Source organism: Platalea leucorodia, assembly GCF_965183815.1.
Source record: "Platalea leucorodia genome assembly, chromosome: 3".
NCBI lineage: Eukaryota > Metazoa > Chordata > Aves > Pelecaniformes > Threskiornithidae > Platalea > Platalea leucorodia.
In genome coordinates, this window is record NC_138825.1 from 2,276,759 (window position 1) to 2,420,937 (window position 144,179).

The 144,179-nt window shown below is 40.7% G+C and overlaps 4 protein-coding genes across 14 annotated transcripts in view; 1 reads left to right on the forward strand and 3 right to left on the reverse strand.

Annotated features, from left to right (window-relative positions):
* The first annotated feature begins 10,427 nt into the window (after positions 1-10,427).
* On the forward strand, positions 10,428-28,493 carry CFAP36 (cilia and flagella associated protein 36). Its single transcript, XM_082307906.1, has 10 exons — positions 10,428-10,561; positions 15,475-15,539; positions 16,506-16,607; positions 17,522-17,636; positions 18,624-18,711; positions 19,653-19,704; positions 21,606-21,732; positions 26,277-26,446; positions 26,883-27,038; positions 28,127-28,493. The coding sequence occupies exons 1-10, from the start codon at positions 10,447-10,449 to the stop codon at positions 28,211-28,213; spliced, it is 1,077 nt and encodes a 358-aa protein (XP_082164032.1). The 5' UTR covers positions 10,428-10,446; the 3' UTR covers positions 28,214-28,493.
* Positions 28,494-29,049: 556 nt separating this feature from the next.
* On the reverse strand, positions 29,050-54,973 carry PPP4R3B (protein phosphatase 4 regulatory subunit 3B). Of its 2 annotated transcripts, none has more exons than XM_082307433.1 (16): positions 54,491-54,973; positions 53,291-53,346; positions 46,919-47,017; positions 44,690-45,310; positions 41,224-41,301; positions 40,240-40,356; positions 38,922-39,038; positions 38,382-38,513; positions 37,784-37,886; positions 36,893-36,934; positions 36,064-36,222; positions 35,195-35,364; positions 33,865-34,004; positions 33,209-33,393; positions 32,542-32,666; positions 29,050-31,707 (listed from the first exon to the last, which is right to left on the reverse strand). In XM_082307433.1, exons 1-16 carry the CDS (start codon positions 54,630-54,632, stop codon positions 31,612-31,614), a joined length of 2,382 nt encoding a protein of 793 aa, XP_082163559.1. In that variant the 5' UTR covers positions 54,633-54,973; the 3' UTR covers positions 29,050-31,611. The 2 variants fall into 2 exon arrangements, with proteins under 2 accessions (XP_082163559.1, XP_082163558.1); XM_082307432.1 differs by having other exon boundaries at positions 32,542-32,744.
* On the reverse strand, positions 46,950-79,305 carry PNPT1 (polyribonucleotide nucleotidyltransferase 1; the record flags this gene model as incomplete). Of its 10 annotated transcripts, none has more annotated exons than XR_014227726.1 (32): positions 46,950-47,017; positions 53,291-53,346; positions 55,301-55,414; positions 60,040-60,116; positions 60,925-61,083; positions 61,465-61,512; positions 61,907-61,985; positions 62,554-62,609; positions 62,694-62,800; positions 64,853-64,936; positions 65,415-65,498; positions 66,334-66,397; positions 66,495-66,566; positions 67,252-67,358; positions 67,464-67,517; positions 68,393-68,482; positions 68,583-68,649; positions 69,396-69,432; positions 70,965-71,035; positions 72,128-72,230; positions 72,326-72,422; positions 72,578-72,635; positions 72,961-73,012; positions 73,533-73,719; positions 73,981-74,094; positions 74,801-74,848; positions 74,936-74,999; positions 75,492-75,541; positions 76,560-76,665; positions 77,511-77,585; positions 77,899-77,959; positions 79,124-79,305. XR_014227726.1 is itself a non-coding variant. In XM_082307436.1 (29 exons), 28 exons carry the CDS (start codon positions 79,303-79,305, stop codon positions 60,928-60,930), a joined length of 2,373 nt encoding a protein of 790 aa, XP_082163562.1. In that variant the 3' UTR covers positions 53,291-53,346; positions 60,925-60,927. The 10 variants fall into 10 exon arrangements, 5 of the variants coding, with proteins under 5 accessions (XP_082163562.1, XP_082163560.1, XP_082163564.1 ...); XR_014227727.1 differs by having other exon boundaries at positions 60,033-60,116; XR_014227728.1 differs by having other exon boundaries at positions 59,989-60,116.
* Positions 79,306-104,428: 25,123 nt separating this feature from the next.
* The window catches only part of EFEMP1 (EGF containing fibulin extracellular matrix protein 1), a 49,530-nt gene continuing 9,779 nt past the window's right edge, over positions 104,429-144,179 (reverse strand). Inside the window, exons 5-11 of the mRNA XM_082305222.1 lie at positions 117,399-117,521; positions 113,649-113,768; positions 111,129-111,248; positions 109,576-109,695; positions 107,954-108,077; positions 107,632-107,827; positions 104,429-105,643 (exon numbers count right to left, since the gene is read on the reverse strand). Of these exons, the coding sequence (XP_082161348.1) occupies positions 105,485-105,643; positions 107,632-107,827; positions 107,954-108,077; positions 109,576-109,695; positions 111,129-111,248; positions 113,649-113,768; positions 117,399-117,521 (962 nt within the window). The 3' untranslated portion in view covers positions 104,429-105,484. The remainder of the gene's footprint in view (positions 105,644-107,631; positions 107,828-107,953; positions 108,078-109,575; positions 109,696-111,128; positions 111,249-113,648; positions 113,769-117,398; positions 117,522-144,179) is intronic.

The following is a 144,179-nucleotide window of genomic DNA, read 5'->3' on the forward strand; positions in this document are numbered from 1 at the left end:
CTTCTAGTTGCAGAGCAGCAATGAAGAGCTCACTTCATGAAATACATGAAAGATGGCCATTTTCAGCACTGAATAACGCCTGAAAACCCTTGTACAGTATATTTAAATTGTAAATGTAAAGCCATTCTGAATGTTTCATAGGAATAACGCAGTGTTAGTGAGGTACTGTATTTGTGAAAGGCTTGCATGATGCCTGTGGGCAAAGGTTGCAGTAGGCTTGTTTAGGTTTTTACTTTAGATGCATCTGAAATACAGATAGAGAGAGCAGCAGAAGTGGGGCTCCTCCAGAGGAGCCAGGAGCCAAGGGTAATAACAACACAAGGAGGGACACACACCTTACCGACCAGGGTACAGTCCTCCAGCAGCCAAGCAGGGCAAAGTTGGTGATCGCAACAGTGCTGTCGCCCAAAAAAAAAGCCTCAGGCAAGGCAGAATAACAACCACCACCAGGAAGTACCTCAGGAGCAGCAAGAGACTGGCCTGAGCGCAAACCTGCTCACAGCAGAGCTCAAGCAATAGGAGCTAGGATTAAGCTCAGGCTAATGAGCTGGGGGAGTGGAGGGAGGGGTGTGGGTGGGGGCTCCGGTGAGGCTGGCAAGTGTGATTAAGGTGCACCCAGGGCCCTGGCAATAGGGGCAAATCAGCTGAAATAAATTTTATCTACTGTGAAATCTATTTAACTCTAGAAGTTGTCAAACAACTTCTAAATACAAAATTAGAATGTATGCCACGTATTTCCAAGATGCTGGGTAAATAAAAAAACACTAATCCTGAGAAAGTAATATATCTAGGAATGCCTTAGATTTTATTGTCATAATACTGCATTAGTCAAATGAAGAATTTGGTTTCTGACTTCAAGCAAAAATTTTAGTCTGAAAAACATGTTAAAATATGTTCTAATATGTTATCTTCAGACTACTTCAGTTAGGGTTATCTATATGTTATCAATACGCTGAACTAGATAGTTCGCTAATGTCAAAATTAGTTAATCATCAGAATTTGACAAAGTAAATTGCTGAGTTACATTGAGCCATCTCACTGTGCTATATCCAGAGACCTTTGTTCTGTCTGCTGATCTTCAGATAAGATTTCCTCCCAAAACCGAGTCAAATAATGCCTGTGGAGAAATGATGCCATGAATAAATCTTACGAAGAAAATATACAGTTGCTATGTGAACCCAGGATTCTTATTTTCCTTTTTATTAAAAACAGCAAAATAGTTTGAATTTCCTGGGACAGTATCATCCTGCTTCCACTAGATTTGGGATGGAGCTGTGATTTTTCAGGGCCTGGACTCCCAGAGACAGTAACTCTTACTGTCTCTTTCTCCTGGCACTCTCTGACAGCTTGTTGTTTGGCAGAGAAAAGCAGATTCTCTGTCTCAGTCAAATTCTTGCCGAAAGAAACAACACCTTGTGAGAAAAAAGATCCTATTTTAAACTTCAAATGTTTTTAAAAAATCACAGATAGTATGTGTGCTCAAGATCTATGTTCAAATTTAAAAGGAAAATGACATAACTCCAGTCAGAGCTATCTTCAGAGCCCTTGGCTGTAACCCATTACCCAATAATCAATCCTAATCTATTTATACTGATTACATGAAATTGCTGGTGAGACTGAAATACAGTATTATCTCATAGAAAAGTTCTACACTATTTAAACTGCTATTTTACAGCAGCTGTAAGCATGGAGTGAAATACTACTAATAATGTCAGAAATTCCTTTAAGACCACTAGATACCTTGCTGCACGCTACCAACTTTTACCGACCGTGGTCCTGTGGACCCAGAAGATGCTTCTTCTGCTTGCGTAATACCAGTGCTCGGACCAGGCCACGAGACTTTTTTTAATGGCCGCAGCTACAACACTTTGTGGCGACAGCAGGACAGTGGAAGACACTGCTGAACTCCAGAATGGCAGAGAAACTCTTCCAGGTGCAGTCTAATTAAGGGTCATGTCTTAATTTGTAATTAAGAATGAAGAGTCACGAGGGAACATTTCCCAATTTTGCGAACGCCTGAGGTCAGTTACTGGCAGAATAATGAGACCAAGTGTAACCCTTGCAAGAAAGAGGTGCTGCTCATGAGAAGAAAACTCTTCAAAATGCTTAGAACTATTACAGCAGCAGTCAGCTTCAACTTGATGTATTTCTGGAATTTAGATTTAGACTTGGCTGTGATTACACACATTTTTAAACTTTTAGACTGGAACATGGCAATAGTATAAAGTAGTGAAAGCACTAACCTTGGAAATTTTGCCTGATTTATAAAACAGCGAAGTGTCACAACCGTAGGGTGAACTATTCTTTTATTCCATTCTTTGCCTCTGGCTGTAATTTCACATGTGCCAGCTTCCAGCCCTTTCTCCCTCCACTCCCTCCACCGGCTGCCAGCATCAGTCAGAAGAACCCTTTGACAATTCAGAGAACCATTTCTTAATTTTCCATTGAAACAAGGAGAAGATACCAATTTGTTTAAAACATGTATCTTCGATTTAGATTAAACTTCAGCAAAGTTTTCTCTGCTTTAGGGTGGACTATCTTATCAGGTTCTTCTCTTCTTGTGGGAAATCCTATCTTAGTGGTAACAACCTATGCCAAAGCTGTAGGAAAATGGCTTTCCTGATTTATTCCAGGGACTTTGACAGCCACATCTATAGTATATATCTATCTATCACACCTATCTTATGTTGTATAAACAAGTATCAGCTGAAAGTGAGGACTGGACCCTGGTAACCTGTGGTCTAAAGATCGCTGCCTTAAAGGTCCTTCAGTTCTTCTGAACACGACATAAATAGTTTTACAATGGCAGCCTAGAGCAATCTTTTTGTTATAATTCTTAAATCTTCCAGGACTGGTGCATGTCAGAAATTTGTACATTTATGTGTATGTCAGCTTTTGTCACTTGCGCAGTTTCCCGAAAGGGCAGTTTGGCCATTTTGCCTTCACATTATTGTCTATAGGAGGCAAGGGGGACCGGAGAGGGGAGAGGTAGCCAGAGAAATGGCTTATTTTGAGCTATCATTCTCTGACTTGCTTTTCATTTGTGTAGTCTCCTATTAAATAATTTCATGTATTCAGACGGTAAAGACTGCAGTAACCGTAATAACAGAATGCATTAGGTATTTCAGAGGATTTCCATTTCTGTCACACACAGGGAACCGGGAGAATAAATAACATGTTTATGTTGTGCAGTGGCCAGTGCATGTCAGCATTTTGCTCAGGGTCTCTAACCTCATACCCTTGTTGATGTCATTTCATACTCCACAGTTAGGGCTTCCCATGCTACCTTTCCTGGTTCAATTAAACTGTCTGCTTCAGGATGAAGGAGACAGGGCATTTTCTTTTTCTATTTTTTTCTTTTTTTAACTTGCTTATGGCTGCAGAAGTTGGTGCCAGAAGAGATTAGAATAACAAAGCTCACAGGCTTCAAATCAGACTACAGAATTTACCTTGCTCTAATTTGTCTTCCCTCAATAACAATCAATTGAAATTGGGCAGAAAAATCTAAAGCGTTACAAGGCTTTTTAGAATTCAAGATGTGCAGACACCACAGAGAAATTAATGGTACAAGCACTACAGCAATTACTAAAATACTACTAAAATACTTAGTCAATGTGTGGAGAAAATTCCTATGAAGAGCATACATGTATATATGTGATTAAATCCTATTTTTGGTAAATGAAGAACAAAATTTGCTTTGGGAAAATACATGAAATCAAATGTAATCAAATGTATGGATGGACGTTGGGATAAATGTGTGAGTAAAATGTGGATGGTTTACAGTTTGTGGCAAGTATACAAATGAAGAAAACTAGAAGAGGGAAGAACTAAGTACTCTTGTACTTCTTAGTATCTCTTATTTCCACAAACGATAAGGTGAACAGCATTAGACGCTGGACACTTTAGATGCTTTTCAGATTAGATAATTTAGCTAAGCAGCATTATTAGCATTATATGAGAAGCTTAAAATATGAATGATAATGGCTCTTAAAAATAGGGTTAGAGGGGCTGGAGTCAGCAGGGTCAGGTAGTTTTGTAGTGATAAATCACTCTGCTAATTTTTAATAAAAATATTCAATTGTCATTTCTGACATTTTTATTGGAGAAGACAGCTGAAAAATATGACACGATAAACTAGAACAGGGACTGCGTTAAGAATATTTTTGTGTCTTTATTAAATCCTTCTTTTGGACTTATGCACAGATTTAGTAGGGAGTAAGTAAGTAAGGAGCCGAGGTGCTACTCCAAACCCCATGCTAATGGTGGAATACAGTTTTGGTTCCCCCTTCAGCATCCCAACCACGGGAAGGTGTGGGTAAGCGAGCACCAAAGGAGAACTTGTACCTGGAACGGGGCTCTCCTGTTGGCTTGCTCTGCCCCAGGGCAAGAAGGAACGGTTTGCTGGACAGTGACATTCCTGAATCTGTTTGGTACCTGCCCTGCTCTTGGAATGGCAGAGCTAGGAATGACATCTGATGCAGGATGAATTCCAGTGAAACAGCCTTACATTTGTATAAAACGTTCAAGTCACAAGAGAAAAGACAAGCTTTATAAAACGGAAGAAAATGACCTAAATAGGAAGATCTTGAGGAGTTCCTGCAGGAGTTCAATATCCCTAAGGGGAGGAAAATTAAGATAACTCATGATTCCTTATTTGACTTTAAGCACTTCTTCAATGTGTTTGCGTCTCTCAGAACCAATTTGACTTCTATTTTAGCTTTGACTAAAGTAGAATGAAGTCACTGAAGTATACCATATTTGACAAAACAACTCATCAATAAGTAATGGCAAATAAAACCAGACGGATCAGTATTTTAACTTTTGACCTTTTATGCAAAAGTCACATTTAACTCTGCCTAGTAGACTTGAGAATATTACTGGGAAAACCCGAGAATGTTCATGTGTTAAATTAGGTGCCAGAGGCACACTCTGTTGTACAAACTTATTGATATTGGCAAACAGCTTAATTAAACATTTTATGTAGGGACTGCTGAGTATAAAGCACTTTCCTAAGTGCATGTTAAATTGTGCACATAACCCCCCGTCCCCACTTGCTAGAACAGAGTCAATTTCTTCCTGCTAAAAAAATACAGAATAAAAATATGAAGTTACATTTTTAGTATATTTTTGCATGTGCTGTTGTGTAGGGGGGGGGGAAAAAGAGAATTAAAAATACGTGCAAGGAATTGCCAGGGAATATGTATGTTGACATTCATGTGAGACCTATGTGTGATATGCAGGATACAGAGCTTTAGCTCTGAGCATAATGTTTGCCCTGTGAATCAAAATCCGTGTGCGAAGATAGTGTTTGGTAGATGTTTTTTCTGTTCTTTTATATAAATATAGATTCCTTTGGAAGAGCCGTCTTGCTGCCATAAAGCAGACTCCCATGGTTTCTTTTTTCTCATAGTAAATATTTTGCAGCTGGGTAGTCAGGAAACAAATCTTGACTGAGTTCCCAGACAAAAGAAATGTGCTACTCTTTAATCGTCGGGCTACTGACTTCAGGCTGCCTTTCTCCGGAGAGGTCAGATAGAAGACGAAGAGAAAGTGCATGCACATAAGCACGTCAATCTGAGCAAGCAAGCTTGGAGTCGTAAGGCTTAACCTCACAAACTAATGCTCAAGGGAGCTACCCCGCTGACGTGAGCAGCTCTGCCCATTTTCCCATGACATACTCTTGTGAATAAACCTTCTGGCCTGCAATTTGCAGAACCGTTCCTGTTTTGCTGAAGTAAAAACAACAGCTTAAAAATTTATGAACCCCACAAGTTTAGAGGCCTTAACATGTCATGATTTTACTTGAAACCCATTTAAATTTTTTTTTAAAGTAACACAGGAGAACTTCACAGTAGTTTATACATTTTAAATACAGCGTACGATGTGCCTTTCCCCCCACATTGTTAAAGATACAATTACACCGTGTTCCCATAGCCTTTCCATTAAATTTAATAACCCTGTATTTGTGGGTCTAGTAGGAAAAATTGGATACGGGGAAGGTTATAGAATCTCTTTTATTAGAAGTCCTGAAGAACAAGTTAGATAAAAATATGTCAAGGACAGTCTAAGTATACCTTTGCTATGCAGAAAAAGTGGAGGGCACTACAGCTTCTCAGGGTCCGCTCCCGCTCTGCAGGCCCGTAGTTTCCATGAAGAAAAAGGCCTTTACACCACAGCCTTCCAGAAAACAGCTTGAGATCAGGGTTCTCTTTGGGGTAAGATTTATAAAACAAGACTGGAATTTCCTTTCAGAGAGATAAGCATTCCCTAAAAATATCCCTCCCAAGCTCAAATTTATAAAAACAAATTGGAGAAGTTGTATTAGGTTTACCAAGGTGAAAATATGTATAGTTGTTATGGTTGTAGGACTATTTATTAGCTATTACAAATTAGGTGGATGGAGGAATTAAAGCCTAAACAAAAGAGACTACTAATAATAAATTATGATAATATAATTTTAAGAATTATAATTAATATTAAGTATATATAATAATAATATAATAAAGACTGTTACTGTAACTGTAAATCTAGGTATTGCATCTTTGCCAATATCCTCAAAATTGCTCAAACATCAACAAAATTATCCACATTGAAAAGACTAAAAAGAAGAAATTAAAGGTGATGTAAAAACTAGCTTTGCTTTGCCAATAGCTAAAAACTCACCTGCCTCACTTTTTGCCTCTTTTTTATTTTATTTTTCAAATTCATTAGTTTTGATCATCTGCAGTAAATTAAAAATTAGGTGCATGGGTATACTTGTAACTTTTTCAAATACCAAAACTAGCACAGATACCACCAGGACTGCCTATCCTATAAATATCCTTAGGGCCTGAATACAATAGTGAAACAAATACTGTGAAACAGTGCCTAATAAAAGAGGGGAGATTGAATTATTTTTTTTTTACCCAAAGATAAATAAATTTAAAAATGCAGTAACAGATCAACAATGGCATTCACCAATAAGAAGTCAGATATTCTCATGATTTTGGAATTTCAGACTTCCTTATTATGGTGCTATAGGTCTAAGTGCAGACAAAGGCAGGCAGCATTAGACACGTCAAGACTCAATCGGAACAGTTACCAGAACTGCTTGCCTCTTGATCTTATGTGCTTTTTTCAAGGCCGTTTTCTCCAGAGCAAAATATTTACAAGCTGTGCTGTTACTATAACTTGGTATTTTGATGCCAGAGAGGAGTTAGGCTAGCCTCTTAATGCAGGCTTCAGTTACATTGATGAGATGCAATCCAGTAAAATGTTCATGGATTGACAAACTGTGTTCAGAGACAGAGCTATACTTGGACTGTAACTGTTCAATATTTCTGTTCTGAAGATATACAAAATGAACCGTTTATAACCTTAATTTTGTACTTCATGCATTAGGATAAGAAATAACTTTTAGGAGGCATTAATAAAGTAATAGAAATTATATACTAGCATCTTTTTCCAGATACTTGTGGGAAATAAAAAAAAAAAAATAGCTATTAGTGCAAGAATTATTTCATAAAAGAGAGACTGGAGAAAAGATACTTTGGGCTTTGTGATTTGCTGCATTATGCATATGAGTGGAACCTATTGGAGGTGAAAAGAATTGGGTACTGACATAAAGAATTCAGTGGTATGCAGAGATTGGAAGGCTTGAGAAAATTTGCTTGTCAGTATATGTATAAAGCAATGAACCAAGAGTATGTCAAAATGTCTGATACAGTAAGCTGTACAGAGGAGATGGAAAATTGAGCAATAATAGCTCTTTTGTGAGTCAGACAGGAGAGCATCTCCTGCTCCATCTTTTGTCTTATTACCAACAAAAACACTAACGCAGGTGTCCCCCCCTGACATCTAAGAACAGAACATAACAACATCGGGCAGTTTCATATGAGGTGACAAACTGGTTTTGATTATAGTGGACAGAACTCCCTCATATTCATTACTCTAGCAGTTCTTCTTGTAACTACGATGAAATGCTTTACATTTTATGCAACAAATAAAAAGTGAAAAATAAGATTACCCATGATGAAAGAATACGGGGATTTTTCTCAGCATCAGAGCTGTGTGTTACAGACATCTCAGCTGACCTCGGCAGAGACAAGCATATTGCTAGCAGAAGCAAGAAAAGTCAGATGTTTTTGGCGTGTCCTATAATACAGCTATGTGCACTGACACATAAGTGTGCGATGCAAAGAACAACATTGGTTTTGCACTATGACCTCTTTATCAGAATTAATCTCAGTATCAATAGCGATTAGAGAAATGATGAGACTCTTGAGACTTCAAATTAATTCTCCCAAGTGAGGTACACACCGTGAGCTCTCTGATACGATGTACAAAACGCGCTGTGTCTTGAAATACACGCTACCCTTTTTGAGAAGTCACATCTGAATGTTAGATGCTCTTTCCTTTCCAAGCACACGTTTCTGTAATGGGTTTTTACCTACTTCATTCAAAGGAGGAGAAACATATAAAACTCCAGGATTTTCTGGTCTGAGCCCTGCCCGATTCCTTTCTCAGGTTTTCCAGTTTCATTTCACGTTGGGTGTTTATTGCCTCTCCCTTGCAAAGCTGTCATCAGTAGGGATTTGCCAGCAGAGCGGTGGGTGGAAGGAACGGCTGACAAGGACCGCAGGGGTGCCGTGGCAGCGAGGGGCTGCGGCCGCGCGTCCTCCCGCTTACCCGACACCTCCGACATCCCTGCGACCAGCGGGAAGGGATCCCTTGCTCACGGGCCGTGCGCAACGGGCACGATGCTTGGTGGGGGCGCTAAGGGAAGAAGAGATTACTGTGGTGCGGAGACTTGGGGTGCAAAACGCTGCTCACAAAGCAACTTATTTTCTAAAGCCATTCATGGTGCAACGCAGAAATGAGCTTTAGAGAAAGCAGAAGAGATTTCGGGAAAATAACCAAGATGTAAGCATTGTTTTTTGCCAGTGCAAGCAGAGCTAGCATAACCTGACATAACACAGAGTGGTGCTGGCAGCTACCGAGCAAGCTTAAAATGATGTGTTGCTCCTATATAATTTATAGCCGATTGAGTATGCAAGAGGTGACTATACTTTACAATCACGTAAGCCTGAATTAGTAATTAAATGTGAGCAATCAAATCTGAGGTAGCTGTTCTACAGTAGGCAAGTAAAACCTTCATCCTACTGATGGTCTCAGACCGCAAAACTGCCTGGAGAAATGGAAGCACTGATAGTGTAAAGGGATTTACAGTGATCTGCAAAAGGAAAAAATGAAGGCTTTCCAGTGCAGGGTCTTATTAAAATGATTAAATTAAGCACAGCTAATCAGGTATTTCTCTGCAGTGAAGAAAGCATAGAATTATTACCTTTGAGATGAAAATAAATTAGTATGCAGTCAGCATTGAATCTTTATGCAGGTAATATCTCACTAATGTCTACAAGTTTTTCTTGAGCAACAAGAAGGATAGAGCCTGGGGTAACTAACGGAATGACCACTGTATGCTCTTCCTCACTTGCATTAAAAAGCCCTCTAACAGGGCTAGAGTTAAAAGAGGAGTTTGGTTGGGATTGTTTTTAACTTACCAGTTACAGACACAAGTACAGCAAGCAGTCACCCAACATTAGGAGGGAAAGAAATTTCAACATCAGGAAAAACTTCGCAGTCTTTCAGCAGTGTAGCAGGGGAGGACAATGAGAGAATTACATTAATTTTAGTGGAGAAAAGGAATGTGTCCACAAACACCAGCCCTAAGGAAGAATAGCCAAGCAATTAAGTTTGAATGTAAATCTTCTTACATAGCGCCTTGTAAGTGATTTCCTACTTCTTGCACCTTAGGGTGGTTACAAACTTACTAAGTTACAAACTCTGCTGAGGTACCCGTGTTCCCATGAAGGCCTGATGAGCGGCTGAACATTTTAGGTGCGTGTACGGTGAACGAGAGCACCAGGTCCAACAGCTAAGGAGGCACATCGGCGGTACTGTTCGCTACGCAACGCCACAGCACTCTCTGCCTGATAAAATACGGGTTAACGAGATCTTTCCAGCATCCAGGATCATCCTCCTCTTTGGTGTTACATAAACCAAGTATGTAAACCAAGCCTTCAGCGTACCGTGCAGTTGTGACTGAGGGAACTACGAGATCGGGGGGATCTCGGGGGGGCCCAGGGCCTTGTCCCGCCACACCCCCATCCTCTCTGAAGTCAGGCAGGCCGCGGCCCGGCCGGGCAGCCCGGTCTGCGCTCGGCTGCTCTCACCTCGAGGCTGCGCGGTAAGGAGCGCTGCAGTTAGCTCCTAGTCCCTAAGGCTCTCCGCGCCGCCGGGCACCGGGCAGCCCCTAACGGCGGGCCGGCCTCCGCCGCACCGGCCGTTAACGGCCGCGGGCACGGGGCGCGGGCGGGCGGCGCCGGGCCCACGTGACGCCGTGACGCCGATTGCTATAGCGACGGGCGGGCGCGCCCACCGCCGCGGCGCCGCTCGCCGTCCCCGGCTATGGCGGCGGAGGAGGAAGGCGACGTGGAGTGGGTGGTGGACACCATCGCCGGGTTCCTGCGGGGGCCCGCCTGGTCCATCCCCATCCTGGAGTTCATGGAGCAGAAGTGCGAGGGTGAGCGGCGGGGCCGGGCCGGGCCGGGGCGGCCTCCCCTCGGGGCGCCTTGGGGGCCGCCCCCCCCTCAGCCCACCGCCGCCCGGCCGGCGGGACGGGGCGGGGCGGGGCGGGGCGGGGCTGGCGGGCTCCGCGCGGGCACAGGCGGGGGGCCGAGAGGCTCCGGGGGCGGGGGGGACAGGCCGGGCCCCGCCGCGGGCGCTGGCAGGTCGGGCCGGTGGCCCTGAGGGGCCCCGCAGCCGCCCTCCGGCAGCGCTCCCCGCCGGAGGCGCCTCAGGCTTGGCATCGCCGCCGTCTGCACCGGTTCTGCGGAGGGGGTGCCGCGCCCTGGGAAAGGCGGTCTCCCCCGAGCAAGCCCCTTTTCCAAGACGCGGCAATTTGCGTTCATTAGCTCGTACAGGGGATTACGGCGTGAGCTTACGGCGTGACACCCAAGCGAGTTCTTCGTTGTGCTGCGGTAATACCCTGACGTGGCAAGAAACCGGTTGGAGGCCTTTAATACGTTTCCATAGCTAGATGTTTTCCCTTAGGAAACCGGACAGTGCAATTAAAGTAGCTGTCTGGCCAGTGGGATAGACGAGTAGAAGGCCCGAAGTTAAATTCCTGCAATTTTATGAACTTTGGCAGTTAAGAGATGAGAAACCATTAGTACCTCTCAAAAAATGATAGTCAGCACTGAAAAGTCAGCAGTTATCACTTATGTTTTGTAGGCAGTCCTGTGCATGAGTTGAGCTCGGCAGCAACTCTAGTTAAACTTCCTTTTCTTCCTCCAGAAAGAGCTGAAGGAATCATGGAAAAATTCAGGGAACGCCCTGGCTAAACTGGAAGTATGGGCAGTGAGAGGGGGGACTGGGGCAGAGCTGTAGCTCTGTGCCAAGGTGCCTGAGGAGACCCGTGTAGCTGTACCTATGTAGTGAGGAAAGGAGGAAATAGGCTTTCTGCAGTAGAGATTTGGCTAAATTAGTTCGACTACTTAAAGAACAAATTTTCTGCTGCCAAGAACACCTGGATCCTTATGGCAGCAAAATAAGTACAATTTGGGCAAGTCTGAAAGCATTGCCTAAGTCCTTTAGAAAAAAGGAAGCTTTCTTTTGTGATTATTGGGGGGAAAGAAAAAGCCTGTCTGAGAACATGATGGCTCATGATCCTACCCAGCCTGCAGACATTCACACATGAGAAGTATTAAAGCACGGTGCCGTAGCCCAATTTAGGATGACTTTCTGTGGCTACTATGAATAAAATCTGTTCCTTCAGTATCACCCGACAGGATGTAGTATTCATTAATAATTTTAACTTTAAAATACTGAAGTCATCTTCCAAATACATTTTATTTCTAGGGACGTAGTAACATCAAACTCAAAGTAGAATGGTTCTTATTATTAAACTATTCTACCCGCTTGTGCTTACTCCTTCCTCCCCTCTGTGGGCTCCAGAACAGCTCCTGTAATGGCTGGCCTCAGCGGGGCCAGCCGTGTCTTTTGTTGTGCAGTCATTCTTGTTAGGGTCCATTAAGAATTTTTGTTTCATATTCAGTGAAACAGATGCACCTTTGATTCAATTCAGATCACAGCTTCTAAACAAGTTGCTTCTCAGTTATCCTCAACTGTTTCTACCCTTCCCAAGCTTTGCATGAGGCAAGATCACCGTGAGTATGTACGCCTTTCCCTAGTATACAGGGAAATGAGAAGGGTAAAGCTGCTGGACTCCTTACAGCTAGAAAGCAATAGAGAAATCTAGGCTGGAAATTTTCTCTTGGAAAGTCTGCCTGAACTTGAGGTCAGTCAAGCATTTTGATTATCATGCAAAGGGTCCAGGTTTAAGGATCGGGGGGAATTGATTATCCCTCTCGGGAGCAGTGATCTCTCTTTAGAAGGTTGAGGGGAATTTACTGGCAGTAAGAAGATTTATGGAACCTCTGTACATTTCCATGTAGCATGAGGCAGCCTTACATAATGGTCGCTTCCTGCCGGTGCGTTTCTACATAGGAAATCGGAGGAAGAAAGTAGAGAAACCACTTGCAGCAAATGATCTTCCAAGGTATCATTTGTGCTACAGAGTGCTGTTGGACAACTCTCAGAAGCTACTGAGAAACGAGAAAAGGCTAAAGAAGCATTACTGCAATGCTAGGGTTGCTAAGAAGCGCAGTTAAAGAAATGCGAAGTTTTAGTTGCAGATATCTGTGGTATTTACTTTTCCTTTCTAGAAATGTGCTGTGCTGATTCCATTGCTGTTCTTGTTACTGAGTTGTCAGGACAGAATTCTTTTTGTTCCCAAAACATTTAGTCTTTGGGCTGAACAAGCAAATTAGCAACATTTTGATTAACTGACAATAATTTGTGATTTGTCAAAAACAGAATCTGAATTTTGGTAACTGGTGCATAAGGAATTTATTTTGGAACTGGAGTCACTTAGGCCAAGTCCTTGTACTTCAGTTTACAAACGATCCTAATGGTTTTCTATCTGTTTTTACTTGTTTGCTTTTTCTCTCCCCCTCTTTCTGGGGACTTGATTAATTTCTCATGGCTTGATTAATTTCCTTGTATGTGGCTGTGAAACTGAAGTTAAATGCATGGGTGTGTGTATAAGGCGAGAGGCTTTTCCGTTTTATTCAGATGTTCCAAGGTATTAATTGAAACATCACTTTGTATCTCGATAAGCTTGATAATAGTTCTGAGCGCCGGGAGATAAAGACAAGGTACAAAAGGAATAAACAGATATTATTGCCAGTGACTCCCTTCCCTCCCAGCACTCAGTGAGGACTGGGGGAGAAGGAGAAGAGTTCCCTCAGGTTTGCTTACCAGCTCTTGTCTGCGAGGTCGAATGAATCAGCGGCTCAGTCTGGCAGGGAGGACTCAAACTTGACTTAACTCTCATCCCGTTTGAGGGGTCCTAGCAAAGATTTTCAATTTTACCAGGAAAATGATGAGTTTGTCTCCCAGGATATCCTGGTTCCCTGGCTTATCTTGATACAATGGTTCTTCAGATCTTTGTTCCTCTCGGGCAACCAAAGACTCTGTGCCAAAATCTTAAGGAAAATAATGACTACGTGATTTAGGAGCCCTGACTCAAGAAAATCCAAGGTCTCCATTCAAAGTACTCCTTAATGCCACTTAACTCGGAGGAGATGCTGACTGCAGCTTGCTTTACTTGGCACTTACCTTCATCCTCTTTTTGTTCAGAGCCTGAGAACAGAGAGCAGTTTGTGCAGGCTTTCCACTCTGCTTTCCGTGTTGTCCTGCAGCTGTGGGAGGAGGAGGAGGACCTGGAAGCATCCCCTTGGCAGTGTGCGGCTAGCTGTTGGCATGGACACTGACGGAGGAGTGACATCCCTGTGTCACCCCTCCTTCGGGTGCCCAGGGCGGGAAGGAACAGTAGGAGGTAGAAGGGAACGGAGACACTAAGAGAAAGGTTGGGGTCTGCAGGAGCTATAAGGGAGATCCCCCGGAGGGGAGGAGATGCAGAAGACAATAGAGGCAGTTAAGCACTTCACCCTCTTGGGTTTGGTAATATGGTGGTCGCCATAGGAGCTGAATTTTTTTAGAGTAGGCTTTATAATATTTTTTTTTTTGACCATTTGAATTTGTACCTAGATATTTTTAAAGCTTGTCTTCTTTCTTTTAAATCCCTTCATTAAAAAAAAATTTCCCTTGTGCAAAAATGAAACAAAAGCAAATGTTGGTTTTCCAGATTATGTAATTTAAAAAGCAAGTTTCCCTTGCTTATTTAGAGCGCCTGAACTGGTTTGATTACATTTCTATCATTGCATTGCCCTAAGTTGTTAGAAAGTGATACAAGTACTTTCTGGTTTAGGTACAGCCATCTTGCGTCACACCTTACCAGGGTTCAGAGTGAGATGGCCTCAGGGCTGTCACAGCTGGGAAATGATGCTTTCTAAAAGTCCCTCTAAATTTGCGTGAAAGTTATACTAATTCTCTGCGCATCGGTACCATCTTCCATCAGAGATGTCATATCTGTATATGAAGAATAAATCACACTCCTTCACCAATTTAAGCAGAATTCCCATTCTTCAAATGACTTCAAAGCATGCACATGGGAAGTGACTTGTCCAACATATAGCGGCTAATCTTGAAGGGGATTGAGGAAGGCTTATTTCTAAGCCTCTGCCTTAATTGCTAGGTTTTACATTACCTCTGTTCATTGTTGACATGATAAAAATGTAAATTAAAAAAACCCCAAACCCTAGTTTTCAGTTTCTCTTATTTTCTGCTGCTTCTATCTATTCTTGCAGTGTAGGGATCATTAGCTTGATATCTCCAGTCAAGAGTTCTTAATATGAATATTAATATTAACATGATTAATATGGCCCATACTATACAGATGCCCATTTTGTCTAAATCAGGATAGATATAATTAAAAAATAACTTACCTGCAGCAGATTTCCTCTTTGGGGTTATCTGTTTTTATGCAGGCAGGGTCTCATTTCCCTGCATCACCTTGGCTTCTCGCTAAATGATTGGCATTTTAAAAAATTTGGTTTAAGGGGAGAGAGAGAGAGAGAAATTTCCTGCTTTATGTATGTCATCTGCCATCTTAGAACAACCTTACGCAAGTTCATATGGTAGTTCTTATATTAAATCTTACTTTTTAGTGTACGTATCTGCTGAATCCTCAACTTGCTTAGAAATGTGTTTCTATTATGAAGATACGTTTTCCTGGTATTAAATGATGAACTTTAATTACATTAAGTTACCAAAAGTACATGCTTAGCCTGAATGCGTGGAAAAATACATTATTATCATCAATCCCGGCCTATATTTTCATATGATTAATATGTTACCTTGTAAAGCTTAATCTTTCTCTTTAAGGCATAAGTTAATTTGTGGTGTGTACACTAACTCCAAAATATGTGTGTGTTTTGTGTTTGTTTTGTTTGTTTGTTTTTGTTTTCACAGTTTTTGATGATGAAGAAGAAAGCAAGTTGTCTTACACAGAAATTTATCAGGAGTACCAAGCTCTGGTGAGCATTATTCACTATTTGTGGTAGATTTCTAAGAAACATAATTTAAAATGTCAAAGTAGTATTTAGATGAACTTGTAATTCTGTTATTTTTGTTATTTAGAATTTTCTACTATTGCCTGTTTTAAGTGTTATTTAGAAATCCTTTAAGTCATAGGTGTCAAATGCATTTTTATGGTTAAACACCAGATATGTAGAAAAGAAACTTTAACACTTAAACACCAGATATGTAGAAAAGAAACTCTAACACACGGTCCTATCTCTTATGCTGTTACATATTTTTCATTAAAATGAATATATCCACTAGCTAGAATACTGTTCTTAGAAGCTTTATAATGTTCATATTTTCTGTCAAGTTAAAAGGACAAACAGCACCATATCTGAGAACACGTATAACTTGTATTTTGTTCACTAATGAGTCTGGTAAATCTTTTGAATTAATTTTCAATTATCAGAAAAAAACTACAGGAGATTTTTTGGAGCATGTTTAAAATACCTATAAACCAATGCACGCAGACTTCTAGAATATTATTTTGTAACAAGGTTTGGTAATACTTGATGTTAAAAAGCATCAATTGAATAAATACAGACCAACATTCATTTTTGCTCTGCCCCTGAAGGGTTTCAGGCACACAGACTGGCAAAACGCCTTTTGCTTACAGGGCAAAAAATGATGAGGAATACGAGGCAGGAGTCTGGGGAAAAGGTAGAGAAGTGAGATTCTTGGGAACTGGAGAAGCTAAATTAAGTAGTAATCAAATTTAGCAATAAAAATGCTTATTTTGAACAGTTCATGAAAGTAAATAAAGCCTGACATATCAGAAAAATCAGTTTTACTCTTGCAATGATTTTTGATTGAGTTTAAAAAATACAATGTCAGCAGAAAAGAATATACAATTATGAAAAAAATTCATACGATTCTTAGGGAAAAACCTCTTAGAAAGTAAGGCTTATACTTTTTTGCAGGTTGAAAAATTATTAGAAGACTATCTTAAAGAAGTTGGAATTAATGAAGAGAAATTTCAAGAAGCTTTTTCATCTCCTCTTGCAAAGACACACACTTCACAGGTAATTCTTCCTTTGTTTAGGAATATATAGATTTAATTTTTAGCGTTTTATTTTCACTAATATAGCAGGGTGGAGATGAAACTCTGAAAAGTTTTCTTGTTAAAACTGTGATTTTCTAAGACGTAATGTGTTTGTTCATATTATGAACTTTGACCAGAAAAATGCGCATCTTGAAAATAATGAGAGATATTTGTATGGTGTCAGACACCTTTTGAGATGCATCTTCTATGCTTTGTATTTTCTAAAACAAACCTCTAAGCTTAGGGTGTTGCTGCCACCTTTATTTGCATATTTGTCAGCTTTATGTTAGTCTTGTGTCCATTTACAGTAGCAGACAAACTTAAGATTAAAACAATAGACATATTCCATACAATGAAAGACGTTTTCCTCTGATTTTATAATAAAAGGGTAAAATCCATAAGACAAACATTGGCCTTGAGAAGACAAGGCATGGTTAGGCAGCCTTTTGCCTGCTCAGAGCTCTCTCTCAGAGTTGTCTGGGGTATATTGGGCAGAGGAGTGGGAGCTTCTGCTGCCAGTTTAAATTGGGCTGTGTTGACATATCTCCTCCTAGATGTGTAACCAGCTTCTTCAGAGCGCACGTTCCTCACTGACGCTTACGCATTTGTTCAGGAAGTCAAATGAAGTGCAGTTGTAAACTTACACTGGGAAACCCTCCAGGTTTTGTGATAATATTATTGTAGACACGTTGATCTAAAGACATAAGCCATCAAATTCTTTTCTTGACTACTAGCTCAACTTGTATGGCTGGAAAAATAGACAGATAGGAGAATTAAATATAATTATTAAAAACATGCTCCACAGAATTTAAATCTCAATATAATTTCAAGCAGACTGAGATGGTTACGATTTCTCTAGAGTTTTTAATTTTGTGCATATGTTCCCTCCCACAGGCCATTTTGCAAACAGTGTTGGCAGCAGAAGATTTTAGACTATTTAAAAAAATGATGGTACAGAAAAATATTGAAATGCAATTGCAAGCTATTACAATCATTAAAGAAAGAAATGGTAAGAAGCGGTAAATGTGGGGTTTCACTTCTCGTCATCTTTTTAGTGTTCTTTTGATGACTCTGTAATCCGTTCATAAACGAGTACTGAATACTGCTTCAGTTCCAGTTCAAGTTAATGGAAAACATTCAGTTGATTTTACTGGGACTAGGATTTCAATACTTCGGCTTGTATTCTCAGTGACAGCTCTCTGTATTCCTTTTTAAATTAACAGATTTTTCAGTTCCGTTTGTCTAAATTTTTCTGTGGAACCCGACTTCGTTTTTTGTTAAAGAATTTTGGTGACAATTTTGAGTGTTGAAGCAATTATATCAGTTCATCAACAATGACAATATTGATAGTTTGTATTATGCTACTTGCGCAGCAGTGATGCTGTACTATCTGCCGTGCTTACTTTGCAATTCACACTGTACAGTTGCATATGAAAAATCCATATAGAAAGCAGAAGGTATGCTAATACAGGCATGCTTTTAAAAAAGAGAAAACAATTTACACCCAACTTTGCTGCTCTGTTGATGTTTCTGAAAGGATTTTCATTTACCCACTCCTTTCTTCCATGTCTGTAGCTTTACCATTTTGTTTTGTCGTCTTACTGCATGCATGTTTTTTTCAGAGAATAATTTTTCAATTTCATATAACAGCTAAATTTGAAAATGGTTCAGTTAGCCACGGCTGAACTGCAGTCTATAGGAAATGCCATATAATGGTCCATGCAGAGTATGGCTTCTTAGCCACACTAACCTACATAACATATATCTACCCTTAGATGTCAAAACTTTTGTAGTTCAGTAACTTGCCTTTTTGCTACTAGCAACTTGATGCCCAGGATAGAGAATCTTTCTGGAAACAGTTACAGAGAGGAATAATTAGATGGGTGTTTTTTTTTTTTTTTTTTCCTTTCTTCTCTCTGCCTGAAGAATGATACCAAATAGAGTACAAAATAATTTTCCTCAGAGTAATGCATAAATTGTGCCATGTTTTTTGTAGGTGTGTTGCCTGACTGTTTGACAGAGGGTTCCGATGTATTCAGTGAAATTGAACAAGAAGAAATGAAAATACTGAGAGAGGTTCTAAGGTAAAAAAATTAATCAGTCCTACTTAGTACATGATTTTAAAATTAAAGAAAAAAAAAAAGGTATGTAGGACCTAGCTCTTCCAGCCCTTTCCAGGAAACTGCGTTCATCTTACAGATGACATGAATGTTCTTGTCAAAATCCCACCTAAGAGAAAATGAATGGTGCTAGACAGCGGGTGTGATCAGGAATATTTAAAGACTGAGAGATAACTGCACTGCCATGATGAGCTGTCTTGGTGATGCATCGAATGATGTGCAACTTTAAGAGCCCCGTCTTTTCCATTCTCCCCTGAATCTCCAGGTAGACTTAAAGTTAGACCTGGGTTAGATGTCTCTGGACAGCAGGAGGACACTAGCAGTAATCCATTGAGGGAGCACCCTACACATTAAAGCCTCGGAAAGGCAAATTCTGCTTTTGCGGCAGGCTTTGTTCCTTTCTACAGCTTCCTTCTTAGTTGTGTCCAGTGACTGTTGCTATGATCTAAGAAGATGTGTGAGGACTGATACAACTTCTATAGATTCTCCTGCGCTCCCAGTTCACGTATATATAAACATAATCTTAGACAAATAATAGCCGATGAATCCATTCATGTTATATTAAATTATGCTGTTTTCCCTCTGTATTCTGGAAATACTTCCCTTCCTGTCTTTAAACGAGCAAATGAAACTAGGGGTAGATAAGCCCTGGAAATTCTTACACAATTATTTTTGCACAGGGAAAGATAGACTGAGGACGGTGGGTTCTGTGTGTTTATCGTAATTATTTATTTCTATTAAGAGTGCATTTTCATTTAAGTCATGGAAGTATTTTGGATACTAACAAATTTGTATTACCTTGTAATTGTTTCGATAGTCCTCAAATATTTAAGCAGTACTAAATTTCCCTAAGAGTCACTAATACTAAAGAAGTTTTGAGTATTTACTTGTATTTTGTGTTACAGAAAATCTAAGGAGGAATATGAAATAGAGCAAGAAAGAAAGAGGACTGAAGAAGTGAGTATCTTACCTTTCCAGATGAGTTATGTTGATGATTAAGAAATACTCTGATATTCCTGTCCTGGGTGTCGACCGTATCACTTTAAGGCAATGTGTAGCGTCCTAAGCAAACAAAAGGTCTGTCAGGAAGGTCTTACTGATGCTTCTTTTTGAAAGCTCTCTTCTGTTTTTCACATTTTTCCTGATGGTATCATTGACACTAGTGCCGTACATGATACCGTTAACCACCAGCCATTTGGTGGAGCTCATACGATAAGCGTATTCCCTCTTCAGTATCTGAATTCTGAAATCCTGGTAACGGATGTCAACCTTTCAGATCCAGAGAACATCTGAATTACTTATATTGTCAAGATCAAAGAGACTTCAAAGTATAAGCTTCTTAGAGATCACAGCATTCATAATCCTTCAGGAATTGTAAGCATCACTTCATAGACAGTATAGTTATTCATTAAGTCTGCACGATGCTGCCAGAACCTAATCACCAGGAACCAGAAATCCTCTCCAAGTTAGACCATCACGTGGTCTCCATCAGAGTAAACCATGTAGAAAGGTAACTGAATGTAAACGGGGACTGGCTAAATTGCCAGTCATTCAGCAACTCAGAAACAAATTGAAATTGAAATCAGCTACAGTGGAATCGTGGCAATAAACCTCCCCTTCACTGGGAAAACATATAAAAACAGCTGGAATTGTAGGCTGTTTCAAGAGGGAGTGGAATCGCTCTTCTCTTCTTTCTGTCATTAGGAAATTGAGCATACTACGTTTGAAAAGAGAAAGCACTCTTCAGCCTGAACTGACAAAGGAAACCGCCTGGAGACCAAATGCAGCTACCACAGAGGTCGACACTTCATTTCCAATCCCAGTCCCCCGTTCAAACCCATGACAGGTGCAGATGATAGCTGTGCTATTGAATGCAAGTCCAAAACAGTTGGGATATTTTACCAAATTAAACGTCTCTCCCAGTGTCTGACACTGTAGAAAAGTGGTGACACAACTCTTCTTTCCCACATTACAATGATAGATTCCAGGAAACGCATCACCTGTTCTACTGGATTTCTTACAAAACCTGGAAACTCAAGCTTTGGCTCATTTTAAGAATTCAAGTTGTATTAAGATGCAGGCTTATCCAAATCTTTATAGACCAGCCAAGAATATCAATATTCTTGATAAACAAGCCAGATTACAGAGGCCCCAGTCAAGTTCACCGGGCAGAGGAGGTGATAGTTATTGTTCAACAATATGTTTTTGTTAGAGAATGTTTTAATACAAAATAATTTAATACTTTGATGAATGCTGGGGGGTTCTGACATGAATTAGATGGTTGATGAGCAGCGTAGACATTTTCTGGGCAAATCCCAGCTGGTTTTACTATTTTGAGAGGTGGGTTGCGTTGTCAAGATTTCCCAGAGAAGTGTAGAAGTGGAAGAATAATGTCAGAGATTATCCAGACCTGTTGTTTCCATTCAGCTGATTATTTCTCTGTTTCTGTGGTAACCTCGGTATATGTTCCTGGTTCTCGTATTGTATTTTTCTGGTGGACAAAGGTCTGCTTGAAAGTCACAGGCAAAGTGTGGCAAAAAACCCTACATTATCTCTTTGTAGCTGGGAAACAAATACCAATTTACCTAATATTCTAAATTCTGATTGTTGATTAGGGAACAGGTTTTGAACGAAAATAAAAAATGCTGACTTACGACTATAAGCCAGTAAGAACCTTCCTGTTAGTCAAAGAAAATAAGTAGTTTGCTTTTGTTCACTTTGACAATGCAGTATGTAGCGTAGACAACACAATTTTAACAGAAAGTTCTTTTGGGAGCTTTCTTTGTGTTGACAGTTTAATGCCTGAAGTACAGTGCCAGGAAACGTAATGCTTTGTTTTGTTTGTTTTTTAATTTAAGGCACGTGATAAACTTAAATCACCAGATGCTACCTACAGTCTTCCAGGAGATTCAAGAGAAGCTGTAAAAGTTAAGGAATCCACTGAGGGAGCTGATGATTCTGAAGAAACTCCAAAATTGCCATTAGGTAATTTTATAGGAAGTGCAATGCTGAGCGTGCAGTACGATACTGTTTTCAAATTATCGAAGAGTCCGCTTATATCAGGACTTTAAGAACTTGGCTGGATAAGGCTGTGAATAAACCACCGTAGCTTTGAAGTTAGCCCTGCTTTGCGCAGGGTATTTGCACTAGGTGGCCTGCAGAAATGCCTTCCAACCCGAGCTGTGTTACTATTCAGTGATGTTATAAGTCAGCTCCAACGGGAGGAGAAGTACAGGAGTCTAACAGCAGTTTTCATCTTTCAATTTACTGTGCTTCTGCCGCCGTTACTGTTAAGAACAATATGGTCCCTGTAAGCAACTATGAATCATTTACTTAAAAAGTTATGCTTTCTCTCCCCGTGTATGACCATTATAGATTTAATTTATAATTGTATAACATTTCTTGATAGCAATCAAATGTTTGTGAAGGAACCAACCTTAAACTCACAATTCATTCAAGCCAAATTGTCAGACACCAAACAGAATCTTTTTGCCTTTGGTTCAGATTTTTGTTACTCATTTTAATCTTTTCAATTTTACATTTTTGTTTTTGAGTGGGATTGTGACCCTTACCAACTGACAATACCAAGGAGAGCTCTTTTAAGTAGTCTTGAATTTTACCCGAGTTACGTAGCGAAAATTGGCGGAATTGTTTTGTAGAGGGTTATTTACTGGAGAGCATGACCACACCAGTGCTTTTACAGGGAGGAGGAAAAAAAGGAATCGCCAAGAGCACCTCCATCACAACCAGTATGTTTGTGTTGCAGCTAAAGCACAGGGTGCTGACCTGTTCAGGAAAGCAGGAAAATTCTTAGGTGATAAAAAGCATATCTATGTCTGTATATATATATATATATATGCACACACACGTATAGGTATGTATGTATATACACACACGTATCTATGTATATAGGTATACATAGGTGATCTTTGAAACCAGGTTGCATCTCCGTGGGATTTGCTTTCTTATGAGTTTGTGAAAAAAATTTGTAACTTCCTATGCTAAGTCACTTCCAAGAATATAATTCCAACTTCGGGAAGTAATGGTTTGTGCTGTCTTTAGTTACATTTTTCCCGTGTCTGGTACTTGTCTTCGTATGCATTCACACTGCCGGTTTTCATACCACAGACACTTGAGCTGGATGCTTGTAGCCTTGGCGGCAGTACCTTTGGGGCACACTCGCTCCTTGCTTTTTCATTCGATGGCCGTTAACAGATGAAGCGGTTGTAGGACCCTCTCTTAAACTGAGTTAGTGTCTTTGACATCAGGAAACTTAAAAAAATTGTGTCACTGACCTTTTAAATACACCCCCCCCCCCCCTTTTATCCCTTCTGTCCTTCTGCTGAGGTTTCGTTACATGTATTTGAACTCTTCTTTCTCCCTTCCACCCTTGGAAGCACACAGAAGGCCTGCAGGTATACTTGCACTCTCTTCTTCTCCCAGCCTGCTTTTACTCCTCTTATTTTTGCATAGCCGTGCCACCTTACAATGGCACCACTGAACTATGCCTGCCCTGCAGTGGCTGTTTCCCTGTTTCAGGAGGAAGCAAATATTCTGTCTGCAGGACTAAATCCCGTGCTCGAGAGAGACGCATCTTGGAGCTCAGGAGTCAAGACTTCTCAGCACTGCGTGCAGCCCTTCTGTGCTGTCCAAGTGCCTGCTCAGCTGGTGCTGAGCCTTCCCGTGCTCTTCAGAAGCCAAAGAAGGGACATGTCTACAAAAAGTTTAGCGCCTTGGAAATCTTCATCCTTATAGAATCGGCATCCTGTGGCAGCATAGCTGTCCAAAGAGGCTACTGAGAAAGCTTGTCACAGTTTATCCTCTGGTATCAGCTTTCAGAAAAGTGGTTTTGGGTAGTGGTGGCAAAAATCAAGAAGAATCAGTACTGGGAATCATCTTCTTCCAGACCCCTTTCTCACACAGAACGGAGGACCGGCCTCCAGACCAGTCTGTCATTGCCTGCTTCCAAAACACGGGCTCCCAACTAAAGGTTCGTCTGGGATAACGGGATCATATCCTCTGCTTGACTTGCTTCCTCTTGGTGCCAGATACAACTCCGGACCTAGGGCGTATCGGCTGCCTCGGCAACCCGGCCCTAGCGTGAACCGGTTCTCGGAGGCAGGAAAAGGAAAACTTTTTTTCCTTTGTTTTTCCTTCCCTCCAGTCTGGCATACGTTTCTCTTCCTTCAGATACACAGCGGTTTCATTGTCTTTTGCTATTTCCCTTCACCATGAGACCCAAGATTTCCATTTGTGGACCTCTTAAAAGTTTTCCACTTTAATGGTAGCTGCCTTAATTTTCTTAATTTCACTTTGGTGAGCCTCTTACAAATAGTTTACAGAATAGAGCTTGCAAACTCCTTCCTCCTGTACTTTGATCACCCAACTTGTTGCACTAGGGAGAGATCAGAAGGGGGAATTTCATTGTCAAGGTCACGCTCAGCACCTCGGAGCACAAGCGGCCTTTCCAGCGCTCTTGGAGAACGCCTCCCTTTCCCGATACCTGCAGGGCAGCTGCTTCAAAAGCCGCACTCATGTTCGCACTGAGCTGCGTGTATCACGCGGATAAGAAGGATGCAGCATCTCGTGCTTGCATTTTGAGATGATTCTGCAGTAATTGTCCACATGGAAAAGGATGTTGCTTAGTCACCCGCAGCGTGAACGTACATATAGACAAGTTCTCAAAGGAGGAAAAACGTTACGTACCAGTAACTGTAATTCTTTGAGCTGCGTTGTCTATTTGTACGGTCGCTATCCGCCCTCCTTCCCTTCTCAGTATCTTTCCAGGTTCGTGGGTTAAGTGACACTGAGGGTCCTATGATCACATCTGCAGGTACTGCTAGGACACAAACATCTCCAGCTCGAGCGTCTGCGCTATGGACAGCCACAGTGTAAATGTACACACACCCCCCCCCGTTGCAAAGAACTGCTTCCCGGTAAGTAGCTTTCCTAATCGTCGCGTTGGTGAGGGAGCAGGTATTTGGCATGCAGTGTGTGCTGCTTGCCTTTTTTTCTCCACCCCCAGCCTTTTAATAGGACAGCTATAGCGTGAGGATTTTTTCTAGCAATTTTAACTCTGACCTCTCGCAGTGCCTCTAAGAACTTTTATCCGTCACAAAAAGACATTCGTTGGAGCATCAAGACTTCCAGCAGTCCTATTTCAGTGAAATGCAAATTCTTCACCTTGACCTTTGTTTTACATTTCTGTCCTGGTTGGTTTTCCACACGTTGAATAACATTTCCTCTCCTTTGCTCTTCTCCCTACCTTTTCACAATTCTATGTCTTGTCATTTTCTGTACTAAAGAAAGCAGCAGTGTTGAAGAGCTGAATGTATATTACTTGCTTTAACTTAAACAATTGAGTGGCGTTTACCCTGCACTAGCTTCAGTAGAGCCAGCTTTGCCATCTCTCCGGCAGAGACCAAGGAGAGTACTCCTACCTTAATACTCGTGCAAATTATTTCTCGGCATTACAGCAAAAAGCCATAGTCCAGCACTGTAGAATTATAATCTGAATTACATTCGGTTACGTGTATCAACTCGGATATTATGGATAGATTCAAACTGGCTGAACACAGTAAAATTTGTATTTCACTACCCGTATTCTTGCATCTTAATGGATATTTTCAGGCATACTTTAAAACAGTCAAAAGCCTCTTCATTTTTAATGAAAGTACAGTAGGAGCAGCAACTTACCTTACTCGGGAGTGGCTGTAGGTCAAGTCAAGAGAAATCTTAGTAAAGTTCTGAGCACATACTCTGCTCGCAGTCCGGTGACCGGAGAGGCTTTGACTCCGACGTCGGTAACCGCGATGCCATCTCAGACGCCGCGGAGTTGAGTGGGACGCAAGGCAGAACCAGCCTCGGTACCTGCAGAGATACGGAGGGCACGGCTGGGATCAGTACAGGGTTACTTCCCCGTGTCAGCACAGGCGGCGTTTGCCCAAGACAAAAAGCGAGAGGCGAACGGGGGGTCGTGCCGAACTGGCATCTTGCATCCCGCGGGTGGATGCGAGCGACCGAGCTGCGTCGCTGTAACGCTTTGCGCCTCTTGAGCTTCGCTTCCCCCCGCTCCCACACAAGTTCACTTCAGCGCAGTATTTTCCGATTCTTTTCTCCGAAGCCGCAAGCTGACCCCGTACGCTTGTGCTTCGGGCGGGCCGAAGCGCGCCCGACAGGCTGCTGGTTCCTGGCTCCGCTCGCCGAGGCAGAAACGGGAAGTACAGTCGCAACGGGAACCGACTGTTGGATCGCTGCACGTGAAACGACATTCCAAGCACTTGACAATTTATAATTCATTGTACTTACGATGTAAAGCATTATCTAATTGCTTTCATAATACAAATAAATATCTATGCTTTTTGAAAGAAAGTTTTATTAAGAAAAAGGGGAGAAATGTGATTTTTTTTCCCCTAAGTTTTCTGTTTCATCAGAAGAGACATCTGGATATTGGAAGAAACACCGATTTATTTTTTATTTGATATATTTCTATTCTTTCTAATTGTTTTCTATGTAAAATTGCTGCTTAGAGGAATCTCGGAAATCTGCGAGGAAAGACTTAAAACCGGTACGCCCATTACAAAAAGGAGCAGAAAGCTTACCTCAGCCGTCTGGTACCCAAGGGAAAGGAGACATTAAGAAGAAGTCAGCTGGAAAATGTTCAGAAAGTGCAGCGCAAAAAGCTGGGACGAAAGGACCTGTAAGTGTAAAACAAACAAACAAGAAAAAAACCCCAAGCGTAGAACTAGAAGGCAGAGAAACAGGATTACATTTAGAATGTATATTTAAGATGGTATTATGTTTAAATAGATATTTTCTGTTCTTGTAATCGGGTGGTTTTGATTTGGGTTTTTTGGTTTTTTTTTTTAAACCAGCATGCAAACACTGTGTTATGGTATTTACCAGTTTAATTTGCATGAAGCTCAGATCATCATTCTAGTTTGAGAATAGAACTCGGTATTCAGCCTTTGCCCCGTGATAATTTCTCAGTAGACAGCTTGAAAATTCAACTTTTTTTTTTTTTTGCAGCTAGTAATTTTGGAGGCAAATAGGATGTAAATGCTTTTATCTCACAAACACATAACGTGCATACTGAAAGTTAATTTCAAAATGTATTCTAAACAAAAAATTTCCAGAATTTATCAGAACTTGAAGAAGAGCAGCTGAAGCAACGAGAGGACTACCTAAAGAAAAAACGAGATATGCTGATGGCTATAAAGAACGAGTCACGACATAACGCGCTGTTGCCGACGAACACTGACCGGAAAGAAGAGGAATCGTCTCCTACAGAGGTGAAGGACTGAAACATTTTAATCACCCTGACCGCTTTATAAAAACCACAGGTTATTTCAGGGAAGATGGAAGTGTTGCTGCTGAATATCGTAGCCGGATACAAGCAACAAGCGGGGGAAGTCGAGACGGGGGTATTTTCAAGTTACTGCTTTTACAGAAGCTTATAGGCTAGAAGTTTTAGTGATCGTTCGCAGTATTTTGCTTCGCTATCATCACATCCTCAGGATTAATTTAAGTTTATGAACGGCTAAAATGCCGGTTTTCTCCTCATCTGTGACCTACTCTTCGGGCTGCCTTAAATCCCTGCAATTCCCCCCCCCCCCCCCAGCTGAAATGGGAAAAACATTTTTCTTTTGCAAAGGCTTATTTTACGGAGATAACAAATTTGCTCTGTTCTTTTGATCCCTTTTGAGAGTTTTGTGCCTATTTCAAATGAAGTCCTTGATTCCTATCCATCAGCCGCTGGAATAGAAGCGACATGATGAAAATACTTGGGAAAAAAGTAGTAAATCTTATCAGGGAAAGAAAGTACGGACAGAAAGAACGCAGCATCCTATGGGAGGATAAAGTCCTACCAATATAGAGGTCTTTATCAGGAAAAAAAAAGCAAACTTTTTTTTGTTAATCATTGTTTTGGTTAATATGACTTAATGCATTTACCACAAGTAGGTTTGATCTACATTTATATAAAAAGAAATGCTTGAAAACTCCCAACACAAATGAGGAAACTAGAAGACCTTAAAACCCACACAAAACAATGGGGTAACAGTTATGTGTTAAAAAAAAAAATAAAAAAAATCACTACTCTTCTTCACAGAGGAGCAGCTACTTAAGACCAGAGGCCTTCTATCGCCTCAGGTCTTTTTCAGAGTTGCTGAGCATTTTATTACGCTCAGAACGGGCCCAAAATACTGGGGACTGGGGAACTTCCGAAACCAGCAAGCAGCACCCGTCGAATGTGAGGTTAGGCCTCTGGGAGAGGCTGGGACCGGGCTCACGCGTTTGGGCAGGCGTCGGCGCTGGGAGTCGGTGCGCTCCCCAGGGAAGCCGGGCAGCTTACTGCAGCGTTCTTTCGCTTTGTTTTTAGGAAATTTCAGAAGAGAAGCAAAGACTACTACAGAAGAGGAAAATGCTTGCAGAAAAACTAAAAGAAGAAGTTATTAATAAGCGGTAATTTTAAGGAGCTCATTGCAGAACCCAAGAGCATAAGTATGTTTTTAGAATAAATTCTATAAATAATAATTGAACTGATTTGTTTTCCAATATTACACTTAATTTTATAGCACTTTCAGACAAGCAACTCAGTACTTTATATATAAAAACAACACTGATACACACTAAAACCACTGATTTTCCAGCACGCTGGCAACTCGTTTTCACTGGAACGCGTTCACAGCGAGGCCGTTAAACATCACGGCATGGTATTATGTAGAACAAAAGCAGATACGGAGGTCTGTTAGACTAATTCCTATGTGCACAGTTCTGAACGAGTTAGAAACTTTTAACTTTTTTATTTTTAAAATTATAGAACTTTGTTCCTTTTATTAGAATATTATAAACAAGTTACTGTTTTTCAGCTGTGCAACGGAATAAAGTAATTTCGCAAGGAAGGACAACTAGGACCATCTTACTTTAGAGAAACATAACGCAGCTTGAAGTCGAGACATTCCCGTATTGACTCTGGATGACGTTGGTTTACATCCGTCTGGGGCAGCCGGCCAGTCCTTGGGTCCGATTTTGCTGTAAATGCAACTTTGAGTAAAAATAATTGCTTTAGTTGCAAAGCTAGGGGTGGCACGAGCAGTTTGAAAACAGACATCTTTTAAAAAAATCTTATTTACTGGTTTGGCTTTGAGAGACTTAAAGCAGGGAAGAGAGGCTGTCGTTTGCACAATGTCATTGCGTAGGCGACCGCAACAGTAGCTCACGTTAAAAGAAACAACCCAACCACTTCGAGTTTCATGTAACTTTTTATTAAAATAGCATTTTTAACTGATACATGTTGGCAGATGTTCTTTTCTTTTCCAAAAAGAGCGGTAGTGGAAGGACCCCAGGCAGGAGAACACGGCCGCCCACGGGCAGAACCCAGGCAGCGCCGACCAGGTCAGACTGGGAAACGGCATCGATGGGGCGACGGCCCCGGCAAAAGCCCGTTAAAGAGAGTGCTGCGCGTCACCTTCTACGGGGATTTTGGTTTTGTTTTTTCCCCCAAACGGGACATCTAATGCCACTTTACAGAGTCTTTTTCTAGTAACTATAAAAATTCATGACGTTCCTGGTTTTGCTGTAAAAAAACAAAAAACCCCTCACGTTGGTCTGAATGTATTTTTAAAGCTCCTGACAGTACTTCAGGGAAGAGGTGGGGTGGTGGGGAACAGAGTAAGCACTGACAGGCTTCAGTCGGAGACCCTCGGAGCGCTCGCTTTGGGTGGCTGTTACAGAAAATCAGGACAACTCGGGTCCACACACCAGGCGACGCAAGTTTGTACGAAGCGAATCGTTACCGACGGAGAGAAAAGACTCATCGGGAAGAAAACCAGACGATCGTCAGCGGGAGAGCGAGCACGCGGCGACGAGGCTGCAGCCATGCTTTACCAGCAACCGCTTCCTCGGGTCCTCGGCGCTGGGAACCGACGGGGAGTTTCCTCGCGCAGGTGAAGAACAAGGAGTCCCGTTCTCGGGTGCCGGGAGCTCGCACAGGGCAACGCCGTCGTCCCCAGGTCCACGCACGGGAACGGTCATCCATCGGAACGCCTGCGTCTAGCTTACGCGTCGGGAAGAAGTCGCACCTTCCCTCTGGGATTTCATCTAGTGGTATCGAGTTACTCTTCAAACTGCACGGATAATGAATCTTAAAAAAGATTCTAAAATGGCCACATTTAAAATTCTGGGTTAACTTACCGTGTCCAACAAACCAAACAAAAGCAATAATTATGGAATTACAGGGTCACATTTTAATTCCTGAATTGTACAGTTCAGCATTAATATCACCACATGTATACAAATGGTGTAAAACAAGTACAGTGGTATTTTTAATACAAAATAAACTTCTGTTTTATGGAAAAAACTATACTTCATATCTACACAGACAGCCCATCTTTTTCCAAACAATAGCTAAAATTAAAATTAACTACAAAAAAAATCTCCAAAACAGAGAAACTGCTTCAGTTTAAACTATTCCAGGAGAAATGGACCCATAACACATATTACAAGAGTGATCTATGTGGTGGATTGCAGCTGGTTTCATCTTTTGACATTTCTGACACATTAATTGTCGTCGGGAAATTTCCTCTCACTTCATCATGATCTCAGATCACATATGGGCAAACTAACATTAAAATATTTACAGTTCGCTTGCTGCTCTTAAAAATAAAACCGGGACTGTTTGCCTCTATCAACTCGCCCTCAACTCACCTATTTCTGTCGCAGTTTGCTTACCTACTACGTGGAATGTGCTTTTATTTTTTAAAAAAGCAGCTTTCGTATTAGGCCCAGCTTCAGGTGCTGCTTGTTGATTCTGCCTCAAAGACCGGTGTTCTGTTAGTAATAATGCCGTCTTGGTCCAAAGTGACTTTGGTGTTAAAACGCCGCTAAATTCATCGCTACGAAAAACCTGTTAGTGTTTCTTACTACCACCTCAATTACGCAATTTAAACTCGCAAACAGGAAAATGGCTTGCTGCTCCGAGAGGAGACGGCTCGTTTAGCAACACGGACAGCGATTCAAACTCGCCGTCATCCGCCACGCGAAGCCGACGGACGTTGGGGCGCGCCGGGTACAGCGCCGCTTTGACACCAGCAGCTCCTGGAGACGTTTTGGAAGCGACCGTTCCTTGGCATAGGAATTATTGGATGTCTCACCAAAAAAAACAAGCAAAACCATCCATTTTGAATCCAGCTTCCATTTTCTCCTCTTGAAAAATACAAATTAAAACTTGAATTTTCAACTGCTTTTAAACAACTCAACATGCACTATAACTGCAGCGTCCCTCCCGCCAACCATGAGAAATGCGATTTAATTGGTAATAAATGGTCCCAAAATCTGGATTGTTCTTATGCAAACAGAGTTAGTTCTCAAGGCATTGCTAAAAGAACACAACTGACAGCACCATTACAAAATTAAGATTACTGGGTTCAAAATTGAAGCTTGCATTTTTTTTTCCTAGTTCTGTTAAACACTGGGGAAACCCTGCAATATTTTTAAAAAAGTGTTTACCATACCTTTCCCTCCCCCTGCCCTCCCGACACCTGAGACTTTCCTTGCTGAGAAGCCATCATCCAGGTTCTGTGAATACTAACCCACTTTTTTTTTTTTTTTTAAATTTTTCATTTTTTTGACAGCCTGAATGGCAGACTCCTTACTTACTAGAAAGATATTCAGTTCCTTGGAAGCTTTGTGTTTACAGAACTAACCCTTTCTAGCTGATATACCGAGTTTCTTTTGCTACTCCTTGTATTGTCTTATATACCCATGGGAGAAAGCTTTCTGAATCAGATTCTTTTTAGCTCTTGAAACGGTTGCAGCATTTGAAACCCCATAACAAAAGTTTTTATTCCAAAGTTTTGGTTTCATTTATGAACCCAGACGAGGTCTTTTCCTTGGAGATGTCTCCTCCTCTTCATCATCATCTTCATCATCAGGATAATCCACTAGGCCAACTAGACTTCCCTGCCAATTTAAAAAAAAAAAAAAAAAAAAAAAAGAGAAAAAGAAAATCTCACATTGAAAAAAATGCCCAGGAACGTGCAATTTTAGTACGTAACCCCCAGCCAACCTGTCGGGGACACACGAGCCTGCAGAAGGCTTCTTGGCAACGTCTTTTTCATTCAAAGGCGCACTGTCCTGAGAATGGTTTTGAGCCTCAAGGTTAAAAAGGTACTGGGCCTTCCCTGCTCCTCTGGATCCGGCCTCAGAATTATTTAAAAGTCACATTTTAAGCTCCCAGCTGGACTCTCACAAAATCCAACGGGAACACCGCACGCCCATTTGGCTGGCAAGCCTTACGTGTGCGCAAGACAATTTTTGCCACGCTTCTGTAGCCTCTCGGGAGCTTGCAGGCGAAAGACAAAACTAACGCACGACTGCGTAAGTCCTAACGGAGGTATCGCTGTGCTTTGTCTGCTTAAAACCACTTTTTAATTCCCTGATGGGGGGGCACTAACGTAATTCAGAAAAACCGATCTCGTACGTACATCGCACGCACAGAGCAGCAACCGGGCAGTTAGAGCTGAGGAGCGGGAGCAGTTACATTAGGCAGAAGACGTGAGATTAAGCTGTGCCCACCAGCCTCCCGACAGACTCCGGTCCCACCTAATACTTCCTTAAACCTGCCCCCAAACTAGGAAGGGTTTAACTAGACAGGGCTTTGGATGAATTTGTACCTAAGTAAGACACCCTGCCTAGAGGCTACTGCTAACCATACCACATTACAGGCGGTAAAGGCTCATGACACTGCTGCGCTGTCCTAAGCGAGGACAGCAGCTTTTGTACAAGTTCTCCCACCTTCGTGGCCGTCACCGCTGTGGTCAGGGTTGCGTTCTTTGAAGAGGAGCCGTTGGAGCTTGCTGGTGACGTCTGAGCTGCCACGGATTTGCTGTTTGCACCGTTGGCACCGTTGGCTGCGCTGGCTGAGTGGGAAAAAGTGAATTTGAATCCCCCAGCTGAAGTCCTTTTTGGAAGATTCTCTTTGTCTTCACTCTCCTTAGCTGAGGGACAAACATTTTCATGCTTAAGTATCAGCTGTACACCATGGAGTACAATCCACATCACCGCATCGTCACAGGGCAAAAGCTGCCTTTTTTTTTTTTTTTTATTTTTTAAACTCAGTTTAAATCAGCAGCTCAGCTACTGACCTCATCCCAAGCACGCGGCACGCAACCTGAGAGCGGCACAGACGCCGGGGACACTGCTCACTCGGCGCACACAGGTACATGCACAGTTTTGCTTCGGAATGTCATTTAAACTAGATGCACGCCCGGAGCAATTGAACTCCTTATTTTAATCCTAAACTATCTTGCAAAGACATGTTAGGAATTCGTTACTTAATTACACGGAATACCCTTACTCCAGCTTAAGATACAGAGCAGAAGCGACTGGTTTGTTTACACGCCGCGCCACGTATCTGCCACAGAGCACTTCCAGTGCTGCCAAGCTGAAATTGAGCAAATACCTTTTTTAGTTTCCATAAATTTTTCATAGCTATCTGGAAAATCATCCTCCTGTTTTGACTTCTCAACCGGAGGCACAACAGCTTCGCCTTCTTCCTCTTCGTCTTCATTGAACCACATTTCTTCATCCTCCTCCAAGGCTCTTGCATCTCTGCGAAATCGGTTGCTACGCAATATAGACGGGACGCTGTAGGAGACACATGACAAGTGATTCACGTTCCGCCTGCTGCTTCAGGCTCAGCCAGCGATCAGAAATGGCTTCTGAGGCTTTAAAGTGAATTCAGTGCGTTTGAGAAGGCAGGCCAGCTCCCTCCCCGGTTCTGCCGCCGGCGTGAGCTTCCCCAAAACCCTAGCTGGCGTAAGGCAGACTGAATCCTGACGCTCGGTGACAGAAGAAGATTCTGCTCTTCAGAAGCTGAGAGTTTTCTGAACGCAACATTTAATATACTGACAAATCTGACTGTGCTACAGTAGGCCATGAGGAAAGTCAGATGGGGGTTTACTCCGATTGAAGTTTTCGCCAAGAATGAAAACCAAGCCCAACCCCAGCCGCCTGCTTTTTCTGCCCTCCCGGAAAGGAGAAAACCCAGCCAGCAATAAGACGACACCACGTAATGGCATTCAATAAAAGTCTCGGAACACATAAACTGGGCCCTACCTGTTCAGTTTCTGGTTTTGTCGGTCTTTTTCTTGCTCGTATTTCGTCTTCAGTCCCTTGAATGTCTGAACATATTCGATAGATTCAAGTGCATTATAAAAGTTTTCAACTATATGTGCAATAAGGGACTTAATATCTTCCTGCGTAAGAATAAAACAGGGTTTCAGTCTCAAATATTAACATGCAGAAGTTCAGAAAGCTTTAAAGTTTAGTTTTAAAAGCGACTGATTCGTTGTCCAGAGTCAAAACATTATTGTAAAGAACAAACGTGAAGTAATCAGATTTTTCCTTAATAAAAAAGCTGAAATAATTATTAAATTTCCCATATAAATGGGCAATATACTCCCTACTGTCCCAACTGCATTTGCGATAGCTTGATTCAACCACGACGCTGGCTACCTAGGGTTAAGCCTTCTTGAGAAAACGAGGAGCTGAGCTGCGCGCTGCTCTCCCCACGAGTTTCAGCTCCCTTTCCAGCCCTCAGTCGCTACAGCAGCGCACGTGGGATGAGGCACCCTCTGGTCAGCCGCCCTCTAGCAAGTCTCACCGTATCGGGCCAATCTTAACCTTCCTACCACGCTGGCAAAAGTCACCTTTCCTTGCTGGAAAAGACAGCAGCTCTGGTATCCCACGACTACAAACTGCCCTTCCTTTTCACAGGCCACAGAGATGCCCGGAGAAGACTCCCGCACGCCAAGGCGTTCGCAGCGAGCTGCTGCGAGCCCTTGTTTCCCACCCCAGCAATACGACCACCTTGCTTGTCCCCTCTGTCCTGTCCACGTACGCCTCGCTCCCCCAAACGCTGCTGGTGGAAGAGCTACTGATTCAAAGCTGGCGCTGGCCAAGAAAGCACGCGTGTAGGATTTTAAAGGACAACGATCATTCAAATTTATAGTCAAATCAGGCTCGTTTCTACCCACTAATACCTAGATTTACTCACATAAAACTTATGTCACTTAATTCCTCATTTCGACGTTTAGTCCAGAAACACTGTCAACCACTTAGGAGAATTTCATCTACAGGACGCTATCTTTTAAACACAGACTTACACGTAAACAGGGCCTACACATACTCTCTGAAGGGACGATCGAGTAAAACGGCACGAAGCAGCTTACCGGCTCCCTTCTACTGGGATATTTATCTATGGGATTTTTAGTTTGTGATTTTAGGTAGTAATTTAAGTATTTATTGCTAAAATAAATCTTTTATTTATAAAATTTATTTATAAAAGAAGTGATTTTAAGTAGTATTTCAAGGGAAAGCTTTGCATTTTGTATTTCTCCCCGAGATGCCACATACGGGTAAGAGCTGAAGCGGCTGCTTAGCTTACCACTCTGATGAATTCAAACAGCTCAATCACAGCGGAGTTGAGCAGATTGTACCTAGTTCCGTTATCCAACAGAGCATTTATAACTGGTTCAAACAGATTCCCCTTGGTGATATAACGGTTATAAAATTCATCTTTTAGGCCAATTATCCTCCTCATAAAGCGAAGAGCACCTACGTGAAGAAAGAAATTCAGGAATTTAGGAACGACATGCCAGGGCTGCAATCTGCTTCTCTTGGAAAGAGCTGAAAATACCCGATGTTACCGAGAGGAAGATGTGCCCCCAAACCGAGAGCATTAAAAAGCACTTTCTGAAAGTTCAGAAGAAACGTTTGCCGACAGGTAACCTTTCTTTCATTCTTTGACTTGCCTGGGTATTTGAATGTGATCAGGGTCCATTAATTTCTTTTAGAAATACAGCAGCAATAAAACTTTAGCACATGTGAAGTTAAATTATTAACTCATTCCTGTGCTTCTCTGCGTTCACTTCCCAGAACCAGCCCCTCTTCTTTAAATACCACGGGTCACAAAATTTCATTCGCGCTCCACAAGGAGCGCTAGATTTACGACATTATTAAGAAATGACAGTATTTCCATTTAAATAAGATAAGACAGCTGATCACAAATGATCCTTACGGTCGTAAAGGATCATTGCGGACTTCAAAAGATATAACAATTCTCCCGCCATAAACTGCATCGGTCTACGTTAACAGACATCTGCTACCTTCTTGTCACGATTACTTAACAGCTAGTCAGTAATAAATAGGAAATTAACGGGAATTTTGAATTTAAGTATACACTGTTACTCGTACGCATCCCACACAGTACATACAAAGCCTTGAAGAAGGAAATCGCAACAGCTCCATACTCACACAAGGCCAGAAATGTGTGTTTTGAATTCATCAAGACCAGTACTCTTCTTAGCAAATCTTTGTTCATAATGTAATTCTTGATGTGATACGTGTGGTGTTCCACACAAAAAGTAAGCAGCTCCAAAATTAAGGCAAGTAGTTGTGCCGTTTGATAATTATCTACAAGAAAAATTAATGCCTTAAGTTATACTGAAAAACAAACAAACAAAAAAGTACTGTCATGCACCAAATCATCACCAAGCTCAGTTACCAACACGTTTCCAGCAGCACACTAGATTGCTTTAGGAAGCGGGACTTTGGTCAGAATAAACCACCACACACAGATTTGGCTTTTCCCCCCGCCCAGTCACAAAAATCCCCCCGAATTGGCAGTGGGACTTCTGCCAGGATCAGCAAGTTACTGGTTACGGCAATCCAGATTAACAGTATGTCGTTAAGAGAAGAAAGCCAGTCAGACCTGTATTCATGTCAACCTAATTAGCAATGTCTTTTCATAATGCTCAAAAAAGAAGCCTGCACAGATAAAAATCCAAGCTGTAAAAGCTCAGCTATGTCTCTAGTACATATTCTACTAACATTAATTTAAACTTCCAGCAGCAAGGTAGACTAGGGGAAAAGAGTGAAACCCAGTGAAACTCAAAAGCAGATGAAAATGTTCCTTCAGCTTCCTGTCATGTCAAATGCAGCAAAGCACCTACAGGTACTTCAACAAAAAGTATTTAAGAAAAAAATAAAATATGGACATATCTAATTGATTTTTTTTTTTAGTAAAAATGCCACACACAGCATACAAGACAAGTTTCAAAACTCAAGGTCAATTAAAACTTACCAGGACAAATTGTATTACTCTTAGTGGACCCAACTACCGCATCTGAGAAATAGAAAATAAAAACAAAAATCAGGAAAAGGTTTTCAAAGCACTGTAAATATTTAAACGATGGGGATAAACAATCAATTCTACCAGCTGTTCCAACTTTTCATCAAATCAAAAGTTTCTGTAAGCTATAGGGAAATAAACATACAGCAAGAATGCATGCCAGATGCTATTTCTATGTTCAATTTACACTGCAAAGCTTCAAACTCAACTACGTGCAAATACGTAATCTAATACTTCTATTATTCCTACCTAGACTAAAAGAAAGTGCCTATTCCGAATTTTTCAAATAATATTATAAAATGAGTACTACCGCTATCCTACAAGTTTTATTTTCATATAAAATGCATCAAACATTTATTTTTTGACTTAACGCTCAATATGAGAAGATGGGCAAGATGAAAGAAATGTTTTTACCAAATATGTATTGCTTTGATTTAATCTTTTGAAAGAGCACTCAGAAAAAAGCCTGACTCAAGAGGCTGTAACGATGTTAAATTTCTGTTTGCAAAGCCCTGGAGACAAAGCAGCGAGCGTTATTTGTGCGCGCCAAACGGCGATTTCCAATTCATTTACTGCCACCCGGAAAAGCACAAAGCATTTCTACACTACAGCCAAGTGAAAACTAGCCTTCGGAGTTCATCACCTGAGCAGGCGCGTACTTTACGAAGCAGAGCATACAGACACGTTACTGTTCCAAGCTGCGATAAAGGGCTATTAAAACTTCTGCCCACAGAACCCCTGTTGCTGAGGGACCACCACCCCAGGCTTATCGCTGCGGCCAGGATCGCAGTCACCTGAAAACACTGCAAGATGTAAAGCAAGGGGCGGGGAGAGCAACATTACCTTTTTCACATTTATCTTCTGATGTATTCGCCAGAAGTGGTGCAGTAAGAACATGCATACAATGGTTGTAGAAGAAATTGAGAAATTCACTTTTTTCTGTTTTCTAAAACAAATACAACTGTATTAAATACTCGCATTTGTATACTTCCTTTTAAATAAGAAAGAGTAGCAACATAAAAGACAGCCTACAAATAATTCTATCAACTCCCTCAGGTCTGCCTGTATCTTTTTGGTTGGTCCTTTAACGTTATCTTCACTCAAGTAAGATCTATTTCTTTATTTTGGGAAAAGAGCTGGGACACATCAAACCAACCCAGCTATCACCAGGGATGCAAATACGCTATTTCACTGAAGCACAGGACTGCTTAGTTTAATAAACACTTGCACAATACCACATACACATACCCTTGATTATCAAAAGTTAATGGAAATTTTAGCTTATTTTTTAGCTTAAATTCAGTATCAACCACACACAACACTGTCAAAAAAAGAATAAAAATATCTTTTTTCATCCTCAGAACACAATAACAGCAATAAATACCAGGCTTTTAATTTTGCTGAGACAGTAAAGCGTCTTTACCCCTTTGTATTTTCTTACATTAGCTGTGGCCAACATATTCTCTGGATCTATCAGAGTACGCAAGAGCCCCATTAACTGAACAGCTCCCCCAAGTTCAGGATCGGTATCGCAGATCATCTGCTCAATGACCACGTTGATGAGGAGGATATCCTGCAAAAAACCCAAACAAACCAACCAAAACATCATGAGAGACAGTTTCAGTAGCGGAATGATTTCCCTAGTTTCTCTATTAGGTTTCCTTTTTCTTTTTTTTTGTATAAATTTAAGTGAAACAGAAAAACCGAGAGCTGCGTTTAGACACTGGAGTTCTGTCAAGCACAACCCTCCTCGCCTAAAATCATTGCTCGGCAGACCGACAATCTTGTTACTGTCAACACATGGAACACAAAGCTGCTTGGAAATTTTTGTATCTTAAATCTACTTTTTCCTATGTTTCTGGTATCTTCACTTGTGGGCTAACTGTATCCCAAATTCTGGAGAGGTTTGTTTTGCTGTTTTTTTTTTCCTGTTTGCTCTAAAACTAGTACATTTAACAAACTCCAAAACACTTTTACTTACATCATCACTCTGCTGGGCCTCTTGCATTACAAATTCTCGGACCATGGATGGACTAAATTCTACTAGATAAGAAAATATATCTGTAGCAGCAGATCTAACTTGCAGATCATCCATTCCCTAATTAAAAAAAAAAAAAAAAAAAATCAATTTATTAGAGTAAATCAAGTTTGGTATTTATTAAATCAAGTTTGGTATTTATTATCAAGTAAAGCTGCAAAGAACAGGGAGTTACAAGTTTTGAGAACATTTTATTACACAAGTTTTTATGGGAGACACAGTAGTGCAGTTACAGAAAAAAAATTAAACGGCAAAATCTTTTCCCCGCTATTTCCCTCCTTTAGAAAGAATGCAAGGATTTCTGTGAATCTGACAGCCCTAAATTAGGCAGGAAACATTTATATCGTGCTACTTGCTAGAATATCGAAGACGCTAATATTCTGTACCTGTTATCCACAGCGTATTGATTTCGTACAAAAGGACCAACTGTAAAAGTTAATTTGTACATAAGTTTCTGTACTCATTTATAGGCAACAAGAATTAGTAATTTTCCTTAAGGTATGTGATTTTCTCTGACAACTGTACAATTTCTAAGCCTAAAATATTAACGTAACAGGAAATATCTGGACTGGTCCAGCCCTGGAAAAGAATAATAAGATTAGGGTTCATCTAACCACTGAACTCCTATATGACCTTTATGTTTTCATAACAGTCAATGCCCTTTGGTAAGTTCACAGGTTGTTACTCTAAAATATGAAACCCCTTAAATTTATAGTTTCTGAGTAACAACAGCACCGACCTATGAATTGCAATGGTCAGGCAGCAACAGCTGCTTCAACCAAAAGAGTGAAAAAAATTATGTTTTCACATTGCTGATTAAGGTAGATTAATCTGCTTTATACCTCTGAAAAGACAGGATTACGCGATCTTTCGGATAGCAACAAGCTAACGGTTCAAGATTATCTAAAAATACTTCTTTGGCACTGTTCCAACAGCAGCAGCAACAACAGAAACAAAAAAAATCAAGCTGCCACGTGAAAAAACCTCTTTCAGTTTTTACACTACGTTGTCAAAAGGACTGCAGTCACCGCAGACTTCTCCATCGCGCAAAGTAAGAATAGTAACGGCAATAAAGTTAGGCTGCTTCAGAAAACCGTGGACATCCTTTGGATTCTGAACGTTACAAGAACCTTCAACTTTCAGCAGAGCAAAGCTGCCCAATCAAACTTACACAAGGGTGCTTAGCAGAGCTGAAAAACTGGTTAAATGGCTGTGGTTTTTTTTTTTTCTTCTATTAAAATCAGCTTTAGTTTTCACTTACCATTACAATTTCGAGAGCTGGAAGAATTCCCAACTTTGCCAAAGTTTTGAAAAATGCATCTCTGTTCTGAGGTTGTAACGTCTGAGAAAACGCGCAGAATTCCTTGAAAAAGTTAACCTGTTGCATAGGAAAAAATAATTTAAGGTGTATTTGATTCAGAAAACTCTCTGAAAGTAGGAAACTGTTACAATTTGTATCAGAGTTTGCGTACTGACTGGTGTGTGCCTTCCTAGAAAATGGTATTATTGTATTCCTTTCTCCTCCAACCTTCAAAAACATCAACAAAGGAAAGCAAAAGAACATAAAAACAAACAAACAAATTTAAGAGGTTGAAATTTACTTCCGAGAGAGATACAGTCACCTTGCAGCTATTTTATCACATCTAGCCTATGAAGGATTTATACTCCTGTCTGGCCTGCCTTTTCTTTGAAAGAACAAAGATGCTTCCCTTGCTGAAACCAAGATTTTAACAAGGCAATTTAAGCTGATAAACATATTCAAGGATAAATAGTGTTTGATATATAATGTTTAATATATAACATAAATAATGTTTGAGAGAGAGAGAGACATATATAGATATAGATATATAAAAAGGGACTACTGGTAATCCTCAGTCATAGGACTTAAAAGATCTTTTTGAATGAGTAAAGTACAGTGAAAAAAGCAGTGTTTATATGACAAACGTAAGTGACACAGTATGGTGAAGAGTACCTGGAAGAAAGTATACCTTTACGTCTAGGACGTCAGCTTAGTGCTAGTACTTTCTCAGCAATAAAATAATTATTTAGAACAAATAAATCAGAGCTTACCTTGCAAGAAACATTCTTCCAGTGAGTGCATAAATGAAGACTGAGCTACACTGGAAATCATTCTAGGGTTACAGAAATACCTCACTGACTGCAAAACTAGCAGAACAGTTTCAATATTTCTACTTAATCTCTGTAGTTTAAAGCATTCAAAGAACTACCAAGACCACTGACTTACCAATTCACATCGTTTGTCATCATCTGTAGCTTCATCTGTTAATTGTGCAAAAACTTCAGACAAAAATTTCTCGTCTTCCTGCGTAACACATAAGAGTACGATTTACACAACGCATCTTAAAAGTTAAAACATCGATCTTTATTGGATCCCACACTGTCCCACTAGACACTTCCTAGTCAAACTTAAGTTTAACTATGATGCCTAATTACAAACAAAAAACCATGCATTAGTAGATTTGGTAGGTAAGTTTTGGTTTTGTGTTTTTTTTTTCCCTCCACACCTACGTTACTTTATCACAAAAAAGGGCAATGCAAGAGTACACGTTCGGGAGGATCACTTCCAGGGTATTGTTTCAGTACTCATCCTGTGCAGCAGAAGCAGTTCCAGGAGACCAGAACCACACGTTAAGCTGAGCGTAGGTGAGGATTACTAAAACTGCCTTCTGAACAGTCTCTAAAGAACATGTCGTGTCCTTTCCTTCTCTGCCACGCCACCGCCTGTGGCTTAGGGCTCTGCCCTACCCCACATACTCCCTGTGGCATTTGCCACCCGCTCCCACGCATCGCGATTACGGAGAATGACGGCCTTTGTTCCAGGCCCCCTCCCCGCACCGTGCGCGTAACCTTCCAGGGAGGCAGCCTATGCACTCCTGCACTGGAAATTGCTGCGTTTTACCACGCTGCATCTATGCAGCGAATGGCCGTTAACATCACGCGTGTATCAGTTACCCGATTTCGGACCTGCGGCGTTGCAGACGGTTTTTCAGTCCGCCTATGCAAGGGTAACGTGTTAATCTAGCCACGAGTTCGCTGCAGCCACGTCCCCGTTAACCTTACTCTCAATAAAACAAGCTCCCTAACTGCACTTCAGCTCTTCTGCTCTGGGAAACTTTTTCAAGTATTATTTGCTTTTCATAGTCGGATCCTCTACTACCAAGCGACATTTAAGTATATATAGGACAACATTTCACTTCTTGTTAAGCGTTTCAGTTATACCACTGCTTAATACTCAAGAGGCGCAAGAAAACCAGGGTGAGCAGCATCATCCCTCAACTGCTGGGGCACTTTCTGCCCTCTCCGCGCATTGCTTTCTCTGCACTCCTTCACGTGGAACATAGCCTCGGCATTCTCAAATCAAATGTCTCTGTTACCTTTTAAATACAATATAAATCTCAAAGCAAATAGTAACATTATGCCACAGCATTACAAAATTATGCATCACTGTACTGATTCAACTCCATAAACTTTTACTTACGCATTGAACAAATACGAACAGAATAGCAGCATTCCAATAAATATATATAAACACTACATTGCTTAATGTAGAGGGTGCTTGCTTCTCTATTTCTCTGTGTGCTGTTGCTAAAATGTATGTTCTTTATTAGACTAACACAATACAGAATTTTTGCAGTTACAGGAATGCCAGCCAAAGGCTCAAATAAATTTTTTCCTGAAAATTTTAAGACGTGGGGAAAGAAGTGCTTTACAAACAAACGATACCTGGAATCAACATCAGAGAGCGCGCGACATACACAGACGTAGTAGTTTATTCTAAGCTTTGCTGGTTTTAACAGCTTAATTAAGCCTGTTAAAAAAAAAATACCCAACCACGTACCACAATCAACAACAGATAGGCCAGAAAATCCCCACTAGAGAACACTTGGCAACAGAAAGCTCCCTTGCTTGTATAAGGCTGCCACCCAGAGCAGTCCTGACGTCCGAAAGCACAGGGTGGATCTAGGTTTGTTTTCCACGCTCGCTCCGTTTCCCACGTGGCTGCCCTTCATCTACTGCTTGGCGGCACGCAGAAAGGAGCTTTACTGCTGTCGCAAACACAATCTGTTACTCCTAGGAACTGCCTTCTCCTAGGGAGCTTTGCCAGTGTATTTAGGGTAACAAGGCTTCGAATTTGCTCACCAAACCCAAAGGAGCTTTAGAGTTCTTGTGCCACAAGAAAAAGCTAATTTTACACCAGGGGACTGCAAAAACAGTCCTGAACCCGAGGCCCATCCTACCATGTCATTTTCCTCAAGCACGCTATCAATAACATCACTTCCATGTGTGCTTTCTTCTTGGTCTGTAATTCGCAAGGCAGGTCAAATGAAGTAGGCATCAACATTGTAACTCAACAGGCATGTCTCGGTTACAGTCTTTAAAACAGACAGGCAAACCTGTGTGCCACGTACTCTCTACTACGGCAAAGACGGCAGTGACTGTGAGTAGCAAAGAACTGTCAGAGAATTTCAGAACTTTCTTCAAAGAGGTAACAGGAAATAATTGTTTTCTGTTAAGGCACAATAAATTATTCAGTACAGTAAAACTTAAACGAAAAAAACGAACTTTACAAAGTGAAAAATCTCTAAATGGAAACAGGACTGTGGCCTCAGGAGAGTAATACTGAATTTATTTTTAGTTTTTGAAAAGTAATATATGCAATAGAATAAAAAGGGAAACCTTTATTTAACACAAAGTCATTAATTGTGCAAATGGGATTTACTTTTTAGTTTCTTTCTGCTATTCAAACAGCCCAAAAGCTTATTCACGCAAGTCTCTGCAATCTGTAGTTTTGATTTTTTTTCCAGTCCTCTATTGCACTCTTGAGAAACCTGCCTTATCACAGTGTTATGTCTCCAGTGCCCCTCTCTTTCCACGATTTTAACTACCCTCCTCTTCTCCACACATCTTCCTACTTCACAGAGACCATCCACGCTCAACCCCAACAGGCTGGTCACCTTCTATTCTACAGCAGCGTACCGTTTTTATAAGGACACGGGTCAGAAACAGACTGAAACCCCTTTGGTACCCACTAGTTTGCACAACAAAATACGAACTGAGAATACACAAAACGTCACAGCTCTTTACCAAGGCTCCTTCCAGGGTCCAGCTTGGTTGTCACACCCAGCTGCTTTTCAGCCTGCTTCTCACTACGAAGCATGCAGTAAGTTTTTTGATATACTAACATGTTGGTTATTTATTACTACTTTTGGATATCAGTACGAAGGAAAAAACCCAACAAACTACTTATTTTATACTACAACATGAACATTTGAAATTAGTACCATAAAGTAACAGTAGTATAACAGGGGTGGTTCTGAACATGCTCTTTAGAATCACAGATTCAGAATTTGTTATAAAGACGTCACAGATGTCCCTGATATGTAACACAAAAAGTTGCTCGTTCCCTGAATACCTATACAAAACCAGCTCAAAACACGTATGTTGCTTGTGAATCAAGGAGAAGAACCTTTAGCTGTTTACAACCCATTAAAAATATTAATATACTCACCTGAAATCTACCATTTTTAAAATAAAAAGGTATCAGAAATAAGGGGAAGCATTCAAAACATTATGCAAATGAAAGCGTGTATGATTAACTTACACAGCGTTAAAGAGTTGTAATCAATTCTGAAACTACAGCTAGAGACATCTATACATAATCCATCTATACCATATTAAAAACCACTTACCTGCAACATACTGACAATCTCAACTTTGTTGAAGAAAATAAAGGAAGTGAGAGTAGAAAGAAAATTCTCTTCAAAAACAGATGGTGTCGGCAAGATGATGTCCTGAATATACTGTACCCTGTAAGTCTGGTGGATTTTTTGCCTGAGTTCAGAGTCTGTTATAGGAATAACCTCCTTAAATTTTGCTGTTTTGGTCAAGAACTCCCTGTGCCGTTTTGGCTGAGCCAAAGAAGGATCATACTCAAGGCATCCAACAACATCCATAATACACTCATCCGAAAACATCACCTCAAACAGAGTTGCTTTGTTGAGGAACAAAATTCCTCTAATAATTTCATACAAATGATGTAAGCCTTCGGTGTTCTCTAAATTCTCGCAGACTTGGAAAAGCTGTAATAGTTTTTTAATATAGCCTTCATTCTCCAAGGCCAGCGCTAGCTTTTCTCTACGGATGGGTGAGGAGAGAACCGAGGTAACTAGGTCAGCAATCTCTTCAAGTTTGTTGAGTTCACAAGTAGGAAGGTCGATCAAAGGACTCGTTTCAGGCATTTCTTCTATGTGTTCCTCTTCTGACTCAATAAGGTCCTGTGTGACTTCCACTGAAGGATCCTTACCTTGAACCTAAGAAGAGAGCACACACAATTACTGTCTCATCCCAAAACATGCATACCAATAATCGAGTCGATAACGGAAATAACATGTGCGTAAGCACTTTTGTACCTTCAGTTGCCTGGAAAACATCTAGCTGTGCAGAAGAGTCGTTTCTGCTGCCTCTAAATTCTACAAAGTCACTACCGTTATCCTCAATAGTACATTTGTCAAAAAATCAAAATCAAACAAACCCAAACCCTAACAGCATCTGTGCTATCAAGAAGTCTGAAGCACCCGGGGGACAAGCACAAAATCTAAAAAGAGGAGAAAGGCGTAACAACACCTTCTTTCGGTGCCTCAAACAGAAGGGTATGAAGCCTTCAACTCGTAGTAGGAGCCCGCAGCTACAGCAACATTAAGTCAAACATAAGAAGACCAAGAACAAAGGCAGGAAAATGTCACTAATACCAAAATTGAACAAGAAAAGAGGGAAGCAATTGTGTCCCGCTCTGCGCTTTCCTTCTGCTTTGTCCGCCCCTCTAACTCCTTTCCCCAGTCTTCTCATACATCCTATGCTTTTCGTTCCCCGCACTGATCCCGTTCTAGAATTCATAACCTCCTGTTAACTCCCTCAGAAAGGATCACATGTTATGCAGGAGTCTCGAAGGACAAAGCGGGAGGAGTTTTGCAGTCTGATTAAAGAGCCTAAGGCCAATGGTTTACATTGTCTGATCACAGGAAGACCTCTCTCTCAGACTGGTCAGCAGCTCAGCCCCAACGTAAAACCCGGACTATTGATCAGACGCATATGCTCGCGGTTCCTCGGATCGGTTCCTTTCAACAACAGTACTTCAGAACTGGCTGAGAAGACATCATACCCCAAAACATGCTAAGATTAAGGATGCATCTATATTGCCTAGTTTGTTCAAAGGAAACTGCTGGGAAATCCGAGTTCTCCGTTTCTTTAGTTAACAGCTTTACATTGCATCATTTCAAAATCTGAGAAGGTTATGATAAATTCCAACATGAAAGCCCAGGTTTCTTCTTTTAAGTACACATAGGTGCTACTCCATTGACTTGTTACTTCCAGAGTTGAAAGTATAAAATCTAAACTGTTTCATAATAAAACAATGAAGATCGAAACATCCGTAAGACACAGTCAGTCAATAAGACTTCGGTCTTGAAAAGATCACTGACATTTTTGAGCTCATACAGCAATGCCACCTCTTTGTCTCTCACAGTGAAATATAGCTCCTTACGCATTAAAACACATTTTCAGTTCCACTGCACTCCAACAAGCGAGCTTCCTAAGGCTGCCTGGGAGAAGGACAATTAAAACGTGGCACTCCGGCATCCCCCTTCTTAATAAAAAGCAAACAAACAAAAAACCCCTAAAATGCCTAGCACCCGAGTTCCATCATTACATTGATTTTTCAAAAGAGTGAAATTCAATTATGAAAACAACAACTAGCATTCTAAATAGTGGCAACTTCAGATCTTACACAGAAAAGCCACAGAAAATAATGACGAGTATGCGCTTATTTTACAAGTAGGTTTAAAAATTACAGCACAAACACATGAAGTCGCAGAAGACACTAAAACATCTGGAAGAAACAGAATATTTAAAGTTAACTGTACCTGGCAGATTTTTTCCCAAATTTCATCACAGCCAGCTTTTTCTTGAAAACTCAGTGCTAAATCATAGTTTTCTGCTTCTGACCAAACAATCAGGGTGTCCTGTTTAAGACAAAACCAAAAAAATAATTGTTTCTGAAAGAGGTCTGTGCTGCGTATTAATCTGTATTCCATTAAGTCATATGTCTAAAGAAGAAATAATTTTAAAGTTACACTTGTCAAAAAAGAACATAAGACACTAAAGTATTGAATCACCTGTTCTGCCAGAAGGGACATCACCTTCCTTTTTTTGCTGTTTTAAGACCACTACCTTACGTATTTCAATATAGAAACACTTATAATGACATTTTTCTGCACCATACTTCTGAGCCAACAGTCTTGAAAAGGGAATGCACACATTGTAGGAGATTAAGAAAACCTGCAATATAGCCATTTAAGTCTTCTCATATTTAATAAAGTAGAAACACAAAACCAAGATTACAGTGTCTCCTCCTCAGAAAGGGTTTAATACAGCCTTAGCAATGTGAGAAGTAATGCCTAACCAATGTTAAATATTCTTTTTTGAAGTAAAAGACATACAGCCTGAATAAGAGAAAACTCCTAAGATCTTACTAAAGTTACAAACATCTTGCCAACAGGAATTTTCATTTGAGCAAGTTTTTTTTCCTCTATTACTATTGCCTCTATCAATTCAATTTGTGCACTTGCACAGTATACCTGGAAGATTCGCTGCAATTTCTGAATAGACTAAAAAGGGGTTTTTATGAGGTTTTATTAGGACACTGGCTGCTGTACTGTAAGGAATGTAAGCCTCTGCTTCGACATTCAAATATATAGTTCAGCATCCTACAGTAAGCTCATCTTCACGTTAAAATGTTCAAACTGAATGGCTCTCTGCCAACTCCGCAGTACATTTGATGAGCTCCAGCAAAATGGTTCAATATTCCGCCAAGTTTGTTGACTTCCCGAACTGCTACCACACCTTTTTTTTTTTTTTTTTAAACACCAGCAAGCCCTTGCTTAATAGTCAATAAGGTAATTTACTTCCCACATTTACAAAGGTCGATATTCATCACACAACTTATCAAGGCTTGGAATCTTTACCTTATGCATCACTTTTATTGTAAACAAAACTTTCGAAGTGATATCTAAGCTTAGCAACCAAACCCGAACAAATATCTGACTGGCATACAGACACCTGATGCACCTTAGGAAACCTCAGGGGCAACGGGAAACAGACACTGGCACTGTCCCCTCACATCTTTACCCCAAGAGTAGTTCTTGCTTCCCTTTGTGCGCCAAATGACAGGCAACGACGATGGAGCGGATTAATTACTACCTGTAAGGTGTCTGCTATGCTAAAAGGCCAATCCATGACATGGTATCGTACAACTATCCGTCACCATCCTTCACGTATCCGCCAAAGACAGAGGGACAAAAACATAATTAATACCAAGTGATCATCGCCACTCTTGAACCTACTGTCAGTCAGCACTCCTGAATCGTTTTCCATCAAAACCAGGTCAGTTTAGATGGCTTAAACAGACCTTTGTTAAGGCAGCTATCTGGGCTTACACAGGTCTGGGAGCGCTCCTAAGTATTTCCACGGGCAGATGTGAGGGGACTAACGTGTGGGACAGGACTGCTGACAAGCAGCTGGCGTGGGACAGTAGGTAAACTCTTCCATCAGCACAGCTATCTGAAAAACACACGTCTGTCTCAACAAACAACTTACCAGCTGCTACAATTACCGCTCTGCAACATGAATGAAAATCAGCATCGCTGATATGGCGTTAATTCTTCAGTTCATTTCTACAGTAACCTTAATCTCTCGATATCCATATGTAGTTGCGTGTTTTGAGGGCTTTGTCTTTGCTTTATTTCCTTTTCAAAAAAAACCTTTAGCATAACATCTTTTTCTTACAGCAACACTGTTGACAAACGCCTACCAACAGATCAGCTTCCTTCTCCCAAAACATAATCACAGGCCACACCAAAACAACAGCATTCGCACAAGCTCCATTTTTTTTTTTTTCCTTTCTCATTTTTACATATTGCTTTAAAGAAACAAAGTTTTCCCATTCTGGAAAGAACCAAGTTCATTGCACTATAGTTTTAGTGCTGTTCATGAGAGCTGTTTGTTTATGCTACAGTGCCCTATATTACACTTGCACTTTTGTCCTACAGTCACAAATATTACTAGGTAGTCTCCCCGCTTTCCAGCTCTGATTCACGTGCGCAAATGGTACAGCTTCATACAGCGGAGCCGGTTTTTGCGTACAGCTGTCCACCCTCATCTCCGGCTCCCGGACAGCTGAATCTCTATGTTTACAGCGTGCCATTTTAGAGTGAGCAGTTAAACTGGCCTTCGAGGGAAAAATAATAATTGTCAACTGCAGGCACTGAAAAGTCTGATCAGCTCCCTGATCCAGTTCTCTTTTAGAGATTAATAAAAAAAAAAATATAAGAGTTCTTAAGTACTATTTTATGGCTGTTACAGAACTCAAAACCTGATGTTCTGCGACCTTACTGACGCCCTGACGCTCAAAATCAATGCACTTCAAGGTGAGCTGAGACTCAGAGGTGCCTCAATGAACAAAGAAGGACACGTACATGAAGAGGTCCTATTCATAGCTCAGAATGCTTCCAACAAGAGATATAGTGCAGCAACTTAAATGACTGCATGCATCCATAGAGACCGCACTCAAAAATTCGGTGAGAACTCTCGAGTTACTGAATGGTACTCGTTTCAATCTGTACTGCCCACACAAAGCACAAGTTATGTAAGTTCCTCCAAAAATATTTCTGAAAGACTAAAAGATAGTTTCATCAGAAAATAATCGTCCGATACCAATATAAAATCTACTCATCTGGCGTACGCTCCCTACACGACCTAGGACAACCCACGAAGACCACAGACAGACATCTTCCAGGCCTAGCTGCTGCGAGGGACTACCCCTCCCACCCGCAACGCTGCTCCGTCGACGAGCAACAGCAACGTTCCTTAATACACTCAAACACAATATAAAGACAAACAAAAAGAGATTAATTCAGAACAACAATTTAAACTAAGAGAGTAGTCGAAACCCCTCTTCAGCGCTGGCACTGGTTTGCACCATGTCTGCTGCTCCACCTCTCCTTGCTCCTGCACTGGCCCCTCAACACAAGCGTGCTGTACAGTGACCCAGGCGGGGGGGAACGCATGTCGATAAAAATTAATCCAGCAAAAAGAGGTATTTCAACTGAATCGGTTCCTACACCTAATCTGTCACACAGTAACATGAATACTCATACTGGCGTGAAAGAGGAGCGAAGCAGCCCCCTGGCAACTGCTCAGGCTGGCTTTAACAGCACCCCTACAAACGTGTTAAATCCTGGCCTCGAGTAACTCTGATTTTGCCTCAAGCAAATCGCTCCGTTGTCACATGAGCAATGGCAACTCTGCGCAAAAGAGAGTATTCGCGCACATTCTTCATCCCAGATCTGAAAACGGATAGAGTGCACCTAAAGGAGCGTTAACATCAGAAGGCAGCGTTCGCAGTAAGGGTTCCTGTAGCAGTTTAAAGTCTTACAGCCACGCAACTGGAAATTACCACCCTCGTAAGCGAGCTGGAGGAACAAAGCACGTGAAGGGATCCATCTGATTTCTCATTGAAGACACGCTCTCCTGCCAGTTTTGCCAGGGAACAGTAACCTCGAGCAGAGGGTGGAACAACAAACGGGTGTGGTAACAACTTTTTAAACCGCTCCTGCTGGAGCCTCCGCAGAGCAGATCTGACCCTGCCCCTTGGCCAATATGGGGGCGTCCAGGGGAGGTATGTAACTCTCAAAGCCTATGCCCCAAAATCCAGGGGGATCTAGAGCTCTTCAGGCTCTCATGTTCTTTGCACACATGGAATCAGAGATTCTTTTATGTTGCATGCTTAGCAGCCTGGCACCTATGCCCAATCCAAGTCCCATTTCTCTTGAGACGGAGGTCATGATTACAGCATGCCTAACGCCTCGACAGAACTGAATTCTGCACGAAAGCTAGTGACCACAAACACAATTCACGAAGGCAGATAACAGGCCTGCCCTGTTTACGGTTAGTCAACAGTTATAGTACTATTTAGCACAAACAGCGTAACATTGGTAATTACAGACAGATGCAAAGCAACTAAAAATCAGGGTGGGTTTGTTTTCTGCAGAACGATGGCATGCAAGTCACAATTTAAGTGACCACTATCCTGTAAGTCCATTCAAGTAATTTCTACGAAGACAGATGTGTAGACAGGGCATGCATCCTTTCCATCAAGCTGCACCATCTTGCGGCTTTCCCCAAACCCAAGACAATCAGCACCTTAATGAAAATCTGCAGTTCAACTCTGGCAAGTGGAAGAGAGCGCTCTCTTCCACACTGCCATCCACCTGCAACCATCCGCCCGGGGCAGAGCACTACAGCCTCCGAGTCTTCAGGCTACCGAGGTAACAGACTTCCACGTTCAAGTAAGGACACTGAGGGAAGACCACCTCTCTCCATCTCGGGTTAACCAAAACATTTTGCCTAAATCTTTCCACAATTTTAAAAAGGATCTGTTCCTGAGACGCCCAGGTTTGAATACTACAGTCTTGTAGAGGTGTGACTGAAACCTCACAAACTGAGGAGCATGGGAATGGTCTGCTATGAGCATTAAAGGTCTGCTTTTTGCTACTCTACTCAGAAGGAAGCACGTAAAACTTGAGGCCAAAGCTCTGTCAACTAAAAGCTGTATGATTTCAGAGGTGAGACAAACCTAGAACCTGTCTCTGGAAATCATCAATCATTATTCCTCCTCACAAAAACAAAAAACAACCCCAAACCAAAACTTCTTCAAAAGAGTGAACAGCGAAGCAAATGCTTTCGGCCACAAGGACACAAAAGCACCAGGATCAGTACGAAAAGCCAACCAAAATAAACCTCAGCCCGAGTTTTTCAAAACTACAACCTACAAAGACTTCTAGAGAAAAATGACAACAAAAGCTACTTAAGCCACTGGAAATTTTGCTACCGATTAAGTAAAGGCGGCTTTCAAATAATCGGTTGCATGAAGTTTCAGAAAACAGGCTGCAAAAGGAAGCGATTTAAAACTTCACAGCAACATAATCTGTATTCGTATTTCATTACGTATTAGTTTCCTCTACTCAACAGGAAGCAGTTCAAGGCTCTTGACTCTCCGAACCCTGCAGAGCTCCAGACAGACAGTCCTCCTTCCTCAGCATGGCCCGCCCAAGGAAAGCCTGCGACCGTCATCCACCTGACTAAAACCACCAATATCGAATGAGTGAAAAGTGGAAACCACAGAAAACAGAGCCTTCTGAAAAGCTAGGCCCGAGCTCTGACTCGCTCCTAAGCTAAAGTCAGCCAACCTGTGCTCAGGAGCTAACAAAGTCTCTTTCCTCAAATTCTCATAACATAACTTGTCACCTTTCCACTGGGGTGGATCAAAACAAATAAAATCCTTAAAGATTTGTCTCTTCACGATTTAGTAAGAATAAAATTACTGTTTTCTAGTGCTGAAACACTTCTAGATATCATAAAGGTGAAGAGCAGTGTAAAACACTGAACAAAAGGAACAGAGAATCTACTGTAGAACAAAGGAACTGGCAGAAGAAAGCCCAGAAATAACCATGAGAACAACACAGGCAGACACACCAAAAATTAATGCAGAAAAAGGAAAATGAAATAAAAATGATAAAAGCAACGGAGATTTAGGAAGCTAATTTTTTTTAGTGGATTAAACAAAAATGACCTATTGACATAGCTCCCAATTGTTTTACTTCTTTGTTTTGCAGAAGGCTTACCCCCAGGAAAGGCAACCGTGCCAGTAAGTCTCACCATGGCCAGTCACGTCACTTAGGTGAGCAGAAGTTTTCAAGGCTTAAAACAAAAACTAAACAGCAACAATGAAAGAAGTCCCACAAAGACAAATTCCTCCGTCTTATTTCCAGAAAAAGAACTCAAAAAGTAAATACACTGTAACAGAGCTGGCCAACATTTTGCCTTCCTAATTTGGCAATTATTTCATACAGCCTAGGATGGGAGATAAAAGTTACGCATATATGTTTCTCACTATTTTTCCTGTAACGAGTTCAATATTTATCCAAATTGCACGTATTCTCTTCAAAGTCTGAAGTCCAAAAGGGTTTTTTAGGAGACCAACATTTTAATTTCTAGAACGCGAAGTATTATAGCACCTACAGGCTTCTAAGTAAGTTTTTCACCTCTACAAAAAACACCATCAACAAGCGCCCATCATGCCGCTTTGCCTTTTTTCTGAAAAACACAATTAGTTTCAGCAGAAAACAATTCCTCAGCATCAGTCATCACAAAAAATAAAGCCTAGCAGTAATACTTGCCTGCTGTTTTTGATATGCAGTATTTGGATTTATCTTCGATTCTAACAGCAGCGAACCTGAAAAAGGTATGAAGAGATAGTTACTGAGTTTAACAAAATAAACACCTCCGTGCATCTGACAACCACCGCCCATGTGCCAGCCAACATGTGCTCAACTTAATCCGTATCTTCCAGAAAGTCCAGGAGAACCATCCTCTTTAAACATAATTCCCTAAAATAATCCAGGTAAGACAAAATTCAAGACAAATATTTATATTAAAACGTATTTTTCTCTTCTAATTTAGACCAAAATTCTCCGTAGCAGTGTCTTTTCTCCTGAAACCCGGTGCAACAGCTAGCTTGTTTAAAGGCGGTTTAGCAAACCTATACAGATGTGCACCAGGTAACGTGCTGCCCGGCATAAAAATGTTTTTGCCCACAGAAGCCACGTGGGCCATTTGCTTTTATTTCCTTCAACTGTCCTTCAGAAGTGAATCATCTAGATACTATAAACCCAGGGACTTTATCTTGTGTATGTAAGTAGTGTATGTATCCTGGCAACAGCTCCAGGGTAATTTATACCAGTCTTAGGTGGTTTATTTAGCACATTAGCACCTGTCGGCTGACAAAGTGGCGAGCGTGTACCCTCCCCCCTCCAAAGGAGACCCTTAGGTGACTTTAAAGCACAATAAAACATGAGGAACGCCAGACAACTCGCATACAATCGGTGAATTTTAGGGGAAAACAAACACGCAAACAAGCAACTTTTTATAGCAGCAAGAAGGGGAGGAGAACAGCACTTCCAAAGCGAGCAAAATTATTCTGAAAGCGAACAAGATGTCGTCACTCGTAACAACTTCATCTCTATTCAGCCAAAGGAGATGCAACCGGCTAGGGTAGCTGGCAGGGGGAAACTCCAGGGCCACGGTGGTGAACGCTGCTGCGGCTCAGCGGGGGCAGGAAACTTTGCGCGGAGCCGCAAGCCGAAGGAAAGAAAAGGGGAAAAATAACACTCCTCTGGGTCTGCCCTGGCAAACGCGGGGAGGGAGGCCACCAGCAGCCAGCCCGGCGGCGGCGGGTGTCAGCGCCGGCAAGCGGGGCAGCCAGGGGCCGGAGCCGGGCGGCGAGGGCCGGGGCGGCGGGGGGCGAGGGGAGGAGGCCCGGGCCCGGGCGGCGGCGGCGGGCGGCCTAGGCCTCCGCGCAGCCCCGGCCACGCTCTCACCGTCCGACTCGGCGCGCACCAGCAGCGACATCCCCTTGAGCCGCTCCACGTAGGTGGAGGAGACGTGCCCGGTGCCCCTGTCGTCCCATTGCCGATCCTCGTTGAGGGTGTAGACCTTCACCCGCCGACGGGTGTCCGACATGGTGCAGCCCCGGCCTCGGGCCTCCGCGCCGGCCCCTGGCCCAGGCCCGGGCCCGCTCCGCCTCCGGGGGGCGATGGACCGAGGGCGGGTGGGGGGAGGAAGCGGGGCCGCCGGGCCGCTCAGGGGCACCGCGGGGCCTTTAACGCGCCGCTTTTCATGGCTCCCCGACGGCGAGAGAGCGACGCCGCGCCCCGGCTCGGGCCCTCGCTGGCGCCGCTCCGCCGCCTCAGCAGCTACCGCAGCGCCGCCGCCATCTTGCAACCCGACTCTCGCCGCCTTTCTCTTCCTCCCAGCCCGGCCACGGGCTCCCCTCGCAGGGGCTACGGCGGCCGGCAGCTGCCGCCGCGCCGCCGAGGGGACGGCGGCCGCGGGCGGGACGGGGCGGGGCGGGGCGGGGCAGGGCCGGGCCCGCCCGCGGCCCCTGACGCTGCCCGGGCGGTTCTCTGACAGGAACGGGGAAGGCGGGAGCCGGGGAGGCACATGTGTGTTTGTCCGCGGGTTTGCATTTCTCAGCCCCCATCACGCCTACAGCTTCTGCTCGACATGTGAACAATTTCACCCGTTAAAAAAAAAAAAAACAAACCCAAACACCTTAAAAACCCCTATTTTCTTCTTAAAATTCTATCCTAAAAGCATCTCCCTTCACACAGGTGGAAAGGACTACGTACCTGCCTAGGGCCACCGCCATGACACAAAATGATGGACAAGATCCGCATCCACGCCAGGGTAAGCTTTAGGACCAGTCCGTGTCCTAATAACACAGCCTGCAGCACACACGGGGCCTAGAGTTGAAGTTTTGGAAGAAAAGGTTTCTCTCGCATCACAAAATAGCAGCAAGGTTATTCTGCGGCATCGCCTTTCGCCACTCTAACCCTTTACCGCAGCAGGGCACGCAGGAACGCCTACACCATAATACGCATTTTGTTGCACGTTCCCGTGCTTTGTACGGCTGTACGGAAGGCTCAAACGCTAAACTAAAGTTGAAGCCGTTCCGTGAAGCTTCTCAATGAGAGAAACATGCTTAATTCATCCTTACAGACACTGTACAATATAAGACAGGCCACTTACCAGGCACTGTAGAGCCTGTAAATCTTTATTTTCCATACCAAAAACCAGCTACACATTTCCTCTGTACTAAGAATAATAGTAAAAAAATAATTACATTTCAGCGTTTGCTTGGGAATAGGGGAAAAGGACACAAAAGCGTGCAAGAAGTCAAGCTGTGTGAAGCAGCGGGGACTTTGGGGAGGAGGGGAAGCTTGAAAAGTGTCTCAGAACAAAATCTTTCAGGCTAGGAGGGGCAAGGGAGATGGGAGGGCAGGTGCTCCCCAGGCCAGGGTGTGTCTCATTCCCAGACAAAGCAAGGCTTTTCTAGCTCTTGCCTAATGGCAAAAGCAGTTACACCGGTACAGCTCTTACTTACAAGACTGGCATTTCTATCATCTAAGTTCAATCTTGTTCCAGATGAAGGGAAAGAAAAAGTTTACTACAGAATACACCACTATAAGTAACTACGTGCAACTTTTCCATATGTTAGAAAAACATTCTCTAGGCAGATTCAGAAAATTTACATCTACATAACATTTAAGTCTCAGCTTTTGCTCTGACAATCTTTGTAACAGACCTCCTTAAGATTCAGCACGCTATGTGACAGCCACTGATCATTGCTTGGTGCAGTTTTCAATCAGCTGCATTGGTGTAGCTGAAAAGTCTTTTTTACATCCCTTAAGAGGCAGCCTCATGCTGCTTATTGAACATCTGCAAAACAACCCACCTCTAAAAAAGGTTAAGAGAAGCACCCTTAATGGGGTTCTGTGGAACTAGGGTTCAAGCCCAGTCAAGCCCTTATTTTCATCTTTTAACAGGGGACACTGAAGACACACAATCATCAGTTTTCTTTGCAGAAGATGGCAACTGTAAGGTATGCCTCTGAGAACTATCATACACCTATCTTTAGCTGTATACAGTATAGGAACATACTTTAGGATACGTGCATCATATCCTTATGGATAAGTCAGTCAGAAACTGTACAAAAGGCCACGTTACATTAGTGGTTTCACCAACCATAGTTTGAGAGGCACATTAAGCAGTTTACAGTTGGGTTCCACACAAGCCTTCCCTGCTACATGTCAGTGGCCTGTTCCACGTTACATGGCCTGATTCCCTCAAGATTTTACACATCAGGCATATTTCTGCCTCGGTGAAAGCTCAGTAAAAAGAAAACACACAAAAAGAAACACAAAACCCAAATACTGCTGCTTCAAGACATCTGCCACTCGCAAACCCTCTCCCCTCTGCAAGACTTCTACACGTGCTCTTTCGGTCTTCACATCAAGTGCGTAAAACTATGACCTCTCCTCCTCAAGATTAAATGCAGCATTTCTCCAGATGTGCAGAATAGCATCAAACCACAGCAGAATACTCTGGAGCAAATGCTTACCTATCATGGTGAACAGCTACAGAAGAAGCAGGAGATACACAAGCCAGAATTGGCATGAAAAACTATTTCTCTGCTTAAGCTGTGAAATAAATCCGTGACCTCTCCAGGCATGAAATCAATGACCTCTGTGGAAAAACGCCACTCCAGAACACACCCGGACTGCATTCCCTCAGACACGGGGCTCCTTTTCGCACAGAACGGCATCCAGGACTCCGCAGCCTGGGGCGTTAGAAACTGCAGCGTGATCTTGTCATTGCTACCAATAAAAAGGAAGTCGATTCTGGGGGGCTTTGCCTGAAGACGATACGCAAGACTTGCCCCAACAGTTCCTACATATCTGATTTAAAACCAGGGTAAACACAAGACCAGGAAAGCAACACATCTGAATCTCTACGTTGTAAGATTCAGAGAAAGCAAAGCAGTGCTTTTTCATCGTGGCGTTGCACCTGCCAGTAGCTCATCCCTCCCCATTATCACAAAGCGGCAAGCTACAGCTGTTAGATAGAGTTCGCTGTTCTTCATCAAAGAATTTTGTTAGGGTAGGCTGCAGCCAGAGCAAGTCATCAAGTGTCACAACATGGAACAGCAGGGAGCTCTAATTTTTTTTTGTTTTCAGAAGCAAGACAGACAACTCCTTCCTAAATCGCTTAAAATTTCTTGGAGTGAAATTAAGAGACTGTATCATTCCCTCTAGCATGTAATCCCACAAGTACAATTAGGCCAGCTCTTATGCTTTTATTTAGTACTTGTAATATTTATTGCTGGCGTTTAAAGATACCCCAGATCCTGACGCTGTGTGAAAATTTCAGCCTTGTCAAATAAACACCTTTCTGGCCCTCTTCACCCGGTGTAATGCTGCAACCGCCCAGCTTCACTTTCCAAAGCAATCCCTTTCAATGGCTCCATTTACGATGGGTCGTTACAGAAGCTAATTATCCAGGGCAGTAAAGACAAAAATCACTATTTCAAACAAAACTGCTACTGCAATAGGGCTGAGCTCGCTCTCCCAAGCGGTATTAACCTACCTGCTCTCTGATCATAGCCGATACCACCTGAGAGTCAGGTATCTCCCGCCACGGTCAAACCTGCCGCTACTGACGGCTCTCGGGTGAACCCGGGATGTCTGAAGCCAGCCTGCCTTCCCTCCAGGAAGGTTCAGACTAGCACACGCTTACTCAATTCTTGGCTCCCATCGAGCTTCTCTCCTCAGGTAAGAGCACCTGGTTTGTGCTCCTCCCAGACAGTTCCCAAGCGTATTTTTTTCCCACCCCTTCCCATAGGGCCTAAAACTTGTTACGAGTGCAGAAAGCCAGGCTGACTGTACAGGTTCTGCCACGGGAACATAAAAAACTCTTTTCCCTATTCTATCAGCTAACAAACAGAAAGTCCCCCAGCACTCCAACAGTTGATTTACTGAGACCACCACCTATCACACAAATCATTAATACTCCTGTTACTGCAGGCAAGAAACTACCTTTACAGGAAAGAATGGGATTCTTTTGGCTCCTAAATCATCGATTCTCATAGATTCAAATGCAAGCATCCTACTGGTAACGTGCTAACTAAAAAAAAAAAAAAAAAAAACCAACCCAAAAAACCCCCACAACAACTTCTAAAGTTAGTATTTTACATAGTATTTTAGTAACTAGAGCATCCATCTGTTCTACTACAAAAAGGAGCCTTACAGAAATTATTCTACAGTAAGAGAAACTCAACCTTGGAAAACCACTTAGATTGAGGAGGTCAATTTCTGACAACGGTTATGAGAAATGTAAACGTTTGCACTTCTGTTTAGGGACTTTAACATTTGCCTACCTTATTTCATTAACACTATCCAGGATAGGTAACAAACCAGATATCAGTCAATCAAGTCATAGTAAGCAAGGACATTAGAATTCTTAGTAAGAAATAACAGAATACAGTCCTCAAAGAAGAGGAAAAGATTGCTAAGGAAACCTTTTTCAATCTTACATGATGAAAGACAGACAGACAACTACAAGGAAGTGGGCCAGTCATTTCTTTCTCCTTTAATATTTTAACTTAGAATAGAAAAAAAAAAAAAAGAGCAATTTTTACTGTACATTCCTCCTCTCCCCGGTGCTTTTTCTTTCAGGAGGTTCAGAGCCCGCCCGCCATCAGGTGGGAAGCTGATTTTCTTTCTAGGTCTACACACAAATTGGTGAATATCAGAAGGGACACCTCTGATTTTCAAAATCTGTACCTCACAGCAGAAAAACCAGTCGTTCTTGTGAGCCCCTGGGAAACGTTTTGAAGTCTAAAAGAGACCAGTGAACCCCCTGATGGAACAATCAGTAGAGGAATTCTGACACTCTTAATGAGGATGTTTTAGGGGGAAGATTCATCACAGCAATTGTTTACTCCAAAAGAATTATTTTAATCTTACTGTTTTAATTATGTATTTTAAAATTCAGTGTTAACGAACCCAGATAATAAACGATGATGGCTTCAGCCAGGTTCTTTGTTTTGTGCCCCTTCTGCTCAGGTATTTTAGCCAGTCTGAACCCTATGAGAGTTATTGATGTATTTATGCGAAACAGTGTCAATCATGTTAAAGGTGATACTTCTAAGTCTTTACGTTTTGCTCAACATTTCAATCTTGTACACTGAAAAGCCAGTAAAACTTTGGCCAAGTGTGCCTCTCAACCCAGTATACAGGGTAACTCCTTCTCCCAGGAAATAACTTAAATACCTGCTTCTCATCTTTACATTTTTATTTTGAGATGATAGCGAGAAGAATCTTAAGCACTGAAATGTAATCTGCTCCTCAGTCTGTACAACTCCATGTTCTTAGATTCTCATCTCACCCTTGCTACACGAGTTAAGAGCATTGGTTGTTTCTGTTTTTATTTTAAAAGAGTTTTTAATCAATTTGAAGACTTTGAAGTTCTACATCACCTTTAAACATAGATAGTGTCTATTTTAAAAATATGATTCTCTACCATCCACCTGCAGATTCTCATGAAGACATCTACAGACTCTAGCAAAGGTCGCTTGTATTTCCACAAACTATCACGCCTTTTCTCCTGAAAGAGACAGAAAATACTCCATAACCAACTAATTGTATCAAGGCATGAAACATTCAAAAACATTTCTTAAAAAAAAAATTCTTCAGTGAATTTTAATTCACTTCTAGTGTTGTGAATCATTCCTAGAAGATTGCCACAGATTGCCGTAAGTTATCTTTGGTGCACTGCATTTCCATTGGCCAATCTCATTGTGTAACTGCTCTTGATTTTACGATCGGACACCTTCCTGGTCTAGCAGCTTCCCGAGGAAAAAAAAACATGCACAACAGTTTTGGGAAAAGTTCAGGCATAAGTCTATTGACAGTCAAATACATGCTGGGAAACTAGTTCTAGGGAAGAGCTTTGGGCATTCCGTTAATTGACTGAGAAGTCTCCACTAATTGACACAAAACTTTCAAGAAAGCAGCTTATTTTTTCTTCTCTTCCCCTATCCTGCCTTTTTTTTTTTTTCCCTTTAAAAAAACCCTTTAAAAAAAAAAAACAGTGGCAAGGTAGGGAAGAGGGAATGCTTACAGAGATGATGTAGATTAACAAATAAGTTTGTTTTGGAGAAAGTGGGCTGTCTAGGATGCCTGAAACTGTCAGGGCATTTGAACCAATTCGACAATATCAAGCTCTTCACGAGTGCAGCACGTGAAAGGGCAGTTGCTAACTTAACGACATGCGGCAACATAGCTGGCAAGCAGTATTTGCACACCACTGAAGGGTAACTGTACAATATAAAAACCAGATTGATAAAATTCTTTACAATAGTTGTAAAGAAAGCGCAGCACTGAGTCATCTTAAGTTGCTCCTGTGGCCTTACCTGTCACTGGGATGAAGTAGATGACTGTGGAACGGTACCTCCCAGGACAATACTGTTTTTGTCAGTTAGGGTTTTAAGCACAGCTGTGGCTGGTGACTGTAGGATTTTACGTGAAAGCCTCATTCTACCATCAGTTGGATCACGTCCAAAGTATTTGACCTGTTAAGAAAACAGACCACTTCAACACTGACCAACTTAGAGAGCTGAAAATAGCATTTTCCTTAAAAGGTGGTGGGGTTTTGGGTTTTTTTGTTTGTTTTTTTTTGTTTGTTTCTTTTTTTCCCCTCCTATTTGATGCTAGAAAAGCCATAAACAATAGGCACTGTTTAGCCTATATTACTCTGTCAAATTAATGTGGTGCCTAGACAGCAAGAGTATGGCACTAAATAAATCTAATTTGAAATGATCAGGCCTTTATCCAGTAGAGAAAGGGAATCTGATATGGCAAAATATTTTCTTCATAAACACAAAATAAAAAATTCACTCAAATTCTAAAATATGAACAGCAGTTTGTTAGCATTTTAAACTAAAAAAAATTACCTGAATTTCTTGTCCAACTTCTAATCCCAGGGCACTAGGATGTTTAATCTAGAACACAGTGTTTTTCAGAAAAAAATTATTTCAGCGTGATTAATTTTTAAGGTTCTTTACAAAAGTTCCTTCTTTTAGGGATTCTTCATGCTACACTTCAGACAATCAATCTTAGTGGCTCAACACTACCTTAGGAACAACAGGTTTCTAAATGTTACATCAAAAAGCATGAACAGTAGGATTGTAGCAGGCATACAGTTAGATTGTTTGCAGCTTTAATTACAGGGAAGCAGAGGTTAAACAAAAAGGTGCTGCTAATCTAACACAGCTTTTAACATGAAAACGGACTCTAGAACAAGTGTGTTACAGCTAATGCAGACTATGTTTAGGGAGAATCAATTAAAAACAAACATAAGCTTCTATAGTTCATACTTGTTGAAGCATGCATTACCTTTCTTTGATCAAGTTGTGAATTATGAAGTAACACTGGTGTCATGTTTGGATACAATTTTATCATCACTCCAGAATCTCTGCGACAGAAAACAGCACGGTTATTTCAAGATACATGGACAGAAATCTGTTTGTATCTTACTCTGCATATTGACCTCAGAGCAAGCATTAGTAAACTTTCCATAAACAAGATTTTACTCCTCCCTTTTTAAAAATCTTATACCAACCATAACATGTCCAGTCATTTTTCCTTAATTGAAAGCGGATGGAAATTACTTATTTCAGGACAGTATATTTCAGTAATAAGTACATTCAAAAAGTGCATGTAATTTCAATCCAGTATTTGTCTTGCAAAAAAGTAAAAAGCAAATTCCTACCATCTCTCCCAGATACAAAGATGAAAAAAGGCCTTAAGTTTTAGAGTTTATAAATACATTCTAATAACTAATCAAGCAGCAAAAATAAACAGCCTTATTAAGAAACAGAATAATATTTTCAACATAAAATATCAGGAACGATGCAGGTGCCAATGTCACCAGCATAAGTTTGGCATGCTTTAAAAATCAATTATTTTACATCATATTTAGGTATCAGGAATATAGCTAGCTAAAACTAATTTCTACTTCAACTCCAGAGCACTTTTCATACCTTATTTCAGTTATCGTGGCTGTGTAAACTGCACCAAATTCTAAATTAACTTCCTGCTGTAGGGGGGGAAAAAGAAAACAGTAAGACACGCATTCACAAAACGCAAACTGAAAAAGCTAACAACGAAAGTTTGTCCTTACATCATCTTTGCAGATTTCACGGATAAATTCTCTTGCTTCATGCATAGCACTAGGTGTGGGGGCAAACACAGAATACGTCTCTTCATCCAGCTGACTTACAGTTACGCCTTGGAAATAGAATTTCATGGGAGGATTTAGGTGAACATTGCTACTGTTTCAGCAAGCAGAAAAACCTACATTCAGTAAAGACTTGCATAGGGCAAAATTATTTTGCACAGACTCATTAAGATCTGAGAGTCCTAATCATTTCAAATATTCTTCTTCAGATTAGGCACTGGACAGCTTTACATGCAACCGAATGGAAACCACGTTACAGGTATGCTTGCCAAATACCTGGACAAACTTGTGCTCCGTATCAGACTGCTCACATTTGCAAAATTATTATTATAATCCTTTTATGACAGGAAAAACATTCTTGAAGTAATTTTGTTTTTATGAATAAATCTCAGCTTCTACGAATGAATTTTGTAAGAGATTTTTAATAAAACTATAGCCTTGATTAATAGCTGATGGAAACTAAAGTGTTTCAGAGCCAGAACACAGTAAGATTTCATGATAAAATTCTTTGCCCCTCTAGACTAGTTTTCTAGCCAACAGGCTGCATAGGCTTGCAACCAACGGGAAGTATGATTTTTTTCCTCCTTTTTCTCCACCCCAAGCCCCTTTGAAGCGCTAATCAAGCTAGCTAGAGCATTAAAAGAGTTTCAAGTCCGAAGCAGCTGAGGCAGAACATCTACTTGATACGCTATAGACATCAGCCTTTTTTAAATGTTAGCTTTCTAATAGTGAGCAAGTTTTACTGTATTAAGCAATAAAGGAAAGAATTCGCGGAAAGGAAAGAAGTGCTCATAAAAGAAATCTGATGTATTTAATAATATCACAGCAGAAACTCACCTTGCTATCACGGCTGGCTATTGGTTGACTATTACCTTCATCGTGTTGGAGAGATGGCAAGGGTACACTATATCTAGTTTCACTCCTTTGAGTCATTTGGACAGAGGTTTTTAACAGTGTAGCCTCTCAGAGATACTTAACACTTCGCAAATTCCATTCATTCACTTCTGAGGGCAACCACAACCTCAAGCTATAGGCCTAATTCTAAGTGACCTGTCAGTCTGCATTTATCTCAACCAAAGCATCAATTGCCCTCTTTAGGAAACGGTAGTGAAAAAGGCATCAACTTTGAATTTGGCACTTAAGGCCAGGCAGGACAAACCACTGTGTAAACAAATAAAACGAATTTATTCCAAGAAATATAACAAAGTCAGGAAACTTTTGTCACGCTACTTGCTACCAGTTTAAGCCCCAGTACAGGTCACTCCTACAATGGGATAGTGAGTTGGATTTCTAACACGTGCCAGCATGTTAACGGTGTATACAGCTCTTTACAGAATCCTAGGAAAACAGTTGACGAGCACTGTAGCAAAGAGCTCAATCTCCCCTCTTAACCACAGCAAAAAAGCTTTAGTTGCTAGGAAGAGAAGCTACATAGCTTTGATCTACACTTCAGCATATTCACCATCAGACTCGCTTGACTTCACATCTTTCATTCAACACTATCTGCAATACTGTCCCTATATGAACGTTTAATTGCCTCTTCTGTAAGCCCTGAAAAACACCATCACACACGCACCAAACTTCTGGGAATTCCTGCTGCAAGACAAACTGCAAGCGCTTTTACAGAGAGAATCTACACAACTAAGTGTAGCTGAGGAGCTTCACCTAGCTCTTCGACACCCGTGTATCTCTTGCCAAGATCTAGTACAGACTGAGTTGGTACTCAGCATTGGAGCAGCTAAACACACAAGCCTGAAAACAAAGGCAAATACTGTTCTGCAGTCTGCAGCATAAAGCACAAATTTAGAAGTACCCTTTTCTCTTAACAGTTCTTCCTGTCTACTTATTAGGTTGTTGCTGCTGAAGCACAAATGTCAGTTTTATGGAGGTGATCTACAGAACAGTTTGGGAAGTTTAAGTTTAGCGAGTTATAGTTTCTGAAAGGGCATAAAGATAGCATTAAGATTCAGCAATAGCTGTGCTAGTAATACCTGTGCTACCAAGATCCGCTAATTAAAACTCCACACTCGTAATTTTCATATAGAGAAGAGACGCTAATAACACATTAGGATAAATTATCACAGGAAGCAAGAATGTCTTACCGGTCTGTGCTTGAAGTTTTTTCAAGTTATAGGCCCCAGGACCAACGAATCTTAACCTTTTTGATAATGGAACGTGGATAGTTTCTGAAAGAACATTTTAAACCACTTTGAAATGCTAAATACAATCTTGAAAGCTATCATGAAGACATTCATTTAGGTTTTGGTCTTCCATAGCCACTCGTATTGTTTGCTGAACATTGAGGTAATTACATTTAAGAATCGAAATAAATGAAAACATAGAATACAAATACTTCGATGAGTGTAAATTACCTTAAGCCATACCAATACTGACATCTACACCCATTCTGATTTTGTGACAGTTTCACATAACTCCAGTTTAATTCTGCTTTCTGGTGTACAGTGAAATAGTACAGTGCTGCCCCAGAGGGCAATAAAAATCACAAATTCATCTCAAAAAAACCCAAAGAAAAAATAACCCCAAGAGGCAGGGGCAGAAACATACAACAAACATTCATTAAAAAAGCTGTTTTGAGCAGCAGCTTATTGTTGAAAAGACAATTACAAAAGACATGCATTCTTATCAACATATAACTAACATTACCTACAACTGGTCCACTTTCTTTTCTGTTAGGTCTGGGTTTCGCCAGCGTTTGGTTCATAATTTGTAAAATCTCCCTCTTTGCAGCTGTGGGGATTAGCAGGGCGGAAAGCAGGAGGAAGGAAAAAATAGAGAGTTTTGTATAAGACTAAAATAAATCTATGTGGTTTTTGTTATAAAGTAGAAAAACACCTGTTCGTAAAATCTGCCTCCTGCCTAGCTTGAGAATTTATCATGGCAACATAACACGTTTCAGGGAGTGCGTGTTTGTTGCAGCACAACGTTCTGCTCTGTGCATACAAGACCTATGCCTTCAGCACGTTTATTCATTTTACGCAGCCTAGAACATTACATGCAGGTTTTAATACAGTATGACAAGAATTTTATAAACTGATACGGCTTAGTAATACTGTACTTGCATCAGTCAAACCCAAAATACCGCGTGTAAATATTTCATAATATATTCCTCTGCCCTGATGTTGCTCTTTTGTATACGTTCCCTCCCTCCTCACTTTGCTATGCCACCGATTTTACTGCAATTTTTCAAAACAAGTTACCCATTGCACTAAAGTTAGTATCACACCATTTTTGTTCTCTTTTTAATAAAAAGTAACCTCCAGGAGCAGCAGACACTTTCACTGACACTATGCACAATAATAGGAAACTTAAGTCCGGTGGGAAGGGCCTGGCTTTTTGGAGACTGAATGCTCCCCTCTGACAAATTAAAAGCTATTTATTTTGTATGGAGTGCCTATATTGAAATATAATAGACAACAGCCAAACCAGACCAGTTTTTTGAAGACAGCAGCTTTTTTCCACAATGAGAAAAAAAATGAATAATTTATTATTTAGTTCCATAAAACTTAGAATTTAATACAGTTTATCATTTAATAGCATAAAATGAGTGCAAATACGGACCTACCTGTAGCTTGCTGAATAGCTTCCATTACAATTTTTATTGGTATTCCTGGCAGTTTTAGATCAACCTAATATGAAAAGAGTTAAGTTGCACCAATATGTAAGGAAGGCTTTTTTAGATACATTCCGAGAGTCCCATTTTAGGGAGATTTAATGTTACAATACCTGCAAGGCAGTTATTCCTTTATTAGTACCTGCCATCTTGAAATCCATATCACCATAGTAATCTTCAATTCCCTACCAGCATAGACAGAAAGAAAGCAAATTGGAGTAACTTTATCCCAGCATCAAGTCTCGTTATACTAAAAGTACATTCTATGTTTCAATAAGCCGCAAAGTAGTTCTGCAGACTTGGAATTACTTCTGACCCACGTGTTTTTCTTCAGCCATATTTTGCTGTTCAGGATTAACACTGTTCCTTTCCCTCGTTATAAATTAAAGAGCTGTCGTGGACTAGTTTCTGAACAACAGATCCACGGTTGATTTTGTGCTGTCAGTGGCTGCCACAGGAAAAAGTAGCAGCTGCATGATAATGTGCATTTTTCCCCCCCCCAGCAACTTCGCCAAGCACTCATTCTCCATCCAATATATTGTGCTTTTCAATAAAGTATTCAAGAATTAATAATCTGTTTCTCCCAAGAGAAAAGACAAAAATCATTGGAAAGAGAGAGCTTATGAGAGCTTAAAAGAAATAACTGACTAATTACAAAAAAATAAGAAGCGTGACTGGACATTTCAGAGTGGGGTTTGTTTGTTTGTTTTTAAATAAGTTTGACAGACAAAACAGAGAAGATAAAACTATTCAATACTTCCAGTAGCATATATTCCAGAATTAACTGGGCAAAACATCACAAAAGAAGGCCACAGAGGATATTTTACAGAATGAAGTGGCAATAAAAACACCAGCGCTAGAAACACTCACCAGGATGTCTGTCAGCAGACGATAGTCCTCAATATCTCCTCTTTCCTGACTGCATTTGGTAATGAGACCTATTGCTACACCTGCCACTGCACTTGATACTGGAACGCCTAATCATGGTAAATAAAAATACATTTTTATAACCTTTGGTCATTTCCAAATCTTATAACACATTATTATATGTCGTTTATCCGTATAAGTGCCGTATTTTGTACCTGCATCCATTAACGCCAAACTTCCACCACATGCAGAAGCCATTGAAGAGGACCCTGCAGAGTTGGAATACAGGGAAAAAGAAAGTATTAAACACTGGCCAGAAGTACCTGAAACAAAACTTGCTAGTGATATGCTTCAATGACAGTCTGAAACTTAACTCGCTGCTAGCTAGAAAATACTGTGTGGCAATGCACATACTACACTAAATAATTGCAATTAGAAATCTTCTGTAGCAGAATATTTTTAACAAGCAATGGGTAATATAGTTTGAATCTTTCATGATACCAATACCAAAAAAGCTCAACAAGCATCATGATTAATATTAAATATTCTAGACAAGGAATCTGTGGGTTTCGCAGGAAGCTGCAAATGGGACTCCTTCCCTTTCTCCACCAACTCCTTCTCCCAGCCAGCTCATCAAACTGCAGTGCTAGGAAATACGAGGTGGCCTCAGGGAGCTTCCGGCCACACAGGGGAATCTGCAGAAAGGTGAAACAGATAGCCCTCTCCCAAACTGGGGAGATGGGAAAGAACGAATACAGACAGCCAGAAGTTACCTCTAGAGTCAGTGATGGTACCAGCTGCAATTAAACAGCGAAGAATCATGTTTAATGCATGCTGATTTATTTTCCTCACTCTGTAGCATAAAAATGCCCCCAAATACCATTTTATTAAACTCAGAACTTATGTTTACATGTCATACTGATACTGTGCTGTTAATACAAATTGAAACAAAGGTCCACTGTTTGTGACCATACACATCCTTTTTATTTGAAGTACTTCAGGTAATAGAGCTATCAAGATTAAGAAGGTTAAAGATGAAATCTATTACCTAAAATGCCTACAACTCAAGTTTGTCAAACGCGAGCTTTTTTAAGGACCAAATTTAGTCTCTAGCACTAGGTTAAAAATAAGAAAGTTGTAATACCATTTGACTCTAAGACTTCAGAAGTAATTCGTATTGTGAATGGGAAATCCTGGGGAATAATTGGTTTCAAAGCTCTTTCTGCCAGTGCGCCTGTTTGGAAAAAAACACAAAACACCAAGCAACCCATAAATAAAAACAATCAGACAAAATATTAAAACTTACAGCAGGGCCTTCTCTAGTCAGAACTTACCATGTCCAAGTTCTCTTCTGTTCATACCAGTAACTTTGCCAATCTCATTAGTTGCATAAGGAGGAAACTATGAAGTAAAAGAATGTGTATATAGAAATTAACTAATATTTTTTCTCCATGTTAAAACATACACTTAGAAAAAAATTCTTTGACGTTTTCATGCATCTCAAGGTAAAACAATTCAAAAAAATAATCTAACTACCACATGACTTCTATTAGTCACTTAGTTTGCAAACCAGGACCAGTTTAGATAGTGTTTAGTAAACATTTTACTTCCACAGAACAGGAGAGAATAAAGCAGTTGCAAGGTAGTTAAAAAACAACACAAGCTTACTCCAATTGAACTTGTCAAACAACATATCAGAGATCTTGTTTCTGTCATACAGATAATGGAACAAGATACACCTGTTACCAGTACGAAATACTTTGGGCAAGTTCCAAAGGCTGAGAGATCCAAGATGTAAAAGCACCTATTTACTATCAGTGTAGTATGTCAACTGAACATATTAATAAGAGTTTACTAAAAATACTAGAGCAGGTTAATCCTGCTTTCAGTAATAGCCCATTCTTAAGGAAGTAACCTAATGTTAAGATATTAACAAGGCAATTTACAAATTATCTAGTGCTTTTTTAGGAAACCAGCACTTTTTTCATAAATCGCAGTATAAATTCACATATGAATTAGAATTAATAAATTTTAGCAAAGCTAGAGATAATTTATATCCTTGGAAGTGATCAATTTCACCTTTAAAAACAAGACATGAAGCCCTTCTGTGAATCATGCAGAAAGGAGGGACACAGTAAAACTCTCACCTCATAATGCAGCATGAAGTTTTTATCTTTTATTCCACTATTAATTAAAAAAAAAGACCATGTCAAAACAGAGCAACCAAACATGTCTTACATCCAACAGGTAACACATAAGATTATTATTCAGTCATGCTTACAAACAGACTCAGCAAAAACAATCAATAGGTTTGCCGATCACCCACATTTTTCCGAAAGTTTTCTATGTAGTCAACAAATTAAAAAGCATAGCCTACAAAGAAAAAACCTCATGTGTTAATCATCATCATTAAAATAGTTTCCCTAGCTGTTTAGAATAGAATAGGCCCTATCAGTTCCTTATGCTGGTTTCGGTGCGTCTGGAGGAAGAAAAACAAATTTCAAACTTCAAGAACATCAGCATTTTACTGTACACATTGCAGTGAGGACTTGGAAATGTAAGCGCTCAGAAGGAAAACTGAAAATCTCTGTAACCACAAAATAGCTCTTGATTAAATAAAAATAAAAAATAAAATAAAATAAATAAAAAAACCCCATAAATCTGTGCTCAAAAAAGTTACCAAAGCACCACAAGACTTGACCCTTAGCAATAAATACAAAAAAGCTAATCTATAAAGAAAGTTGCTTCAAGTCAAGACTTGCCTGTAGTTTCATATAGAGGCAATCTCTCATTCGTGAAGCCACCTAATGACAGCTAATTAAACCCCACTATTTAACACAAACTAATTTCCAAGAATACCAAAATTACAGAATATAGACAAACACCTCTAGGCCAAAAAATTTAACTAAAGCAAAGCTGACACTAAAACGTAAAAGCTCCCACGCTGGTGGGATGAGATCACTGAACTGCAGCTTTAACGGGAAGGAGTTTCCCCTTCCCAACAAGACAGCCCTCAGCAATAAAATGTTAACGGCACAAGGGCTTGCTTGCTGCATCGTAAGTTAAATTTTCCTTACTCCATTAAAAAAGAACACAAATGTTTTCACCCTCTGAACATTTTTATTTTGAGACAAAACAAGAACATTTAGATAGGCTGATTCAGTTGAGGGAATCCCCAACCCCCAGTTATCTGCTTTTTGATTTTTTTTTTCTATTTGAACCAAACTTGACAAGCAGAACAGCACTTCATGGGCTACATGCATCCAACTTATCAAGCAAAACTTCAAAAACTGTGAGAAATACGTTAAATGAGTAGAATACACATCAAGTTCCAAGTGTGACGATGAATACTTAGAACAAAGAGAGAATCAACTTTCATCAATCGTTTTATTTAGAGACTTGATAGATGGACGCAGTTTTACAGACTCAAGAGTAATTAGCTATTTTCTTTCTCTCAAAACCAGACTGGATGTTACTTGTAATACTCCCCAATTTCAAATGCGTGCCTATGGAATTAACGTCATCTTAAAAAAACAACTGCTGAGATCTCTTGAAAATAGGCCACTTCAAAGTCTGATTTTACACATTTTCCAGTCCTAAAATACATACATATATATATATATATATATGTCAAAGCTCAAGGAACTTTTATCAAATGTGCTTAAATGTTCACTCTCTTCTATTAGCACTGACAAAACACCAGAAGATATACATACCTCACTGCTGTTGAGATAAGATCTGATTTTACGCTTGATTCTATAGAGTCAAATGTAACTGTACAGAGAACCTAGAATAAAAAAAACAGAGGGTAAATAAACTGCTCTTAAACACTTCCATGTTTCACAACTTCTACTGGTTATGAAGAATCAAAAAGAATGATTTCAGCAACAGATACGATGCCATCCCCTACCACTTCTGCAAACTTTTTTTCCTTCATCGCACAAACTTATTATCTGTAAAGATTATACAATCTTACAAGCAATCATGTTTAAAAATACTAATTTAACACTGAGGAGTAAACCACTGTTTGCAACTACCCATGTACCCTGTAATATGTCAGATCAATGGCTGACAGTCTTCTAGGAAAACGAGCTATAAAAACACAGGAGACCAAATCATGAGTACAATCTTAATTCAATCCAGCCAACATCTGACACTTCTGGCAAAGAAGAGGAAAAAAAAAAAAAAAATCTCACTAATGTTATTTTTTTGTACAATTTCCCTATTTAGTCCAGGCTACATATGAAGTTCCTTTTAAAAGATTTCTCATGAGCTGCACAATTTAGCACTGCCCTACATACCAATGACCCATTAACTGAGTCACCTTTTTTTCCAAAAATGAACAGGATTACATTTTACACGAAAAGCTCTTGTTTCAACAAATATCTTTAACATAAAAGTCTACATAGAGGGATGAAAAAGATATGATTTTGGACTTATTAACAAGCAATTTTACTTTAAGCCATCCTGAACTGGAAAGCTTTCTTCTCAAACCACCTCCCTCCAAGACAAAACCCACCCCACCAAAAATGCCCCAAATCCGCCAACCTTAACTGAACAAGGAGAATCCTTACAGCTTCTAACTTTGGTTACTGGACATTCTTCGGAAAGTCTGAAGACGCAATAATGCTTCCCAGACTCCTTCTGGGCACATATATGCTTAGAACATTATCCTAACGTCTGTACTGTTCATGCAGCAAGGAGCCAAGCTTTGTCCACTGTCTTAATGGACTCACACATTTTAATTAAATCTAAACTGTTTTCTAGTTATTACTATTTGAATGTGATGAAAAAGGAAACTTTGCATTTAAATGAAAGATACAAATCTTTCAGCTTTTGATAAGTTAAATTTACGATTTCTGATGTTTAAAGATACTACCTGTGTTTGACCTCTTTGAAATAAGGCTGATCCATGAAGCATTTTAAACATGTTCACTTCACATTTAATATCTCTGAGGGCAGTCAAATCTCTCCCGTCACACCTAAGTTGCAAGCAGAAATTATGAGATCAATGGAACTATAGTCTTGGATACAAAGTTGACAGAAATATTATTCACTAGGAGTTTGATACACTTACCTTCTATATTCATTTAGAACGAGATTTCTAAAAATATCCTTTGAAACCACATTGAAAGATTCCATGATTTCGTAAGGCTCAGCCTCTGGAAATTTTTCTGGGGATAAAAAAAGAAATTGCATCCAAAGTTGGAAAATGAATTTTAGAGAACTTTTAGTAAAATAGCTTGGCCAAAAAGAGCACACTGTAACTCTAAGTAGTGCTAGCTCCATTTAAGCATTCTCTAAATATTAAGCAAGCAGAAAATAATACCTTTCAGCTGTTCTTCTGTTTCAAGCCTTATTTTGTTAATTGCTTCATCTCTAGAAATCTAGAACACAGGATTTGCAACCAGTTAACTCTACGGGGCAGAATAACAAAAAGAGGTTTGGGTTGTTGGGTTTTTGTTTGGTTTAAAATTCTGTAAAACTCAAGGAATAAGGAATAGGATTGTCACACAAATTCAAAGATCAATAATGTACTGCAAACAAATATCCTGGTAGGTAAGAATTTACAGAACAATTTATTATTACTATTGCAAATATATGCAGAGGAGGAGAAGAGTTTTTATTAACCTTAAAGAAACTAAATCTTACTACAGTTTCATTACGGTATTAATTAAAAATAATTATAGCATGTTTGAGTTGATTACTTACTTTATCATGGCTAGAATCTGTGAACACCGCATAGATCTTGTTAAAAGCAAGTCTTTCGGAAGAAAAGAAAGAATTTTTGAAAACACAGCTTAAAAAACACTTACATAATTACTTTCTTTTGAGGACTAAATGTTTGTTTTCTTTAGCAGTATGAAAGCCCCGGACTGACATTTATAAACATTACGAGCTCCAGCTGTCCTTCCTGCCTGCTCTCCTGCCACCTCTGGGAAATCAGTTATCACTTCCACAGCAACGCTCATACAAGCCAACATATCCTGCCTCCTTTTGTCACCATTCCACACAACTGGCAGATTAACTTACAATACTTCCACTGGGTTTTCAGGATATTTGCTTTGCCCTGTCCTTCTTACTAAGTACAAAACAAGAAAGCTAAAGGCCGTGTTTGTAAGTTTCTATGGAAAACGCAGCAGGTAATTCTGAACCTTCAAAACATGCTATTTTGTTAAACAAAAACCCCAATCTGATCGGAGCTCATCAAATTAAATCATCGTCAAATAAGCATTTTGAGTCACTTAGAATCTAGATATCAAAATTATTTGCTCTGAACTTACTTCTTTGCACATTCCACAATCTCTTCAGGAGCAACAAACAGCTTCTGAACAGTTCTCTTGACAACGCCTCGTTCTTTCACTAGTTGTTGAATTCCCTGAATTATTTGCTGGGTGTGCTTCACCCCGACTTTGATGGCGTGACAGAAGTCTTGTTGCAATATATTCTCAGCAGTTGCTTCCAACATAACTATCGATGGAAAGTTAAAAATTTAGTAAATTACTATTTTATTGTTCAATAGCAATCTAACTCAACTGAGGAAATACAGATTAACATTAAAACCGCATAAATACAATCGAATTTACTTTACCGAACCAGAAGTTACCTATCACTGTTGTTTATTCCTACTATTGTGTAAAAATACAAATTTCAAAGATTAGGAAAATACCTGCAAAGAGGCACCTACTTATTTTCAAACACACAGCAGATATTAATAATTAACCTACTTACCAACTTGATTTTGAGGACCTCCAGCAACAATTAAATTTAAAGCACTAGAAGACATCTGTTTTCGAGTTGGATTGATAATAGTTTCTCCATCAACAAGTCCTACCCTTACTGCACCTACAAAGAAACTCCAGAAATTATTATAAGAAGAAAGTAAGTTCTTTAAGGCATCATTTTACTTGGAAAATTATACATCTAAAAACAATAATTAAAGCTATGGATTAATTTTAAAATATTAGCATGTTAGCTATATATTAAGAACAAATCTGTAAGGCAAAATTCTCTATTCTTGAATTTCTTTTGGCTAGTATTACTGGGTAGGGCATATAATGCCAAGTAGCATTATACACAGGGCTGTAAGTCTATTGGGTTTTTTTAGTCATTTGAGCACGTTTTCCAGAAAAAACGCAGGTGAAAGGAAAATACAGCTAAATATTTGTTCTGGGCTAGATCATTTCTCTTCCCAAAAAATATTCACAAGGAAATAAAGCTCTTCTTGAGTTCCTGGAGAAAAAGTATTCTTATCCAGCTATTTTCTAAACAATGCTTTTCAAGACTAGGTTTCTCTAAAGAAAAAAAAACAAGTTATTCATCTCTATACTATACTATTTCTGGATTATAAGTCCATCAGAAAGTATACTTAGTCCAGGAAAAATAATGCTTTGAAGTGCAATAAGCCTGTCCATTGTAAAATTATTTTCAATACTTGAAACAAGAGATAACGGACTTTAGATTCAGATTCTTGTTAAAAAAGAAAGCATGAACTCTGGTTTAAGTCTTCCATTATGTTCAAAACATTCATCATTTCAAGATATTTACTTACCAATAGGACCATTCCATGGGATATCAGATAATGCAAGTGCTGCAGAAGCTAGAATGAAGAGAGAAAAATCTGTATTAGAAAAAAACGGATCACATTAAATCACACTCAAGCAGTAATTTTTAACAGTCCTCTTACCTCCATTAATTGCCAGAACATCAGGATCATTCACACCATCTACTGCTAAAAGATTACAAAGGATCTGGCATAAGATAAAAGACAATAAATAATTTTGACCTATACATTTTTATTAGCTGTCAATACAAAGCTAAGGACAATGAAACAAAACATTCCACATATTTATACAAGCCTATACTGCAAATTAAAATTGTTCAGCTATTTAAACTAGAAAGCTCACAAAAAATCCCACTAATGGATAATATCGTATCATATAACATATACTGTTAGCCTTTCTTTCCTCTGTTGTACAGAGGATATTTGAACTTTGTTCCTGTATCTCTACAACAAAATTTGGAAACTAGCATGTAATAGAAATAATTTAAGACCAGGGGATGACAAACTAAAAAGCAGCATTACACTATTAGACTGTTTTTCAAAGTGTAAACCTCTCCTGGATGCTAATGAAAACTGCTTTTCTTAAAACAGCGCCTATATCATGTGAAATTTTCATGGGACACACCCAAGTTTTCCATTCTGAAGGCAGCTATAGTTAAGGACAGCGAGCGTGACCTACCTGTGTATCATAAAAGTAGCCTACTGGAAAGAGTGGTCTGATTGACCGATCTGCAAAAGAAATATTCAAAGTCTAAGTAGTATTTGGGTTTCAGTAGTTAGTATTTGGTTTGTCATGTAACAACCCTACGAGAAACTGACAGAACAGTTCAAGTGAAAGACCCAAACAAACAAAAAACAAGGAGAAAAGGCAGAGAACCCAGAAGGAAATTTAGCATGACACACAATCAACTCTAAAAATTCAATAGCACTCAGAGTAAAACAAGAGGTATTTGGGCAAGCATACCCACCGTCAGGTAACACATGGAAAAAACATGGAAAAAAGTCTTCTGTGCTTTAGGATGCAAATCATCTATTAAATAGCATTTCACCAGAAATACCTTCAATGAAGGGACATAGTCCTCAAACAAAGAAAAGCAATAAAAGCATGCATGTTTAAAATGCTGCATTATTTCCATGATGCGTAGATTTCCTATTAATTTTATTTCAGTCTCAAGTGTATAGGACTGTGTAACAGCCCAGGCCTTATAGGCTGTTCCCTCTCCTCATTCTTTTCATGCTGTCTTAAGATGCTGATGTATTTGACATTAGTTTTATATAAGTGTTGAATTTCAAGGTATTATCTTATTCATGCATGGAGATAACCATGATGGAGATGACTTTTCAAGCAGGATCAAGAGGGAAACAATGAGTATATACCAATCAGTAAGCCCGCCTCTGTATTTCAGAGTTTAGCTTGGTTGTCTCTTCCACCTCTCCAGAGAGATGTGCGACTGCAGAGCTAACATCTCTGCAATTAGGACGAGATCTTAGATACAATAATAAAGGTGACAACAAGATTTCTCAAGATCCAGGCTTATATATAAAGGAATATGCGCACAGCCCCACTTGTATACTGTTTTAAAAATCAGTACTGATAAACAAGAAACTACAAGTTTGTTTTCTTCTGACATTACTGCAGAAACAATCAACTCTGCAAACAGCAGTTATAAGTTACCATCTTTTCAAACATTCATGAGAATATTACAAAATATTTAAAATACATTTTAAATAAAATGTTTCAGCCTACCTATTACTCTGCTTGTAAGAATTTCTTTATCAGTGGAACCAAGTTCTCTTCTTAGATAGTTTGTAGGAATTCTTCCTGCTGCAGCAGCTTTCTGACGATAGTCGACCTTTTAAAAACAAAACAGGGATTCCTAAAGACAACAGATCACTGGTTTCAGAGCCGCAGAATCAGTCAGGTTGGAAGGGACGCCTCAGAAGGTCCATAGCCCAATTTCCTGCTCAGAGCAAGGTCAGCTCTGACTTCAGATCACATTACTCAAGGCTCTGTCCTGACGCCCAAATGGACCCCCCCCCCATTCCAGATCATACACGGACTGCCCAGCCAGTCAGCCCCCAGCCAGAACTGCTGCAGGGCACCAGCACACCCCAAGTTCAGGACTTTGTGTTTGCCCTTGTAGAATTTCATAGGGTTCCTGTCGGCCCATTCCTCCAGCCCCTGGTCCCTCCCCTCCGGATGGCAGCCCTGCTTCTGAGTGTATCATCTGCACCCCCCTAGTCTGGCATCATCTGCGAACGGGATGAGCAGGAATTCCAGGTCACCCATACAAGTATGAGACAGGCTGCGACCCAGGATAGACCCCCTGCAGAACTCACTATTATTCAGCCTCAAGGTAGAACATGAATCATTAACCCTTAATAACCACAATGCTTCGAGCCTCATAATCCAAAGTTTTCCACAGATCTAAAACATAATGTCTTAACACGGATGTTGTGGCAGACAAAGTTCACAAGGCTTCTGCGGAAAGCCTTGCTAAAGGCAAGGTAGACAACATCCCCTGCTCATCCCTCATCCATAGGTCTAGTCATTTTATCAGACTGCTACTCTGAAGTCCAAGGTCTGTAGCCTGCTACTTGCATTCCTCATTCCTCCCAGCACCCTGAACTCCACTAATTATTGATTACTACTGCTAAGGCTGGTTATCACAAAACTAATTTTGTCGTTAGTACTTACCACTAATGGCATAAACTGAGATGCAGAAGGCTTAGTTTTACTGACTGCTGTGACCATTACTGCTGTGTCACCTAGCTGGATTAAGGAAAAAAAAAAAAAAAAATTGAAATTACCTGCAACCAAAATATTGTCTGAAGTCCTAAACTTATTTGCAAACTAAAATTCCAGAATATTCTTTGCAGAAAACAACCACGTAAATCCATGCTTCACACCATTATTTTTGCTTTTCAAACAATTTTTTTCCCCTACAAAACACAGCTGTACATTCATTAGGGATTAAATTGCCAGTTGAGGCTCAATATCTTTTGAATACGCTCTGATGTCCTAACAATGACTGTTCAGATCCAGAAATTTTGAAGTTGAACAAATTTTAACTTTTTTTTTTTACCTGAACAACAGCAGATCCATCAGCAAACCTAGCAAGTTTTCCAGAAGACAGTTCCATCTTTCTATTAGAAAGAAATATGTTATCACAGTGAATTCAAATAAATTTTCCAGCAATGTCTGCATTCATCTACAGCATCTACTGTACAGAATGTTGGCTACACTTCATATTAGACATAAAAATCCTCACTAGATATGGAAATTTAAACTCTCCGACAAAAAATGACCAAGTCCCTTTACTTTAATGTGCTTTTATTAGAATCATAGAATTGTTTAGGTTGGAAAAGACCTTTAAAGATGATCAAGTCCAACCGTTAACCCAGCACTGCCAAGCCCACCGCTAAACCATGTCCCTCAGCACCACATCTCCCCAGCTTTTAAATACCTCCAGGGATGGGGACTCAACCACCTCCCTGGGCAGCCTGTGCCAGCGCTTGACAACCCTTTCGGTGAAGAAATCTTTCCTAATATCCAATCTAAACCTGCCCTGGTGCAACTTGAGGCCATTCCCTCTCGTCCCATTGCTTGTTCCTGGGGAGAAGAGGCCGACCCCCCCTGGCTCCAGCCTCCTTTCAGGCAGTTGTAGAGAGCGATGAGGGCTCCCCTCAGCCTCCTCTTCTCCAGGCTGAGCCCCCCCAGCTCCCTCAGCTGCTCCTCATAAGACCTGCGCTCCAGACCCTGCCCCAGCTTCTTTGCCCCTTTTGCCTCAGATATCCTGCTTCTTTCACCTAGAAGCAAAGGCTCACAGTCACATCAGATGTCACCTAAAGGCACATCTACGGCTTTGACACAAAATGCTTTGCTGGCACTGGAAGATGAACCACCCACCCGTTCAAGCTGGGTTTTACAGCCCTGCCACTAGAAAACACAGGCAGAGCCCTGCTGTACCCTGACGAGAAAAGGGGAGCTGCCTGCACACCCACGAAACACCGTTTCCCACCACAGCTGCAGAATATTCCCTTTTCCGTGCGGGAAAGGGAAGGAAAGACACCTGCCCTTCACCCCCTGTGAAGAAGGAACGCCACGCAGGGATGTCAGCGGCAGTTTCTCCTCACGTTTGCTTAACCCACCGCCCCGGACAGCGCTCTCCACCGACTCCGGGGCCGTGGGGTCTGCCGGCCCCCTGCCCAGCGCCGGTTCCGAAAGCCACTCCTCAGCCCAGGCTCAGGGAGCGGGGAACACCCGGAACGCCTCCCCGCCGCTCCCTCAGGGCGCGGAGAGCCCCTCACCTGCCCCCCACCTCCACCGTCACCGTCCGGCAGGGCCCGGGCTCCGCTGCGGCGCCGCGGGCAGGCGCCAGCCGCAGCACGCAGCCGTCCGGTAGCAGCAGCCGCCGCCATCGCGCCGCGGCCCCGCCGCCAACGGCCAAACCGCCGAGCGCGACGCGGCGACAGCTCGTGGTGGCGGCCATCGCGCCGGTGGGCAGGAAGGGGCAACCCCCAGCGGCAGCCGCCACCCGATTGGCTGCCGGAGGCGGTGCGGGGGCGGGCTGCCGCGCAGTAAGCTCGAAGCGGATTGGCTCTCGTACCGGCGGTTTGGTTTCGATTCGGCAGCGCGAGCGCGTGCCTGCGCCCCCTGGCGGAGCCCCGCCGGCCACGGCAGCCGAGAAGGGTCAGGCGGCGGAGAGCGCGCGAACGCGGCGGCTCCGGGCCCCCGGCGGAGCTCTGCCGAGAATTCTGAGGTAAAAAGTGGCAGAAAAAGCTCCGTGGCGGCCCCCGGGTACGAGACGGCTTCAGAACCGGCTCAGACTAAAATTTGGGGGCCATCAGCCCAAACAGGAGCCCAGAGTGAGGGAGAGGACTGCTGCACCAGGGCTGCTGCCTCCTTCCCGCCGTTGGTGCCTCAGGGGAGTTTGTGGCAGCTTGGCGCCCGGGAGGCCTCGTCTGGCTGCCCCCGGCTCAGCAGCCACCCCCTTCGGCCCGGTATCGCTGCTGAGCGACAGCAGCTGCAAGGCCTGGTGTGGAAAAGTTATTACATGTTACGCAGTCAGTCAAAAATTCAGGGCCCTTCCTTTAGAAGCATGGCTGAATGAGTCAGTGCTGGCTTAAACTCACACTTGAAAGGAAAAATACATATATTTGGAATTCTTTTGCCCAAAAGACCTTGTTCTGTGCCTCTTGTTTTCAAAACTATAATACACCCACAACACCCACCCACTCCCATTTCAAAATGAAGAATTGTCATTAAGCCCCCTGAATCATTTTAGTAATTAATCTTACATCTGTATTAACCATAGATCCTGTAGCAGGGTCTGGCAACTGGAGCATGGCAACAGTGTTGAGAGACTCGCACCAAACTTCAAGGTCACGCTCATCTCAAGTAACTGAAGGGATCACTCCACCACGCCATTCCGCGCTTCTCTCCTCAGTTAAGGCAAGAACAGTGATCCTTAGCACTCTTAAGCTAGCAATGTCAAAATATTTTTCAAAGTGCAAGAGGAGAGTTACAACAGTTGTTATTGCTTATTACAAAGGCTTGCCAGTTAAAATATTTGTTGTGCTGTTACATGGTCAGAGTGCAACAGAAAGTTGTGTTTACAGGACAGTGGTTTTGTTCATACATTAATTATTCCTCAGACAGATTATTGCTCTGTTGTATAATGCAAAAGTGATTAGTAATTATTATTTATGTCTGTGAGCATGAATGAACAGTAACATGATCACGGAGATCTGATCACCCCAACACTGAGATCCATGCAGGATTAAATTAATACAAACTGTCACAATTCATCTTAAACTCATCTGTCATCTGGAGTTAACAATTTAAATTTAGGGGTTATTTAATAAAAAAAATTAATGCCATTTATTACTAGTTTGATTCCAGTGCTATTTTGATATTGCTTGTTGTTTACTAATCTTTTCTGTTTACTTAACTGGATTTTTCTGTTAAAGCTGCATTTATAGAAAACAGATTCATTGGCTGCAAGAACAGTCCAAGTAATAATTTTTCTTCTGTGCCAACATGTTTCTTATCTTTTTGGCAAGACACAGAAGACAGAAATAAGACAAATGATCCAGAAACTTAGGATTTGGCCTAGGCAAAAGGACCGTTAACTTTATCCAGATTCAGAATTCATTGGTGCAGTTTTATTTGGTACAAAAATATATTAGGTGGCAAAGCAAGAACGTTCACCATGTTTGCCTGAATTCACATTTGCTTTGCTGCTGACAAACAGATGATTGTTTGGAAAGATTTTTATGTCATTATTACTCATTACTGTTCTCTAGCTCATGGCAAATAACTGTTCACAGCTTTATACTGTTAGAAAAGTGTATTTGATTTCTTAAAGGAGTGGTTGGAAGCATTCATGTAATACAAGAGACAAGAGCAACACAAATCTTGTCTTCTGTTAAGCACAGAAGGTGGTTACTTAGGGCTTTTAAAGCTTAAATTCAATTGGGGAAGCCAACCAACACACTTAAAGCAGAGAATTACATGATACAAGTGACAAGCAGAGAAGAGACAGCAGGGTAGCATTTCATGGAGAACGAACACAAAGTGATATATGTGTGTTGAGGTTGAACAGACTGATGTTGCAGCATAACAAAGGTTTAGAGGAATATGTAAGGATGACTTAAAAGTGATCTAGAAGTAAAGATCATTCTAACAGGCACTGTTCATTCACCACAAAGGACAACAAGACACAGAATTAGTGTGAAAAGTGTTTTTCTTGAACGCTTTTGCTATCGGCAGTAACCAGCACGCAATAAACACTTTTGCATTAGCTCCAAGTATCTGACAATTTGTCTCAATAATTTTGATATAAAAGAAACCGTGACATTCTGTCCTCGGCAATAGCACACAGTCATAACTTGTATTCTGACATTGTTCTGACATCTTAGAGAAATGGCATAACTTTTAAACTCTTGAGAAGCAGCCATGCAAAATATATGCTTCAACTTTAAAAAAGCCATTCATCCACATAACTTGTACCGAAGAATGAATTCTATAGCTGAGATTATGTATGGTTGTAAAAAAAAGTCCAGAATAAACATAAAAAAAAATGTTTTTCAGATGATTCTTTTAAAAATAATGAATAACCTTGTTATTTTTTCCATTTGAACATGCATTAGAAGAGTTAAACAGTTCACAAACGGCAGAGAGCATTGAAAATAGATCTTTTGACTTAAACCAAAATTATTAGATAGCTTTTTCCACACTCACCAAAATGAGAAGCCTTAAGCGTATGCGCTTCATAACCGTCACGGGCTAACATGTTATGGCCATACCCCTGTAAGAGAAAAAGGATACAAGAACTCAGATTTAGTTCAAGACACTAGGCAGCAAACCAAATTCATGTTTAACCTCATGAAAAAGCAAAAATATTATTCATTTGTTCAGCAAGATTTGCACTTTATCTCTCTCTTTGCTAAATTTTTTCTCTGGTATTTTTTTCCACGCAGACCCATATTCAGTTTAATGATATATAATAATAATAATAGTAACCACCACCCCAGAACACACGTCACTAATTTCTCCATTCACATTTCCCCCTTCTAGTTTGGAATTAGGATAAGAGACATGTTTTCCTTCCAAACTTCTGCTTATGCGCAGCTGATGCCAGTAAACTGGGAATAAACGTGTTTTGCAGTGGAACTTCAAAGCTATGGCTCATGAACCACCCACCAACATTTCAGGAGGCAAAAAATACTGAAAAAGTGTTTTTACAGTCCTGTTTAGCACAGATGCTTCATCTTTTCGTACTATACAACACCACACTCCGCACATGCTGACGAGATTGCTTTCTACAATTAACCTCCACAAATACTTTTATTCAGGTCTCACCTAGGGAGATCACACTTTACTGACTGTATTTCCCATTATTGTCTTCCTAAAAGAAGACCAGTCTTGGCAAATCAATGGTCCATGCACCATGCTCTGAAGACCAACACATTCGGACTCCTCATCAAGAGAAAAAACAAGCTCAGAGCCAAGGGCCCTCTGCTGTGAACGCCCTACCCACAGATGTTCAGCAATCATAAATAAGGGCTAATCTCAGCTCTGGTGACAGCACATGCGGAGATAGATTTCTCTTTGCTATTTTGTTGAAAATATATCCATCCAAAGTCCTAAGGGCACGCTGAAAATGCTAATTAAAATTTGTACGCATTCTCCTTGGAACAATGTCTAGGACTAAAGCCCCTCCCAAAATCTTTCTCCACCCAGAAATCAGAGATCACCCAAGCAGGCTTTTCTCTCCCAGTAGCCTTGAGGGTGGGTTAGCCACGCTACCCTCCTAGCAAACCCCACAGAGAGGGAGCCTGGAGGTCAAAATCTCTTTCTGTGGTGGAGGTTGTTCCTATAGTGCCGCAATATGAGGCATGTCCCCCCCAGAACAGCTCCCCTGACCACCACCAGACCCTTTTCCTACGTTTCAGTCTCAGTAGCTGCGACTGCCACCATTTACCCCATTTCTTGCCCCATTCAGAAGGGCACCCACAGTACACGTTCTGCTTCTGCAGGCTATGGCTTTGTGCTTACCTGGGAAAGTTATTCCATTTGAAAGTAAGATGAATCAATTGGAAATGAACAAAACAACCCCAAAACAACCCCAAAACAAACAATAACAACAAAAAAATCAAGACCAGTGTGGATACCTGCAGCTATTTAGCATAAAAAGCTTGAGCCTGCCAAGAATTTCTAGAGTCCATCCTTAGTACCTCTTTTTTGTAAAGTGGGATTTCAGAGTAGAGATTTCTTTGTTGTATTTGAAACTTTAACCTCCACAATAATGTACAAATGCAAATTTCTTAAAGAATATTACATTACTTCTTCAGAAAGCTCTGCTATAACTGTTTCAAAGTCTCCCAAGTCATACAAAGCCTGCGAGTTTCTCCTGGGAGACATTTACTCAGAGGAGCTCCATTAAGAAAAATGCTGAATTCGCCAGAGCTTTCTGCTCTTTGAAACACCCAAACAGTTTGGATGCGTACGTGTAAGTGTCTGTGGAAATCACCGAGTAAATATATCGACTTGGCTTCAATAGTTTTAATATGCTTTGGATCATTAGTCAAGCTTACAGGAGGCTGGCAGTAGTTTTTGAGCCTTTTCTAGCAGCCTCTGCCACACTGAAATAAAGATGTTTAATATCTGTAATGACATTATTCCATCTTCTTATGCTATATGAGTCTTACCGATATTTATCCCATGGTAGTTATTAAAAGTAAGCATTTCTTTCAGCAGCAGCTTAAGCAGCTCCCTTTTGGCCCGTACATCTATGCGCCATCCTCTCCAGCTCACCAGGTTTGCTGGTGCAACTTGTGGGCTAGCAGCAGAAAACTCATCTACGTTAAAGTTTCCCAAGTTCCATGGGGGAATTAGTTACAATCCATTTAGACTTAAGCCACTTATTTATTTTGGCCAGGATACATCTGTAGTTGATCACCCAATTCTATCCATAGCCTGCTCCTCATCCTACAGCTAAATAAATATCTCATTTAAAGTGCTGCCTCCCTAGTAGAGAGAAAAGCATTTAAACAAAACAAAACAAAAGCCACAGACACTTGAAAAAAGCGTTGCGTGCATATTTTAAGTGAATGGTAAGCATACAACCAAACTCCATAGCAAGAGGCAGGTACCATTTTGCATACGCTCTTCTACTAGATGGCTTCTTATAGCTCTGCTTTCTCCTGAGCTTAAATTTATATACTACTTCATGTTATAAGATTAAATTGAGCTCCTTAAATAGTTTTAGCATGAAGTTATATGCACTTATTATTTCATTTGTTTTAATTTTTTAAGTGGAACCCATTGCGCAAACCTGGCTCTATGAAAGCAACTCATAGTGAATGACAAAAATAGCACTTACCTTAAAAATAAAAAAAAATACCCCAACAGTGATTTATTTTCCTCCTTTTTTGCCCTTATTACAGATAAGGACAACGCTGATAAAGAAATTGTGCCTGTTACTGTTCCAGTAAAGTTTCCCAGTAGCGCTCCAGCCATACCACCATGCCCAGGTAAGACACCTCAACCTGCTGATTTCATTACAAGCTATAAAGACCAATTATTGAACTTGACTAGGACCAGCGTTAAATAGCCCTAGGAGCCTGTTCATATGCTACATCTGAGCAAGTAACTTTTTTTGAACTAGTAAACTTGTTTTAGCAAGATAGATAGCTCTCATCCTAACTTTCTAAAGAAGCCTTAGGAGTATATATTGAAATAGAGATTTTAAAGCAACTTCTTTTCTCTTTTACTTGATCTTCTCCCCCTATTCTTGTCATGTTTAGCTCTACGTTAATTTCCTGCTGTATCTCTTGTAATAGCTTTCAGATGCTGCTAGATTTCCTTAGCTTGCACTAGCTATAGTGATTACTTGAGTAAATTTCCCTGTTTTCTCCAGAAAACTCATTTGGATGAACTTAGTAATCAAACCTCCTGTGGCAGGTGGATGTAATCTTTTATTTGAATGAGGGATTTTGGAGCAGAAATAGGAAGGTGGGCTGATTGCATTAAACAAACTACCCAGCCACACCCATCTGACTCCTGGCTTGTATTACCCTGGTGGGGCACCTGTGTCTCACCCTATTTTAGGGCAGCACCAGTCTTCCTTCTTTCCTGTTCTGGGTACTAGTGGGCTGTGTGCTGCTCTGCTCCCTGAGCAGGAAGGAGGTGTGATGGAGCAGCACTGTGTGTGCCTTGTTCATGGGAACAGAGGATGGGTTTAAACAGAGGCTGTAGGTAGCTAAATTCAAGCCTGTCATCCTCCTGAGTGTTGCTGGCCTGCTGAGTAAGTTGGAGATGTCTACAACCAAGTATCTCTGTTAGGTGAGTGTTTGAACCTGTAAGAAATGGTTGTACTTGCAACTCCTCTTTTTGTAAACCAGTGCTGTGATTTCTGAAGAAGCTGGGCATATTTGTTTTTTATTGAGTCCCGAGGACCCTATCAAACGTAAGCAAGGCAGAGGATTGAACAATTATCAGAGAAAATATATTTTTTTCATTTTTTCTCTAGGAAAGCTATTTGTATATGGGAGTAATCAAACTCTGTGTGTGTATATACCCTGTATGTTTGCATATAGTCTATCATACCCACAGTGTAATAGACATGTATAGTCTGTCATACTTTTTTTATCCTTTTGGGTAATAAACTTCTAAGACATTTGAGTTATCATTTTTGTTACTGTGAAATGTAAAATTAGTGAGAGACTTTAGCAAAACAGTTGCTATTGTCTTCCAGTTGTGGTAGAAAACAAAACAGACAAAACAACAAAGAAAAGGACAGGCTTCTTGCTTGAATGAGTGGAGTGCAACTCCTTCATGTTTACCTGGGTTTTCCTTTGTCCTATCTATTGTATTAAGTTGAGAATAAAATGGTCTTATGTTCAGCAACCTGTTTTCAACCAAGGTATCCTGCTGGTGTATGGGATGTGATGTGTTTCCAATGAGACAGCTTTAAGATATGCTTTATGTGAAAAAACTTGGACAACTGGGTCTCTTGCAATTTTCTGGCAGGTTAAAAATGGGCTGGGCAGGTGCATAGGGTGGGAGCAGTCTTTAAAACTGAGGGTCTCTAGTGAAAGCTCGTGTATTTAGGTGCAGGGACTTTGTAGCTGTGCATAGGCTTTGACTAGAACATGTTAATGTGAACTCACAGGAGCAGTTCTGTAGGATGACGGGGAGTACCTGTGTGCTGCTAATAGAAATTGTTATCTATGCTGATAGAAAAGCCTCTGTATTACTTGGAAATTACTTGGTTTGTAATTCTTCTTCCCAGGAACTTTAATGGCCTAGGCCAATTACTGAAGCAGTGCTGTAACTGTTTCTGGGAGTTGCGGATTTGGGTCCTTTGGCAGCTGAAGCCACCTCAATTCATTTAATCTGATGCTTTAAGTCCAGGTTCTTCTAAAATCACATGTTGCAAGATTGCGTTAATGCATCCCCTGCTTAAAGGAAGATTATTCCCTGTAACAAAGTCTGTCCTCTCAAAGGAGTAACCGTCATGTTTTATGCCACTTTCTGTTGAGCTCCTTTCTCTTTCCCCAGCTCCCCTGGAAAGAGAAGTGTTTCCCGTCAGTGTTCGGGGCAGGCGGTGGTACTGTATAGGGGTCCTGTCTTCTTTCTACAGTCCTCTAAGGCTTAGTACTGCACGGGGTACCACTCCTGTGCTCTGCTGGTCACCTGCAGCCTGTGGCTTGGTGTGGAGGAAGGTGGGTCACCTCTGCATGAGCAGGATGAGTCTGGAGATGGCTATTTTGAGTATGGTTCAGGAGGGATTAATAAGAATTGAACAGAGTTTGCTGTAGTTGAATAGCAAAACCTAGATGTACAGAAGAGATGTAGAAACTATTTGTGCTTAACCTTAAAGTGGTGGGTAAAATGTAATCACTGCATGTGTGTTTACTTACTGAGTACATACATAGGCCCATTTGGTGTAGCGTTTGAGATCCTGCAAATATTTCTTTTAAGTGTTCATATAGTATCTTTGATGTAAATGCCCTTTTTAAAATGGTAAATAAGGTTTGGAGGTGGGTATTGAGCTGGGGCTGAGGCTTGTGCTGGGGAGCTGGGGGATGCTCATGGGGTTTCACAGAGGAAACGAATGAGTAGATGGACCTGAAATGCTTGTTCCTCGTTTGTTGTATTGTCATAAATGAGGGCACTTGGGTTAGAAAAAGGAGGAATGTCATAAAGGGGGGGGGAACTTGTAAATGTAGCAATGTGTAAAAGCAGGGTGAGTACCACTAGGTGTAAGTGTGGGAGAGTGGTCCCCTTAACTGAGGCAGTGGCTGGTGAGGTTGGAGAAACAATATTGAGGGAAAGAGTTTCTTATTAACGAACTCCCTGCAAGCAGGAACAGAGAGCATCTCCCAAAGCAGTGCAGCCATGGCCTTGTAGATCTCTGGCAGTGCCATTGTTCATGTTTGGAAGTCTCCTTCTTTTGTTATCCCAAATCCTGGCTGAGAGGATGCCTTGCAGAGCTCAGTAAAAGGCTTTAAAAGTTACCTCTTCTGGCAATAAAGTTTCTCTTTCCTTAAGATGTGTCGCTTAATCGTCTTTGGCCTCTCTAGAAAACCAGAGGGATTTCTACATCTCTACAGTGAGAGTTACTGTTTTTAAGCCTTTTACTGGATAACAATGTTTCCCGCAGAGCAGTGTGAAACATCACATTTTCACCTTGGAGACGATCCTTTGTGCTGCGCGTCTTTGGTGGAGTCTTTTTGGAAGACCCTTGAGGGGTCTCATCATGCCCTGACCTTTCCGTAGTGAAGAAATTGAGGCTACTCTGCCCACGTTTGCAGCGAGCTCCCTGGAGAGAGGGAGACCCTAAAACGAGTTGTTTCGTGCATCTTTCCTTAACCTTCTGCCATACGATGGCGCTGGTTAGCTGGCCAAGGGAGATGCTTCTCCTGTTGCAGTCCAAGCTGGGTTCCAGCTGTTTTACAGCGATGCCCGCAGAGCGCAGCTTCTGCCCACGCAACTCCTCCACAGCTTGCTGGGAAACTTCAGAAGATAGACTGAATATTTGTGGAATAATAGAAAACAGTTTGTTTTTCGTTACATATTACTTCATAGCTCTCGAATCCTTGAGATAAATCCCCACCTTACCTCTTCAGTGTGATCAAACAAAATATGGCCAATATAAAACTTGCAAGGATGAATGAGTGGCACAGAAAATAATTTTTTTATTTGAAGTGAGGGGGGGAAAATCTACACAAATGGTAAATTTTACAAGAGTGCTCTCCCCTTTGTGTGTGTGTAATGAGTGAAGAGTGGTTGAAGAGCCGCTAAGTCCATGGCTTAAAAAGGAGGACGTAGAGCTGTGATTTTAAGCCTTTTCAGGCATTTACATGAACGCTGAGCATTCCGTGCTGTATTCTTAACAAAACAGCTAGAGTTCAACAAAAATAAATGCAAAAGCACTCTGCCTGCATGGGATAATTTTTGGATACCTGTGTTCAAAACTGAATTAGCACCACTTCTAACACTACGAATGACTCTTGTGACCTGTATCTTCGGTTAGTTTAAGTTTCTCAAGGACACGGTATAGTGATGGACTTGGCAGTGATAGGTTAACGGTTGGACTCGATGATCTTAAGGGTCTTTTCCAACCTCAACGATTCTATGAAAAAGAAGCCTAAGTGAACATCATGTGTAATGCACAAAGCTTCCAGATGTGTGTGCTCATTTACTGTCAATTCAGTTTTTGGGTGCCCAGGCTAAAATGGTTTGTACTCTGGCAACCTCTCCCCAAAAACCCCATCTGAGGGCTGAGCACTGCTCAGGGCTCCTCTCTGTACCAACCTATGAGGCCATGCAGACCTTTGGCTGTCTAATTTTATCATCACTCCTGTTGTAATCATATTTAAATACCAAGGAATACAAATAGGTCTGAAATGACCTGAGGGCCTGAATTACTTACCCAGGGATGAAAACTGAGCAAATGGCAGTTGCAGATGGAGGGTGGGCGTCCTTTTGGGAAGGTGGTTCCTAAAACAAGGCAAAGACCCTTGTTTGGGTAAGTACCTTTCTGATCCAGCATGTAATGCAAAGAAAATGTATGTAAAATAAGATAAATATATTTTTTTATGCAGTTTAAAAAACAAAACCAGTTATTGTCTGGGATTTTCCTGTGTGGTAACCCATAAGCTAGTGGGACTGCACTCACTATTGCCTTCAATATTTGACAAATTTTAAAGGAATTATAACTTTAAGGCCTGATATATTTCCTTTGCTGCTTTCCTATTTCTGTTAGGGAGAAACACGAGCTGTCTCTTGCTGTTGTGTGAGGATGCATTTGCCTGATTAAAATCCCTTTGGCCACTGCTCCACTTGAGGGTGTGGCTGCGGGTTTGGGGTCTGCCCCTGTGCTGCAGCACCTTGCAGGACTGTTGCCTGTTGTGGAGCAAGACAATGGTGAAAGGCTTAGTGTTGGGGATTAGTGCACCAAATGGATGAGTCAGAGGTGGTAATTAAACAAGATGATGAGATGGTGGAAGGCAGCAATAAGGATTGATGATATAGCTCAAGTTGGCAATGGAGCAGGGGGTGAAGATGAGTGATTTGAAGGCGAAGTGTGATTGATCTCTGTTGTGTCTGGTGATGGCACAAAAACAATCAAAAAGGTAAATTTGGAACTCTTCAAATCCTTTGTTGGAAAGCTAGTCGTGATTTTTTTTAGCTGTGGATGTGACATTTTGAAATAGCTATTTAATGATTACTTCGGCTTTCATGTTAGACATGATTTCTTTTAACTGGGTGTTTTAATTTTAAAAAGCATTTTCAAGTAAGAGGATAAAAAGACAAGACAGTGATTAATGGGGGCCTCTCTAACCAAGAGCAAAGCTCTGGAAGCCTTGAAGCTGCTGGTGGTGCCACGCAGCAAGGCCCCGGTAGTCTCTGAGAAGGGCAATGTAAAAATCGGGGGGTTGGGGGGGGAAAGACAGGAGATGATCGCTTGCCTACAATTTGCCAATAATTAAATCAGCTTAGCCACTGAATCCTTTTAGTTTTTGCTGTCTATGAAATTCAAGGAAAAAGTCTTCAAAACTTCATCAAAAGTTGGATGTTGACAAAATCTGAACTTGCAGCAGTGCTGTGAGGTAGATGGCACACTTGAAATAAAGCAGCAGCCTTAAAGCTCACAGTCCTATGGATTGTATCCCTTCCCTCTCTTTCCCCCTTGGCACAGTGATTTGCATTTTTCTCTTCAATTTCAAAGTAAAACTATAAATAGGAGTTGGGAACTGTGTGGATGTGGTGATTGATATGGGTTTGTTTGCTGTTCTTGCCCACTTACCTTATAAAGGAGGTCTAAGCTTAAACTAAGAGCTAATGATCAAGCAGTTTGTCAACCTGTGCGGTGTCCTTCATCTGTTTCCAGTGTGTTGGCTCCATCCTCTCGCTGTGACAGATGTCTTTGATTTCAGCAGGGCTGGGTCAAGGCCTTTGTATGGAGCTTTTAAATTTTACCATGAACACAAATACGATAGACTCAAAATAAACTTATTTCTTCAAAATGACTCCTTGGAATCCATAAATGTTTACATTAAATATTTGGGGTTTTTTTTTTTGCTTAGGAGAAAAGAACAAAACCTGTTTTCTTTTGGGGGACATAAGAGCTACACCTTGATATAGGTCCTCCTGATCAGAGGAGATAGCACATATTCCTATAAAATGAAGGATGACAAAAAAGCAATAAAAAGTTTCTAAGGCTGATAAAAATATGATTTATAGTCAGGACCCAGTTATAAATCCCATCAACACTTACTATAGTTATACTAGCATGTTGCTGCATTGTTGAAAGAAAGGTTAGCAAAGGAATTAGGTATGTGGCGTTTAATTCATAGGGTTACTTACACAAGTTGCAACTAGCTTGAAAAATGCCAGCATTGTTAGTAAAAGTAGTAAGAGAATAGTGATATATGTTAATAGTCATAAGGGTATCTGCCATCTAAAACTAAGTATAGTCACCAGTGTTTTGGGACCTGAAATGTGTAGAAGAACATATACAATTTTTAATAGGTTAACAGCAGCTGCAAAAGTCAAAGTAGTAGAAAGTAGAGGAAGGGGGAATACTTCAGCTCAGGGTGGCAGGCATTTGCTCCAGAGCTGATAACAGTTCAGTGATTCAACTTCAACCTCTGGTTTATCTCATTAACTTCGTACTGCGTGTTTGGCCTTTAGCTTTTTTCAGGTGTTGCCCTGTCCTAAGAACATCCCAACCTCCCAAATTTAACCTTTATAAGTTATTCATAACTCTCTGTAGAGTGGGTGTAAAAAGCATCTAAAGGAAAACCAGGAGTTTCTCCATGGTACACTCTGAGTTTTTTAACTCTGCATCACTGGCCTGATATTTATCAACAGCTCTCAGCATATTATTCCCAGGACAGGTGATACTCTATCCCTCTGCCTTTGGCTTTGGAGGTTACACCTCAGTTCTGGAAAAAAAAACCCTATTATTAAATGATTTTTAATTGTTACTGCTGTTTGCAAGATACTAAAATGATTGTGGGTGTACAGGCATGTATAAACACACAAACTCAGAGTAGCAATATCCAGTGATTCATGTTAGCTATGTACTCTTGTTTACTTAATCTTCTCTCAGTGATTTTTTTTTTCTTTAGGATTGCACCTATTTTTTCCAATTTCGAACAGTTGTCGGGTAGTTTCTACTTGCAAAATCCTCAAACAGATGTAATTCTGCCTCTGCCATGATCGACAAACAAGCTGTCATCTGGAAATATCTCATATTTTCTTCCTGAACCTGCTTTTGTCTGATACTTTCACTTTTGAGAGAAGTAGTTGTAAAAGTATGCTAATAAAAACTTTATCCTTCTTTATCAAAAGCTCATGCCATGTAGACCCATCTCCTGGTTGTGTAGTTTATAGCCTGGCTGTTACCGTAACCCGCTTGCATCACCCATGCACGCATGTGAGCTTCTCTGCAGGAGTAACGATGGGAGCTTCAGGTTTTGTGGCCAAGTGTGCAAAAGGAAACATAAAAAATCAAGGTTACCTCTGCAATCTTGCCTTTGTGGGTAGATGTTGTGTTAGAGGCTTTAATTGCATGGCTTCAAAATGTTTCTCAAATGTGCTATAATCGGCACTTTCTAAAACCTTAGTTGTGTGAGTTTCTCTTTTTTTTTTTTGAGCTGTTTTACTTTCTGCAGACTGTGCTGAGGCTATGACGCCTGCCTGGCAGTACTGCATGGTCAGCTGTACTTGCACAGCAATTTCTATGTATAACAGTGGTACAGCGCAAGATGTGGGTGGGCACCAGCAAACACAGCCTCTGAGGAGGCTGTGCAGATAAAATGATGCAAAGACAATCTTCTTCTCCCTCTGCTTTGTGCTCTGAATAGGAGTTTGACTTGCCATGCCACAAAATTTTGAGGCTAGGGCTGTTTTTTTGACCTTGGGAAGGATTTAAAGCCTCCATGAGGTTGTGAGCCTCTCAGCCTGAGCGGCTGAGCTGGAATAAAACTGAATTTCTTGGCTGATTCTGCGACGTTTGGGGATTGTTGGCCTCTGCGGTGGGATCCCTGGCCAGGGCTGGCCCCGAACACCAGTGGCTCCTGTGCCTTGCTTACATGCAGGAGGGAATATTCTTTTGAGGATTGGAGCAGAATGCTGTTAAGGGTGCATTTGTGACAATTTGGGGTCTCTGTTCAGCACCTGCCTTTTACTGGGAGGGTGTTAAGTAATGCTTCCTGGAGGGGATTTCTCTTCTGTGACCAGGCAGCTGGCGATGGCACCTCCTAGCCTGACCCTTGTAGCTTGGCAGGACATGTGCTGCCATCCTGAAGTGCCTGAGGGGGGCTGGGGGCTGGTGGGGAGCCCACCTGTGTGTCCCCAACTTGTGTTGCTGATGGAGGAAGGATGGGACGGGGCACCCTGTGTGCCCGGTTGTGCTGGTTTTGGCTGGGGTAGAGTTCGGTCTCGATGCTGAACAAATGTCAGAGCAAAGGCTTGCACAGATTTGTTCTTGTTCAGGGAAATGTGCAAATCTTGGTTACAAAATTAGGAGCACAAATGTTTGTGAGAGGGGGAAATGAAGCATTAGTGCTCATGCTTGCCCCATAACTGTGCCTCCAAATTGAGTTAATTACGGATACTCCTCCTCAGCCCTCCTGTTCCCCACAGATTTTCCTGTACAAAATGAAAACATGCATTTCGTTCCTATTGTGCTGAGACAGGTGGAGTGAAACCTGCCCTAAGTAATACTGTGGAGGAAAGTTTCAGTTGTGATTTGTTGTGATGAGCTTCACCGTATAACATCGTTAAACTCAGTCGTCACAGTTAAGTTTGTTTTAGATTTTTGTGCTTTCATTGGATATTTTATTCAGTTGATTTAATTAAGGGGAGTTTATGAATATGGAGTTTTAATGTTCCTGGTTTTGCTAACCTTCTAAAAAAACTTCAGCAGGTGTCTTGATTTCTGAGAGCTTCACAAATGCAAGGAACAGCACTCTCTTTATTTCATGATAAAGACACTGGAGATGTTAGTGAGTAAATGCATGATCTGTGTAATTATAGTACAGGTTGACAGGCAAATGTTTTGCAAACTATTCCTCACCAGTTGCTGTAAAGCCAGTGCTTTCTGCCTTCCTGGTCCAGAGACCTGAGCATAGACTCTTTTCATGGAGGAATTGATTACAGTTGCAAAATTTTCTTGTAAAATTTTTTCCTTGTAAATATATTCTTTCCACCAATCCAGTGCTGATTCAGTTTTAAACGTTTTTTGCATTTAGAGGAAACTTTTTCCGTGTTACGGGTAGACAACAGCCTTTCTCACAGATCCCAGACCTGGTCTGATACAAACTGATTGTATAGGCAAAATCTGTGTATAACTGTTGGCATCTTCATGATTTCTGGTCTCCAAACTTTGTTGTCTCTGGATTGTGGCAAACAGATGGTATTCAAGTTTTATTTAAATATCTGACTACATTGGAAATGAGGCAAAATGAATTCAGCCATCACTAATAAGAATAATGCCAAACCCTCGGGAAGTTTCTTTCCTCCCCTGCTTTTCCATAGTCTTGTTTATAACTTACTTTGTTACACAATTGTTTCATCTGAATGGTTTAACCAATGGCTTTGAAGATTCACCTGCAAAATTTTTTGGTGGTTTGAGCTGAATCACAATGATTACGGTTACTGTGCACACGTGTCCCTTTAGATCTGTCCATCTTGGTGGTGCATACGGAAACGTACAGCAATTGGATTTAATGCAGGAAAACACATCTCCATAAAACAGAGTTACTGTTCTGGCTAGGTAAATGCAGCATTTTAATTGCATGTATAATTTGAGCCCAACCAGTTGTGTATTAGTAACTGTTTTCCTCGCAGCAGTAACCAGCAACAACCGCAGGCATTGAGCTTTATATTTAATCTAATTTTTGGAAAAATTGTTTAGCAATTAACGCTAATAGCTGGCTGATACTTGCATAGCATCCAAGTTCAACTGTACATTTGCCTTTCACAGAGCAGACTTGCAAACAAGATCTGGCACCCAAACAGGCCTGTGCTAGACTGAAATTATTCATGTGTAGTTGGATAAGTAAACAAATAAGGAATTTGGAGACTTCTTAGATTATTGAATTTTTTTTCATTTGGTATCTGCCTTTTTAAGTTGAAGCTGCCCAGGGTGGTCTTGAAACTAAGCTTTTAGGCTTAAAAGCTCATTTATTTGTTTCTAACATATGTTATTGGTACTCATAATAAACTAATGGGATTTAATAAACCCAGAACAGTCTCAAAAGGGGGGAAGCTATTCTTCAGTATGAGGGACATATCTAAGCAAACAGGTTCTATACGCTTTGCTATCAGGTTGGTGCCCCTGCAGAGTCGGGCTATATGGCACTGATGGCTCAGTTGTGCTTTTTAGTGAAATATTATTTCCTTGAATTACGCCTTTGATGCTTCAAAGTCCCAGAAAAGGTGTACGAGCACTTAAATGGGAATGAATGCCTTTGCAAGGGTGACACGAGGTGAAAAGGGGAAGTGGCAGTACATGGGCTGTGCCGGCTCCTGAGCTGCAGAGCATAGCAAATGCTCAAAATATCAGATGTGTAAGTTCAAATTGCCTCAAGGCAGCTTAATCTTATACGGGAAGAATTGGCATAGTGCATAAACCAAGCAGAAATGGGCCTTGGCAGCAGTGGAGGAGCAGCAGCGTCTCCGGGACAAGTTGTTCTGAACAGTTTATCGCTCGTGTGAGCTCACGCTTGCTGCGTTGCTGACCTGGGGAATGTGTCTCCTGGTTTGATCTCAGCCTGATATCGCCCTCGGCAGAGCAAACCTGTGCTTTATTCGAAACTGAGCTGGCCTTTCAGGGAAATCCTCGATGGCTGCTTTCTGCTTGGGCTTTGTGGTGGTAGGGAGGGCTGTGGCACCACCTCTGGGGTGGTGGAGGCAGGTGGCAGAAGCAGTCTTAGAGCTGGAAGGGGGAAGAAAACAGTTTAATGAAAATGCTTTCTCAAATATAGGTCATTCTCTGCTTTTTTGTCTCTTCTCCCCCCTCCCAGTCGGGATGGGGCGGGCCGGTTTCGCAGTGGTCTGCGCATCCCAGCGTTCAAATCAACTTGGGCGGTTTGGTGCCTCAGGACTCATTTCTGCTTCGTGATTGCTTCATGCTGGGACATTGTGGTGGGGTTATTTGGGGGAGAATTAAAAGCTTTTTTGTTGTTCTTCTGGATGGTTTTTGGCGCTGAGAAAACCTGTAGCTCTTGCAAAACGTTCAGCATCCCCAAACTTAAACACTATCGTAACATCAGACCTCACTGGATTTTGGCTTGAGGCTTGCATCCGGAAGTATTAAAACACTTGTGTTAGACAGGAATGTTATCCTCGATATAAATTTCCATATAAAAAACTCTACTTGTCGTTTCTCCATATATTCCCCCTGTTTGTCTCACCCTTACTTCTTTTTATTGCTGTTTCTGCTTGGCAAACACCACCGCGGTCCTAGCTGCGTGTCAGCTTTTGAGGGAGCTTCTGCAGGGCAATGCAGATTTTAAAAATAAAAAAGTAATTTTTCAGGCTTCCTATGGGCTCTCTAGGGCTTTTTGCCTCCTTGTCGATGCCTGGTGAAGGAAATGTGTGAGCAGCGGGATGGGGCTTTGGGTTGGGGGTGATATGGGGGGGAACCCCACAGACTTCTCCCAGTGCCTGGGTGGCCACAGCTATGGCTTTTCCCTCTGCGATGGGGCACCCTGTCCCTGCCTGGTCTCCCCTGCACTCTCCCAGTCCCGCTGCAGCGGGCGGGATGGCATTTACACCTTTAAAACCTCCTCAGCTCTGTACTGGCGAAGGGCTGTGTGGTTGTTGGCTCCAGCCTCGGCGCTTCAGGGCATGATTTCAACCATGTCTATGGAGACCAATTTTCAACATCAAAACAAACCAGTGTAAGTGGAATTTATATTACCTTTTAAAAATGCAAGTCAACAGAGCTGAGGACTCTGCTTCGAGGAAGCCTCTTGGGTTTGTTCAGGGAATTACTACAAATATTTTACATCCTTTTTGAGACTTCAGGCAACCTCAGGAAGCGTCTGCTGAGGACAGCTGTTGAAATACCCCATGTTGCATAGCTGATTGGGGGATTTTTGGGCCTGTGGTGTGAGAAAGCACCCCCTTGTCACCAAATATCCTACAGTGCTTGCAAGCACCGTCTAATTTTCAGAGCCTGGTTGATCTTTCTAAACATCTAGATAGTATTTTTTTTTTCCCCCTGAAGCACAATGTTTTCAGCTTGGGTGATAGTGGTCAAGAGCAATTAGAGCAAAAGCCTTGATCCCAAGTGCCTGAGTGTGTGCAAATTTGGGTAAGCCCGAAGGCAAAGAAATAGTCTACCTTCTAGAGATGGAAAATTTCCCTGCAGCAATGTCACAGCAGTGGAAGGGTTGAATTCAGATAACAAAAGGCTGCCCAAAGCCCATTGAAGAGGCAGGTTAAAGATGGGCGAGAGTGGGCTGGGGGTGCTTCACCCCCTTCCAAAATGTGCCTTGAGCACTCGGTGCTCAGACTGAATATCTTGGAAACTCAGTAGTAGATGCTTAAAGCTAGAATCTAGAAGTTTTACAAATGGGTTTTGTTTTTTTTTCCCAAGCTGGTTAGAGCTTATGCCATCTCCCACAGTACAGGGAAGAGAAAGACATACCGAGCTACTGGACTTAACATTTGAAAACAGCCTGGTTTAGGGATTTTGGCCTAGGAACAAGCATCAAATTATGTCAAGATGAGTAGTGACTTAACTGCTAACTTTATGATAGAAGAAGGCTGTGCCAACGAGCTGCCAGCTTAGAGACGTGTTTTAATTATCTTGGTACCTTGCAGGCAGTTAGATTTGAGTGGGATGTTGGTACTGGCTGGATCCTCATTTCTTCACGTATCAGTGCTGCACGTATGTATCGTGCATCTGTAATGTGTATGTGTGCATAACCTTTCAGGAGAGCTTTACTTTTGTCTTTGATTACTGGGATGTGAATGTGGTGCCTCTCTAGCTTTCCTTTACACTTGTATGCACGCAGCCTTTGTGCAAAGTGCAAGTTGAAGCTTCACAAGAATGTCACCGTGGCCTCTTAATTTCTGCCAACTCCAGAAATGGGGGGGGGGGGGGGGAATTCCTGAACTGAGCAAGGAAACATATTCCTGAAAAATGTTTACTTGTGATGGAACTGGGTAGCTTTCAACTTGGTATGATGGAAACTGTAACAGCCAGCAATGCCTCTACTGTATAGCAGGGGGGAAAAAAGGGCTGTTGAAGGGGCAGCTTCCTGATAAAAACGGGAAGCTGAACCCTAGCCAGTTTGCTTAGAGATGGAGCGGGCTCTCAAAATGTGATCCCCTTGCAAAGGTTTCACTGTGGTTTCAGTCGGATGTTTCCCAGCACTAGTGGGGAAAATGATGCACGAGTCTGGCTTGCAGTAAGACATAAGCATATGTCAGCTTGATCTGCTCTGTGTTTGCAGAAAACAGAAGAAACTGTGGCCTTTTGTGATCTATTAGAAGAAACTACTGCTTGATTGTCCATGAAATTTTAGCGCTTTATTGGAGATGTTCACTGTATAATTTAGGTCTTCCCTCTTCAGCATACCAGAGCAAAGGCAGAAATCTTCTGACCCCATTAAAGTTTCATGTTACTATTTTGATCCTCGTGATTTGGGTTTTAGTACAAAATCACCGGCCTCGCAGTGAGTGCTTGGCGTGTTGCTTCATGTTTTCCACTGCCTACCTACCTTTGCCAGTTTTTAAACCTCTTGTGAAACAAAACAGACCTAGAAAATATTGGGGGGCAGTCTTTAGACCGACCCTGGGTTGCAAAATTGTCTGGAACCTGGTTCATTATGGGAAGAGAAAGCAGGAAACGCAAATTCAGGCTTTGAATCACTTCAAGGGTCAATTCATGTCCAGTAAGTGTGTCCAGAAATGGCTTTCCTAGAAACACCATTATTTCCAGTGATCTGGCTCCTGCTGCCTTCCCCCAGGCAGTGCCTTTAAATTGGGCAGAAGTTAAATTTTTCTCCCTTGAAGCTGATTTTTTTTTTTGCAAGCGTTTGCTGCTCGTGGAGTTTGCTTTAATGCTTTTGTGGCTACTGCTGAGCTGGGTGTGACGGCTGATCACCAAACCTGGTGTGGCAGTTCACCATGAACTGACTGCAGCAACCACGCAAAAAACCTTACTAATGCAAACGATGGATGTAGCATCAAAGTACTTTGTACAGGCTACCTCCCTTTTTTCTTTTTGGTGTGATTTTCAGTTTTTAGGCATTTGGCATCGTAACAGATTGTGCTGATGGTGGAGCTTCTGGCAAGGGTGTGTAACAGCTTTGGAGCTGCTAATAACAAACTGCAAATGCTTCCCCTGTGCCCGCAGGTGCCAGGGGAAGAGCTCCTGTCCAGGACAGCCACGTATTTAATGGGTCTTGGGAGGCTTTTCTGTAAACTTGTGCAGTTATTTTTCAGACTGATCTGAGCTTTAACATTCCCAACATCCTGCCATAAGAAGGGGTTGGGGGGACGGGACGGGATGGGACCCAAACTGCCTGCTGTGTTCAAGATGTAGCGGATTTATACAACCGTGTAAATGTTCAGCTTTGTTCCCTGCCTCTGTCCCCAGTTATTCCTGATGCCGGATTTGCTCTCTGAAGCTGTGGTTTCCTCTGAATGGTCTGTCATAACTGTGACACTAGCCTCCTGAGAGGCGGTGGTCAGTTCAGAGGCCTTTGCTGTTCAAATAAAGCTGGGATAACTTTCCCCCATGTGCATCACTTCATATTTCTCCCCTTTGGTTTTATTTAGCATTTTTTGCTCAATATTTGGAGCACTGTAAAGGCTGTTCTCCAGAGGATGCTCATCTTTACCTGAACAACTGGATATCGTTAGCCAAATTTGCTCTTCCCCCTCTTCTATCCACTTCTTACTTCGAGACAAGTCCTTTGATACGTTGCCTGTAAGAACACTCTGGCACGGTGGTACTGCCAAATTCCTCCTCCAGGAACATGACAGAGTTTAGCTTCATTTTTCTGCTGTGGCATTATCTTTTTTTTTGCTCGTTCCCCTAATGTGTGGGTCATGCCTTGGCCCCAGCAGCCTCTTGGGAGGTTGCTTCTGCTGTAACTGGAAGAGGCTTGATTTGCTATTCCGGGCGTTTGCAAGTTGCTCCTTTGGCCTGCCTTGTTTTTATGTGTGACCTTCCAGATCTCGGGAATATTTCTGTTTTCCTTGTTCGTATACAACCTCAGCTTCTCAGAGGATGACTTATTGATTTTAATAATGCCTTTTACCCTGCTGTTTTGGTATGTTGGCTTCCCCTCTGCAGCCCTTACTCTGAGCTTCCAAAATCTGTTTGTTTTCCTAGTTTCCATGCCGCCTGCAAGAATTTTGCTCTTTTGACTTCCCACTTGGGTGTTTGTTGTATATATTCTGTATAGGAAACATTCCTATATGTTGCACACGGATACTCCAGAAACACTCAAAGTGCAAGAAGAAAATGTGACCCTCAAGAGGAGGTGGTCACAGGTTCAGATGTTTCTGGAGTGGCATTGGCAGGATTTAGACCTTGAGGTGTCTGTGTAACTGTCGTGATCATGGTTTCAGAGTTTAACAGCATAAATATGTTACTTCTGTCAACCCAGCTGGCAGGCTGCTACATTTGAAAGCCTTTCTGTATGCTTGTTCGGGTGTACGGATGGGGATGGTGCACGCCTTTGCATGGGGAGTTTTTGTAGATCAGAACTGCAGAGGCTTTAGGGGGTATCTTTGGGGGGAGGAGGGGGAGAAAAAAGAAAGTTTCACTAAAGCTGTGCAATAAAGTGCACCAGAATGGGTGTTCGCAGAGCAGGAGCTGCTGAAGTGCTTAGCTGAGGGCTGCACCCTTCACTTTCAAAGGTCTGATCGAAGCATGTTAGTGGGAATGTTTCCCCTATTTGAATATATATGTACTGTGTGGCTATGTAGAAATTACAAAAATATTAATATTTAAAAACATTAATTATCCAGATATATTTCTGGGTGGGAGCAGAGATGCAGAGTGCTGATGTCCCTTCTGGGACTGTTGGTATTCTGGATCAGAAAGTGAAATAATTTTCTCTCCCAAGTGAGAGCAGAAGCAGCATGGGACTGACAGTGTGACTGTGTTTACAAACAAAGCCTGGAGCTCACCTTTGCCCAGTGTTTTGATCTGCAGGAAGCATTGCTGGGTGTCTTGGCTGCACAGCCCCTAATCCAGGCTCAAGGTGTCTTCTGAGATACCGGAGAATAAATAAGAGGAAGCCTTTAATATGACTTTGTTATGTTGTTGTGACACAATGTTTGCAGCTTTTTCGGCTGAGCGAATATACACCAGAAATGGGCGGCTTTAAAAAGAGTTAACTTTGGGATTGCTTACTTTAAAAAAAAAAAAAAAAATTACTTCAATGTACATAATCTATATCAATATAAAATCGGACTGTATTTTTTCCCTTGCAAAAATGACAAAAGCTGTTGCACTGTCCTTCAAATTTGCTTTGGCAACTATAAACCAACTCTGTTTTATTAAACAGCTCTCTTTCCTCCTAATATATACAGAAATGTTTGCAGTATAAACATCTTAACTAGACATCTGCTTTTCCCCAGATATAAAACACAGTTAACTTTTTGCCCTGTTTCTGTTCACTGGGGCTGATAACTTTTTCTGCTGGCCAGATGAAATAAATTGGTTTTTGTACCAGATGCAGCACAGTTCAGTTTTGCATTACGCAGGTGTTCCCCCAGCTGGGAAGTGTGGAAACGTGCCATTTTGCTGAGATGATGGTGAGGTTTAGAAATGTGAGGGCGTTAAAAATAATTCTCCGTGTTAACAGTGGGCTTTGTCCCTGGTGGGCTCCATATGCCGAACAGCTGACTGGGGCAGCAGCTGTTCTATATTTTAATAGGAGAGTTATAAAGTTAGAAACATGGATGATCATTCAAAACATAAGCAACTCTTTGCAGTCATGGAAACAGGATTCAACAATAAACTTGCATTTGTGAGCCTTCCAAACAAAATAATCCCACTGCACTGTGTTCAGGTGGTCTTGGGGAAGTGAATGAACTTGCATTTCTATTTCCTTAAGTTCTGTTTACTCAAAGTCCTTTTTTTTTTTTTTTTTACTTTTTTCTCCCTGTTTTCTGTTTCTTAGAAGATATTAAACTTTGCATGTGAGCCTGATTTAGATTCTTCTCCAGCAGTGACAGATTTATATGAGAATCTTTCCCGGAGCATGTTATTGATAACGGTCATGCCAGTAGGATATAGCAAAGACTGAGCAAACACTTTGCTCTCATAATTTCTTGAGATTTCAGTGTCCATTTTAACACAAGTAGCTATTCAAACTCTTGTTGCATGTTTGCTGCAGCTCTGTATCCTTTGCAAGGAACATATGAAGTCCTGCTTTCCTGGAGAATCGGGTGAACCTGTGGGTTTCCCTCCTAACAGCACGCAGGGTTTCTGGTGCGGTGTGAGGTACAAAAGCTCTCCTTGCTCAGGCTCTGAACCATCTTTTCATTTTGATTATGGGCTTCTTTCGGACACTCTCACGCTCGATCATGTACCGCACCCCTATCCAAAACAATACCAACCCCCCCCTTCCAATTTCTGCGCAGCCCTGCTGTAGTCCCTGGCTTGCTCTGCCTGCCTGCTTGTGTTTTGGTTTGGAGGGGCTGCTGTTATTTCAGCTCCCCGTTTCCATAAAAGCTCTGTGATTAATGTTCCGCGTGGAGAGCGGTGCCCACACCCAGCAACTGCGTTTAGGTCTCAACCAACCTATAGCAATATCATGGCAAGGAGCTGGATCTGTGCTCCTGAGCTGTGGGATAACCTCTGACTTGGCCAGTTTGCGCCGTAAGTGGTCTTATATAGACGTGGATATTGCAAACAGACGGGGAGCGGAGTGGTTGGCAGGACAGTTTGTGTGAAAATAAAATGGCTTAAGCCAAGTCTGTGAGCACAATGAGATGTGGAGGATCAAGCGGGCTGAATATTGCTTGGGCATGTGTACAAGCTACAACTGCCTCTGCTGTTCATGCCATTTGATAAGTACATACATGTTGTTTTTCCTCTATATATAATGATCAGTTTTGGGTCATTGTCAGATAAGCAGGTTTAAAAGGAAGATGTAAAAGTGCTGGTGATGAAGCTGGTGTAAATACTGGCAGAGCATGAAGGTAGAGTCAATCTTTGGGGCAGAGCCTGGCAGCTTGGGGGATGATTTGCGGCTGCTTAATTTACTGCAGGGACCAGCCTGGTGCCCTGCAAGTCCCAGGACTGAAGGAGGCAAAGCCACTGCAGCCTCCTCTGGGCACCTATCAAGAGAAAACTGTTCACTTTAAGCCTAGAAACAACAACAAAATTGTTTCTTGGAATGGGCAATGCTGAATTACACAGTTTGGCAAGTTAAAAGTTGGTGTAAAAGAACAGTGCTGATCCTGGGGGTAGAGGAGGATGCTTGAGGGCCAGCACAGCTTGTTTGTGAGGACAGACTACATAGTGCGTCAACTACTGTTTTCTCTCTAAAGTATGGAGGTGAGTATGTGCTGCTTGCCACAAGAATTGCAGGGAGGAGGAGGAGGTCGGAGGCATTTTGCTCAGTACGTGTGCAGTATGAGGAGTTGCCTTTCAAACCAAGTGGATTTGTAGTGATGATGAATGGGGAGGAATCCCTCTGGGGAGGAGGAGGAGCATCCTACAAGCCAAACTCTCTATATCAAAGTTTTCACCATGAAAAACACCAATTAAATCCCTGTACAGAGCAACTGGGTTTGTATTGGTGAGCTTGTCTCTGCAGAGAGGGCTGAAGGCTACCTGGGGTCTCGCCCCACAGCTCTGGGGCCCCAGGCAAAGAAAATGCGACCCAATGAGAGAACTGTTTTTTTGGCCTGTGCCACAGCCATGTGCTCTGACCCTTTTGGCAGATGAAGTATTTGTTTAAAGCCACAAATGACTGCCTGAAGGAATGATCATTGGATAATGAGGTCCTGCTCTGCAATTTGTCTGAGCGTGGGGGATGTGTCACCCTAAACCAGAGTGGTTATGGCCTGTTCTAAGTTACATTCTGGAGCCAATTTTTGTTGTCTTGCCGTGCAGGACCTCTGGATGCCAAGTTCTGCAGCCACGCTCGTTGCTTCTTTGGGCACATCCCCTGAAAGCAATCACTGAGGGTGACTGACATACTCAATAATTATGAATCTGTGGGTCTGCACCACAAGAGGGGTTTTTTTGTGTATAATGTATGCACTAATCACAAATATTTTCTATAGAAAATGAATTTTAAGTAGAAAAGAGGCTCCTTCCTGTAAATCAGCAACTAACTAGCAAGGTGTATATGTTGGTGTATTTTTCCTTTTTTTAAGGTCAGTAAAACTAAAACTCAGTAGGTAATATGTTTGTCCTTCTACATAGGAATTGTGGTTTTAGTCTTCCATGAACTAATGCTGTATGGACTGAGATCTGGGTCATTCTGACTCTGTAGAACTCGATGGGACTTTGCTGACTCCCACAGTAGCTGACAATTCAGCCCTCTAACGTGGCTAATAAACTACCTCAAAAAAAGACTAAATACAATATGGTAAGAGATCTTTATTAAAAATTTTGTACATCAAAGGATTAGCTACTACATCTTGAACAAGAAACAAGATTTTACATATTACAAAAGATGTTATTAGTTCTTGAATTAGAAATAAATTTTATGAACACTGTACATGATACATCTGAGTTGTAAGAGGAGGAATAGGACCGAGTGCCTCAAAATGATATAACTTAATAAGCAAATGCACTCAATTCTTAGTATACAATATAATATTTCTGGAATAATAGCATGTTAACTTCTGTCTGAAAATGCTGTATCCCTCTAACCAGTAACTACCAACAGTGTTCTCGGGAGAAAGCACGGATGCATGTACCCCGCATGGTGATTTTTCCATTTGGAGTTTCTTTCATTGTTGGAGAAATTTTCTTCCTATGGTCTATTTTTCTTGCAGAGAGCAGAATGTTGTTCTGTGGTACGGTTAAAGCAATCTGCACATAGAAACCCAATGCAAAACATTTCTCACAAGGTAGCTTTACCTCCAACCCAGATTAGAAAAACCAACTGATAGCACATAAATGTCTACAGAAATAGATTTTTATTGACTGTTATCTTTTGTTACAAAGTAGTTAAAAAGAAGAAATATATTTTTAGCTTATCAGATAACCGTTACTTTGTGTATCATTCATACTATATAATTTTTTCTTTGAGATTGTCAGTGTAGCTGCATTAGAATTTAAAATAAAAACAACACAGAAGATCACCTTTTAGTTGCATGACCTATTTGGCTAGGAAGGGTGTGTGAAGTTTTACAGGATAGTATGAACATACAGTTCTCATACAAAAGCATAGTATGTATCTAGTCCAAGAAAGGTAATAAAAAAGATTTAAATCTTTATACAGAAAGTGACAATGCCCATGTTATACTATGGAACACATCTACTAATTTTGAATTACAGGTGTAATGTGTGGATTAAAGATATCAATTTACTAAACAAATCTTAAAAAAAAGAGAGCAAAATCTATAAATAAAATAGTAAGTGCTTTCTTTAAGATAATATTCTTTGGCTGCTTTAAGTGCCAGTGAAAGGTTATTGAAAACCACTAAAATGCGTAAGGTCCCACTATTATTGTTAATCTTAACACCGAGCTTGTACGATAATTCAAACTGTTGACTGTTAGCATCTCCAGATCCACAATGTGTTCTCTTGGTCCTGATAGTGATTTCACCAGCACGAGCATTGCACTTACGGCGCTTGTTTGCTGAAAGAAAACCAACAAAGTTTAATTCAGTCAAATCTAAAACGATTCCCTAGTTGTGTCAAGAAAGTGTGTGTGTGTTACTACACCGTAAAAATGCTCTGTCTCAGCACAGAGATACAGAATGCAAGTATTCTTGTAACACTTTTAAATGGCCATGACTAATCTCACACCTGGCTTTGCTGCAGGGAAAACTTTACCTGAGTAGGGTTCAGAGGAATAAACTGCACTGCAAAATCTGTTCCTGGTTATGCTGACTCTTCTGAAGGATGTGAAAAGTGGTAATCTATCCCAGGATGGTCTTTGTTTTTATCCCCATCTATCAGCTTTTAAAATATATGGAGAATAAGTCAAACAAGAGAGACCTAATGTCTTTAACAGTGCTACAGCTTGTTCAGCGGAGGGAAACTCTACGTCTAATTCATGGCTCATGCTCTGGAAGAAGTCGTGCTCCCCTTGTAAACACTGGGAATTTTTGCAACTGGTGTGCCTATTGCCATCCCCATCTTGTACTGCTCCCAAGCTCTTTTCCCAGTCTGGGATCATGCTGCTGGGGAACATTGATGGGCCTTGTCTGTGGCACGCTGCTCGTTTGTTAAACAGCTCTGTAATTGACAGATGATGATAAAAGGGTAAACTCCATCTGTCCCTTCATCTACTACAGATATTTTCTCACTGTGTCAAATGAGTATTGTATACAGATGAATCCAATCCATCTGCTGTATCTGAGACCTGGCTCAGACTTTTACTAAAACAATAGGACTAACTTCTAAGTAAGCCTTTGTTTACTGCGGTCCCTTGGCAGGAATAAACACATGCTTCCTTGTTTAAGGCCTGCGATTCCTTGTCGGGTGGCAACAGAAGACTGAATTGTTAGCCAAAAGAAAGTCCGAAGGCTAGATTGGGGTCTAACCCAAACTACAGTTGGAGTGATCTTGTTCTGTTTTTAAGCAAATAACTGTTTGTATTTTGGGGGTAGATACGGGGTTTCAATGTGTAATAAAGCCAGGGAAAAGCACTGGCTTATAGGTTATACCAGAACAAGTGAGATACAGATGAGTAGTTCCTTGTTCCCGTCTTGGGGAAACATGGTGTAAACAGGCAATGCCATATCTTGGTGTGCTTTTTGGATGCATTATCAACCCCCCCCCTAATCTCCAGATGCCAAGAAAAATAAACAAAAGTGAAAACCTTCCAATTAAATATATTTTGGATTTGAATTTTTTTGGTGCTGATTCTGTTTTACTGAGTGTAAAGCCACATATGAAGCAAAAAGGATTTCCCAGGAATTCGTAAATATTACAAGCTTCCAAGAAAATCAGATTTCTTCCAAAAAAATCTTAAAAAGCAGATGTTATAGACACTTTCATTCATGTGTATCTACTTGAATGCATTATGCCACAGGAAATACTGCTATTGTAAGTCATTTGAACTTTCATGGTTTTCTGAAATAGTTGCAGCACTTCGGGGAAAATAAAGGTTTAAGTATGTCTCAACACAAAACCCTTGCAAGTTGGCCTGAACTTCGCCCTCTAGAAGTTGGTGTCCCATCCCAAGCTAATATTGGTTACTTTTTCACAAAAATGAGAAATCTAATAAAAGCGATAGTACAAGGAATCCTTCTATAATCCTCTCCTAAATACATATATATGGGGTGTTGGTACTGACTGTGAAAAGCATGGAGGCATCTCATTTGTATGACACGGGTGTCAGGATTGCTAAATATTCACGATCGCTACAAGCTTTGTATTCATTTGAAAGGAACAGTCTGAGTATCAGAGTTTTCAGGTAGAGAAGTAAAAGGCACTTTAAAACTTGGAAGCCAAGCACATTTAATAAGGAAGTATTAAAAAGTTGATAAACTTTAGGATGCTGTGATACTCTTACAGGAAGAGCTGATAGATTTGTCAAAATGGCAAGGCACTATAACACCTGGATAGCACCAGTGGTCTTTATAGCCTGCTCAGGCCCCAGCTCCCACCAATACTCACTCTCAGGTAAAATTCTCCATTTTCATTTCCAGACTTGATCCGGAATGTGTTAATAGTATTAGGGTAAATAGTGGTTGCCTGAATCTGGAAGATATCAGAGGGCACTGTTCTGTCTGAACGGATGCTCATGTATTTGTACACAACAGAGTAAGGCAGCTCTCGGCAAATGGCGTTGGAAACAGGGCAGACGCAGCGGCTGAAAAACAGAAACGGATGAAACTGTGACAGTTGCAAACAAATGGTACTTGCTTTCTGTTGTATTTGATCATGTTGCCTCTTGAGGATGATCCTAAAAAAAAAAAAGGACTAATTTTTCTCTTACTTCTCAGATGTAAGGACGTAAGGCTCTTGACAAGGATTTCTTGGGTAACAACGAAATCCTCCATGGTAATTCCAGCAAATTTCATCCTCTCTGCATTCATTAGTAGTCTCACACTCATTTATATCTAAGAGGAAGGAAAAGGGACTGTGTCAAAGCAGATGGAAATGAGTTTGCTACAAAACCAAACACAATGTCCTCAAAACAACAACCCAAAAAAAGCCACCTGCTTGTCTGTTGAAACCCGACATGTTTCAGTGTTCTTTACCTGCTTTTCTGGGGCCTGGCTATAAAGGATTTCTCTATGCAGAAATGGAATAAATTTGTTTTGAGTGTTAATTAAGTCTGAAGATTTTTTTTAGTGGACTAAAGAAACATACTAATCAGGTGTAATGCAACCATAGAAATACTGTGACGTTTCTAATTAGCAAAGAATGATTTTATACCAGAGGGTATCTTGTAGACAGAAGAAAAAGGTTTTGAGGAAGAATTGTGATTTCCTGCCTTTTGCAGGTTCTCATTTTTAATTGCCTGAGTTTCATGGTCTAACTAAAATGCTTAGTTAAAGGCTACATTTTAACTAAAATAGCTTTGAAAGGAATAATGAGAACTTGCTTATTGTGCAAAGTAGAGCTTCCTTTTTTGCCTGGAAATACAACCCTGGATGGAGGTGGGGGCTGTCAGACTTGTGCTGTATTAATGCTCTATTATCCTGTCAGTGCCAGAGCCCCACTGCTGTCTACTTATATGGTCTCCTGAAATTAATACAGTCACAGAAAGGGTTTAATCAAATCTAATCTCTCGGAATGCACAAACAGATTTTTAGATGGTCAAGCTAACTGCTCTGCAATGTTCAGTATCAGCTGCTGTTCTTAAGAAGGGAAAGAAACTAATCTGAGTTTTATAAAAAACATTAATTAAAAATTTGAGTTATTTCCTCATACCTTTTGCCAATAATTAGCACACCTATTTAATTCTAAAAATGACTGTTAAATTGGTTTCTGGATTACATAAGCAATGGTTTGTGCACTTAATATGATGTTCTGCAATATTCTCTAATAAGATGCAGAGACACTTAGCGCTGCTGAGGAAAAAACACAAACTTTAAAACTCTGGCATTCGGTGGCATCTGACCAGAACACTTATTTTCTAAACACAAATTATTGAAGCTGCTCAAGTCTTGCATTTTTTTTTCTCCTGTTATCAGAAGAAACATGTATTTCATTTCTACTGTGGCTGGATTTAGGAACCTCTATAAAATGAAACATGATATAGTGCCATGTTTAGTGTCTGCAAAAAATGGCCTGATTATTTTTTGGAGATATTTATATCTGAAACTTAGACTCACTACCTAGACATGTAAGACAAGTTTTACCTGAGGGCTGCAAAAACTAGAATTTTGTCCTAGGAATCTGAAGAACTTAGAGTTTGAGCTGAAGGATTCAAATATGAATTAAGACAAGAGATGCAATTAATCATCAAATGCTTTATCAATGTATCTTTTGCTAACATAATAGTAATCCTGTCATGAAATATAAACACTTAGATAGCAAGCATTCTTAGTTGGGCCTGAAATGCTGGTGTTACTAATGCAGTATTGAGACTGCTAAGCTGAGGGCACTTACCTTGACATGTTCTGCCTCCTACTACCTGGTATCCTTCAGGGCAGACACACGAGAATTTTCCTGGTTCGTTGACACACTGGTACTGGCATATATAACTTGAGGTTCTGCATTCATCAGTGTCTGCAGACAGCAAAAGAGCTCACAGTTATTTTTTTAACGTCTGCTTCATTACAGAACTAAATAGAATAGCTAAATGCTGGTTCTAACATGAAAAAAATGAATTCTGTCTAAAAAGAATAAGTTGTCAAAAAACTGAAATGTACTGCTTAATGCCTCAAAGTTGCAAACAGAAGAGCTAGTTCTACTTCTGTTTTATCAGTAATCAGCCAAAATGAGAAATTTGGATTTGAGGAAGCAAAAGCTAAATTAGACTTCAGAACAGGTTTGGGAAAATAACTCCTGAAAGAATTTATACTTTTAGTATTCCAAAATGTGATTACTTTCACAAAAACCACAGATGTGAGATTAGTTAGTGAGGCAAAAATACTCCCTTTGTATTTGTGCCCTACCCTAATGGAGTAGCTCTTTGGGAAAAAGGGTAAGGCCTATTTTTTTGTCTTCCAGTAATATTCAGTGTATACCATTCTCTTGCTTTTTTGTTCTTGTGTAACCGTCAGTCCCTTGCTAGAGAAGTGTAGTGTGAAATGGAATGTAACAGTATATGCCATTAACTGGAAATTAAGTGAAACCTATCAAAACTAGGGAATGGCTTGGAAAACAGCATAACCTCCTGCCTACCACCTCTGAGGCTTGAGCCCAGTTCTTGGTTTTTGTCAGGGATGTCCTTGGAGGCTGCATACTTGCTGCTCCCTGTTCTGTTCACTTGCAAGTGGGATTAGTTTAAGAAGCTTGGAGAGGGAGTATCTGTAATAGCTCTGCTGGCTTGTTTAGGAGGGCAGTGGTAAACCAAAAAGACCTCTTTGGCTCAAAGACTGGTAGAAAGGATATGGGCTCTAAGGGTGAGATCATCATGTGTCCAAAAGGAGATTAGAGGAGCCCTGTGGAGACTCTGGCAGAGGAAATAAAGTGTTGATTGTATAATCATCAGGAGGCATGCTGTTTGTATACGCAGGCTTGAAAGCACCTCAAAAGCACAATTGTCGCTTCCTTAAAATCAAAAATTTGAGGTTTTATTTTCAGAGGAGCCTAACAACACACAAAATTGCACTTGTTTTTGGTTTGCATTCCTTTCTGATTCATTTAATAGTCATCAGCATTAGACCACACACAACTCAAGTGAGTTTGTGAAGTAAGTATTCAGAAGCCTTATTCTTCCCAGCTGTGATCTGACATGTAGTAATGTCTGTCCTGTTTTGCACTTACTATAAAAGAGAGATACCCATATCTACATGTACCCGAATGCAGCTGCAGCTACTAAGGTGTGTATTAGCAACCACGTTTGCAACATGAAAAAATAAATCTTAAGGGTTTTGGCTACAAACTGTACCCACAGTGTGGCTCCACTTGAATTATATCCCTTAGTTCACAGAAAGACTTCTGGGAAAATAATTAAAAAAAAAAATCGCTCTTCCAAGACAAAAAAAATTGCTTACCTTCACAGTTGATTCTGTCACTGCTTAACTCAAATCCTGGATTACACTGACAGATGAAAGAACCCAGTATATTGTAACACTGTTGTGCACACGGGTTATTGGCATCGCATTCGTTTATGTCTGAAAGGAAAAATTACAGATCTTTATCTTGTGTAGCTGGTAATTAGGCTGATTAAGTGGATTAGTCCTTAGTCTGGGTCTATTGCTTAGCAGAAGCTCAGTTGCCTGTATCAATATAGATCTGCAGTCACTGGAACAATGTTAGATCTATGCTTTACATTCCATGTAGAAAAAGAGTATTTTTCCAGGAATGAGAGTTATTCTAATGTGTGATGAATTCTTCCAAAAATGTTTAGTGTGGCTATTAAACTCCACATTCCAGCGTCTTTTTTCAGGTACGAAATGCCAAGTCTCTATAAATAATTGATATAAGGAACACATACTGATAAGACCTCTCAGCATGCAGTGGTTAAGATTTATTTGAGCTATTTATTACTCTTAAAATTTGTTCTTTTAAATTCCATTACAATTATAACACGAGCCTTTGAGGCCAGTAGAGTTTTGCAATGCTCTAAGGCCTAGACCATATTGGGCGAAGGTATGTTTCTGTGCTAGATGTTTTTCCACGATGTGTCCATCCCAGGAACATATGTGAGAACGCTATGGTATGAGAAGAGAAGCAATTTTTAATGGGAAGTTTATGTAACTGTAACCACCTCTGGAATCTAACCCTTGTTTTTTATAGGCTGTTGACTAACTGCTGCTCTTCTGTCATTCACTCTGTAGACTTTAGTGTGTTTTCCCTTGTATTCCTCCCCTGCATGTTTTCCATTCATATTTGTGTTTATCAGATATAACCATTAGTAGAGAGCTGCATTTGGAAAAAAAAAAAATATCTTGAGCTCATGGCTTTTGCAAATGCTTACAAATGTCAGCAACACTCAGTCACTTACAGATACACCTAAAAACTGACAAGATGACTAAGATTAGGCATTCACAAAAACTAAACCAATGAAGAGGATATTAATCCTCTATATGATGAACCTTCTAGTCCCGAAAATTAATGGTAATGGGGGAAAACTGACTATGATGGTATTTCTTCTTCCTTTTAGTTAATTTCTGGCAACAGTGCAAAGAATGTACATCATGACAATGCTACCAGAAAAAATAAGCAAGCTAGCCAGAGCCACAATTCTGTTTGTTTTCCTTCCAAGAAATATTGACCCACTTTCAATATATGCAAAAGTTGTAACACAAATGTAATCGGTACAGCTGTCAAGTATCACTTCTGCCAGATGACTGTTGCAGATGTGAAAGTCTGTCCTGATGCAGCAACCATTCATTTACAAATTTTCTCCTGAAGATTTACTTCACCTTTCCTGGTGGGAGTACGCCTTATTAGGCTGGGAGGCCAGCAAGTCAGAGAAGGGGTGTTTTGGTGAAGCACCTAGCAAACTTGGAGCTGTCGCGGGTTTGTGAGTGTCACTGAAAGAATACACTGTGCATCTGAGCCACGGAAAGGGCCAAATAAGTAACAACTTGTCAGATGGTTTTGTTGTGTCCATGTGCAATTTTTTATCCTATCATTTGGTGAAAAACAAGAAATTCCTCTTACTTCAGTGCTATGAAGTGTTCCAGGGTACTTGATAAGATATGGCAACGCTTGGAAGTAATGGTAGAAGCTGGAAAAGCCAGATTGATTTTTGTCTCTCTATAAATACGTACATAATACAGATTTTATATATCTGCGTATAAACTATAGCCATAGAGAACTTCTGACCATCTCCATGACAAGTCTTGATTTTTTTTTTTATGGTCATTCTCTCTGCACTTCAGCAGACCTTTTTATTGTCACTGTATCTAATTCTTCTAGAAAACAGAACTTATGATTTCCAACTTAACAGCAGCCTTACAGTTCTACTGCAAGGCTTCCCTTAGTGTTGTACTTCTAAAGGGAGGATCATTTCTAAAGGGTCACTCTTCCTTAGTGCCCCTCATTTTAATTTTTAGTGTTATTTTCTAGATATTCAAATGTGACACAGATGCTTTTTTCCTTATTACGTTTATTATGGGCTGAGGATAATTACACTTAACTGCAGAGGTATAGTATTGCTTTCCCTGGTTTCCAGTTTCAGCCTTTGTGTTGCATGAACTGGGAATAATAACATGAAAGCCAATGATAATGCAAAGCGACCCACCAGAAATGAAAGAATAATTAAATCTCAGATTAAATAATGACTGTAAACCTCCAGGGTTCCAGTTGCCAAACTAGATGCTACTCAGAAACCTGCTATGCCAACAAAATAACAGGTTTTTAGTAAGGCTCCAATTTTATTTCTCACCCTCCTGTACTTCTTGGATCACTCGCAGGAGAGCCTCTCAGTACAGCACCTGGTGTCTCTTACTGGTTGGTATTTATTTTCTTTAAGTTGGGATGAAGATACTTAAATTTCAATGGTGGCAAGTCATGGGTCAGTATTTGTATCTGTACTAAGTGAGCTCAGGCAGAGAAGTTCTTACCTACACAGGTGTGGTTGTTAGATGCTAACTGGAAACCAGCATTGCACTGGCAATAATAGGAACCAGGAGTGTTCACGCATCGATGGTGGCAATATGGAGGCAGGGTGCATTCGTCGATGTCTGAGTTATCAAAAAAAGAGAAATTAGTTCAAATGGAATCATGGCAGTTCACTGTTGCTGTCTTGTGTCCAAAGAAACTGTAAAGTTATTTGCACTTGATTAAAAGCTGGAGAAAAAAGCTTATGTGAGCTAGGTACTGCTTCTATGGATATTAATGGGAATACTATTATACTTCTAAGTAACTTTTGTAAAAAATCTGTTTCATGCTGATTGTCTTTGCAGCCACTGAGATCCATATGCATTCCAACTTTATTTTTTCAGTTCCACAGTACTGCTTAGTCTTGTTTATTTTGTACAGGTAAAACCCAGAATGTTTTGTTCTGCTTTTCAACCAAGATTTCTCATGATCTGACATAATGCTGACCAACACAGTGAATGTGGCCTGTAGCTCTTGTTTTTCCAAAAATTCGCACCCAGCACTCTTAACAAGTACTAAATCTTTTCAGCTCCATTAGGGAGAGTCCAAATTTTCTGTGCAAGTACAGGGGAATGGTGAGGACAGAAGATTAATGGGCCTGAAAAGGAAACGGGTGGTTGTGCTTCCGCAGGGATCCCCCAGAAACAGGCTTGCTCCCCCAAGGGGCTCCCATTGCTCCCATTCTCTGCCTCTCCTGCCTACCTTTCCATCCAGCAGCACCTTCTGGCTGTGCTCCCTGGTGCCAGGGAAGGGGATCAGACTGGCTGAAGCTGGTGCTATCTCAGGCAGTATTAACTTCCCACAGGCTCTCCTTGCAGGTTAACCCTGGTTTTGAGGTGGAGCAGGCTGCCTTTCCAAGTTCCAGCATTCCTAATGTGCATTGAAGCAGGCTTTTCACCTGCAAACCATACAAAATGTGCAACAGCCCATTCTTTTACCTCTCTGCAGTGTAAAAGGTTTCCTTGCATTTTCTGGAGGAGATACTGCCTCTTTTTGTCTGGAAAAACTTTTATTACGCCACAACACTGATCGTGCATGTATGTGCAGCAGCCGTCTTTAGTTGCGGCCTGCTTGAGCTTGGTGAAGAAATCCGTGCCGTGTTCTGTACATGTACACAATGCGAGATTTCAAAGGCTCAACGCTCAGACAAATAAGACCAGTTTTCACTGGAACAAAGAAAGGCACTTCCCATACCCATGCCAGATCTTGAGTTTCCTACCTCCAGCTGTTTCCACCATAGATGTGTTTAAAAAGAGGCCAAGACTTTTTTTTTATAATGAGGAAAATGTTTGTTTTAATATCAAGTGAAAAAATAATCTTTAGAAGTTAACCCTTTCTTTGTCAAATTTGCAGTTGCTGTTTGGGGCTAAACTTAGCAGTGGAGTGTTTTGGATGGTTCTGAATGAAAAGGCTTATGCTGGAAAATTCCTGGCTATCCGTACAGTAGCGATTGTCGCTGTAATGCGCTTGTTGCAGAGAGAAATTTGGAAATAGAAAAGGAATAAATTAGGAAGCACAGTAGATCTCTTCCATCCTTGACTTTTACAGGACTAAGCTCTTGCAAATTGCTGTTTAAAGACCTGATTATACAATATAGACATGTGAGCAATGCTCTGCTGCTTAGGCACTGCATTTATGCTTCCAGGATCTGACTCTAATTCAGTGGGAGTTTTCCTTGCGGGATTAGGCACATCAGCTCCATGCAGATCTAAGGGCTAAGCATTATCTAGTCAATTTGGCCAAATCTTCTATTAGAATGAATTGTTTTCCAGCATTACTTCAATCTGCAGTCCTGTGTTTCAGAAAAGACTAATTTTGCAGTATGTAAAAAAGCAAATTAAAAAAAATCTCCAAGAGAGACAGAAATGATTAGTGAATTTAGATTAAAATCAATCAATTGTTAGAAATGAGTCCTTTTCTGACTCTACCTTGAAGCCAAAATAGTCTGGAAAAATTTCTTTCAAATTTGAGAAACATTTCCTCCCATATGGAGAACCTCTATCAAGATCTGGCCCCAAGAACATTTTCTGGCTAAGTTGTTATAAAATCCCCAAAGACAGGCTTTATTCTGAAATGCTGACAGTACTAAGTGTAGGGATGTACTTATAATTTAGGTCAGTGTGTAATATGTAACACAGGTGTTATTCTTGGTTTTGACCTAAATAGGAGAAGGGAAATTTCACTTTCCAGACATCTTCATGTATAGATTTAGATGCATAAATATATTCACATGTAGATATAAGGGTGTATCATTCTACTGCTTTTCTTTGGAGTGCTGTAATGTGTCCCGTGAGACTTTTGGGTAGTACCATAGGTCTTGACATTAAAAGTGCTATTGCATAGCAGAAATGTACTTTACCTGCTCTGAAAAATCTAGATAAAACCCAGATATTAAAAAAAAAAAATTGACCTGTCAAAACTATTCCTCTACCTACATTCCAAACTATTCATCCTAGTCTTGCACAGAGAACTGAGAAAAGTCAGATACATCTGTGTTTATATCAATTTGTCAGTTCAGGACCTGATCCACATCTTTTGGGAAAGAGATATGAATTTTTGGGTTGATTTCTACAGCTCTACAGCCCTTGGCTCAGAACCCTGAAGAGCGAGCCATGCCCAGCCATTTAAGTTAGTCTAGATGGGACCCAACATCTCCCCAGCTTCCTTCCTGCAGCTCTTGTTAGGCAGTGACTACCTAGAGCCTTTGCAAGGCTTTTTGAAAGAGATTAAAAACCAAAATAAAGAAATCCTTAAATGCTTTCAAATGCAGGATTCCTAACACAAAGAAAAAAAAGGAAAACCTGAAGTTCTGTTGTTCCTGTTCTGCTGAAGACAAAAAAAAAAAAAATCTAAACCTCCTGCTTTTCTCCTAGGCTGCATAAAACCAGTCTTGTGTCTTATTCAAGACCACCTCTTATATCACCTCGTGATGTATATATTTGATTCCCTTATTTCATAGTTGTTTTTATTATCTCTGACAAACCTAAGGCTTAAGGCTGGAGTGCCTATAAAAGCAATTCATCCATTGAAATCACGATTAAAGAGGTGTTAAATAAAGGCTGAAGGAGGACTGCAGGAACGGAGTAATGGCACTTTTGCATAATGTCCCCAAATGAGGATGGAATAGGAAAGATGCAGTGTTTACACTGCACTTGGATTTAACTTAATGCTATACTTGTATAGGTCCCAAGGGTGCTGATAGTTTATTTTGGCACAAAGAATAAAGCATAGTGGTTTATAAGTTGCAAATATCATATACCTGCATTCAGAGTTTCCATCTCTTTCATTTATACTCATAAAACGGAGTACTGAAACAGACGGTGCAAGGGGGCTCTGCAGAGCAGGGATTAGGGCTGTGTGAAGGTAGTGCTTTGTCCTACAGAGCTGGAGTCAAGTCTCGCTGAGGTCAGTGGGAAGACGGGCTTTAGTTTGCTGCTCTAGTAGACTTATGACTGTATCTGGGACATAGGCAATACCCCAATACAAACAATAAACACAATGGCAACTATTAGGCAAATTAATCTTTAACTGTTGATGATACTTAAAATAGTTTCTAGTTCCATGTTTCAGTGATTATTGGTGATAAAGTGATTATTCCATTGCATTTCAAAATTATATAGCTATTTTACAGTACATATACCTGTATGCTTTATAATCAATATAAAGTTTGCAACTGTTAATAACAAAAGAAAATAGTTTAGAGCAACACTTACCAACGCATTGGTCCCCTCGTTTCTGATAGCCTGGAGGACACTGGCAGCTGAAGGACCCTCTTAAATTGACACATACTTGGTCAGCTCTACAATTATGGGTTCCAGTTGCACATTCATCTATATCTTTATACAAAAATCAAATGCAATATTAATTACAAAGCTTACTCAAAATATTTAGCCTGTTGAAATGCTTTGCCCGTCTTCAAGCTACCTATAAGCGAAGGCAGCGAAGTTCAAATATACTCCAAACATGTCATCTTAACGCTTATTCCATTTGCAGGACATAAAATGTTACCAGTTTTCTAATAGCTTGTAATTCTGATATAGTCCATTTGGAAATATTTTCAGATACGGTTATCTTAAAGAATCAGATACTTTTATTTGTCAATACCATTAATATTTTGTATTTATAACTATAAAACTTCCTGTAAACTTCTTGCAACTTTACCATAACTTTATCATCTTTCAATCATTTGACTTTTTTGTTTTGTTTTTTTTTTTTTCCCATGCTGGTTGTTTGTTGCATGCTCAATTACTCTGGGAAATGTCAGCAAATGTAGTTCAGCCCTTTCTCAAGAATGAGATGAGTTAGAAATATGTTCTTTTGCTAATACTAAAAAGACTCTGGTGATCTCTTTTGCACGGTTCCCGTGCTCCATACTTTGGACAGGGACTTGGAACTCGGTACGTGGTGGCCTTCTCATCAGGAAGAGATCTGTCTCTTGTCATTCCCATGAAAATTCCCTAATTCAGTCAATATGTTAAAGTCTTTGGAAACAGTTTATGTATGTTTGTATTTGAACAGTACAGCTACAAATGCAAATACTAGACTGACACTTTTCAGTGTAATTCAGGCAGCTTTTAGTTCGTGCTAAATGCAGGTTTATACAAGTATAAAAACATCATTTTGATTTTGCCTATTCATTATAACTCCTGGAGGTACTTAATTATAATTAAACTGCATGTGCTGACAAATAGGTTGCTTAAAATGGAATTACAACTTGCTTTCTCATCTGAACGTCCCAAATGTTTGGAGAGCTTTTTGTTGTAACCTGACACAGTACAGTGAAAGGACTTTTAAATTTTGGCATTGTACACAATTTGGAGACTCTAGGCTGAATAAACAAATTCCTTAAAACTTATGATCTCTAGTTTACAAATCTCAGCTGACCTCTCTATTTGTATAGGCACTGGGGACGTTAGAACATCACCAGTGGCAGATTCTGGGTGGTGCTTTGGAAAAAATGATGGATTCTTTCTCATAGCAAATGAAAACAATTTTGACCACAAGATTCAATAAAAAATAAACCATCAACAGTTTGAATTAATTCTCCATGTTTGCCCTTTCCCCAAATGTCCAAATATTTTACATATATTGTCTCTTTATCTGACAGGAAAAATAAAGTCCTTTTACGTTAAGCCCGCTCTTTGCATTTCTGCATAATATCAGTCCTAACGCTGCTGTGTTGATGCAGGACTTGCTGACTGCATTGTTCTGTACTGACAGCTGAAAAGCACATTCTCAGGTGTGAAGACTTTCAGGGACTATAGCTGGCTGCCTCATACCAACCCGACACATCATTAAATGCTTGAGCCAAAGCACGGTGGAGTTCAATGCAAGCCTTTGCAGAGACTTTGCTGGGCTTTGCCTGTGCTCCTAGTTTCTACAAAAGTTGAAAATAAAATGGCTATAGTACTCGCACAGTTCCAGTTCTTTTTGTTGCAGAGTGTACTGGAACAAAGAAAGTTTATTTGATCTTTAGGAACTTCATGTATCACTAAGCTTAACATGAGCTACCTTTTAAGATGGATTAGCTAAAGTGCATTACGTCCTTATGTTGCCATTTGCATCCATGGCTTGATTTCTGTGTAGCTTAATTTCTACAGCATAATAAGCTACACCAGCTAAAATGAAGCAAACTAGATTGACTTATGCACTCAGGGTCTTTGATTTTCCCAATGGTAAGTTCAGTTTGAAAGAAAAACAATTATTCAAAAGTACTGTTTGACTGCTAGCTGCCTCCTCACTTGGAAACTCTTGGAGGATTCCATGTTATGGCCACAAAGATCTGAGTTTATAAGAACAATCTTTTCTTGAGACTTGTTTCAAGAAATCCTTTAGAGCTTTCCTAAGCTTCTTACTCAAGTTAGGATCCTGAACTGGACTGCATGTTAGCTGTGACTGTACGTCTGCTCTGTCTTCTACGTGCCGTGAAAACGCATATTGGTATCTGGCATGTTCTTGGTGGACTTCCGAAGAGCTTTATCAGTGTTGTTACTCTGCACTGTCATGGTACTTTTTGCTCTTTTGGCTGTTCTTGCTGGATGGCTTTTGTTGAGATGTGAGTCCCTAGGCAAGCTAGGGAAACGGATACATGGAATGAAGTATTGGTGGGAGTTCTTTGAAAGCTCCAATCCTCTTTTTTTTTTTTTTTGTGGACTTTACTGAACTGTCTAAGGTGCACAGGAGAGCAGCCTGTAGCCTTCACTGGGGAAGGGCAGTAGGTTGCCATGCTTGGAGCAGCTCTCACCTCTGTGTAAAGAAATCTGTAATGTTAGAGGAAGGCTCATGGCCTGAAGATCATGTTTCTTAAGTGCTTCAAGGAAAATATTGTGGGAGGAGAACAACAGGCAGCTAGAAAGGTTTCAGTGCTGGAACATTCAGTTCTGAAATCTCTAGTACTGCAATAATTACAGATATGTCTACTGTTGTGACTGATACAAGGGTGAGGAAGTGAGTGGAAGATTTCAGTGCTGAAAGCGGTGCCAAATGTGAATTGCATTGGTGTGATACCAGAAGCAGCCCAGCCCTTGTGGAGTATGGAAAGAAGCACTGGTGGATTTTGTAATGTGACGTTGCTGCACAGATCTCTGCATCTCTGCCTTTGGTGAGTGAGGCCTAAAGACAAGTCTTCAGCTTCTTGGCACTTGATGTGACCTGAATCATCCTCCGTTAGAGAAACAGTCTTTTTTTCTGACTGTCCTGAGAGTTATTGGAACAACAGAGGAGTGGAAGTCACAGGAAGGAAGCACAGCGATGCTGGAGGTCTCCTTGGGATGAGGCAGATCAGCTCTGTTTTTCTCTGAGGTGGCACAGGTAGTTCTCTACCAATGTACATGCACACGCTTCTCTCCCCATGTGAAACAGCATCATCTTACGCTGGTGGGGCCAAGATTGATCTGGGATTCCCACGTATGTGTTCATGGCTCTTGAATGGGTAGACTGTCTATCTGCAATTGTTCAGGGTCTGACTGATCTGAAGCTTCCAGATTGTTTTCCCAGTTACGTCCCCTCTGTATGGAAATCAGTAACTCCCAGGTGTTCATTCCATTATTCTGAGAACTTCTTTTTCCAGTTTAAATCAGGCTTTTCCAATCCATTAGATTCCTAGCTCTTTTATCGTAACTTGCACAGTGTCCTCTGATTCTGTGACAGTGATCTGGAAGCTGCATCAATTCCTGCTTTTAGTCTGTATCAATCGCAGTAATACTGGGATGAGATTGCAGTTATACAAAGCACGTGTTTTTCCTTAAATCCTACTATCTCATTCCATTTGATCTTTCTTGACAAACTCCCTGGACTTAAGCGTGAACAGTAAATGAGGGTATTGGGAATCCATACTTTTGGTTTCTGCCTACTGCAGACACCCATGACCAGGCTGACTTGGTATCTGTGAAGACAGAGCAATCTGGGGCAAGGGTGTGATAGAAACTCCTACAGGAACATCGCATTGCTCACCAGCTTTAATCCAAAGAGCAAGATAAATTTGTCTGATCCTTCCTCTCTAGCACAAAGGCTTAATAATGTGTGTTATGTGCATGTGTATTTATAATAATTAAAAAAATTAAAACAAGACAGTCCACTGCACACACTTGTATCTCTGGGGAGAGGGTGAAACAACAAACATGTGACAGATGTTTGTCGTGTTGCTTAATGCACTACTGGAAAGCACTCAAGATACCACAGTGATGAGTGCAGTATAAGAAACAGATCTAGAAAGAAAATAATGGGCTTTTACAAGCTCATTCTTGAGCATCTTTCCTCTGCATCCTCTTTACTACAGTTAGTGTCATCATGATAAACTTGGTTTCCGTGTTTCCACAACTGATGCCACAGCTGAAGCTTCGGCCTTAAGCAAGTAACTTGTAAGCTGTACCTGAAAACACCCTCAACTCATTCCTCACCAACTTTTGTTTAAATTTCATTTCTGTATGTTACACATACATTTGCTCACCCAGGTGGGCAATTTAAATTACACTGGTAACCCGTAATGAAAATTATCTTCTCCTTTAACATTACGCTTTCTCTATTTCCTTCTATTTTCTAATCTCAGCTAATGTTTTAAAAGGTGGTGCTGTTCGCTACAGATAAACAAGAGCTGGAAGTTTGTATTAAATTAAGCAACCTGAATGGTATTTGATTATTGAGGCATCCAACCTGTGAAATATAGATTAATTCTTAGTCATTGTATCTCAGTCTGATCTAAGGTGTTGCTCAGATTTTTATTCCCAGTTATTCTCTGGACAGTTATGGCTTGTGTAGTTGGAAAATATCCTTTGAAATAGCCTGGGTGTCCCTAACCATCCTTTTGCAGATCTATCTTACTTGAAAATGGAGCTGGGTTACCTTAAGTGACTTGATCATTGTAGTAATTGAACTCGGATAATTATGTAGTCTTTCAATAGGCCACTCAGAAGCAAATTTATGATGTGATTTGTTTGTACTTTAGTTATAAAAATTAAACAAAATTTGTAAAATGTGCTTGGATTGAGTACTTTAATTCCCATATGTTGTTTATAGGTGTTGCATCCAGGATGCTACACTGAAAGAATGAGACAGTTTCAAAGTCAAGGACTTGGGGGATTGCAAAACACAGAATTCAGGTGCTCTGAACAGTCTGAATTCAGATCCATTTAAGCATCATGACATGGTCTTTAATTATATGAATCTCATATTCTGTTTTTTGCACAGCCTTGGACTTGGTCAAACCTTACCATTCCCAAAATGGGTTAGGTGGTGTGGTCATCTATCAAGTTGCAATGATTACTGCTATATAAAAATTTTAAATTGATGTAAAGAGTCCGAGTTAATAGAGAAGTGGGGGGAGGAAAAACTAAGGACACTGGTCTCTGAATTAAATTACATGTAAACCACACTGCTCTTCCAGAAATGTTTATGGAGGTCCTCAACTGTACTATGGTAAATATGGCCATCAGACCCCAATGACTCATCCTAATATAAATACCACCTTTTGCAGTGATCTCCAGGGCTGTTCTAGAAAGTTCATTTTAGAAGCCTTCCATATTGATAACTCTCTGCAGGTTAAGATAATGCTCTGATTTGCATGGGCTGCTGTCTGAAGTTTGCAGGGTGCTACAGAAATAACGTGAGAACCATGGAGGGCAGCAGAGCTCGCTCCTGTATTCCTTCAAAATATAAATCAACTTGCATTTCATAGTTTTAATTCCACAAGCCTCACTAATAGCTATACCCAGTGATTCCCTCATTTTCCAAAAATGTACCCGTGCTCCCTCTTGAAGTGATTTACACAATTATGTCCTTCCATTGCTGACTTTGGCAGCCTGCTCTATATTTCAACCACCAGTTGTGTACAAAAATTTTGCCTGACCTGCTTTTTAGCCATAGCTTTCTCTAAATCTAGTGTATGGTTCCCTCTTTTAGAGCTAGTTAGTTTTTCTGCTTTTCTGCTGCAATCCATTCTGTCAGGCTCTTATCTACATCCATAAAATTCTTTCCTAGTCTCTTTCTGAGCTACAAACCTGGCTCTGTTCCCTTCATGCTGTGACTCATTTTTCCCAAACCCCCTGACTCATGCTGCTTGCTCACTTATGCAACATCTTAATCTCTGTAATTTTCTTTGTATCATTATGAGAAGTACACAAATTTGAGAGGTGCATTTCACCAGTCGTTCAAACTTTTGTAGCAAAAAATGCAAGCCACATCTATCCTTCATCTTATTTCAGCCACTTAAACCTCCCTCCTCTATCTCCTACCTGTGTGTTGTGCTCAGAGCTGGAGAACTGTGTTCTTAACTAACTCAAGTATGTCTTACTCCTGGGATTGAAGTGCTCAGCTTCTCGCTGCTCGCTGGCTTGCAACATATTGCAATTTACTACAGCGTGGTCATGCTCTCCTTGTTTGTGTATATATTCATCTGTTCAAACAAGTCACAAAATACTTGTTAGGTTGCTTTCTCTATTCTGGTCTGTAGCAAACTTGTAAGCAGAATATTCCACCAGCTCAAAAAGAGGGCTCTTAGATTCTGACCTTCTGGGATTCAAACTCTTATTTCTGCCCCCACTGAGCAGTGCCAATGGACCAGCTTCTGAACGGTTTCTACATATCTAAACCCAGAATGATTCCACCGATGTCAGTGCTGCACTTGTCATTGACTCCAGTGAAGCTGTTCTCCATTTGTTTTGAATGTAAACAGTAAATATTTTAGTTAATCAGTTTAAATTTTTTGAGTTCTCAGTGTGAGTGAGACCAGAAAATGACTCGGTCTATTTTTCTAATAGATTCATCTGAACTGAAAACACTGCCTCCCACATAAGCAATGGCACCAGTGAGTCTGATACCAGGCATATGATGATCTGCACGGTGCTGCAGGTATCGTGCACAATTTACTTCAGGATTCTGTAAAACCTTTCACCTTCTGTCCACTTCATTAGCTTTCCTTCTGCCTGTAAGACATTTTATACTAGTATTTTTCAGAAATAACCAGCTGAAGGTAAAATACTTGAAGAAATTAGACCTCTATAGTTCTTCCATGAGTATGGGCTTACTTGATTTTACCAAATTCAGTCTTCTGTCTCTTATTTATGTTTCTTATATTGTTCTTGCAACTGAAGCCAAGCTCACTGCTATGTTGTTTCCTGGATCCTCCCTGATCCTTTCTCACACATAGGAACAACATTAGCAACCTCCAAATTCCCTGGTTCCCTCCCCAGCCTTAGCAAGCTATCAACAATTTCTGTCAAAGGCTTTTCTATTTCCCTTGCTACTTCCTTCAACGTTTGGGATGTTATTCATCTGGGCTGGATGCCCAGACAACTTTTAACTCATTGGTGTTGGGAGGCTGCGATTTGTGGTGGTAAATAACCAGTAGAAAATCTGTTACGTAACATCAGGTCAGTAGGTACCAAAAGACAAAATACTTGGAGAAATTTCTCACTTCTGGAGTGGCAAAGCCTGCTAATAAGGAGACCTGCACTCTAACAGTGCAGTCACTATCCAGTAGTGTCATGAGGTAGCGTCTATAATTCTGTACAATTCTGTAGCAGCCCATAAACTCCCTCTTTATTGCTGGTTTTTTCTCTTTCCCTTTTAAATTTTCCTTTGGCCTTTTCATGTTAAGTATATTGGACTGATTGCCCTGGTAACAAGTTTTCACAGTTGAGCGAAGGTAACCTGCACGAATACTTGTTTGCACAGGAAAAATATATGTAAGAGCAGAGACCTACGTTTAAGCAAATGTGTGAGGTAGAATGTTTAAATTAATGAGATTTTCATGAAATACAGCATGACTTCTTCTGGTGTGCCGAAACATTTCCCCTCTCAAACTTGAGAGTGCAGCAAAGCAAGCTCCTAGGAGATTTGTCTTTTAATATTCCTGGACGTCACGGCAAAACAAAATAGAAGTAATGCAAAGTATTAATGTAGAAAATGTTAAAAAAAAAAAAAATCAAATGCAGTGCAACTTCTAGTTCCTTGTGTGATTTCTGTATTTGGACCGCAAAAGCATTAGCAACTACCATGAATTTGGGAAAGTTACCCAACCACAGTGACTTCATGAATGTGAAGGTACAGGAAAAGCGTCCTCCTTCTATTTACTCAACAGAGTTAACAAGGGATCAAGCTGTAATAATCAAGTCTGGACTGCAGTACTTTGTCACAATTATGTATTGTCTTTGGTATGTCCAAACTGAATTGACTTATCACTAGAATAGCTAAATAAAGGAGTGAGCCATAGCTTTCAGCACTAGAACATCTCCCACATGTCTGTTTGGGAGTGGCAGGCAGCTGAAAAGGAGAAAAAAAAAAAAAGAATAAAAATGAATGAAGCTTTGAATTGATGCATTACTTCCTTTCTCCTACTTTGCCTCCATCTGCGATGCTACCTTCCTCCTCTAGCGCATGCTGTGCAGTCTGTAAATTACACTGCAGAAGGTAAATGCCTCTTCATTCTGAGATCTTTTTGACTTTGAAGACTGAGATGCTGTATGCAACTGAACATGCTTTTTCTACCCCGTATCTTAACATAAGACAGTATTTATAAGCATTATATTCAGGGCAGCATTTCAGTGGTGACAAGCTAAGGATGCTTAACCTGAATCGGTGCCCAAACAGGTATTCTGCTCCTATGCCTTCTGCACAGTAGCTGTCCATGCTGGAAATGGTAGGGCAAGTTAAAAAACCTAATGCTGTATTACAGCTTTTTCTATGCTGTGCTCTGGACTTTTCCAGGCCCCCACCAGTGTGAGCCATGGTTTGTGCTCTGATCAAAAGATATATTTATTATCGAATCACAGCCATAGTGAATTAAATGAATGTGACACATAAACCACTGTTCAAGTAATACAGTAATTAAAACGATTATTACAAATAAAAGTGGTATGGCTAATATAATGTTAGTCTGATACAAGGCCACAAAACTATTCCCAAAAGACATTTAACAATAGTATTTTCTATCCAATGTTACTTCAACATGTATTCTTAAAACAAGAGCACGGGTATCAATATATATGTCTTTGTGCTTAAAGCTTCTCAAAGGGAAGAGTACTTTTTTCCCCAACAGAAGATCACAATGTTAACTATTAGTCTTCCTGCTCATCAAAAAAAGAAAAAGTATTCCGTGTTTTTGATATATATTTAAAACTTGTATTTTTGGCTTTATTTCTGCTGGGGTCATAAATGGAGCCATACTTGCTTTCAAGTTACAATCCATTAATTCGGTGCAATGTATCTGCAAGTCTCAGAGTGCTTCAAAATGTGAGTTGTCCTAACGGTAAACTTCTTGATTTACATTGCAATAGCTTATTTTTACTTTCAGTAGAGTATTTCCTGCTGTTGCTTTCTTGTGACTTTATGCTAGAGGTCTAACAACTTGTGCTTTTTGGTTCATGCCTGCCTAAGTGAGGATCACCCACCCATGATGACCAATACACTTGGACTATACTCAAAAACAACAAGGGTGGATTAAACTATTCCATTATTGCAGATGAAAGAGTTCTCCCCGACATCTGGCATATCATCTTCAAAACTGATATGGAACATTTCCATAAATTCAGCTTAACATTGTTTTTGTGAGTGTTCCAAAGTATTTTTAACATGAAGAAATAGCATGCAAACTAATTTCCTATTTGAAAGTAAGTGTCTTGTTCTGATTTCTAATTCACCCAGTTATTAAAAAAAGAAAAAAAAAAAGAAAAAGATGTTCACTTAACTTGAAGCATACTGTTTTGTTTATTTAAGTTAATGGAAAAGTCAGTGTTTGATGTTAAGCTGCCCCCTTGCTTGAAAGAAAACCAAACAACTGGTTATGAATTATGAATATCTCCTAATAGTTTCCAGAATTATCTGAAGGATGTATTTTTTTTTTCTTAATTACGTACACTTAAAAGTTCCAAGTTCCCTATTCATTTCCATTTTGTTTATTTCTCTCCTTGGAAACCTCATAAGCATTTTCCTTTAGCTAGGCTTGACTGAACAAAATATTACTGCTACAACCTGTAATATTAGGGAAATAAAGGCCTGAAAGCTCATTGTGGTTTTTAATTAGGAAGTTGAAGAGTCACTCATTAAATCTTTGCAAGCCTTTTCACAGCACTTACACTGGTAGCTGCTAGGTCCCTGCAAAGGAAAACACAAACTTCTACCTAAAAAGTATGCTTCAGAGCACACTTTAAAAATCAAGTTTTATTCTGAGACAACGCAGAAAACAGTTCCTACCAAAAAAATCTTGCTTTTCTTGCATGTTGGCATGTCTTCAACTCTTTTAGTCCTAATCAGACCGTTCCTCCTGTGAGGAACCACGGTGTCTCCTTACGGTGAGGGAGGCGTCTCCACGTGGGAGTTGCTGGCAAAGGTACTGCAATGGGGGATGCAGTCTGTTGGAAACCAGGTCTGTCTGTGTGGCGCTGCCATGGTCTGTGTGTCCTTCTGACAGCAAAGGCACTAGTTATCTACCGAACAAAATTAACACGGCAAGCAAACCGATGCACTGAGCATGAACTATGTGACATCCAACCCTAGCCTGAAATACAACTGCCTGGTGGTTTTTTTTTTGGTAGTGAATGCGTAGCTCATCAGTGCACACTTTGCGAACTTAAGAAACAAGGGACCTTAAGGTGTAAGGGACTTAAGATATAAGACAAGGGACTTAAAGTATTTGATATAAGGGACCAATTTTATCAATAAAATCTTATTCTCCTTCAGCCTTTGCAGGCTGAATGAGCTGTTTTAGGAATTAAGTGTAGTTCCCAAGCTGAGAACATTTAAGTTCAAGTCGAGTTCAATAGCAACTATCAAAAGGAGAAGGCTTATCTAAACGATGATATTGTTTTTAGCACTAATCATCCTATCTGTTGGCAGTACCAACATGCTGCAATCTCCACGGCTCCCTACGTAAATAAGCAGATTCCTGATGCCGTTCCAGCTGCAGAAATGCCTTTGAAGGCATTATTTAGTTATGAATTTTTTCTATGTGGTTATGTGATACTTTTAGCGTGTTGCTGTATGTACCCATAGATGCCCTGTTTTGAAGAAATGTATCTAAAACTTATTTACTTTCAAAGTGTAATTGGTGGGTATTGGTCTGTATTTTACCTTCTTGTGAAGGAGAAAAAAAAAAAAACCAAACCCAAAACAAACCACCCTGAAATGGTTAAAAGAAACTAACTTTCACGCCTTCTGCAACCTTTCAATGATAGAACAATAAAAGCAAATTATGGAAATAAGTACTTAAAAAAGGCACATCAGTTGATTTGGTCCAAAATATACTCTAGGGATGGGAGGGGATTGGAAGAACTGGGATAGAAAAACACAATGTTCAGGTTCCACAGTTCAAGTAAAGTGAAGTGAAATGGACGTGCAAAAGTTAAGATTCCTGTGGCAATATCAGTTTGACCGTGCTACAAACAAGCAGTGTTATATGGTACCGATCTAACAGAACTGTCAGGAACAGCATCTCGTAAATTTTTGTTTGTCTGTCTTGCCTTAAGAGTTCACATTAGCTGGCTCTCCATTGGAACTTAAGTGGAAAATCCAATTTTCCATGTAATTGTTAACATGAAGAGGGCTTAAAATGATGTTTCAAAAAGTCTTTGTTTGGAAGAGAATAGATACAAGAGGCAAAGCCAGGCAGGATCAAAAGAGGCAGAGGCACCAGGGAAAAGGAAATCTATTCTTTGAAGGTAAAAAGAAAAAAAAAAAAGGGCAGTATGAATATTTATGAAGGAAGAAAAATGAACATCAAAGTTCAAAAGATCTATCATGATAGAGGTGACTAAGAGGAGGCTAAAGAAAAGAATGGGGCGGAAAAAAGCAAGGTACATATGTAAGAACTCTACTAATGTAGCTGCTTTGCGCTTACAGAAATAGTGTTTATTAAACACTTCGTTATAATTCAAGACTAGCAGCGTGATCTGCTTAGATCACCAAGGTGTTTTCCATGCTCTCTTTTTGACGGAGAGCTGGTAAGTACCTGCCCATGTCTGTATTTTGCTGCTGTTTTTCGGATTCAAAGTATAATCGGAGCTGTTAAATGCCTCAACAGCAAGTGCCGAGGTGGTGTAGCATGGGAGAACATGTGCTGCTGTGGCTGCCCGTGCCTGGGCCACGGTGACAGCAAGACACGAGCCCGGGGCAGGCTGTGGGGGGCTGTGGGCAAGGGGGGGTGGACAAGAAGAGTCACTGAAGTTGAGGGTGTGCAGTCTACTGAAGATTGTAAGTTGGAGCGGTGCTTGGGAAGCATTTGTTGTTCTTTCAAAAACCTGACAAAAAAAATCTGAAAACTGAAAATTATTATTATTTTTGGCCCCAAACTAAGGTTTTTCTGGGGTTTAGCCACATTTTTTTTTCTGTGTTTGGGAACAAAAAAGAAAAAAGACACCAAAAAATACTTTGTTCTTTCAATGAGCCAGTAATAAATAAAAACTAACATTGTAAAAACCAGAAGTTTCCTTGGGAAGAGAGCGCTATTTTTTCTTCCAAAATTACTTTGCCTGAAAATTGTGATCTACTCTGCTCTCAGGCGAAGGATCTGACTTCCCAGCTGCCTTTAAGCAATCAAGCAGAAGTAGCAATTGGGACAGCTTTTCTCTTCCCCCCCTCCCCAGTCTTTGGCTGGGAAGTTACATGGGTTTGCCTCAAATAGATGCTGTGCTACCATAATCCTGGCACTTTTCACTGAAAATGAGATTTCGGCAGTGTTTCCTAGAGTAAGTGGAGTACTCCTGCAGTCTGCTTGCAGGGCTGTTGGGATGGTGAAATGGAGCAACCTGCTTTTGTTTGCCTGAGCATGTGATATTTTTTTTTATTATACCTTGTGATCTTCCCAGAATTCTGGCGAAGCTTAAAAGGTTAGAGAAGGGAGTAGCTATCATTTGTTTAGAAAATAAATAGAAAAAAGTAGGCCAAATACCAGTAAAGTTCCAGTTTTAAAATATTAAACTAACACACAACATTGCTGGCCTGAAAAGGTCACACGAAGTGGGAGAAAGGATGTATTTAGACTGATTGCCAGGCAGGACGTGGGATCTCTCACTGACTTGGCAGTAGATACTTCAGCTCTATTTGCTATTAGTGCTGTTTCTAATGCTCCTTATTTGCTAAGTTCTTAAGTTTGATAAGATCCATGCTTTATTTTCCAGTATTTACATGGTATTAAGCAAGTATGTAAATCCATTCAGAGAGTAACCAAGGCCTACACCGCCCCCTTTTTTTCCTCCTTCGTCTTTGGTTAGTAGACTGGATGCTCAGAAACCTGGGAAAATGGAAGTTTTGAGGGGTTTTCCTTTGGGGTGTGCTATCAGATAACAAGGTTATTTGTAACATGTTTAAACTTGCTAAATATGGTGGAATAGGGCCCTTTGCTTCCAAATTTGTCAGTGAGAGCAAAGAAAGGAATGACTACTTGAACTACAATAGAGCTGTTACAATTTCTTCAGAAGAAATCATAAGATTGCATGAAATGTAAGCATCCCTTTCTATGGTCTGACTTTAGGGTACTTGGCTAGCATAAAGTAGAAAACCTAACGCAGCAGCTAAATAATTGCTGCCACATCATCTAAGCACATCATTATCACTGCTGGATGAGATGAAAGGTATTTACAAATGAGAGTCTGCCAGGAGAACACAGCACAAGCTTGATCCAGCTCCAGCTGTAATCAATAGGAGCCTTCAACTAAACTAGAGCTTAAAGAAGAAACTAACTTCCTTTTGAAATGTATTACACTTCAAGTTTTGCAAATTAAACCTGGAGCTCATCAGAGGTGAGATGCAGGGGGATTCAGTGCCTAACAAAGCCCCTTGTTTTACTCCATGCATTGTTCGATGGTCATCAAAATTATACTTTCCACTCTGACAACTCAAGCTCACACTTTTTTTTCCCTCCTCCTTCAATCTCCCACTTTTATTTTCCTCCTGTTTTTCTTTCCCTGTTCCTCTGGGCTCTGCCCTTCTAATTTTTCAAGGCAGAGAATGTGCCTTTGTTCGTGAAGAGCAAAGCGAGTTTATGGCACCCTATTCATTATATTTATGAATCATATCTAACTGAATTTTTCCCATAGCCCAGAGGTGGCTGTTTGCCCAAAGGCACTGCTCTCAGTGCCTGTGTCTTCTATTTATAAGGTGTATTTTAGTTTACATCAGAAGCTGAGGGAAAGACTTCTGCTTGATATCACTTCTGCCAAATGAAACCCACAGAGAAGCTGTGGCCAAAGGAACGCTGTACAAAAGTTGTCTGGGCTCTGTAATTTTGTTCACGTGGGTGCATGGTAGTATACATTAGTTGCCAATAAAAACAATGTAAAATAGATACAGCACTGTGCAAGTCTCGAGATGATCTTAAAACGTACAGAAGACAGGTACGTGAGCACTGGGAGAGAAACCACACTTTGTCAAAACACAGTTTCGTGAGAAAATCAGCTTTTTCAAGATGGTCATGAAAGGACAAGAAGCTCCTCTGACAATCCCTTCTACTCCATGCAAGCTGATGAAATTCCTGAAAGAGCAGTTTACAACTGAACGAAAGAAAATTGTTGTTTTTGAAACTATTTGTGGTTGTGACAAAGTGTGGGCGCTCCCCAGAACATGTTGATGTTAAGTAGGCAGCGTAGCCAAGGACCTTGAGGAATTAACCATTTCCGTCCTCAAAGGGGTACGCTGGTATTAGCAAGTCTCTTGGCTCTGGGTCACTGGCAGGCATTGGAAAGCACCAGCAGCACGGAGCCTAGTACGCGTGTCGAAGGAGATCAACTGTGGCACAATTGTTAGTACAGATGCCTAGCCAAGCCAGGCTTTCTGCCTCCGGAGACCTGCAGGAATAAGTAGGAATTGGCTTTGTAGCTAACAGGGGGAAGGGAAGGAACAGGCCCTGAAGGATTCACTGGACAAATTTTTTACTACTTTGAGGCATGAGACGTTTCTCTTGCTCCTGGCTCCAGGAAGAAAGATGAGTGGGAAGCTTTAGCCATCCTTCCTGAAAAGGTACCATTGAGGCCCTTCCTTCTCTTCATCTTTTTTGCAGAAGGTGTTTTGCTTGGTTTTCAGTCTATTCCGTTCTCTCCTTAAAAGGCACGAGGTCCCAGATTTTGATTGCCTTGCAAATTGAGTGTATGAGCTAATTGCCAAGGATATGTAACCTGTCTGCATCTCAGCATTTCTGAGATGCCCAGAATGTTATCAGTACATTGCTCAGCATAACTGTTTCATTGCCCAGTTGTCTCTAGCTCTAAGTAGACAGTTATAAATGCTTGATTAAAATCTAATCTATCCTTTCCATGACCACTGCAGAGGTTAACTAATGAGCACAAGCCTACAGGGGAACATAAGGGCCTCATATGCTGTTGAATACAGGCCAATATTGGTTGGTCAAAATAAATTTTGCTCATAAATTCTTGCAGGATGGGAGAAGAGATTTCTCAATTTAGACTTCCATCAAAGCTATTGGAAAAAGCTGTCAATCATACTCAAGGTTTTCACAGATGTCTTGCTGCCTCAAATGCCTTCCAGATGGATTTAATTCCAGTATGATTGATTGTCCACTCAGCTTTGCAGCTGTGCACTTCAAGGGGAAAGTCCATGCCATGCTCATTCATCTGCTGGATGGCAAAAAAAAAAAAAAGGACTAGTGGCTCTTTCTTCATGAAGTGCTATCTTCCAATAGCTGATGAGACAAGAGATGAACTGACAGAAGATGAATCTAGGGGAGACTAATTACATCAAAGTAATTAATGCCAAGAGCAGAGAATAGAACTAAAAGGTAAAGCAAGGAGATACGGACCTAAGTATTAGTGAGATGGTCTATTTATAGTGGAGGAAAAGTAAACATCTACAAGCACATTACATTCTTACCAATAGACTAAGGGGGAGAATTGCTTAAAATTCTGAAGTGTTTTAAAATAAGTTTTTTGATAATTTTACCAATCCTATTATTATTTATGCTGCTATGATTTTTGTTAGCTTGAATAACCCAAACCGCTGTTTGCAACATTAAGCCTTCTCCCAGGCTAATCAACGGCAAATTTATTGTGTAAGCTTAAGAGGTCTAACACAGTACTTGTATTTCTCTGTGCTGTTAGCTTACAGAAGCCTTTGTCATGGATAAAATCCCACTGTTCTGCTGATATGCAAACTCTGAACCAAAAGACAGTGCCACTTTCAAACAACCTCCAGTCTAAGAGAGGAGAGAGTGGAGGATTTCAAAGGATAGTGAGAACCAGTCTAGTAGGTAATGATATTTGTGGCCTGTAAAGATTTTTAAAAGCTTTTGCAGAACACAAGATTTCCGGATAGGGACTACTGAAGAGGAGGGGAAGTTTGTTAATGGACTGTAAACATGTAGGCTTAAGTAGCTGGAGAACTCTTGTATATAGCCCCTAACCATCTCCATTGATTTAGAGGCTGGTTTTAATTAATCAGATGCTACCAATACATATGCAAAACACCTAGTGGAAGACCAATGACAAGATTGGTTTCTAGCAGTTAGCTGAACATGCTCTGTAGCTAGATCTGTATCTAAACTTATTTAGGATCTAACAGACTATTCGTATGCTTTGGAGATTTCATGGACAGGCAAAAAGATCAATATGAAAGAAAAGAAATACAATGTCTCAGATAATAACAGGATAGGATCTTCTGAACTGATTTTCAAAGTTTCAAAAACACCTCAGAGAAATGAAATCTAAGGCATAAAAGCTCTTGTATCTTATTATTTTTCAAAAGGCCTGGGAAGTGTTCAGTGTGTTTTAGGATCAAGTCCAAATGATTTTTAAGGAGTTGGGTCTCATTTTCAATGAAAGGAAAATAAAAAGGAAGCAAAGCATAATAGATAAGTAACGGCTGAATACGTATTAAAAGCAGAAATCTTTTCAAAGCAAAGAACAATGATCTCTTATCTACAGAACATTTCAGTAAATAAGTGAATTCTGCATATTGACCTAAAACTCTTAAGCTTGATTTATTATGACTCTTATTTCTGCAGTAATTTTTATTTACCCCATAAGGGCTCATACTTATTACATGTACGTGTGCTTGCCTGAAATGTCCAGTTGTGGAGAGCAAAACCTCTCAAGCCAGAAACTGAATGCGAGTTCACGGAAAGAACTCTGTGACCATACAGCTACGTGTCATTCTGTCCCAAACCAGTCGTGTCCGCTGCATCGCTCTGCTGCTCATAATGAAGAAAACATATCTGATTTTCAGATCATAACAATTTTGCAATTCAATTTCTAGATAAGATTTTACAGAGAGGATACTGAGGAGATGATTATTTTAGGTCAAGCCAGGCATCGCTTCCTACAGAAGTGGCATGAAGTATCTAGTTAGTAAAAGTGACAATACTTTTTCATCTGGCACTGTATACTGTTCACAATCCTATTTAGAGTCACCATAAATCATAAACTGTAAAGTATCTAGTTTCCTAAAGGAGCAGCTTTATTTCATTAACATTTTGAAACTTACGTTGCGATGTTGCTAATTGTATAGTAATTTATCCAGGATCACAGTGTGAATTGCTGTTTCCAGTCGGTTTTTGGCACTTGTTGCCAGTTTGAGTAAAGAGGAAGAGAGAATAAAGAATTAAATAGATACAAAAATGACGTGGAGAGTATCTAAAAGGGACAGCACTGCTAGATGCGAGACAAGCTGGGATACTCAGCAGAATTATCTGAAAACTATGCCCCAGCAATGTAACTGCAAGCTGAGTAAACAGCACCGTTCCTCCAGATCCAAGGTTACTCCCTCCTATACTTTCAAGCATTTCCTACCCACCCATGAATAGGATTGGTCTGTGCTTGGTGTTGCAGGCTTGCTCTGGCAAGTTTTTTTAGTTAGGATTTTTAAAATAAAAGATCCTAGCAACAAGGTGAAGGACTCATTCAGGACAGCATTAAGTAATTGTGTAAATTTAGGCATGTGCAAAGATGTCACTGAAATTGCTGGGATCCAAGCATGTGTTTCAAATGCTGCAACACAACTAAATGTGTCTTAATATGACACCTCCAAGTATAAGTAGTGGTTTTGTTTATTAAAGTCAGTCTTTATATACTCTCAGTACTTTAAGAAGTTTGGTGGGCACTAGCTATGAATAAATCCTTGCATTTATTCACAGCTTTGCATGCTAATAGCATGGACACTGATCAGTGAAACTGCACATTTTTTTTCCTGGTTTTTGTGGGTACACATTGATATTCCTTTTTTCTTTTTTTTTTTTCAATCTGAAACTGAAAAAGCTGCAGAGATTCACTTGTAGCAAGAGCTGGGCCATGGGAAGCTGGGAACAACATTCAGCTTCTCACTAGCTAGTCTGCTTTCCGTGAAAATGTTTGTGCTGCTCAGGGCTGTCCCAGAATTGTGTTACTTTCCCTTACAGAAAGCACTTCCTCACCTTCACCCTTGGTAAGAAAACAAACCAGTCTTTCCCATAACTATGGCACAGTTTTGTAAAACTTTCAGTTCTGAAAGTACAGTAGGAAATAGTCTTACTGGTAGATAAAACCCAAGAAGGTGTTTTTTTTAATTGTTGGAGAAAATGGAGTAAAGAAGGAATGCAAGCCAAATGTTTAAAAGTATGAAGATGGAAGGCTTTCTCAGGCAAGTGCTTTGCTGCATCTGTGCACACAGTGCCTTCCAGAAGGAAACTGCCACTGGTGACTGGTACCCTCTCTGTGCTACAGCCAAATGAAATAATAAATAATGCAAAATAGTTTGATAAGTAGAACTGAGGGACCAATGCAAATGAGCTTGAAAAATGAAGGGGGGGAGGCAGAGAGAAAGCCTGCATCTTTAGCACATCTCTCGTCTGTCTCTATTAATCTTGGGTGAATTGAACGGAGGGGTTCTGATGGGATATAAGGACAAACCTCTTTCACCATTAGGGCAGTCAAGAAGTGGAACAGGTTGCCCAGAAAGGCTGTGCACTCTCCATCCACAGGAGTTTTCAAGACCTGACTGGATAAACCTCCCTGGTCTAAGGGTCTGATGAACCTGGTCTGATCTCGGAGCTGACCCTGCTTTGAGCAGGATGTTGACTAGAGACCTCCTGAGGTCCCTTCTCACCTAAATCATTCTATGATGCTGTAAATATATTCTAAGCTATTAACTAGAATGGGGAACTGTACTACCTTTCTTTCCTCTGACTTTTTACAGATAATGTTCTTCAGGCAGGAGTTGAGTCAAGTGAGGTTTCTCATGAAAACATTTATGGAGGCTGAGTCACAGAACTTTTTTTTTATGCAACCTAAGCACTGAACTAAATAAATTCAGGACAGCTGTGAACTGAGAGGAGAAAAAAAACTGTAAGGAAGCCATTTGGTCATCACTGGGCTAAATTGTGAAATTAGTGCTAAGAATAGTTAACAATGGGACATAAGCATTTAATTTTTCAAATTAAGGACAAATGATAGGAATGGAAAAACCTGCATATTATCATTCCAGTTTTTAAGGGCTGTTGTCTACCCAGCCCATCCCAATTGCATCCCAATGGGACAGTAATGCTGTCTTGAATCTGAATTTGTGTGACAGAGACGGTTCTGTAAGTTTATGCCGTCAAGCTGGAGTGCGTGTCAGCTGGTGCCTTGCGTGAGCTTCTGCGGTGTTCTGCAAAGACGGTCTTGTGCTGATCCAGGCAGATCCCATGGCTGTCCCGCTTGGAACGTTACAGCCAAATTAACAAACATTTTTGTGTCGCCTTTTTGCTATTTTTCATATTTTTAGACACTTAGGATCGTTCTTTCTGGCTGAACCCCCTGAGTGGCCATTCAGTCTGTGAAAATCCCAATTGGTCCCTTTGGTCTCTTCAATATTTTGCTTTCAGCCTAATGATCATAGCTGTCGTAGGAGTGTGACTCCACCCTGAGGACAAGGCGCTGTGAAATGGCTCCTTAGCCCCTGTTTGGTCACAGATGAGGCATGTGTATGGAGCCCCCGGGGCTCCCACAGCATCTACGAGCCAGAATTTGCTGAGGCCAGTTTTTGGCTAGGTTGGACATGACAGATGCAAAGAATGATATAAGCCGCTGCTGCTTTTGTCCCAAATACAACACTAAACACAGCAATAGTGTTGTGTAGCGTGCGCTTGTTAAGGTATGCAAGCGCATGCACCGCTAAGCTGTTCGGAGCAGGACAGACTTCCTTCTACATGCATATGGTGTCCAGAAGAACGGAGCCCAAGTAAGGCCCCTGCACGCTGTGGCAGTACAAAATGATGTCACTGAATTTCAGTATTGCATGCTTTTCCTCACAATAACAAACTGAGATTCCTACAATGAAAATGTTCTGATATTAATACCTGATTTCTTTTTGATTTAGAAATGTTCTAAATTGCATATGACAGCTAACACTCAGTTTATACATCACAATTCTGTCAGAATTACAGAAATTTTTGTCTAAGTTTCCCAATGGTTTTAATTTTCAACAGAATTACACTGGTTTGCTCTCTTAAAAAAGTCTCAACCTTCTGCAGCTTGTAGGGCAGGGAGTGGTTCCATTATGATATCGAACACCGACGTCCACCAGACCGATTAATCAAAGCTCTGGGGAATGGGCTTCATGCTCAAGCCACAGGTAGCAGCCACCAAATGCAGAAAGATGGAAAACTTAACACGCTATGTTTTCTCAAATTGGGCATGAGGTACCTCGGAAGGGTATAGGTATTGCCAATCTACTTTCCAACAATTAACCTAATCCTGATATTCTTTAATAATTAAAGATTGCCTTAAACATAGAAATTTGGTTTGTTATCCCTTTCACAAGTTGTTCTTTTTAAACTTCTGGTCTCACTGTATAAAATGTCCGGACCTTTGTTTAATTAAGTTCTTAAATTGTTGGCCTCGCTCGTCTCCTATGAGCAGGGAGTTCAGGAAGCGTTTCCTTTTCTGGGGTCCTCTGACCATACCACCTTTCAGCATCATAAATTAAGTTTTGAATTGCTGCGTTTCAAAGTGCAAAACAGCAGTCGCAAGTCTGCTTTCTCCAACCCCTTCATTTTTTCTGTATGGTTTTGCCATGCTTATCTCTTTCTCAGTTGTTAAAATCTCTCCTCATCCCCTAACTGTTGCTTTCTCCGGCTGTGAGCTGCTCTTATTTTGCAATACTCCTCTTGAAATGGGCTGAGCAGTATTGCAAACAGCCGCACTCCTTATGAGCTGTTTGATAGGTAAGAAAATCAAGCAAGTGAACTGTTTCTGCATCACGAACAGCCACTCGCATAGCTCCGGCTTCTCTGCTCGCCGGGGAATCCCCCAGGAAGCTTTCACGAGGGTGGAGAAAGCGGAGACAAGATCAGGACTAGTGCTCTAAAGCTGTGCTTAGGGGAAGAGGCTGAGGGTGTTCGAGGGTGTTGCTGGGTGGATCTCCTTGGCTAGTTTCTGGTTTTGGCTTTATTACATGGCTGTGCTTTCAATTTATTTCAAAGGTGCCTGGAGCCTTATAAATCTGCATACATAGTAAGGAAGAGATTCTCTGAACGGTGAATACTGAAATTTGAGTGTGATCATAATGGAGAGAACATTTTGATTTGAACACATAACAAAGCAACCTTTTAATAAAGATTATATTTTAATAAAGAAACGGAGAATTTTTCCTTTTATAGGCATATAGAGCCTTCTGATAGAGGAATACTTTATCTTGGAACACAAAAAAATAGCAGCCCCCTCCCCAAAATAATCATTTGCCACATGCTGAATAACAGGTTAGAATTTATAAATACATTTTCTGGATTGTTTAAATAATAGTCAAACAGTGTTTATGATGGGGAAAAACTGGTGGTTTTCTCCTGTACCCAACTTTGGCAGTGCGCAAGCCATATCGGAGGATAGTTATAACTCTCTTCCAGCTCAGGCTCAGTTGAGCTGCAATGCTCTCCTGCTTCTGCAAGCCCAGCAGCCCAAGAGGTGCTCAACCAGCACAACGCTGCTGACTTCGGACTTGTTTTTATCTGCTTGCGCAGCGTCCTCTGCACTGGGTAAAAAATACTGGGCCTAGAAGTGTTGGCAATGTCTTTACTTAGGGTCTTGTAACCATCCTGTACTTCTTTTCTACTCAAGCAATATACAAAGAGCAAGCTGGAAAGAAAATCTGTCTTAAGACAGACAAGACTGAGGAAGATCTAGATGCAGAGTAAATGCAAGCAGAATGACTTCAGATAAGAATGTGTTTTTTCTTTACCCCTGGGAAATGGGAATGACTTTTGGATTCTGCACGCTTTCCTGATTTAGTTTCCAACAACTGCTGGGAGGAATAAAGTCGGGTATCTTCCACAGCCGACGGGGGCAGATGTGTGGGTGTTCCAAAGCACTGCTTATTTCTGATGTGACTATGCACTAACTACAACGCTGCCTATTGAAATATTACTGCTTTTAACTAGCCCTAGCTGTGACAGGCAATCCATTATCCGGTTCACCGTTATCATCTAAAAGCTATGTGGAGAACTTGTTCCTGATAAGAAAGACCCTTGAAAACAAATTCATCTACTGAGCAAGTGCTTTAAATACTACAAGATATAAAAATACAAGTAAGACCTGGTAACACAGGTGCAAAACAAAATGGTTTCGAAATTGATGTGGAACTTGGTAACTATTTTTTAAGGCACTTGGCAAAGATATCTATTCCTTGAAATGATACTATGTTTATCAACTTAGATGAACCTTCTCCAAATAGTGAACTGTATTTGTTGCTTCTAGATGTGTAGTTAATTCCAGCTCTTTTCTAATGCAGCCCAGATATCCAAAATTCTCCACTGAGTACATCTAGACAGAGGTTGCTTTTCCATTTTTCTGATAAGCTAGGTCAAGTCAGCTGAAATCACACTTAAATTTCTGCCCACTTTGCCACGTTTTATTCCTTTCCTCTCTGCAAGTCTGTTATTAAATGTTACCTTATTGGCAATATCTTTAAAACCATACAGAAAATTATTACCTGTCAAAAGTCCTTGCATTTTTCAATTCTAACTACTTCTATTAGAACAGGCAGCTCTTACAGTATTGATAAGGATTTCTTTTTAAATTGTTAATGCTAAGAAATAGGCAGTAATTGATTGTCCATATTACTGTTTTTCTGGCACCATGGTATTTTTTCATCCCATAAGATGTCTTATCTTTTTCCCCTGGATTTCTTAAACTCTTGTGAATTTCAATTATTGAAAAACAAACTTCTGAATCTTCATATGAACATCAGTTTTACACAGTAATCTGACTTACCAAAGTTTTGCTTTTGGTGCAAGTTACAGCTGTTAGTGGAATTTAGGTGTCAATAGTATCAAAGTAGATGAGATGATTATTTACTCAGAGGCCAGCAGAAGGCCAGTTCACCTTTATAAAGACCATCTTTTTGAAAGAAAAGATTAATGGGTAGACAGTGACCAATTACTCTGAAAACTCAGGCTGAATATTTTACTGGTGTTGATGGACAAAAAACAGTCCTGAAGCCATTCGGGCTTCAAACTTTAAAATCGCCATGCTCCCTGTTGCTTTTGCTATCTATTGAGGTTTGATAGCACACGTTATGAGCAGTTACCTGTTAACAGAAATCCCACCCATGCAGGCATATGCGTATCAAAATCCTTGAACAAGTTCTCTTTGTACTCAGGAAACTACATAGATGAACATCTGTTCAGGCACGGACTAAACATGCTCAAGTGCAATGTCAGATTTGCTTATATCATATCGTACCGGGTCATGCATTAGAATAGAAGCTTACTCCAGATTAAATTCAGCTTGTAAAAGAAAGCTCAGCCACGTCGTCTTTTCAGATCTGTTTTAAATAGGCTTAAATGACGCCTGGCTATGTCCACTCAAAGGCATGACTTTTTGTAATCAGGAGTTAATAAAGACAGATTCAGAGCTTCCCAAAGTAAACATCTCTTCCCAGGAGATACACCTTCATACACTGAATCCTTTATCATCCTATTTAAGAATTGTACTTATTTCCGTGGTTAGCCATCTAATGGTCATCACCACTATCCCTGACCAAACAAATACTATTTTTCCCACCTCCTGAAAACTAGCGTTTTGTTATTTTTCATTTCTTACTATCAAAGCTGTGTTAAAAACAAACAAACAAAAACCAAACAAAAAAAAAAATCAACCCCAAAAAACAACCAACCAAAAAAAAAACCCCAAACCAAAAAACCAAACCCCACCTTCTCACTGCAGAATAGCTATGGGGCGTTTTTCAGTTAGGTGAAGTGACTTAAGGTATTCAGTAACAGCAACAGATAAGGGTCTACTGAATATCTAGTTCTAAAAATGCCTAATTAAGAGATTGGGAGACATTATGCCAGAAAAGGTATCATTAATTTCTAGGCCTCAAGAACTTTTAGCACTGTAGCTTACAAAAGCGTGTGTAACATATGTTGTTTTCTTAGTAACTTTTTCCAGCTTCAGAGCTACAGGTTTTATCGTGTAATTATACATAACAAAAATTAATAATTTCTCCACTATACTTACAATAGAACCAACTTTTAACGTGATTTCAGATCAACAAATAAAACACAATGTGAGTGAGCATAAGAGGTATTTTATAATAACTACATATATATAGTATACTAAACTACTTCATAGCTTTGTAATTTGCAAATACCTCCTGTATTTTTAGTAAAGTTAAAATGTAAATGAAAGAAGGTACAAGCAGGATTCTTGTGCATTTAATATGTTCTTTCAGGTTAAATTTTGCTGTATATTGCATTATGGCAAATAGCTTTTTCTCCGAAACTATTGCTTTCTGGCTGCAATGAAAACAAAACATAGCAAATTAAAGATGAAAAAAGATATAATCTTTGTGAAGTATCATGCTTTTTATCCATGAACCTTACATGGCTGATTACCTGTTCTATATATTCTTGTCACACACAGAGAGAAGAGATCTTACTAGCCAAGTTCAGATCGTTCCATCTTGTGGATAGAAGCAACTAAACTTTACGACAGGTATGTGGCAAATTTCCCTTTTATAAGAACCCTTCAGTCGAAAGGATGCTTAAATCTTGTATGAAGTATTATAGAACAGGCATAAATAGTGACAGTCCAGAAAAAATAGCTCAAAAAGCATCACAGAGGGGAAATGAGAATAAATATTCTTGAAGTATAATGAAAGGAGATGGCCAAACTCATCTTATATGAAACCCATGACCAAAAAGTAGAAGCTCTTAGTTAACACACGCACACAGGACAAAGGGGACGCCGTGACAGAGTGCTGTACAAGAACAGCTGACTATACCACAAAATATCCAGAATGTTTAAGATGCAACGTGTAAGGTGAAACTCAAAAATTACTCTCTCATTGTGATTCCCACCAGACCAAAAATACCTCACTAGCATGGTCCTATAACACTATATTCTTATTGTCCTCGACGATAGGAAACTGGCAAAATAGCAAGCCTAAACAACATGCCGAATTAATTCAAGTAATGGTGGAGACTGGTTTGCTTGGCTATCGTGCAGTAGATATTTTCCTTTAGTAAAGGATATGCAAAGGAACGTAGGCATCACTAGGTGGTACAGCGAAGAATCAAACAGACCACTTCTGTATCTGCGGGAAGCTTTGTTCTTCCTTTAGGACTGTTTTGGCACACACAGAAAGGTAAATACAAACAGCAGCTATCATCTTCCTTTGCCAGCAGGAAAAAGAAATGAAGAAAATCACTTGGAAAGAGAATAAAATAAGGAAAATAACAGTTCTGCACTTCAGCTCTTGAACTAGTTTTCCAGCTTGCTAAATTAGCATCCTATCATTAGAGATGCTCAAGAAATGTCTTGGACCTTTAAAAAGTCCCGTGTGTCAGTAATGCTGAGATCCTTTAGATACGTTGTAGGGTTAGAAAACGGGACTCAGTAACCCAAACTTCAAAAATGAAAACAGAACACAGGCAAGAGCATTTCCAGTATATACTAAGTAATCTGAAACAGGAGTCAGGTTGGAAAACAGAGAAAAAAAGTGGTGGTTGAGAGAAAATTACCTTGAACAAACAATTGGAAGAACACACAACCTTTCTCAGCACGCTAAAAAACTAAAGGCTAAAGAACGCAGTAGGCTGAGATGAAATAACCACAGACCTGCTCAAAGCACACACATGGAGCATGTTGCTATAATTCTTTCATGGAAGTATGGGAGGAAGAATCTATCCACAAAGTGGCAATGGTATCACTATAAAATTATCCAAGAAGGGTGCTAAAAGTAGCTGCCAGGATGCCCTCACACTGCTGATACTGCTAGCGAAACTTTCTGTATCACTGGAGCTCCGTAGACTGCAATTCACTGACAGCAGGTATTGCCACAGGGAACACAAGCCAGCCCGCGCTCCCACAAATGGTGTTTTATGCTATCTGATGCTACTGAACGCAACAGATGATAGCTGTCATTCCTTGTGGGGTTTACGGACTTTTAGCATGCTTGTGTCTGAGTGTCTGCAACAGATACAGAGAGATTATAAATACCCTGTGCCTCTTAATGGGGTGCCAAGTATACTGGGATGCCCAGTCAGGATCAGACATAAGTGCATTCTGCCCCTTTGCTATCTGGTGTTATTCCCGATGGCATTACGAAAAAGGCCTCCACCTTGGAGAGTGAAATTGTGAAGGAGGACAGATGGCTGGAGGTTTGGACTTTCTTCAGGCCATGTGCCTTCTGAATACATTTGCTATGTTTTGTCTGTCAAAACATTAGCCTCCTCAGAGCTGCTAAGCAAACAGGCTTTACAATCAACAAATCAAACCCACAAGTATGACAGTCAATGTGACTACTGTATGATCCCATTTTTCTTGAATAAGAAACCATGAGAACTGCTAATGAGTTTACTTAAACTTGAAGTTCAGTGCTCGCCTGCGTAATTGCACTTCAGGAAGCTAAGGTAAATACAACTTTCGGAAGCCTGCCTGCATCTAGGGCACTTCGTGTGATTAGCATATGGTACGAATCTTTAGCTGCAACGTACTGAGCATATTCCTGCAGGGGTCAGAATAATGGAAAAGCAGTAAGTAACTAAAGGAAGTAAAGCAGCTGCTAGTATTTATGCTTGTGATGGATGTTCACAGTAAAATGGTCAG

Bases quoted from the DNA above. Each gene is read 5' to 3' on its own strand.
- CFAP36 (XM_082307906.1), top strand. From the start codon at position 10,447: ATGGCGGCGGAGGAGGAAGGCGACGTGGAGTGGGTGGTGGACACCATC. The intron at 10,562-15,474 runs GTGAGCGGCGGG...TTGTTTTCACAG, and splicing joins CATGGAGCAGAAGTGCGAGG to TTTTTGATGATGAAGAAGAA. The intron at 27,039-28,126 runs GTGAAGGACTGA...CTTTGTTTTTAG, and splicing joins AGGAATCGTCTCCTACAGAG to GAAATTTCAGAAGAGAAGCA.
- PPP4R3B (XM_082307432.1), bottom strand. From the start codon at position 54,632: ATGTCGGACACCCGTCGGCGGGTGAAGGTCTACACCCTCAACGAGGAT. The intron at 53,347-54,490 runs GTGAGAGCGTGG...TACCTTTTTCAG, and splicing joins GGTGCGCGCCGAGTCGGACG to GTTCGCTGCTGTTAGAATCG. The intron at 34,005-35,194 runs GTAAGCTAAGCA...ATTCTTACGCAG, and splicing joins TGTTTGAATTCATCAGAGTG to GAAGATATTAAGTCCCTTAT.